Source organism: Melospiza georgiana, chromosome 4 (assembly GCF_028018845.1).
Source record: "Melospiza georgiana isolate bMelGeo1 chromosome 4, bMelGeo1.pri, whole genome shotgun sequence".
Classification (NCBI taxonomy): Eukaryota; Metazoa; Chordata; class Aves; order Passeriformes; family Passerellidae; genus Melospiza; species Melospiza georgiana.
In genome coordinates this window covers 47,766,930-47,911,108 of record NC_080433.1, presented here as the reverse complement: position 1 = coordinate 47,911,108, position 144,179 = coordinate 47,766,930, and the positions used below count along the sequence as shown (strand labels likewise).

At 41.2% G+C, this 144,179-nt stretch overlaps 1 protein-coding gene across 1 annotated transcript; it reads left to right on the top strand.

Annotated features, from left to right (window-relative positions):
• Positions 1–34,031: 34,031 nt before the first annotated feature.
• On the top strand, positions 34,032–141,521 carry HMGA2 (high mobility group AT-hook 2). Its single transcript, XM_058022789.1, has 5 exons — positions 34,032–34,329; positions 37,063–37,149; positions 45,216–45,266; positions 121,374–121,406; positions 140,811–141,521. Exons 1-5 carry the CDS (start codon positions 34,219–34,221, stop codon positions 140,856–140,858), a joined length of 330 nt encoding a protein of 109 aa, XP_057878772.1. The 5' UTR covers positions 34,032–34,218; the 3' UTR covers positions 140,859–141,521.
• The last annotated feature ends 2,658 nt before the right edge of the window (positions 141,522–144,179 follow it).

Below are 144,179 nucleotides of genomic sequence, written 5' to 3'. Positions count from 1 at the left end.
GTGCTGAGCAAGGTCCTGCTGTGCTATGTACTAGTAGCAACACCCAAGCTGGGGGTTTGGTACCAGTCCCCAAGCTACTGTGACACAGACCTCGAACCTCTGCAGCCAAAGGCACAAAGGGCAAATTTTGAATCTTCTTTTGGAAAGAATGAAGAACCCCACTGCGGGCAAAGGATCTCAAATTTGAGCACTGAGGTGAAGTAGTTGCACTCTGGGTCTTGGGATGGCTCAGTATTGATCAAAAATCTTATTCCACAAGGATGCTGCATAACTTTATTAATATTTCCCTAGCAATAAGATATTATGATAAAATATTAAGAGAAAAATCTCATTAACATATTCTGCATTCAATGTGAGGTTTGAATAGCATGTAGTTATCAATACAGGAAGCTCCATGCTTGAGAAGTATAGCAAAACTATTGAAGAGTTTAACAAAAATCATCTTATGTTTTGAAAGAAACTGCAGGAGGAAAAAAAAGTATGTTAGTGTTTAATTAAAAGACCATCACCAAGATGGAAAATGAATTTTGAATAAGCTGGCACCCTTGACTTAGGTATTTTCCAAACTGTATGCTTCTATTTTACAACTCGATTAACTTGGGGTACTTCTCTCTTCAGTGATGTAGGTATTTAATACACATTACATATGATATATATTTTATAATATACATTGTGTATTATGTCCTACTGAAAGTTAAAACAACCATTATACATCTTCACACAAACCAACTTAATAGATTTTGTGTGTGACTTGGTTACCTGTTGTGACATACACACAGATGTACCAGTGCACTCACATATCAGGGAGGCAGAGTAATGCTTACATAAATGCACACATTCAAAGTGGGACTGTTATTTACCTTGCTAATGTAATGAATAGCATGAGAATACTGGTTTTGTAACACTTAAGGGACATTATGAAATTAAACCTGCTTAATATTACATATGTTGAAACAGACAACCAAAAAACAAACCCAAAAGGGAACAGGTAGTTCTCCACCACGTAAGGACAGGACTTTTACAACCGAAAGGAACAGAAACAGTTTCTTTTTAAATGGCAGCTTCCTTCTCAAGGCAACCCCCAGCGCCCTAAGGGTTTGGGTGCAGCGCAGGGGAGAGCGGAGGGACCCCGCTTCCCGACAGAGCGGTGTCCGGCGGGGCAGCTCCAGCCGGCCCAGGGAACACCTGGAAGCAGCGACCGAAGCGTTTGCAGGACGGCAGCGTTCCCAGGAGCCGCTGCCCACCAGCACTACCTTCGGGATTTATTTACTTCCCCGACACCCCATCCCGCTTCCGCTCGCCGCACACCTCAGGCGCTGCCGCGCTCCTGCTGCCGGCCCCTCCTTCGGTCAGGCCCGCTCAGCGCCGGGTGGTCCGGCCGGGGACCGGGGCGGTGGCGACCCGCACGGCTCGGGCAGCCCCCACCGCTTCCCCTTAGGGCAGCCCCCACCGCCTCCCCCTAGGGCAGCCCCCACCGCTTCCCCTAGGGCAGCCCCCACCGCTTCCCCTAGGGCAGCCCCCACCGCTTCCCCCTAGGGCAGCCTGCGGGCGGGGGGCGCTGAGTCAGCGCTCCCGGGGTCGGCCGGGGGAGGGGGCGCGGCGGCCGCCCACGTGGGACGCTCCGCGCCCCAGACAGGGAGCGGGGGCACGGGGGGACCTCCCCACGTCACCTGGGCATGGGCCCGGTCCTCCCCCGGGGCGGGTTTGTGTGTGACACCGCGACCGCCGGCCCCGCCACCCCCTCACCCCCGTCCTGTCCCCCGAGCAGGCGGAATTCGCCGGCCGGGGGTGAAGCGAGGGGTGGAGGGAGGGTGGGTGAGCCCTTGGTGGCTGTGCAGCAGCGGGGGGCCATCGATCTTGTTTAGGAGCTGGTGCGCAGCTAACACTTCCTGCGGTAATTTGTGACCGTGGCTATTGATTGTCCGCGTCCCGTGCGCCCGCCGCCCCGACGCCGCGCAGTCTGGGGAGGAGGGGCCCGGCCGGCCGGGAGGGGGAGGAAATCCCCCGCCGCAGCCGCCTTCTTTGGGGGTCCCTGCGCCCTGTCTCCTTTTTTTTTTTTTTTTTTTTTTTTTTTTTTTTTTTTTTTTTTTTTTTTTATGAATGGACTGGATGCCCGGTGACACATTAACCGCGTTTTTTCTTCTTGGAAAAAGCCAGCCGGCGTGCCATGGGTTCAAACCGAGTTTAAGCAGCAGTTCTCTCCGCTCCTGGCGGGCCAGGGAGGGAAGAGAAGCCCGTGTCCCCGGTCCCCGTCCCCCCGCGGGCCGGGCCGGGCTGGCAGGTCCTGTGAGAGGGGGGCAGAGGGGGCGCTGAGCGCTCCCCGAGGCTGGCCGATCTCGCTGGCCGGGAGGCTCCAGTCCCGGCGGGTGGCGGGCACAGGGGTGAGCCGCCACAAGGGCCCGGGGGCCAGCTGGAGGAGCTTCGGGGCTGGGGGATCCCCCAAGGCGCCCGGGGAGGGGCATCCCCGAGGGCTGTGCCCAGGCAAGGTCTAGAACCTCCGGCCCTGGGCTGGACGGAGCCGGCTCCGCTCGCCTCGGTAAGGCATTTAACATCTTTGCTTTGCCCTTTAGAATTGTGCCGGCGCCCCCGCCCTCATCCCCCTCCCGGTTTATAGACTGTCCCAGCGGTAGCCTCCCTCTCTCTCTCACACACACACACGCGTTTACCAGACACAAAGGTACAGGTTTGCCGCGCTCTCCGGCACGGCTCTGGCCGCAGCCTCTCCCGGCGCTGTGAGCCCGCCGGGTCGGTACCCAGTGCCCGCCGGCCTGCGCCGAGCCCCCAGCGCCGCAGCAACCCGAGGAGGAGGCTCTTGCTTTGCCTCTCGCAAAACTTTGCCACTTATCCATGTTTTTTAATTTATCTACGCTATAAATGCGCCTCCCCCTCACAGAACTCCCAATACTCAACACCGACTTTTTTCCCTGTTTCCTTTCCAAGACCGAGACTGTGCTACTCGCCCTTTAGTTGCTTCGTTCTTAAACAACGTGATTCAATTTTGTAATCTGCCCCCCAGCTTTCCTAAGTGACGCGGGGCGGGGGCTGCATGTTTTATGAATGGTGGCAAGGAGGAGCATAAGGGACAGCGGTGATCTCGCTGCTGTCGAGCTGGCTGCCCCGATCGTGGGAAAGTGGCTGCACGTAAAGCAGCAGATTCTTTGTCCCTGTTGTTCTTCTGTAATCGATCTCACTTCAAGTCGAGGGGTGGAAAACTTCAAAGGCAGATCAGGCTGTTGGAGGTCGGGGCAAGAGCACAATCAGCTCGTAATGCACCCACTTTGCCTCCTCCCCCTCTTACTCCTCCTCCTGCAGGAGCCGGGGGGTTGGATGGGGTGGGGGTGAGGGGAACAGCCCTCCGATCTGTAAAGTACGTCCAATCAATAAATAAAATGCAGACTTTGTGGAAGGACTGAGAGGGAGCGAGGGAAGGAAGAGAGTTGTGAGGGTTAGTACACCCAAGTCAAACTTACAGAATCCTGACTGCACTTTTTCTACTTTTTCTGTCTATCCTGTCTATAGATGGAATAGTTTCTGGCTTTTTTTTTTTTTTTTTTTTTTTTTTTTTTTTTTTTTTGGTGCCTCTCTAGGTCAATTTTAGGACTGTACGGTTTGCTGGGTAAGTTACTGTAGAAGAACAAAAATCTCTTCGCTGCAGCTGAGGGTTGTAGCCCAGCGCAATCTCTACTGCCGCACGCAGTTTTAGCAGCGGAGGGAGGGGGGAGCCCGGCTGGTGCCAGGACAAAACAACCGCGCTGCGGACATCTGCCATTCAGAGCCAGCTGCGGCTGCGACTCCGGGCACATCTGCCAACACGTGTGAAGGACATCTAGGAAGGGATATCCGAAGTCACGGAAATACACCCTTGCACTGAGGCGCGTTACGTTAGAATGCCCATTTGACAGACTAGAGTAAAAAACTTGCCTAGAGTGGTTTATGAAATTTCCTAAAAAAAATGTTTGGAATAGGATGTCAAAAAAATTGCACACAATCAAATCTAGATCCACCCCCATACACCTCCCTATCGCCTTTAACTTTTAAGTACTGTGAGAAAGTTGAATTTAACCTTTTGAGATCAATGATTTTGTTACTTTGTACTGTTTTCTGATATGCCTTGTGTAAGCATTTAAATACACTTTGATTCAAACATATTATTTTTCTCTCCTAGCTAACTGCAAAATTGGAAATTACAGAATTTGATGGGTAACTTTTTAGTAAAGTCTGGATTCTTCCTCTAGCTCCAATTTGTGCCCATGTCCTGTAGAAAAACACCTAAGAAACTGCTAACCAGGACTCTCTTGGAGCCTATTTTGGGATTCCCTTGCCATAAAAACCCCCTTGGTAATATACAGCAGTAGCTGAAGCAAGCTATTTTAAATGCTAGGTTGTGGCAGCAACAGGAATTTCAGGTAATCCTAGAGCTGCTGTAGCTTGTGGCAGAAACTTGATTAGCCTCAGACAGAGAAGTGAAAACTGCAACTCAGTTTGGCACCTTCAGTAAGTTAGGTTTCAGTTTATATATGCTAAGGACAGGGGTTTAGTCATTCTCTGAGTTTTTGAATAATAGTTCAGGGATTTTTAATAAGTAATACTATTTTAGCATCTTCCACAGTCAGAATAACCCTTCGGATATCTTTCCACTCATAGTCAGCTTCAAGTATTGCAGTAGTAAAACAGCAACATATTATATTGCACCCACGCAGTACAGGTGAAGCTTATAGCAACACCCTGTGCTTGTATAGGGACATTATAAAGGTCATTCCCACTCAGCTGATTGCAGCCTTTCAGTTATTCACCCTTTACATTGTAACTTTTGGGTTTCTTTCCCAGAATTAAGTTTTTGGGGGCTATTTCAGAAAAAAATACCCAGCTCTGTTTAAATACAAAGAAAATTTGAAAACTGTGAAAGCACTTGCTTTACATTGTAACCATATTCTCAACAGGGTTGGCTTTTCAGTCTTGTAGGGTAGAGAGTTAAAAGTAGGAAGGAATCTCATTCAATTAGAAACAAGTATTTTTAGTGAAATAGTTGTGCTTGGTGTGATCACTGAGGCTGGATTTTTATCAAATGAATGGGTTATTTAAAAAAAAAATTCCTTACATCCAATTAACCCAGCCCATGCAGGCTAAGAGAACTATCGTTGCATTGTACATTTGCACATGGAATAGGAACCATATTATAGGAATAGGGCTACCATACATCTGACTTTTTTTCCCTTTGGATGACAGCTCTCCTTCCCCTCACCCGCCCTCTGGGTCCCATCTGGATAACCTTTTCATAATTGCACTCTGTGTTTTAAAATCTCTGCCAGAGTGGGAACTGGGACTTTTTGTTGTGTTTTCTGTCTCCCTCTTTTTTTCTTCTTTCTGCTTTGTTTTGCTACAGGGAGGACTAGGCAAGGGCTTGGCCCTGTGTGGTTTCTAATGAGAGTGGTAACAGAGGGGAGAGGCAAGCAAAGCAATAGCAGCAACATGGAGGCACTAAGTGGAACAGCCTGCTATTCCAAACCTCAGAAAGGAGTTTGGAGTTCACACTTAGGAGGAAGGATGCTCTAGGTTCAGAAAAAAAGGAGAATAATGCTAGTGCTTGAAGGGGTTTTGGGTACCAAGGAAGTTTGGAGTAGTGTTCCACTGGTCTGGGAAGTGTATGGGGAAAGATACAAGAGGTTGAGGTTTGGCAACCCTCTCAAACTTACAGTTTGACAATTTGTGAGTCAGGAAAATTTAGGATTATCTCCCTGGGTACTTCTAACAAGGACTTTGGCTTGTGGTAGAGAACACATTCAGGGCTATTGAAATCATCTCCCACCGTGCAGGCAGTAGTGGTGGGCGTATCATATAGAACTTCTACAAATACACTTGAGAAACAGGGACAATCCACCAGTACTGTGATACTACTAAACCTGCCAGACAGGTCAGTAAGGTCTGAAGGGCTGTAAATGGGAATTATGCTCTGCTTCTAGCTCTTTCTCCCTCCTTCCTGGCCTTCTTTTGCAGACTCTTGCTTACCAGTCAGTCTTTCTGGAGGAGTAGGATTTATTCCTTGGAGACTCCTATGACAAAGGCTGAAGTTCAAGTTATGCTGAAGGTGCTCAGAATGGATATTTGCACACCTTATACCTCTGTCCACATGCCCAGCATTCCTGCTCTGGCACTTTGCATAGTGTGTCATAATTTGAGTATAATTTTGCAAGATATAGTCACAATATTGCAAGATTCCAATAAGATCATGCACATATTCCAGCTAATAATGTTAAAGTTTTATCAGCATGTTTGGATACATGCTGAATCATAATTCTGGAAACACCTGTCCTTTGTCCATTTCTCAAGGTACACTTAAATCTGAGCCTGAAGTTCCATCAGCATAGGGATTTCCCCCCCTTTTTCATGTTGCTGTTGAATTTGGACATACTCTGTGCTCTGTACCACACTGCTGTTACAGAGGAATTGGTATTTCCATTTTGCAGATGTGATACCAAGGTGAAGAAAAGCTCTGAGTAAAGCTTGATAAACGTGCACATTTTGAAATGAAATCTCAGGGTCCCCCAACTCTAAAATACCTTCCTGCCTCCCTCTCCTGTTTACATTGAATGCAGATTTACCATGGGATCTGAGCTCTCCATTACCATGGTGTGATACAACATGATCTCTTCTATCACATGATAGAGAAGAAGAAGCTGCAGTACAGAGCATCATTCCTGAGTTCCCATGCACTCAGCCTTGCACCAAAGCTGTTCCATGTGTGTTTTGTGGATCTTTTCAATACAGGAATGTCTTTTTTTTCAGACATGTCCCTATTGTAGGTAATTAGGCCTATAAGGCACTTCTTACCTCAGGTTCTGTGACAGTGGTTGCAGGCAAAGCTGTTTAGTTCTCAGGGAATAAGCTAAACATATTTAGTATAGCTGGTCAAAGAAGTTCAGTGGTCCCCTTGAAAGTCACCTTAATAGACTATTTTTGTCATTTAAAAGTCTCTGGTGTAGCTGGGAAGTGAATCCAGACTTCCTCAGTTTTCCTTCAGCTTGCTAAACATTTGCTCTGCTTCACACTTAGCAATACCACCCATTCTGTTTCCCTCCTTCTTTTTTTTTTTTTATTTAATCTCTCCCTTTAGCACTTTTCTACTCCTTTTACTCTTCATATTCAGTTTTCTTTTACTTTTCAACTTCAACTTAAAATGCTCTGTTTAAAAATGTAGGGGCCAGATCCTCAGAGCCAGCCAAACCACACATGGTGCAGGCCCAGGGTCTAAGGAGGGGGAAAGTGGCTCTAAGCCATTTTTCATCTCCCTGGATTCTAGGTTGAATTGATGCCAAAGTGGCCCCTGGCATAACTGAGAGCAGGAATGCTCTAAATTACACTAGTTAGAACAGTTCCCAAGGGCCTATCCTATGCCACTTGCTCCTTTCCGCCTTGGCCACCTATGAAGGCCTCCTACACTGCCTTATTTTGTGCAGGGATTTCCTACATCAGGGAATGCCCAGCTGCCCTGTTATGGTACAAAGGTGATAGAGAATCATTCCCTAAGAATTTCCAGAATAAATAAAGCAATTCTGTTAAAGAAAATTACAGAAATAACATAGCATTAGAATTTGTCATCTTAATGACTTTGCTTGAACATCACATTTTTCCTTCAATGTGCATTTGACTGGGAAAGGACTTGTTTTGAATTAGTCTGTAAAATCTTTAAGGAGGGGGCTTTTTAGGTTGCAAAAAGAATGGTCTGGAGAACAATACTGAAAATGTTTTATACCATCAGAAAGATCAGCACCTTTTTTTTTATGTGAGAATATTGTATGTAGTTCAAGTCTTGCAATTTCCCATAATGGGAAGACTGAAGTGAGACTGGAATTATTGAAACATATCCATCAGAAGACAAATAAGAGGGGTTATAATAATAAAACCCGCCAAACAATTGTAAATATAATCTCATATTAGTCTGGGAGCCGTCTTTTTGCAAGACCAAATTTGCAATGAAATTTTCATGGCAAACTGAAAATCAGCCCGAGAAAATGTTTTCTTACCCAAGGAGGATAAGACTGTGACACTTGAGACTTCTCCACAATCTTGAAGCGAAGAATAAAGCATAATATTCCAAGTGAGATAAACACAACAACAAAACCATCACCTGTTCTAGTTAATGGTTTTCAAGATGAATAAATTGAGTAGAGAATAAAACCTGCTACTTCATCCTTCATTATGACTTACAGTTAAAGACAGATTTTTTTAGGGGTTAGAGTGCAATTTCATGAGGGCAGACTATCCCACAGCTACCTAGAAAGGATTTGTAGCAGCTAAGTGACAGAACCAGTTAACATAACTTTTTGGGCTAGGCAGGTCTCAAGTGTAGTTCTGCACTGCTGTGGATAAGCAAAAAGAGGGAGATGTAGGGAGATCCAAATCCTTCTTTGGGCTCACTGAGTGCCCTCCCATTATAAACAACTGTAAAGTTGATCACAACAAATATAGTCAGAAATCAATACTGGGACTCAGTGGAATGTCAGTTGAAAAACAGGGAGACAGTGTTAGACCTGAACAGAATATCTTCAAAATGTGTGGGAGAGTTTCAGTTTTTGAAGTGGCTGAAGGCTTGAAGTAACCTCTGAATTTTAATTACCAATGAACAATATCTTGCCTTCCTCTTCAAAGTGTTGTTCTTCATGCCCACATCTTCAACTTTTATGACTGTCAGTTTTCAAAAGGACTGTGGTGTGGTCTGAAGTTGGCAGTTTGAACACAAAGCTTTATTAATGTGCTCTTGTACAAAGCAACTAGAATTTGAGCTAAAAGGTTTGAAGTGGCTTTGGAAGGACTAATGTATATTCTGAGCTGCCTCAGCGGATTCTGACAGCCAGCAGGATTCTGTCTGTTTCTTGTGCTGTTACATGTATCTTCCACCTGTATTTTGAGCACTGAGTACCAAAGCTGGGGTTCTGGTGCCTACCCTGTGAATGTTTCACTCCCTGGTGAATCAGGAAGGCATACAGCCTCCTCACACAGAAAGAGCACTTGGAAAGTTGAGGAATAGAGGTAGTGAAATTTTCCTCAGTGTTTTCATGGGATTCCTTTTTTTAAGAAATGGATTTATGGGTGGAGATGTGAATTTTGAATTCCCTTTGCTTTCTTACCTCATCTAAGCATTGTGAAGATTTACAGGGTAGGAAATTCCTCTTGGATGTAAGAACTGTTAGTAGGAAAGATTGTCTTTCTGCCCTTTCTGTGCACTACTGCTTCAATTAAAGAGTGTTTCCTGGAAGTCCTAGGAACAGACACAGTAATAGCACATGTGAAGGAATATCTGTGCAGTGAATTACCATGCCAGACGTCTCCTTCTGAGCAAGAAGAGAAGGACTTGTCTGACTGAAGGGATCCTCTCCTATACTTCTTTATTCAGAACAAATTACTCCAATCACCTGAGAAATAAAAGATTTCCTTTTTTCTTGTCAAATACAGGAGATCTCATTCTTTGAGTTCTCGAGCTTCCAGTACTGTTTTTTGTTAACAAGTGCAGAATTGCAATTTTTTTGGCCAGGCTCCTAAAGGATGTGTTTTGGCAGACAGACCAGATGTCCTTTGAAGAAATTACAGGTAGATCCCACACATAGGACTTTTCCCTTGATTTCACTTCACGTGAGTGGTCTTGTGACCTCAGGCTTTGTTGCATTGCATTTTGCTTCACATTGTCAACTTTGAGAAATCAGCAAGATGCTTCCTTGCCTAGTGGATTGATTTTCTAGCTATCAAGCTACAGACAGCACCACACAGCCAGTGTACCAGCTTCTTGTGGGTCAGTCAGTGCTCAGTTTTAATTCAGGGAGATTTTATGGACCTGACAAGCTACTTAGAACATGCACATGCTGAAAGCTTAGCAAAATCACGCCTACTAAACTTGCCTTCTTTCACAGGGCAGTGTGTGAAGAACTGGAAACACACAGGTAGCATATTACAGTGTCAAGGTAGGCTTCTGAACTTACTGCTGCCACTGACCCATAAGAACACTAAGAGACTTGAATAGCTTCTTTTTTTTGCAGATACCTTAAATGATCATGTGATGGGACTTTCAAATACCAAAGTAATTTTGTCATGCTTTGGGGCAATCTTAAGAAAATTGATAATGTTTGATGACATCTGTGCCAAGCTATCTGCACACAGTGTGTTAAATCTGCAGTAAGAAATGGTCTTACTGGAGATCTTATCCCCCTACACACAATTTATTGACAATATTGACAATTGACAATTTATTGACTACAATATCTTTGACAAATAGACACAATTCTGATTTTGTAAGGGCAGAAACTGAGTCTGTACAATTAGAGCAAAGTCTTGAGGGCTGTCCCTAGCACAGTCCAGGAAGAACTTAGATTTAACTTTAACTACAGATTCAGAAAAATGGTGTGAGTTTAACTATCTTGAGAAAAACTGATTTAGAAGGGAAGGCATGAAGTGGTCGGAACTAGCGTTCATTAAATTGAGGCTGATGATATCTCTGAACTGGATTCTTCTTTGGATGTCTAGTTCAGCTGTAGGTATGTAGACAAGGACTATAAAGACAAGTAGGTCTTAAAACCAGTACATCACCCATGTTTATTGCATGTCTCAGAGGGAGATGGAATAGCATTGAATGAGTTGTCTTCATCTTACAAATTCAAATTCACAAAATGAAATAAAACGCTTTGCATTCTAAAATCAAAATTAGTTACATAGATTGGAGAAGGAAACATTCATTCAGCAGGAGACTCCAATATAATATTTTGATGTGTGTTTACAGCCAGAGCAAGAATGAGATATTAAAGCTTTTACTGAGCAGAATTTTCCCTGAAAGCTGTTATTGACAGTATCAGAATACTCAAAATTTTTTATAGAGTCCAGACAGGATCACATGATTTGTAAGTCTAAAAGTAATGAGATTTTTGGATTATGTCCTACTGGAAGAAATAACTTTATTCTTTTGACATTTATGACTTTGAGCAGTCCAACTGGACTGAAAGATGGCAGTGGGAATACTCGTGGGATGAGAAAGAGTTGTGATCAGAACCACACATAGCTACCACCACTTGCAAGGACTTTGCCCACGTCTCACATGGAAGTATTGCAGATAAGAACTTGAATGCAGTGATAGCTGTATGTGAAAGCTTGAGGAGTATCTTCATGCAGTCTTTGAGTTGTGCTGGTGTGGTTTGTCCTTTGCCTTTATATGCACCAAATTCAGCTACAACTTATTTTAGATATAAAAGCATTACATATTTAGTAGTCAATTTGAAAATATTAGACTTCTCAATTATTATTACATAAAAGGTTTTTGAAGAGGCTAATCACCATTATGGACTGATTTTATAAAATCAGCTAATTTTCAGCTACAAAACAGCTCCCAAACTACAACTGGCTTCAAACTCTTAAAATGGCCTAACAAATGTTCTTGAAATGTGCTGAGAGCAATTTGTACTTACTGGGAAGTCTGGTGTAAAAATCATATATGTCTGACAGGCAGTTAAACCTCTGTGGGATGGGAGAAAATCCTGTTTTAATGGAATTCCTCGGAAGTATCCTATAGCACTGTTCTATTCAGTTTTCATACAGCTTTGCTTTGCTTCCTTTTTCCTCGTTCTTCTGAACCCCTAGTGCTGAGACTGCTTCCAGACATTTATCCTCACACTCACTTAGTCTCAAGGGAAATTATGCTTGTGGTTGGTCCACATATATTTCTCATTTAATACCAATTTTCTTACCCTGCACCATCTTCATCTTCATTGCATCATCCTCAGAAAATTACTGTCTCCCATTTTCTCAATGCATTTATCAGCCTTGATATTCTTTGCTAGTCTGTGGGAACCACAATTCCTCCCATAGTGGTGTTGCTTCAGAAACACAAGCAGTCTGTATTCCACCCTCATTCAGATTCTGTCCAGATGCATCCACCCTAATCTTTTGCTTATCTAATGCAGGTCCTTTGGGCAAAGTCTGAAATGAGGCTAAGAACTCAATGACTGGAAAGGTGCCAGCATGCCTTCCATTCTGTAGTAATTTATCACAGATTTTAGAAATGAAATTTTCCAGCATATAATTATAGAGATGGACAGTATCCATTTATTAGAAGTCCCATGCTCTGGTCTATCAGTTACAGGTGTTGCTGGCTAATGCTATTAAAACATGCACCTGTTATTGCCATTTTTCATGCTATGCCTTTTCACTAGTAATTCCAGTCCCCTTCTCAGGCCCTTGTGAAATGATACTCAAACAAAGCCACAAGTGGTGCAGTTTGACTTTGCTCCACAGCCTGTGTACAGCTGAATGCTCATGTAGGTTTATTTTCTCTGTTCATTACAGCAACTCTCCTTTTAGCAGCTTTAGAGGGTTGCCTGTTCTTGCTCACTGCTAATCAAATGAGGATCGTGCTTTCAAAAGAAATGAGCAGAACATAAGAGTCAGCATATTCAGGTGTCTCCCAGTTTTCTGATGGCTTTGAGGGAAGGGCCATGAGAAACTGAAAGGCCAGAGCTGGAAAGTGGAAGATGCAGAAAGGGTAAAAAATTGTTATTTGGAAAAACTGTTGATTGTGGCTTTTCCCATGATTACCATGTGTAGGCAATGAGAAGAGTGTACTTCCCGACAATATGGTTATTTTCAAAAAAATTCACAAACTGACCAATTTAGCAATTTTCAAGTAAACATAAAGAAATCTGAAAAGAGGAGACTAACATAATACATTCTGTAAGAAGAAAGCACTATACAAAGTAACTTTTTTCTTTATAATCCTTGGCTGTGAACTGCAGGCTGTTCAGCGCCACAGCACATCTGTACATGTGTAGACACTTTGGTATAATCCATGACAAAAATCTTGCAAATGTGCTTGTTTTTTAAGGTTCTACCCTTCCACTAAGGTATGTTAAGCAGTTAAAGTGAAGCCACTGATTGTTTATAAGTTTATTGTTGGTGGCTTTTGTGGAACACATTAAGTATATAGATTTCAGAGCATGATTTTTTTTTCTTTAATTGTATGAAGGTCTCAAGTGGATGAGTGTGGCTTAAATTAATATGATCTCACTTATTGCCTTTCAAAAGTTTTTCTGGTATAGGCAGTCTCTTGTCACTGTGGCAAAGTGGGATACGCTACAGGTGTGTCAATTACCAGAGTATGAAGAGAACAGAGATTAAGATTCAATAAATTTAACACACATAGAAAAATATTGCGGTCTGCCTGCTGTAATTTTTACAAAATAGGGAGAAAGGGGAAAGATTCTGGGTCTGTAATTTTGGTAAATCCACTATTTTTAGAAGTCTTCCAGCTGTCGCATCCACTTGAGACAGCTAAAACCACAAACAAGAAAAGAAGCAAAATCAGTAAATATATTAAATGTGAATGGGTGGCTTCTTTACCTTGACAAGAATAATTTTTGCTCCTCTAAATCTTCCCAATTGCTTCATATTTTGCTAAATGTTTTTAAGATCTTCATAGGTCCTCACAAAAGTTTTTTAGGAACTGCTTCTGACTTATTTTTTGTCTTAAGAACTGAACCTTCAAGGTGCTTATCATCCTCAAATTCTGCTGAGACCAGGGATTGGTTACTCTTAGGTTCTTGAAAGACTGGGCCCTATAAGAAAACTTCTTTGATTAGTTAAACTGGTGCTCTACAAGTTGCTGAACTGTCTCTCATTTTGCTTTCTGCCAATTTCAGTACAGGATCACTCTTTACAAAGAGGTAGGACCACATTCAGAGCCTTGAAAGAAATTATCTGGTTGCCATGACTGGTAGATTTGATTTTAAAATAATATATCTAGCCAAATAGCTGGCAGACTCTCAAAAGCATTCGTCCTTTTCCAGCAATGGCTTCTGGTTCAAAAATCTCAGTTATCTGCTTTCAGTTTTATGTATATTGATGTTATTTTTTACTCAGTCAATATTTTATTCAGTCAATATTTTATTATTTTAAGAGGAAGTCTGGGTAATTAAAACTATCATGGCTTCATGATCATTAGTGGTGAAACACATCTGTTGACAAGAATTTGTCTCCTTTTTTCACTATTTCAGCTGTTTCAGAAATGCTGATGCTTTTCTTCTGTGACATCAGTGTAGTAGTCTACTACTGTAGTCTGTTAATAAGGGCTGGCTGAAAAAGTGTCAGATACTAACAATTAAATTGGGCAGGCCCAACTGAAACCACAAACTGCTGCCTGCTTTTTCTGCTTCTTGGCCCTTTTTCTGGAATATAGAAATTCTCAACTATTTCATCTTCCAAAATATTTAGTTACAGCACAGGAGCAAATGTAATATGCTGTGCTGTAATTAGTTTTTATTTCAATATCAATGCAGCACACAGCTTTGAAAAGCAATCTTTTTCATATTAACCTGGCTAGCAGTAGTCACCTTGGACTGCTGGGTTTGGAAACAGTACTCACTTTCACACTGACTGGTAACAAGCAGTCACTACCTTTTTCTCTGTAGTGGCTGCTATGTAAAAGGAGAGTATTTTCAACCATTCAGGAATGGGAATGCCTGGTTATATGGCCATGTCTACTGCACAATCTTCTGCCTAAATATTCTGGATAATTTATGATTCTTTTGAGGAAACATTTCTGGACTAAACCTTTTCTTTAAAACTATGTGAATTAAACTAGGACAATTTTGCAAAGCTCATATTGGTTAAATGATGGGCTTGTTGACATTTCTGCGGTTTTGCTGGCAGAGCTATTCCTTAAAAGCAGATTAGAATAGAAATTATTTTTTTCCTCTGTTATTGAACCTATTAGAGCTTTGGAGGCTTGATTGTTATGTTTTATATTCTATAATCAACATATTCTTGGCAGGGAATTATCCTGATTAGATTCCTGGGACACATCTGTGATCTGTCCAAAGAACAAGATGAGCTGGCTGTCAAACTGACTCAGCAACCATGCTCTTTCTGGACCCTCAGGTCTGCCTGTAAATGTCACCCCATTTCTGCTCTTATATTCCAGTTTCTGTTCGTGGGGCTGAGCATGCTATAGAGAGACTCTATGAATGTTTTGAGCTGCAGGATAGAGAGGACAACATCTGGCAGTGTGGAATGATGCTGTGGGTGGATAATGGAACTCTCAATACTTGGTTTGGGGCCTCCTTTTTGCCTTACATCATAAGCATAAGGTGGGTATTTTCACCTTGCTCAGCAGCTAGCAGAGCTACCTGGTTGTACCACAAACCAGACAGGAGGGGTAACAATTTGGCAGTGCTGACAAGAGAAAGGGTAGAGGGAATGAATTTTGGCTGTGACCATCCCTTTCACACAAAGCTGGTAAATGTTAACAAACCATTCAGTGTCAGGGAAAAGCAGAAGCATGCTGTAACATAGGTCATCTGACAGCTGGCCATATGCTCTGAGCAGTGATTTCACTTGGCAAGTATGAATAGACCTGTTTCTGGGAACTATTTGGGAATTCATTGAATTAGAATTGATTAGTAGATTTTATCCTTCTTAAACAGAATGTCCCTTCTTAGTCCTTGCATGTTAATGCTTGAGCTGGTCACTAACTGAGATGGAAGTTCCCCATTGGCTTCAGAAGAAGGGGGATAGAAAAAATATTGCAGCTGGATAAAACTCCATTTTATGCATTTAAATCTTAGAGTTTTAAGTTCAAGGCTTGTCTGTGTTTGTTTTCCACAGAACCTAGTGAGAGTGGTTTGCCAGGTGGCTCTCTCTAGGTTTTCGAAAGCACATGCATTTTCTCTCCTTTTCTTCCTCAACAGAGAGTGTCTTCTGTGGATGTAGTGGATTTAATTTTTTAAGTCTTGTTCACGTACTGATACTTCATAGATGGCTGTTCTTTAAATCTCTGATAGTAACATGATATGTATTGGGATTCTCAACAGAAGGAATATGCAGACAATATGGTCACTACTGTAACACCCCTTTATTTAAGCCACAATTGCAATTCATAAAATCATTGCAAAATAATAAAAAAATATGGTTGTAAGATAAATACCATAGATACAGTCCCTAGAAACCACATCTCACTTTAATTGAGAGCAGATGCAATATTGCAGAAGCCTAGGGAATGTTGCAGTTTATATTCTCCCTCCCTGACTCCTGCTAGGGGAGCACAATACATTTTGACTAACATACATCCTGGAAAGTTTGCATGCAAATTTTTGTCTTAAATATAGACCAAAATGAATTTAAAATGTCCTTGCACTCAGAAATGGTGATTAATAGATGCTATTTTCCTATTTCCTTTGTTTCCAATGAAACATTGCCCATACTTTGGGTTGTGCCTTTAAGATTTCCAATTGAATAGGGCATCTCAAGGGAACTCAAGGGACCACTTGCTTTGCCAAAAATTCACAAGCACAAATAGCAGTGAATTGGGAAATGTATGTCTTTTATCTGGTTCATCTTCCAGTTCAAAGATTTTGTTTGGGCTAGCCTTTCATGTTACTTCTTTATCATTACTTCTGGAAAAAAAAAACCCCATGAAGTCATACAGTGCTCCCAGAACTCATATCTCTATTGAAACAGGCATTAGAAAAAAGAAATAGTAAGAACCTGGTATTTTTCAGTCCCACTTGTTTAACTGATGAGAGACTATAATATATCCTTAGCTTGAAAATACTCCTGTGTGCATTTTTGGAGACAGAAACCAGGTACTAAGGAACAGAGGGACAAATAGCTTAATAGTCCAGGTGCACAACTTGCACTTTTAAGTCATTCTCTCACCCACACCCATATAAACCATTTTATTCTTCTGAAAGGCAAGTCAAATGCACAACCCAATATAACCATTTTAACAGCATCAAAACTGCCTTTGTGTAGCTCTCCTCTCGCTAGCTTTAAGGATTGCCTAAAGCAAATGCAGTTCTCTGGGGGAACTATCAAGGTTTAGAAACCCTCATAACAGTTGCCAACCAAACACATTCAATTCCTGCTCAGTCAGCTGATTTGAGATAGATTTTATAGTGTAACTGTTTTGAAGAAAAGTGCCGACAACAAGATAGCATCTGCAAGCAGGATACTGCACATCATACAGAATAATGTTAAGGATTGTGCTTACAGGCTAATCCTTGTTCTGTGTATTGAACTAGCAATTTGGAGTGTGGGCCACACTTACTTTATTTATTAAAAAGTCATTGCTCCTCCTTACAAGATTTTTATAAATCCTAGTAAATTATCTCTCCGGATGGTTCTGGGAGGCACATCACTGGCATTAATTTATTTTTATTTTCTGTGGAGAAAATGAGGCACAGCAGCTGTACCTCTCACCCAAGATCTTCTAGATAATCTGAAAAAGTAAAAGCAAATAAGTCCAGATCCCACTTACTTGAAGCCTCTCTGTTTTCCACGTTAATATTCTGTCTTGCTCTTTAATATTTCAGATTAGTATAGTGTGTAGGAAAAGAGTTCATAATGAGATAGTCTTCCATGGAATTTTTCCAGGGTTCCACCTAGACATGGCATTTTTATTTATATTTTTACAGAAGGAAAAGGTCTCCCTTTCCCTTCCCCAGACCTCACAAAAGTTTCTCTGATGAAGAGATGGGACAACTTGGGAGGTCTGTGTGAAGAACTACATTTTGCTGGATACACTCCTGCTGTTAGCAAATTGCTCCAATGGGAGGACTAGCCAACTAACTCAGTCAACCTACTAAAATGGATTCCCTATTTTATAGAGATAGATCCTCTCAGTTAACTCATCTGTAGGATTGTAAAAAACGAGGGACAGAGAGACAGAGCACCTACTACATAGGAGGAGTAAACAAAAGCTAATGGGAAAGGTTTTGTTAGCTACCAACAAAGACTGGTAATTACCTGTTTGCTGTTTGCTCTACCTCGGTTTTCATGCTTTCCCTGTCTCTCCTCAGATTCTGATTTTGATTCTCTAAACAGAAACCAGTTCAAAAAGTTCCACAGGGAGCAAAGAAAGAACTCCTTGCAGATTACTGCCAGTATTGTCAAAGAGAAAAAAAAGTACATGCAAACCCCACAAAGTATTCTCAGGAGACCCTCATCAGTGTTTGCATTTTACCTGAGTTCTGTGAAATATGAATCCACTGCTCTTCACTGCTACCTGTACAAGTCAGAAACTGCCCAGGCAACTGGAAAACTTGGTCCTAAGTTACAAGCTTTGACTGGATGTTTCCTTCTGTCAGCTTTGGCAGACTATGAAAGTATACTGACTTTTGGAACAGCAAGTTCATCACGGGACAACCACACTCTTTCTTTAGAAAGAGCAATGTGTAATTATAGTTGTGTGGCTTTTTTTTCCTTTATTGTAGCTTGTCAAAGCGACTGATAGTTTGAGCAAATCTAAATTCTGAGCTATAAATGCAAGAAAGCGGGGCACAGATGGGTAATTCTTTGGAAGGTCTGTCAGATGGGAGATCCAGCTAAGGCAAATGGCAAGATAGGAACTGTTTATTGTGTCTTTTTATAGGCTGTATGCAGTAGTGAATAATGCTGGGAAGACAAATATGATGCTTACTCTCTCAGTGTAACTGAAGGTTACTCAAATGTGCATGGATTTTGCAATATGACTAATGTGGTAAACAGCTAGGTAAAGGAACTGATTGTTGTAAGTTTCAGACCATGAACTTAGCAAGCACAAAGAAAGCAACCATATGGTTAATCCATATATATTCAGTGTAAAACAGTAAACAAAGACTGAGAGCTGTAGAAATACAAACCCTCATCTTGTGAAGCTGAACTTATTCTATTGGAAGTTATCAGTGGTTGATCTAAACAATTAAGCACAAGGAACATTATATGCCAGTAAACTGACATGAAGCTTCCTTCTGTTTGGGTTTGTAATCCTTCATCAGTCAGTGACCTTTTGGGGGATGGGATTGTACTCCACATCAATATGCATGTTGCTTAGTTACTTTCTGATAATTTTAAAGCCATGGTACGGCAGTTCTTGTCAATGTTTCCAGCAACATCGCTGACATCACTGAAAAACGGCAGCCTATGATGCTAGTATATGATTGTTAGCTCTGTAATGAGTACAGCTATCCAGGGCTGGAGTGGGATAGAAGAGACTAGTCAATGTTTCATCTCAACAGCAAAACAAGAAAGAAGGAAAAAAAACCCACTGGTATTTTCTGTATTCTTTCTCTAAGGGTTGTGCAATGGGAAAATGTAAATAAGAATCTAAGGTCAAGCATGACTTCATTCCAGTGGTAAGGAAGTTCCACTTGCTGTTTTCAGTACAGGTGCTGTGGTCTAGGTAAGGACTAGTTGACATTAACTTAGAAATATGAATGGTCTTGACAGACAAGATGACCACTCAGTATTTCTCTCTCTGTGCTTGTTTTAAATTATTTACTTCATTTCTAGCCCTGTTAAAGGATAGCCCCGTGCATCTGAAAAAGCAAAGTTTATGGCTTTCCCCTGGCACAGAAAGAGGTGTCCTATTTTTTTCAGTTAGATGCAGCTGAGGAGAGCTTTCCAGGGCCACACGTCTGTAAGGACAATTAGTTTGTATTTGTAGTGGCTCCATGTCCTTTTCAAAGCTAGGCTAAAATGGAACACTGGAATGAGTGAGGCTCCCCAGCAGACCAAGTTCATGGCTCTGTGGCAGGCTGCAGGATACCTATGGTACTGAAAAGTGCCTAGATCTGAAAGCAGATCAAATGTCAACCTGATCCATATGTGCAAGCTTGAACTGGTGTGTGGATACCCACATGTACCAAATAACAATCAGCAAAATTAGACAAAGTCCAAGGATAGATAATTGAACAATAGACTTGTTATCCATCTTTCCATCTGCTGTGATATGCAGACATGTTAGTGAATTGTCTTTTCAGTTCATATGTCTGTCTCTAATTGTATTAGTATAACTCCAAATGGTCTAGAAAGAGATGGAGTGCAAGGAGCCTACAGTTGTCACCACAAACTCACTTTATGTCCCATCAGAATGCACACCTAGTTTCCCCTGGAAACAAAATTAAAATAACTATGTCCTCTGAGACCAGGCACAAATATCTTCATAAGGGACTTCTACAAGAATATTCTATTTGGTATTCCATGCAAATTTGTAGAAACACTTAACTCAGAGTTCGAATTTCTCAGACTTTTACTCTGTTTTGGTTTCACAGCGCTTGTCAGATAATAGTGCTAGACATTACCATAAGAAGGACAGCACTGCTCTTCCATTGGGCATAAATCTGAGGCAAATCCATTGGTGTCAGAAGTTTTAGCCTAGATTTAGTTTAGTGTACACAAGAACAGAATCTGTATCATAAGTCTTATTTTTCTTTTGATATAATCCAGCGTATCCGGAAATAAGAAAGCCATATCAAGCCCCAAATCAAGTTTTTAAAGATATCAGCTTTCTTTTACAGTCTGGGTGGCCCTCACCATGTCTGGGAAAACATGAACCCAATGGCCCTGGTAACGCATCACCTGCTTTTTTCCAGACCGCTGTAATCAATTTGTCTTTATCCACCACATTACCAAAAGACACTATTAAAATTCATATCTGTGTGTTCTCCCCAGAGGGTAAACCATCAGAGATCCCCAGGGTTTTGGAGGTTTTGTGGAGATGCAGAAGGCTTTAATTATGCTTAAAATAAGATCAAGTTTCTTCCCTACAGTAATTTCAGATACTTCTACCAGATTCCTGTAGGGCTATTTTGCACTCTGAAAACTTGATCAATTATCAGCCTCACAAATTACATCTTTTGTTTACATTTTTCTAGAACATCAAAGAGTGTTGCTTTATAACAGTGTTCCCAGGCTTAAATAATGATGTTTCAGTTTTTTGCTTAAAGACTTATGATGATCTCTCCCGTAGACCCTGGAATGGTTTCGGCCTGAAGGATCTTACTTGCATTTAGGATTATTTTTAAGATACTTGGTATTCTCTAAGAGTTGAATCCTGAGGTTTTTCCTCAGGCAAAACTGTTAAAACAAATGGAGTTCTACCAAAGGAGTGGAAGAATAAGAATCAAGTTAAAACTTTAAATTTTGGCCCCAAGATGTTAATATCTTCTAAACTGTCAGGAGAGGAAGTATTTTTTAATCTAAGGAATTTATTCCACTGTTCTAAAACCCTTGGCAATGCAAGTGAAGGAAGGAGACTCAGTTCTTCTTGCAGATGCCTCTCTCTGCGAAAGAGATAAGACAAACATGCAAAAGAACATATCTTTGGGCTACCATTCCTCTGATTGAATTTGAGGCATCTTCTTTAAAAATAATATCTCAGGAACATGAGCAGCATTCCAGAAATAAATAAAAGTGTAAAACTCATTGGAAAGGGGAAACACGTGTTAATACTAAACATGAAATGAGACGTGTAATGAAGGATTTGCTTTCAGAGCAGAGCTGCCAGTAACTCTGCACCTGTGTCTGTCTACCTGTTTACTATGTTGTACTTGTCCATCATATCTCAGAGTATTGTTCTGTGGAAATCCACGAGAACACGATTGTTGTTTCCAAAAGGCAATTCTTAGTCTTCAAACACTGTAAAATTTCTTAGAGGAAATTAGCACATAAACGTGGTTTGGCTTGTCTTAATATTCCATTTCAATAACTTCCTACATCTCCTTTTAATTACTTTTTGAAACATCAGATTTCTTGCATCTAATAAGTGTTTGTTCAGTGCGTATTGTTCTATTGTTTTCAATGTGAAAAAAAAGTACGTTCTATTACTGGAGTTCCTACCCATGAACACTGACCACTTGAATCCCATTTTGCCTCATTCATACTGTTTCCCACACTCTCCTGCTCTGTTTACTACAGGGTTCTGTATTTCTCCACCTGCCCTCTAAAGTCTTAAGTGACAGCTAAATTGGGAGCATCCATGTGCACTGTTCTAAGAGTATCTAATTAAGCCTGAACATACGCCCTGTGAGTGTTGGTTATCCTCTGGTCTTCCTCCTCCTTTTTGCTGGGAACAGTCCCACATTTGACTTTCTCTACCAGACAAACAGAGGAGTTTTGCAGCACATTTGGAAGGTGTTCTGAATGACCAGCCAATCATCTGAAATTATTAGATAAAGGGCTATCAAATTTAACCTATTACACCTGAATTCTGCCAAACTTTCCTTCTTTTGGAATATTCTGTAGACTTCCCTTAGCTATTTGTAGGAGCCTAATTATTTTCTAGATTTTGTTCTTTCAAGTATGGTTGAAATTAGTGGATTGTTTCCTTAGAAGGACAGGCTTAATATCATTGCTAGTGGAGTGCCATCTATTTTTTAGGATGTAGTGGAGTTTCTTTTAAAAGCATACAATTCTGAGAAGGTTGTTCTTCCCACAGAACAAAATCAGTTATCAAATCATGACATCAGAATCAAATTATCTTTCCCAAATATCCCTGTATTCTGCTGTCTTCCCCACACTATCCCTGTATTGAGATTACAGAGTCCCTGCAAACTTAGCAGAGCCATGCAGCTTGCCCTAAATGTTAATGTAATGCAATACAAATAGCACTTACCTTCAAAACTAAGATGGTTTCAGTTGATTTCTCTGATGACTGCAGCAGTGGCAGAATGTTGCAAAAATAGTCTGGTGGTCACTTTAGGATCAAAACTCAGATGAATTTCAACTCCTTATTCCTTGTTTCATTAGTTTCCCTCTTGATTCTACTTTTCAAATCTATACAGCCTGATACTGCAAAACAAAATTCAAAGTGTCAATATATGCAGCCTGCTGATGAGACTCTAAAAAGAACTGGAGTATTCTGCATTCTGTCCATCAAAGTACATAATCTCCTTCTTAATTTTAGGCATGTGAGTAACTCCACTGAAAAGAACAGAATTACCTACTCAGCTGGGTCCTGGCCAAAGCACTGAGCCTACGAAGTATTGAATTCTCAGTGAAAATAAGCTGTCTTGGTTGGAGTGAGAGAGACTTTTGGAAATAGGAGAGTATTATATTTCATGCAGCTCTGTTATTCCATTATTTAGTTATGCCAATTAATGCATGAATGTTCCATCAATTTTTAATTATTTTTTTTACTTCACACAAAGTTCATGCATTTAGGAAAGTGTTCAATCTGTCAAACAGTATAATTCCAGATAATTATATTCTGTTTTAAAGGACATACACCCTTGCAATAAACCAACATTCAAACATCTGGCATCTAGATTTTTGGGATTTCTTTACAATTTACACTCCAAGAACCCTGCTCAATTCAATGGAAGCATCTGTACTGATGTTACTGCACAAATATTACCTTATATGTTGTCAGAAATCAAAATACAGTTACTACTTCTCCAATTCTAATATGGATGTAGCACCTATTCTAACCTTTGGTAAATATAAGATACTCTGTTATAAAATAATTCTATATGAAATTGTGACTTTTAGGCTTCTATTTAAAACATTGATTACTAGACTGACAGAAGTTTAAACCTTTTGCTTTGAGGATGAAGAAAAACTCTAACTTTCTGTTTTTTAAATTCAGAGTTCATATTTTTGTAGAGATATTTATCTTTACAGACTATACATTTAGACACTAAAGATTGTGTATTTAGAGTATATTTTACCAGTTCTTGTTTGGAGTGGCTTGCTTTTGGCTATTTTGTAAAATATAAAAATGTGGACCAAAATCAAGTAAATATATCCTGGAAACACCTTCCCACATTAAAACATTTATCTTTTTCCATAAATATGGAATATTGTCTTTCAGTGGGTAGGATAAACAATATTCTGCCTCAATCTATGTAAAATTTCTGGTGTCCATTTTAACCTATCAGGTAATGTAGAATTTAATTCTACAGGTGAGCTAAGAATCAATATGGCATTATTTGTTATACATATTCAGTCACACAGAAATATACCCAGGAACTGCCAGTGGACTTGTGTGTATTAAATTGCTATATAGAAAAGCTATTTTGGATAATATGAAGAGGATTATATTGTGTTAATATGTGGGAATTTTTTCCTTCCATCAGTAAGCAAAATAGTTAGGTAGAAGGATCCATGGTACTAAGTACTACTTCAAAAGTGCAAGAAAAAGTCCTTGAATAATATTGTTAATAAATTCCAAGTTGTCTCATAAGTGGGATAAATGACACAATTTTCTGCATTATGGACAAGATAATTTTCTGTGAAAGATTTCTTCAAAGCCAGCCCTGGAGCTAGTCCAGGAGGGCCGTCTGTTCAGGAAAACAAACCTGAAGAAGAGAGAATTATGAAACATATAACTGGTGCACCACCTCTTGCCCTTTCTGCCCATACACTGGAGTCAGTTCTGCATCAAAGGAAAAAAAAATCCTAAGGAAAGTAAATAACTGCTTTTGCTTTGGGAAGTTCTGGAGATTTTAATGCCATTTGCTGTTGAAAGCAGAGGAAGGAATGATGCTCCAAGGACAGACTACAAAGTTTGGCCTAATAAATGTGAATGGATATACAGGCCTTGATTGTTCTTTCACACCAATGAAACTCCACAGACTGAAATGAGGCACACTAATTACACAATATACTTCTGTAAATGATTTGTAACTCTGGAGTGAGTGAACTGCAATATAACCTAAGGCACAATGTGCATGTGCAGCCTGGCCCCTCAGGCCTGGTGTTAATAGTAACACAGCTTGTCATCATGTGTTTTTAAATTTTTAAATCTAAATAAAATATAACACTGCATGTAATAAGTACTTTAAATGGCAGATGTGTAATAAACATCTCTATTTATGACAGACTTAAGCAGCAAAACATAATGAGGTGTGGTTCTGGTACAAATTTTGCTTCAGGTTCACTTTGTACTTTTAACCACCTTCATTAATTACACAGCCAAGATCGTGCCCTGGAGAGCTTTAATTTTCTTGTGATTATATAATGGTCTCTTACTGATATCATTATACAAAAAAATAAATAAGAGATTAGGAATGTTTTCAGACAGAGCTTTTAAGTATAAAGATTTGTTAAACATATTTTTACCAAATCTGAGCAACAACTGAAAATATCTAAAGATGTTTCTTTGCCTTAGGTAACCCTGCAACTTTTCCTCTGTGTTTGCACTACCCTTTCTCATATGTATGATTTTTGAATGACTGCCATTACCCTTTTTTCTGTATACCAGAAATGTCTTCATCTTCATAATGGCCCTGGAAGATAGGGAATACTCACATCTGTGTTTTCCTGATAGGGCACAGATTTTCATTCTTGCTTGGCTAAGTGGGAGGTAGGTATCCAAACACTTCCAAGTTGTTGTGTATATGTGGTTTGCCCTAGGTCAGGCAAGAATGAACAGGAATTGTCTCCATTTCCTGAGTTCCCAACTGATGCTATAAGCCCTGGACCTTCCTTTGCACTCCATATATGCACATAGGGGAAGTGGACAAAAAGCAACGCAATTACCAAGCCCAACAGGTTTAAAACATGATGACTGTACACTGTAGGAAATAGGTTCTCATCCTCTGGAGTGCCAGCTTTTGTGGCAGGTGGGACAATTTATCAGGCCCACAGCCTGTTCCCATAGCCTCCTTCCCTGGGTACAGCTCTGGAGCATGTAAGGAACGGGCTGTGTGTCAGATGAATTGTTCTGGCAGCAGCCACAGCTCCCACCCGGCCCCAGCCTTTGCTGATGGCTGCTTGGCTGCTCTCCCATCGCACAAGGGTTGCACGTCTGGGATGTGACAGCAAAATGACCCTGGGCTGGGAGCAGCTGCCATTGCTGGAAGCACTGGGGTGCAGCCGGCCCTGTCGCGGCTCCTGAGCCATGCAGGGAGCGAAGGCAGCGAGGCACAGGCCGAAGGGCTCTCTCTGCTGCTGGGGCTGCAGCTCGCTCCCCGCAGCCCCGTTCACTGGGCACTCAGAACTGGGTGCAACCTGACTGCACCGGCGTGCAGGGAAGCCGGAGCAGCTGGACCCTGGGCTTGGAGCTCCTGTGCATGGAGCTCCTGCACCGTCCTGCTCCCGCTGCAGCCCGTGATGCAGCACACCTGGCTGGAACCACAGGCACCTGTGTGTTGTGCAAGGTTTTGGTTAGAAAGACTACATGTAGTGACCAGTATACGCTGCACCTCTAGATGGGGACGGGTGTCACACAGCTGGCAACCCCAAATCTTCAGCTGCTTCTCTGTTGCCACTCCACTGGCCAGTCTGTGTCTTTCTGTTCCATACTAGTTTCCCTCCTCCAGGCTTCATTTTGTTGACAAATTTGTTTTGTTCTAGCCATATTATAGTGGTTTTAAGGCTTCAGCGGGCAACATAAGATCTTAAGGGTCTTAGTTTTAACACACATTCACAAAATATCCATTAATTTAACTGAGAATGCTGAATTTACCACCTTTTGGAATACGTACTAAGAATTTACTGTAGTGTAAATAATTTACTCCATACTTTGTGAAAGTAAGTATAGTGGAAAATTATATTTAGCCTCTAATTTCTAAACTAAAACAGCAATATTCTTCTCTGGTGTAATATATTTTCCAGTCATGTGATGAAGAGAAGCATTTTTTTCAGCTGAGCTCACTTAAAGTTCAAAAGATAAATATATCACAATGACAAATTGCAAAATGCTATTCATACATTTAGGTAAAAATGGTTCCCTCATTTGTTTGTATTTCACATAAACTGTATTACTGTTATTTCCAAAGAAAATAGAGCACAAAATAATTCTGATTAAGAATACAAGTATTGTTAATGGACCAAAGCAGAAATTTATCTTAGCTTGTGGGGGGGAGGGGACGGGACGGACATAGAAACTAAGTACTCTGTCTTTGGGTGAGATTAATTCCAGCAGAAAATGATATCCTAATCTCGAGCCCAGGGCCCTAAAGGGTGGGACAAGAGTGGAGTTTTCTGCATCTGTTACGTTCTGTTCAGGGAGGTTGAGAACCTCTCCACATGGGAAAGAGGTCTGAATTTACAGCACTGACAGGCTGTTTTAAGACTTGTCCACAATGAGAAGATGAAAGAAATTTGAGAGCAAATTTGCTCCACTCTTGAGACTCCATAGTGGGTCTGGGAGGATGTCCAGCCTGCTGTGAGCGTGAACTGGTTTATCTGATGGGCTGTGAGGTAGGGCACACTTGCTGGGCACAAAATCAGTCCATGCCTGTCTGTTTGTCACTTAAATGCATCCTCTACATGTGGAGTAACAGGCAAGAGTCAAACACCCACTGCAGCAGGGCTACTGATTTCAATTTTGTCCTGGAAGAGGCATTTCTCAGTTACCTCCTCTTAAGTTCTAGCCACACATTGGGACACTGTGACTTTTTGGAGTGTTTTGGTTAAAGCTTATGGTTTGGCACATGATGCTTTTCCTGCTTTTTCCTCAGATCGCTTATTTATCCATATAACCTGCTGAAGACCCTACAGAGAACGTGCAGGTCTTCAGAAGGCAATGAGCTTTTGGTATAATGGGGTAGGACTTTCTCCATGCAGCTTACCATTGACTGACACAGTATGACTCAGGTCAAAGGATCTACATTTAGAATACAAGTAAAAATGAGTAAGTGTGACAACAATAAACCTGATCTGTAAAATTATATAGCAACAAAAGTGGAATGAATGATATATTGCTAGAGTATCTATAGTAGAGGAACATGTTGGGATCAGAAATACTACTTATCACACATAGAAGGTAATGAACTGAAGGTCTATAATGTCAGTGCTCAATTATTTTTATCACTTTTATGTTATCAGTTCAGAAATCCCTTACGGAATTGGTATACCCTGATTTCTCTTTCCAAGCAATTCTAAACACCCTGTCTTGCTTCCAACACATATGCATGTTCTCTCTTTCTCACACACACACACAAAGGATTCTATAACAACAGGACCATTATAGAGAATGATCTAAAACATGTGGACTGCAGCCAATATTTAGATATGGTATAGTAAATTCTGGAAGGTATAAAAAGGAAATAACTGAACTCATTGCAGAGAAAAATGAGCTAGTCTTAAGTAGTTTTAATCACTAAGTTTCATATAAAGCCATATGCAATATTGAAGGGAAAAGGAATAGGGGTAAGGGAGAAGAGAAATCCAATTCCACTGGGATTTGGGATGGGAGTTGTTTAGCATTTTTGTAAGAACCCTTCAGGAGATTAACGAAAACCATTTGAGCAAACATATAAACATGTTTATCAAGCTGTAAGACAACTGTGATCTTACAACCTTACCATGCATCCCCACAGCTCAACGTGAGCTGAAGTGTAGTCAGTATGCGGCTGCTCCTTCCTTTCACAGACAGCTGTCACACCTGCTTTGCAGGCAGTTCAGTTACTGTGCCCACTCCCTTTGTCCAAAGGGATCTCTGGGAGCGAGAAACAGCCATCACAGCAGTTATCAGGAATGAAGGAAGAGTGAGCCACTTCCTTTCCCCTTTCTCAAAATACTCAGCTGTATCCAAGTTTCTGCCAAATCAGTTTTGTTCAGCATCCCAACACTCTGAGCTAAGCTCTGGTGCTCACCACTACAGCTGGGAGGCTGTGGATTGCATCTCCTCTGGGGCTGCCCCTTTGCAATTTCCCTGGGTGGGTATGTTGAGCCTCTGCAGATATTCACAGGCACATGCAGTTGCCCAGAATTCTGCAAATAGCTGTGTTCTGTATTTGCATAAGATGTCATGCATGAATTGAAACCTGCTTGTCATTAATCAGAGCTAGAGTTTTTCACTGAGATTTTTGCTGAGCCTAGGTTTCAACATTTTCACACTTGCAAACTGCACTTAAGTAAACCTGACTGCCAGCATCTGTCTGATAAATATTGGTTCAAAAGTGTAACAAGTGCCAAACAACACTTCCATGTTTTAGTTAGTGTTGGACATGTATGTAGAAGAAGGATAGAGAGGGGCTTTTTAGAAGTATTAGTCTTACTCAGCAGAGGGCGAAACACCCATTTCACCAGCCTGTTTCATAACTGCTTCCTAAAGTACATGGAAATAAGTGGGACTGATTCTGCCAACTCTGCTTATTCAAAATAGAACTTTACTCCCTCAGAAATCAGTTTGAGTCTTCATGGTGCTGCTCTGCCCAAAAAAGGCTTTACTTGTTAAGCGGGAAAAAAGCAAAATTCCGAGTGAACAGTAATTCCAGCCATAAATTAAAGAACTGGATCTGCATAAAGAAATTAAATCCAAAAACAAATGACAAAGTTTCCACACATGAAAGCCCAAATTTGAATTACTGAGTGTATGAATCAATGAAGAGACTAACAGAAAACTGACTCTTCCAACACACATCTTCAAGTCCAGAGCTCGTAAGAGCTAATGAGCAGAGGCATTTCTATGGGGGTGATAGGAACACTAGTTTTCTGACGTGAAGTACTGAGTACTTAATACATAAATGCAAAAAGCACCTTCTGGTCTGAAAGAAATCCCATTATGAATGGCAACAGCATGGGTGCATAGCTGTTGAGGTGCAGTGGAAGTGTGTTTTGGCCCATTAGGTGGCTGTGTTGCATTTTGAAGCAGTTTCTAGGTTGGAGAATTGTTACCAAATAATCCCACGTGGACTGATTCCACTGCAGCTGCACCAGAGTTAGCAACAATGGGAACCTTAGTATAGACAGCTTTCAGTTCCAGCAGCCGTTTTCAGCACTGTATCAGTTAACCCTGCTCTGAGGAGGGTTAATTGACACAGTACTGCAAATGGCTGACTAGATGAAAACTCATATATTATGCCTCCCAACATCTCTAACAATTGTGCAGCTGCATTCATATTGGCAATGGTGGGAATTTGGAGGAGGGAAGAAATTCCCCAGTGCAGACAAAGCCTGAGAGCCTTAATATTCTTTTCCGGGTCTTTTTTGTCAGTCACAGTCATGCTTCCCTAAAACATTCTCAGAGCCATCTCCAGGTTGCTGATTATGAAGCAACAGCCACGGTTGGTCCTACCAGCTGGATGAAAAGAGTGGAAGAATGGTGATACAGCCTGGCCCATCTCATAGGTGCACTCAGGGTTCATGTGCCTGCTCTTCTCTCTCTTCCATCCCGAGAGGCAGCACATTCTACAAGAACCAGGGAAAATCACAAATTAACTTTTCCCACAAATGTAGACAGTGTTTGCAAGATGTTCTTCTCCTGCACTGCCTGGTTCTCTCGCAGCAGAGTATCAGCATTCCCAGGTCCCTGAGTACCCACTGTAGCCTTTAACTGCGTAAGTGTCTTTGGCCTCTCTGGTTGGCCACAGAAGTGGAATACCTACACTAAATACAACCCTTCAGACATGGCAGCCTGTAGCCCTGGTAGGCCAAGGCTGTTCCTCTAAGGAGTTTTCTGAGGCAGTGCAGAGCTGTAAGCTTCTTGAAATATGGAGGAAACAGTCAAAAAAATTCTTCTGAATTTTACCATCTGCTCTCCCATTCCTGGCAAGAGATCTCTTTCAAAGTTAAAAAATTGCTGCTTTCTCTGAGCTAAGGCCTTAAACTTACTAACACTGCCCCTTTTTGAGTAGTTTGCACTCCAAGAGAACTAAGGTGGAAGAAATAGGACCTGCTAGAGCAGAACATAGGGGTGTCCTGACTCTGCCCTCCTATGTATGTACACAGTGAGCAGGCATTATGAAGTTGGGGACACACTTCCTATCACACATTTGGCATCACAGACCTTCAGTAGCAACTTGTAAAAAATAAAGAAGTTCTCTCCTTGTGTAAAAGCACTACCAGACTGGTGGAGTTAGTTGTACTTATGTATGGACTATGTTAGGTTGCTATCTATAGGTGACATCTCCCTGTGACCATACAGCATGGTTTCTTCTGCATCCCTCAGCTTCTGAGAAAGGAAACAGATGAAGAAGTGAGCAAGGGAAGCTATTTATTGCTGCTATTTATAATCTCCAAGGCCTATTTAACCTGTAATTTTCTGTCTTTCTAAAAGATACTTTCTTGCAACCTTGGTTCTGATGCAAAATTTTACTGCAGCTATTAGAATGCACAATTTAAAAAATCTCCTCTGAGAAGAGAGGCCAGTGAAACCTCTACAAGCCATCACATTGATTACAGAATAACAAATGGCCTCTTTATAAGTGTTCTGGGTTAGGTAGCAAAATCTGCACATTCTTTTTCATTGTCTTCTTCCTAATTTCCTAGGAAATTCCTCTGATTTCTTTGGATATATCCTGAGTTTAAGACTCATGGAGACTAGAAATCAGGCCAGATTTTATGTCTATAAATTTCCTATACTATTATGAACGGTTCCAGAAAACAAAAAAATAAAACCACTGATAATTAATACTTCTGTTAATAGACCAAAGCTTAAATCCCAGACCAAAGTTGGTGGAAAGTAGGTCATGTCTACTCCAGTGACTTTGCAGTAGTCCCTTTGATTAATTATAAAGTTGTATTCACTGGTGTTTGCCCTGAATATTGTGCAAATACAGCTATATTGTCAGAGAATGGATTGGAACAGTGGAAAGAACCGCTACCACATCTGTTTTGGGAAGGAACCTGGAAAAAACTGAAGAGCTGTTTCCGGCTCCTCAGCTTCCATCATTCACTTGAGGAAGTCAGGCTTTCTGGGTTCTGGATGTTGTGTTGCTTACCTGGGTTAAGGTACTCTGTATGGAAATGACATAAGAACAAGTTTTTTGATGAGTCTAGTCAGCTCTGTATCCACAGAGTTGCCATAAGGCAATGTCAGTATCAAGGAACTGATTTATTGTCTAAGCATTTTTGTTTAAGGAGGGAATCAGGATAGTTTCAAATAAATGAAAGACACAAAGTTGTTTATAGATAGTTTAGATACTGGATACTGATTCTTATGATGGTCAATTTGTAGTCAGACTGTAGAAAAACCCAAACTCCGTTGTGCTGGGCACAGTGCAAGCATCAAGGATTTTCTTGTCCAGAACAGCTTTAAAACAGTGAGCTTAGGAATACTGATCTCATGTGCAAATTATTTGCTTATGGCTGTATGTAAAAACTCTTTGAACGATAGCATTTTTACTAGAACTGCTCAAGGGAAGACTAGTGGTACAATTAATAGTCCATATAGGATGATTCTGTAGAGACGGATTTACCAGTTGCATGTAACACTTTCTTCCAGAGAAATGGACACAGGAATATGCTTTAAAGAGATTAATGGATGTTATAAAAGTTATGTGTTGCTGCACTTTAAAGACTCCACAACCTCCACTTGGAATCCTGATCACATACAGCAGCTTACTCTTTTGATGTACAGAATAGATGTAGGACTCTGTGGATTTCTTCATGGTGTGATGGGAACCGAATATTTTACAAAATGCAGTGGGACTACAAGGCTTTTCTGATAGCTGTTAGATTGAACAGGTGGACTGTGTCTATCTTCCATAGCTGGTTGCTTTTGGGGATGGGAGTGAAGCAGGCTTTGGGATTCTTGTGATTGGATTAAGAACACTTTGGCAATATTTTCAGCCTTAAGAAGTGTTCTAGGATTACTCTTTCTTTAGCCCATCTGTCTGCAGTGTACTTTTTCTATTCCATAGAAAATAACTCAGCTGTCTCCTCAGCACAGTCCTTGCTGGTCAATGACTGCATGTGTTTGATTGTAGTAAGTTTCTGCCTGTTCCCTTATTATTTATCGGTAGACATCAGAATTTATAAGGTGCCAAGAAAACTGGCTGTATTTCGATAGTTTGCATAAGGAGTGTTGCAGCAGTATCTCTGCCCTCTTCAGTATTATATACGATAAAGCAACTTTTCCTTCTGAGCGCTCTCCTGCGCTTGTCCAGCCAGCCCCGAGTAGGGGAGAAAGGATGTCACCAGACAGTTACTACAGGGGTGGCTGTCAGCCAAAGGGCAAGACCTTGTGGGAGGAGTGGGGCTGGAGGAAATGCCCAAGCTGCGCATGAAGCCCAGGTGTGAACATTTTTGGGGGGGACGCACAGACAGGGGGGTCCTCCCTGGCCATCTCCGTGTGGCCACAGTGGAGGGGCGCCTAACCATGGCTCGCACGGGAGGGACCGAACACCGGCGGAGGGAGCGGGCTGTGCTGGACATCCTGCCTACGGGCTCTGCGAAGAGGCGCAGCCCGCGGCCCCGCCATGCTCGTAGGAAGAACAATGTCGGGGCCGGGCTCTGAGCAAGGTCATTCCCCGTGCCGTCACCCTCCCGGCAGGACAGCTCCGACCCGCCGTCGGGTTGGTTATGCCGCCCACATCTTACCGCGGCGGCGGCCGTCCCGCGAGGCGCGCAGCCCGCGCCGCGATGGCAGCGCCCGCAGCGCCGGCGAAGGAGCGGCGCTCCCGGCGGCCGGAGCGCGGCGGGCGCGTCCCGGGGCGGCCCCGGCCCGGCCGCCTTTGTTCGGCGGGGCGCGCACGTGCAGCGGCCGGCAGCCCCGCGCGGTGGCGGCGGGCCGGTGCGGGCGGCGGGCCCGGCCTGGCCCTTTAAAGCCGCGGCGGCGGCGCGGCCGGGCCGGTGCGGGACACGTGAGGCGGCGGCGCGCTCTGCCGCCGCTGCCCCGGCTGCCGTGCTGCTCGTGTTTTATCTGGCCGACCGCCAGCCCCCCATCGCCGCGTTTTCGCTCTGCCTCCTCCTCTCTCTCTTTTTTTTTTTTTTTTTTTTTCCCTACAGCCCCCTCCTGGTTTTTCCACCCACGGGTAAAGGTGGCTTTTCTTTTCTTTTCCTTCGTTTTTGTTGTTGGTTTTGGGTTTTTTTCCCTCCCTTAACCCTCATCCTAGTTTAGTCCGTGGGCAGGACTCGCATAATAATATTTCCAGTCCCAGGAGCTCGCATCACAGACACGAACCCAGGACCGCCCCCCCCTTTTTTTTCCCTCCCAATCTCCCAAATCGTTTTATTATTATTATTTTTAAATGATCGCTCCTTTTGCGCGCTGCTCCCGCTGCTGCCGAAATCCCCGTCTTCCCAGGGTGCATGCTTCTGGCAAGATTGTGCAGTGTTCTCAGTCCATTTTCAGTGTGTCTTATCTTAATTTGTCCTGATCCGATCTAAGCGCGATAGCCACCACTTGCTTTCAATTTGTAGGGCTTTTTCCCCTCTTCTTGGTTTGCTCCCGACTACCCTCGGACTATTTCCCTCTCTCCTCCTTGCATTTCCAGGGCTGCAATTTACTCTGCCTTTCCTCTTTTTTTTTTTTTTTTTTTTTTTTTTTTTAAACCTCTCCTCTTTTGAATTGCTTCATGTTACTAACCATTCCTAAATTGTAAGAGAGATTCATTCCCCCTCCTCTTCCACCACCACCAACACCACTACCACCATCACCTCCTCCTCCTCCTCCTCCCCTTCTCTTCTCCTTTTTGGCAGCACCAGGACGTCCGGTGTGGTGGTGGCAGCGAGCAGCAAAAGCAGCAAGAGCTCGTTTTGATTCCCCCCCTTCAAGGTGCTTTGGAGAGACTGGTTTCAGGCTGAGCAGCAGAAGTCACGATGAGTGCACAAGGTGAGGGACCCGGTCAGCCTTCCACTGCTGCCCAGGAGCAACCTGCAACCGCAGAGCCTCAGAAGAGAGGACGAGGCAGACCCAGGAAACAACCACAAGTCAGTATCGTGTAGATACGTAGAGCCGCAGATGTATAGTGTTATAGGCATGTACATGTACGTATTGTGCTGCAAGGAGTCCTGGCGACGGGGCGGGGGGGCTTTGTTGTGCGCTGCTCCCGGCGAGGCGGTGCAGACGCGTAGCGAGGGGCTCCGGCGGGCGCCCCGGCGGGGGAACCCCGGAGCCCGGAGCGACGGGGCGCTGCCTGCCCGTGGCTGAACGGCGGAGCCTCCTCGGGACTTTCACTATTGTGCAGGGAGCGAGCTGGGGCTTTTCAATGTAAATGGGGAACATGGAGCAGCGCGGCTCCGACCAACCAGCGCTCGCTGGGTCATTTCGAGCTGATTTTGAAATTGCGAAAGCGAGAAGCAGGGATCGGGGCTCTCCTGTCTCCCTCCTCTCTGAGCCCTCGCTATATCTCAATCTGTGTGCGCGCGTGTGTGTGCATGTGTCGGGTCCCACCGGGCGCTGCTGCCGCCTCCGATCTTGACCAGCCCAGCCCCTGAACTGCCCCTAGATGCTGGGGCTGGGGGAGAGGACGGTGACTAGAGAGTCGCATAGGCTTTTTTTTTCGTCTTTTTCCTCCCCCCCACCCCCGGATTCCCCCCCTTCCCCACCTCCCCCCCTCGCCCCCCTCATCGTATGGAGAGAGGTGCCCCCGTTGCCGATGGAGATGGGGGAGGTAGCCGGAGGGGGCTTGCCCTGTATTTGCAACACCTTTTGCCTTTGCTCCGGCGCTTTCCCAAGGCAGGTCGAGGCGACGGGAGCACTGCCGTGTCTGGACGCGGGGACCGTAGCCCGCTGCTCCTTTCCACCCACACCCACAGCCTCCACCTGGGCCCCGACACGAACGCGCTGGGCTCCTCTTTTTGACTCGCAAGATACGAATTCGCGCTAAGGTCGCTAGATCCGTGTGTTACTCCCACCCCCACCCCCATCCCTTCCTTTCCCGAAGTGCCATTGTCGCATCGCCCGGAGCTGCCCAGCCGCGCTCAGCCCCTGCCGCCGGCGCCGCCGAAGGAGGATTTTGCCTGCGGATGCAACCAATTAATCCCGCAGCTCGGCGGGGGCAGCGCGGAGCCGCCCGCAGCCTTTTCCCTGCCTCCCTTCGGAAGTCACGATTGAGAAGCAGGGCTGTCCGTGGAGCTCATTTTAAAGCTAGCGTCCGCGGGCTTTAAACGTGTTTACTTCCCATTCATTTGGCATCAGCCCCACTGCCACGAGAGCCTTCGAGGGGCTCGAAACGCGGAGAGCGCGGAGCGGCAGAGCCCCGAGCCGGGGGAAACCCGGCTGCTTTGCTTCCTTCCCCTCCCCCGCCCCGATATGGTCCTGTAAATTTCACAGAAAGTACTTTTTTTGGGAAGCCATAAAAGCAGAGCCCCCCGTTACCTCGCTCTGCCCCTGGTGACACTCGCTGCCATCGGTCCGGTGACTGCGGGCTCTGTACCCCTTCTGCTTCACCCCCTGATTGCCCTCGACCAGCCCCGGCAGCCAGCACCCACCGACCCTGCTGGCTTGTGCCCGGGCTTTTTCTTTTTCTTTTTCTTTTTCTTTTTCTTTTTCTTTTTCTTTTTCTTTTTCTTTTTCTTTTTCTTTTTCTTTTTTCTTTTTCTATTTTCTTTTTCTATTTTCTTTTTCTATTTTCTTTTTCTATTTTCTTTTTCTATATTATATTTTCTTTTTTTTCCCTAATTTTTTTCCTCCTGTAGCATTTAAATGTGTGGAAATGAAAGAAAAACGCGTCTCCTTCAACGTGCTCAGCCAGATGTGCAGTGCCTGCGGGGCTCGCCACTGAGCTGCAGCACTTGGGGAGTCCCCTTGCCAGCCTCCCTTTAACCTACCCGGGAATTATGAAAGCTGAAGGGCTTTAAACTGGTTTAAGTTAACAAACTGCACTTAATTAATTCTACTGCATCCTGTAATATGAACGAAATGTATAATATTCAAGACTAGAAGAGTTTTATAGTGTTTATGATTCACTGAATAAATATTTGGAATCTGAATTCTTAGTAATTCATACCCAGTTTTAAGGACTGGTTATTTACTGGCAGGCAAAGGAACTAGTTAAGAGAATAGCTAAAATAGTCAGTGTCGACTCATTTTCGAGTTGGGGTTTTGTTTCAAATTTTTCTTTGTTGAGTTTTTTTGGCTTATAAGTGTTCTATATGAAGAAACATTTAAATTTGTATGTTAATACGAATCAGTTTTCTTTAGAATAGGTGTGAATATAATGCCAACTGCAGAACAACAAAAACAAATTGCCCCCTTGAGAGAGTAGTCCCATCTTACTTAACAATATTCTGGTAGTTAACTTTTCCCCCCCAAAAAGCTTGTGCTAGAAACTACATGTGATAATTGTATCTTGCTATAATGCAATGCAATTGAAATTAAATGTGTAACTGTGTTATTTTTTAAATAACTGCTCTTATATGAGGGAAATCATAACCATCTTTAAAAAATGTGTTTCCTGCTATAACTTATGTGTTAGAATATTCACACTTTCCCAAGTTTTTCTATGTAATTGCAAGAGAAGTAAACTTATTTATTGTGCAAAATATATTTTTCCTTTACCTGGAATTGCTAAATTGTTTATGTTGTATTATTAATATTATGTTATTTAATAACACTGTTAATTCATATGTTTTAAGCAACTTCTCAGATTAATTTATCCTTTAGAACATCTGGGTTAGTTGTGGCCTCATTGCTACAATAGCATGTTTTCCTGTATTTAGGAACCAACTGGTGAACCATCTCCTAAAAGACCAAGAGGAAGACCCAAAGGAAGCAAAAACAAGAGTCCCTCTAAAGCAGCTCAGAAGGTGAGATTAATAAAGAGAAAAAATTAGTAATGCTGTTTTTTTTTTATCAACTGGTAGCAAAAAATCCAATAATTTAGGTTGTGAAGTGTGGGATTGGAACTCTTTTGATAATGGAAGCTACATAAAACATGAATTTCACATTTTTAAAATTAGAATTAACATCAAGACCCTAAGTACAGAACTTATAAGGGCATCTTTTTTAGTAGTCTACAGATCAGTGAAATAACAATTTCATGAGGAACCATGAGATGTCCTGTATCTAGTAAGGAAGTCAAGGATATTATTTTCTTCATTATGATTTTTGTAAGAGGAAGATTAATTTCTTGCCCACTTACAGTTGTTACTACTACAGACCAAATCTGTATATTAAAGCTAAGTGCTTTGTCAAACATAAGTTAATTAGGAGTAAATCCAATTATGTGTTGATGGAAATAAGTGCATATATTGAAATTTACAGCTTTAAAATGTGATGGTAAAGTAAACTTCCAGTTACAGTAAAAGCCTGTTATATCTTGTTTAGTAATCAGTTTCAAAGAGACTTTTACTGGAAGTGCTTTTAGTCTTCTGAACCACTGTTTCTGCTTGGTGATGGGATCAAACTTTATTCTGGTGGTTCTGATTGCCTTCAGCTACAGGAGAAGCTCCCTGAAGTCATTACATTTAGTGCATGGATTTTACATCACAAATACAACATGAAAATTTGTCTAAATTTTATTTTAATTGGGGAAAGCACCCTATTAAAAAGCTGTGTTATCAAGGCAAATCATGCTTACCCTTCTGTAGGAAATATTTTAGTGAAGGCAAATTGTTGTGTATGAGCTTGAAAACAAATATGGGAGATTTGTTTATGTTGTTGGTTCTACAGGAGTTAGCACTAGTTTACAGATACTAAATCACTAAAGCTTACAAAATCTGGGAGTGAGCTGTAGTGCTAATGTGTATCAGTATCTTTTAAGGAGGTGGGTGACAAAACGTGTGGAAGGTATTTGTGTCCTCATCTAATTATGGTTCATTTTTCAGTATGCCTATGGTACTGACCATATTAAGTTTGATAGTTTTCAGAGTTATAAATTATTATAGCAACTACTGATAAATATTAAATCATTAAAAGGTGACTATGGTTTCATGTCTGTTTTGTTTAAAGTGTTTTCAACATTTGTTTGAGGTACTTTTCCAACTGTCTTTAAATTCAAAATTTTAGTTGATTTTATTTTTTTTTCTTTATGGGCTGGAAAAAAAGCAGCATGTTCTGTCAAGAAATCCATGAATTAGTAAAAAATGCTTTACAAGTTTAGTATTAAAAATCTTTCAAAGCCATTCTGCAAGGTAATGTGCTTAAAATGTTGATTTTTTTTTCTTTATACATTAAAGTATAAACACAGTAAAAGCATTTCTCAGATTCATGTTAAAATAGTTTATATGTCACTCTTCAAAAGAGAGGGAGAAGTTTTTTATTAGTCTAGCAAATCCAAATGTGAGCTTTAGTATTTTAAATATTACTCCTAGGAGTGTTGGCTTTCCTAGGAAAACATTTGTAGTAAGATAAAATTTTAAATGATTTGTAGAAATGTTTTTAAAAGATGCCTCTGAAAGGAGTATTGCCATTATTTCATTTACATAAGTGATTTGGAAATGAGTATAAATAGAAAATAATTTAAAAACATTCATATATGTGTAGGTTTATCAAATCAAGAGTTTTCCAGATGATTCTGGTACAAAGTTATGCTTTCCCAGTCTAATTTACAAACTGAGTAATTTCATTGTAACATTCTGATTTTCAGAATGCATCAAGTTACTGCTCTAATTAAAGCTTTTGGGTGTTGCTAATGTAAAAAATTGACCAAAGACCACGTGTCTCTTTTTGTAATAGAAAAAAACCCTTTGAGGGGTATGTAATTACAGGTCTTACTGGTTTCTAGGTTTATAGATAAAGTATGTAAGTGTTTGATAAATCCTCTAAAACATAAAACACTTATAAAGCCTCACTAGAAGAATGAGACTGGTATCACATTTCAAATAAATATTTTAGCCCCTTTTCCAAATTGATAATTAGCCCTCTCTAAAATAGATCAGCTTTTCACCACGTATCTCAAAGTATCTTTTAATGCAATATTATTTCCAGTATTTTTTCTAACTGTAATATGGATGGGAATGTTTTGGCACTGCAAGAAAGCTTCATTTGGTGGTGAGGGTATCACCTCTAAAAGGAGTGAACTATATGTTCAGTTTTGTGGTACACATATTTACACATACATATGCATACATGCATTCATTAAGACTTGCTCCAGCCTGTCTCAACTCCCAGAAAGAGCACTGGGTATCTTAGCTTAAGCCTCTCTACATGTGAACCTGGGCACTATACACCCAGCTGGAATGGGCTGGAATTTCTAAAGAATAGTGCGTGCCCTGTATGTTTCAAAGGGAGCTCATTGAAATGCTTCAGAGTGTTCACAACATGTTAGATAAACGGCAACCAGGAGAACCCACCGAGCAGCCATGAGAAGGCACTCATGATTAATTGATTGGGTGTTCTCTTGCAAAGCATTACACATCACAATTAAAAATGTATTGCACAAACTGGCAGTGAGATAAAAATACTCCAGAACTGGGGCTTCGTTTTGTTATATGTCAAAAAGGAAATACCCTTAAATCACTTGATGGACAATTTTCCCTGGAATTGTGGTTGTGTTGTATATTTAAAATTTCTTGGTTCACAGGATTAAAAAAAAAAATTTTGGGTTTTTTTTTTTTTTTTTTTTTTTTTTTAGCTTTAAGAGCTTGTGTTTGGTCTTAGTAAACTGGCCTTGGGGCATCTGAAAACAAACTGTGCTTGTTAGGAAATTAGCAATGTGAAACTTGACAATGCATACAAAATGTTGCAAAACTAACTGAACAGCTAATAATGTGGCAATTACTCTAATTTTGGGTAATATACTTTCTTTCTTCCTTAAAGCCTTGCATATCACACATGCCTAAGTTTTTATAAACTAGACGGAGAAGTAAACTGTGTTTTATAGAAGGTCAAACCATTTCTCCATTGTTTAATTTTCACAAACAGGAGGAACACAATGTGTTACCAAATAGATAAAAAGAGGTAGAGACAAAAAACTCCTGATCACCTTGCACTTGAGTCCCCATAATTAGGTTGTTATTATGCAGTCTGCATCTTTAAACAAGTTATTCTGTCATTAATTTAAAAATATTTTAAAAAAATAACAATATGTGAATTTGGTTTGGGGTTTTTTTCTCTGTAAAGCACAACTATTTTTTTCAGGAAGATCATAGTGGGGAATCTTCCTTTTTAATTTCCTGGGTGTTTTGTGGTTGAATTTTATTTGTTTGGTGAGCTCTGTTCTGAGCCCATCACATTTCCCTTTCTAGGGCTTGGTTTTTTGTTTTTTTTTTTTTTTTTTTTTTTGGTTCCTATAGTTTGGCTTGACAAAAATACTGTGTAGGCATAAATACTTTCCTGTCTGGGAGCAGGAAACACATTTCTGACATTAGAAAAAATAGTAGTAGCTATTATATGATTGTCGTTACAGGAATTGTCAAGGGATGTCCCAGGAATATACAATGGTATAAATTCTTCTGTAAAATTTACCTTCTGCTAAAATATGTTGAGTTTTGTTGTAGTTATTGGTATAGTGAGATTCACTGAAAATGCCTACAGGGCTTGTTGCATCATCCTCTGAAAACTAAAGCTTGTGGTCCTGTGTGTTTCTACACTTGCTATTGTCTCTACCTTACATGGCCAGGTTGGTATGTAGAAAGGCATGCCCCTGGGTTAAGCAGTCCAAAGGTAAAAGAAAAAAAAAAACAACAAACCAGAAAAGTGCATGTGATGAGGACTCTGCCCTGAATTGGGTCACGAAAATCTAGTTGGCTTCTCCATGCTTCATTCATTTTCATCAACACCACTCATTACAAGCTTAAAGGGAAAACAAGATCAAATTTATCAAGTGATTGTTATTGCTCTGAAAAAATAAGAGACCTCAAAATCAAATGTTTTGACCAAGATAGGAAAAGCAGAAGACTGATTTTTGTTTAGCATTAAAAAGCATAAAACAGGACATGGAAAGTGTGATGTTTTTGTACTTAGTCAATGCCTAAAGATTTTTTAGGAGCATTTTTTGACTAAATAACTTGTGTGGTTTTTTTGAGAGGGATACATTCCTGGGCTAGGTCTTTTGGCAACAGTGATCTTCCTCCTGAGAGCTATCACTTATTTTACCTGACTTACAGCTCTGACACACTTTATCTGAGATCTCCAGCAGATCATTTTGCAAAGTAGATAGAGTTCTTCAAATCTGGATTCTGTTGCATTTGAGGTCTTCCTTGACAATGCCCAAAGAGCACTTTATAGCCGTTCAATTATTTATATTTGTCTTGTCTTGTTCATTGCTTTCAGTAGTACAGCCTTGGTTTCTGGCTGGGTACAGCACATTTTTGTAATAAGGAGGCAGAGATCATGGGCAGTCAAGTCCTAGAGTTGCTGAGAGAAGCTGTTTGGAAGCAGGGTTTGATGGCCCTGTGGTACAGGGCTTAAGTGGATTGCACAGCTTCCTGGGGACTGTTAGCTCACTTCCAGATAGCAGTGACTGAATTATGATCTTTCTCACCTGTGATAAATAAAAACCACTTCCCATGTAGATCATGCTTTTAAATGTGAGAAAGTATAGTTCTGTTCCTCAAATGTGACATTGCAAAAATGGTGTGTTCATATTATTGTTTATAAGAAATTTCCTATTTTTAATGAAATACACTTTGTGTTTGATAACATACCTGACCCTTGTTTAAGTTTTGGTGATTTCATGTTTTAGCTGTAAAAAGCAAGGTCATGCCTCATAGCATAGTAGCACCAAATGTTAAAAACCCCCATACCAAACACCATCTCTGGGTGGCCTGGAGCTCTGTCAGGATTTGCCCCTAGCTTCAGAGGCGATGCTTCAATTAAAGCCAAGAGCCAACAGACTGGAGTGTTTCTGATGGTGCAAAAATCTGTTCAAGGGGAAAGGCAATGTGCTTTCATGGAGAAGCAATGGATTACCTAGCTTATACACAGTAAAACATTTCTTCCAGGCTTCAGTTAAAAGAAAGTCTAATGCTATTGGAGAAAATACAGCACTTAGCTAAAATACAGTATTTTAGCAAAATGCAGGCTGAAAAAAGAGGGAAGGAGGTGGAATATTTTTCTGAACTTCATGTATTTATCATTACCACTGTGCTGCTACTGCTCCTTTCATTTATTCTCAATCCGTTTTGTCTTGCTCTTCTCTTGAAAAGGAGATTAAAACTTCCACTTTGGAGGTTCTTGTCATTCATTTTCTGCAGTTTAATCTGTGAAAACCTTGCTATTTACTTACAGAATCTCTCTGTACCAAAACATCACCTTTGGCATGCCTGGCTGTTTGCTCAGCTCACCTCTGGGAAAGATTTGGTTTTGATAAGAGCTATGGAAATGTTTTTCTTCTAACATGAGGTGGAAGTCATATACTGCAGGAATATAGTGCCTTTCAATCTGCACAGTCCCCAAGCACTTGACAAACCATTACCCAAACTGGCCAGCAGGAACACTGGCCACTTCTGACATGGACCTTTGGTGGTGGTAGAGCTCAGCACTGCTGAGCTGCATGGGAAGCGGCCACCCTGTGTGACAGTTTATGGCAGGAAGCAAAGATTAGTTATTCAAAGAAATCTCTCATGTTCATTATAATTTGAAGCTAAAATTTGTGTCAGGTTTGTAGGGACTTTAATTATTAGACCAAAGTAGTTTTGTACTCAAAAAGTTAATTATTTTTTTAATAGAGTTTTGGAAAAGGATCTTTCCTTCAGATGCAGTAATACACACAAGAAAATAAATAGCCTTAGTGCTCTGATAACATGTCAAGTGTTGATTTGTTAAGACCAATTATAACTGATATTTCTTTTTAAGATTTATGCCCTGTGTTTCATGCAGTAAACATAGAAGCAGGTTATCAACACTAAACCATATCTGGTTTTTTGCATCCTTCAGGTTACAAGGTATAAAGAAATTGACCGCTTAAAGGAAACAAAACTCTGAAATAGACAGCTACAGGATATAGTAAATGCACTTTAACAAGTATTCTCTTAAGAGGGTTTCACCTTACATGTAACACCGGTATAAACTATTAAAGCTCAAGTTTACTCTTTTAACAAGTCTGAGTGATAATTTTGCCCTTCAGGAGTGTGAATTTTATTTTTCACAGCTTTCTTATTGTGAGGTATTTATTTCAAAGTAATTGCATTTAACTCACAGGGCAGTTTTTTTTTGTAGAGATTCCTCCACTAGTTCCTCAGCTCAAGTTCTCTTTTAGAGAGATCGGATTTGCACAGCATTGGGTTACAGCGTATGTTACAGTGATTGACCAGCAAGTGATTTATTTAATGGCACAGTTAATTTCTAAGGGCAAATCAAATATACATACAGTTAACGGGGGGAAAACCAAAGGAACACAATTCATGTATACTGAAAGTCTTCTTTCTTGGGGACCTTGTATCTGGCAAATCTTGCCCTGACTACAGGTGGTGACAAAATCTTGAGTGGAACAGGATAATTTACCTGGTGGAGTGTATGGATGAACCTAGCCTAGCTAGAGAGAATAACCGGGAATTTTCATTTTAAACTCTGTAAATTTTTTAGTGTACTACTAAGTACTGTTTTTAGTGGTAGTATTCACAATGTCACTCAGTGGAATTAGTGGAAGAGCTTATAAAAGGACCCATATTTCCTTTAAGCTGAGCTCCAGGAGCAACTGCTGGGCTTACATAAATACAGCGGTCACTTCTAGGGCCTCTTCCACTTTGTTCCCTTAAACCTGGACAGGGAAGGTGTGTTTTGGGCCATGGAAGGTTTACTTATAGCCTAAAGGTGTGCTTTTACCTGAAAAACTTCATGTGAAAAGTAGAGAAATTGTTTCCCAATAAGAACATAGACATGTTCATGGTGATATTTTGTCCTAATTACTTTCATGCATGAACATAATGAGACTAAAAAATGAATTGTAGCTGCTGTAAACTGCTTTGATCAAACTTGAAACAGGCTGTATTTTTAATTTAGTATCTTCAAGTACTTTTTGATGGCATATGAAAGACTAGATTTGATGTTCTTGGAGGTTCCCAGGTTTCCCAATTGCCCTGTGTCCCCACCATCAGCCTGCATGTTGGGTGACTGGCCAGGGCACCTCGGCTCTGCAGAGGGCCCTGGGCAGCTGGGGCTGTGTGGGCGCACTCCTCCATGCCCCTGACACAGCCCCAGCTCTGCAGAGGGCCCTGGGCAGCTGGGGCTGTGTGGGCACACTCCTCCATGCCCCTGACACAATGTGGATCAGGGCTGGGGACACCCTTGGGTGCAGCCGGGGCTGTGTGGGCGCACTCCTCCATGCCCCTGACACAGGGTGGCTCTGCAGAGGGCCCTGAGCAGCTGGAGCTGTGTGGGCACACTCCTCCATGCCCCTGACACAGGGTGGCTCTGCAGAGGGCCCTGAGCAGCTGGAGCTGTGTGGGCACACTCGTCCATGCCCCTGACACAATGTGGATCAGGGCTGGGGACACCCTTGGGTGCAGCCGGGGCTGTGTGGGCACACTCTGCCATGGTCCTGACACAGCCCTAGCTCTGCAGAGGGCCCTGACCAGCTGGGGCTGTGTGGGCACACTCCACCATGGCCCTGCCTCACACTCCCTGGCTCTGCAGAGGGCCTTGAGCAGCCGGAGCTGTGTGGGCACACTCCTCCATGGCCCTGCCTGACACAGGGTGGCTCTGCAGAGGGCCCTGGGCAGCTGGGGCTGTGTGGGCACACTCCGCCATGGCCCTGACACAGTGTGGATCAGGGCTGGGGACACACTTGGGTGCAGGTGAGGCGCTGCCTAGGAAATGTCAGAGAAAAGGAGCATAGTCACACATTCTGCCAGAAAACACACGGCTTAGCTGGGGGGCCTGGTGCCACCCAAGAGGTATGGTTGTAGCTAATGTTACAGGAAAGGAGTTCCTAGTTACTGAGGCTGTTAAGTAATGCTGAGGTATAAAATATGTTGTGTTTCTTTTACAGAAAGCAGAAGCCACTGGTGAAAAGCGACCTAGAGGCCGGCCCAGAAAATGGGTAGGTATTTCACTTCCAGATTTATTTGCTGTGTTATGAAGCATGTTATAAATGTAAAGCACGTTATAAAGTCCGTTCCTTTAGAGAACAGTAATTTCATTTGTAAGAAAAGCATCTATCTTCTGTGTCTCTTTGTTCTGGTGGATTGACTAAAGGGTTAAGAGAGCAAAGAAGTTGATCACTGCTTCCTACCTTTAGACTCTGGTAGTTTGCTCAAGACACTTTACAATTGAATGTTTGCTTGAGTGAATATTTATGCCTATCTTATCAGCATGAAAAGAGGCTCAACTCTTCCTTCAAAAGAGAGTAACAATGAGATAACTTGTTCAGTAATTGAGTAACAAAGGTTATAAAGGGGCACTATGGGACATCAGAGGGGTGATAAGACTCAGATGTAGGGTACAGGAGATAAAGTTTAAAAACCAAAATGCTTTTGTTGTACATTTGCCTGGAAACATGCATATTTTCCTTAAATCCAGTGAGAAAGAGCACAGATGAACAGCAGGAGACTTGCACTGTAGAACTTAGTTTTTCCACTCACAGTCATTTTCATGCCTCATATAATTGTAGTGACTGGTAATATATTTCATTAAAAGTTTCCACCTTTCCTGACCCCATTTAGTCTTTAGAAGTGTCTATCAGAAGTGTGTTTTTATTCTTTGGCAATGGAAGTATTTCATTCTTAGGTACTTGAAATTTTGTATCCTCACTGATGTTTGCAGCTAATGAGCCTGGTGCACCTCTCCTCTGCATGTTTTTCACTTGTGTATGGGCTTTCCCACGGGGTGTCACTTGGAAAATGGGATTGAATATTAGATGATAAAAAGGTGTGGCTGTGTACTTCATCACAAGTTAATATTTCTGATCTCCTTTTTCCAGTTTCCTTTCCCTGCTCAACATTTTTCTTTAAACTTCCGTTTCAAATCCACCCCCACCATCTCAATTTCAAACCCTAATTTCACTCTGTATTCTCTTTCCTCTTGTCAGCCCCCCTCCATTTTGTTCAGTTCTTTTGCATAGCTGTTAAAAGAGTTGTACAATATGCTTGCAAAATCTCAAACAGCACAAGAAGGTACTGAAAACTACAGCTAAGGTTCCCCAGAGTATTAGCCACTAAACACGGGAAAGCTGGATTTAGCAGTCTCTTTAAGAACTAGTTCTATTGCATTTTCCAGTGAATGTTCCACAAGATATTTCTTTGGAGAAAACAAACCACTGCATACTAGATGAGTGGTTTATACCTGTAGTTTTTAGGTCAGGCACTTTTCAGGTACATGAGGAAGCTTACTGGCATTGAAAAAGTGACTTATGGAATGTATCTGCGCTGGTGATCTCATAAGCAGCTTGGGGAAGGCAAATGCCAGATGCAGTAAAACGTGGGTCAGTTTCTCTCTGCTTCCTCCCATTTGGCTTGAACCTTGCATATCTGGATGCTGAGTGTTCCTTGCTTGATCCTCACCTTGGGTGCAATCCCTGGGAAACAGCAAAAATACTTGGTTTATGAGAGTAATTAATTTATAATAGTCAAGCCATCCCCTCTGAGTTAGCAATGTGTGACAGGTGAATAGTTGAAGAGTTTGGGGAAAAGGGAAAAGGCATCAACTTGACACACTAGAAACGTTTTCTCTTCCAAGTACTCATTGTCAGAAACTAAACTAAAGTGAGTTTTCAGTAAAAAAGGGCTAATACAGCGCCTTTGGCAGCTTGTAGAATGTTTCCCTTCTGTGTTTGTGTTTATATGGGGAAGAAAGAATAGGCAGTATCAGTGGAGCATTCAGTATGGAATGGGCTATTTGTCAAGTCAAGAATCTGATTTTCAGAAGTGGGAATTACTGAAATGAGTTGTATGCATTACTTTATTATGAGACCAATACTTTCAAGACTCACTCTTTTAAAAAAAAATTAATACATATTTTGCAACTCAGTGTTACTTTGCTGTTGCACGTGTTGAAAGCGTAGTCTTTTTTACTTTGTTATTCTGATGATACGATTGCTTCTTGTAATTTTTAGAGATAATTCTCCAAATCTGCAGCTTGCATTGAGATAATGGCGTGTTTGATTCTCATGGTCTGAAGAGTTTGTCCCCCTTCTCTTTTTTCTCTCCAGTTTAAATTGAGTTCATGGGCTCCTTCTAGCTTGTAGTTGAACTCAGGGGAGGAGTCTGCCTGAAAGCAGATGGTACAGCATCATCCTTTTTGTTTAGACCTCCAACATGTAGTCAGAAAATGTCCCATTTTATCACACATATTTCAGTTTAATCCTTAATGATTACATATTTCCTTAATCCAATTTATTTATATGTCAGGCCTTACTGATGATGGTTTAGTATCTGTGCAAGTAAGGAGTGTGTAGGGTTTTTTTGTTGGAGAGGGCAGAATTCTACATTTTCATAAGTTTATAACCCTTTTTTTTGGGAGTCTAGTGGTTCTGTGTCATATGTTGTTCATCAAATTGTAAAATATTATTTCTGCTGTTTCCTTCAATATGCACATGCAGAGACATACAAGCTAACAGACCACTGTAGAATTCCGGTAGCTGGTCTTTCTGCTGGTTCAAATTAAGTATTTAATGTTTGTGATTCACAGTGTATTTATTTATATATTAATTTTTAGAAGAGAAGTAAATCTTTTTTGACTAGTATAAAACTGAGAGGGGGAGGGAGAGCCCAAGTGAAGAGGGCAAAAAGCCCAGTATATCACAAATGTATGAGACATCAGATGATCTTTTTAATGCAATAACGTGTACTTTACAAAGCTGTCAAGGGAAAGAAGACCCTATAGAATAGACAGTCAAGATTAAACAAAATCTTCTGAAAATAAAATATTCAACTACATAGAAAAGCTTTCTAAATGTGGAGGGCTAATTGAATGAAAGTCCTGAAGATAACAAGGTCAAACAGGTGGGAAATGAGCATAGTTGAAATCAGAAACATAGTGCTTGCTGCTGTAAAACTCACCTTCACTGGAGTTTGCTGCACCCGTGTGAACACATTGAAGGCTGTGAGTCTATTACCTATTAACCCTCTTCATGGGGGCCTCAGTACTCCTTAATTTTAGAGGTTTTATTTCACAGACATATTCTAAGCTCCTTGGATGCATCTGCATTAGTGTGTTAGGTCAAATCAGGAGTATGCTTCGGAAGTGCAGCTCCTGATTTTCCCCACTTACTGTATGCATTGTGTAGCAGTATGCAGTGTAGAGATCATTGGTAGGACTCCTTTCAAATGGAACCAGATTGGAAGATGTGCTGTAGAAGTGCAGTCTGTTAGACATTCAAGCCACAGGACTAGGCTAGAGTGAAACAAAAACCTCTTGAAAGGTGTGTGGTTTGGACCTTAGGTCCTCAGCACCATCCTGCGGTCCATATTGTAGACATAGCCTTTGATGCTTAAAAAAAAGCCTATGAAGCAACCTGGTTTTTATTTGCAGAATTATTTTATGTAGCACAGGCATAAAGTCAAATTCACATTCGCAGGAGTCAGTGAAAGGTTTGTCATTAACTTCATCAGGGGCACGTGTTTGCCATTGAAGCCTGGTGCTGCTGCTCATGGACTCAGAGACTGTTTTGCTCATGGCTTCATGTAGTCTTTTGTAAAGATCAAAGGTTTTTTATTTTATTCATTTCATTTGTGTATGCCTATAATTTGACTGAAAGGAAGGGACTGAAGGTATATGAGTAGAGCAGTGGACTAAGTAATCAATTGTTTTGCTGTTTGTTCCAAAGAGCTGCATTGGAAGGCCCTGAAAATTCCATAGTCTTCTAGTGCTCTCAGGCATCAGTTTAATGGAGGAATCTGAAATCCAGTTTGGAAGTTGATGCAGAAAAGGGTATTCATTTTTAATTTCCATTGTTTCTGTTGAGTCTTTAGGTAGAATTTTTTTTGCATTTCCAAATTGTTTGACTTGAACCATAGACTCTCTGCATAGAATGGCAGAATTGTTCCAGGGGAACAGTCCAGAGCTTTTTACTGCCTTGAGCAGGACTTTGGTGAGAAGAGATGGCTGATTCCATGCCATGTAAAAGATGGATAGATGCAATTCTAGAATTTGTGTGATTGTAACAGCAGAAGATGGTTGGTGACCTTCTGAGCAGGGACATGTGGGATGTACGGGAAGCATCTGCTTGTGTATCTCATCACTGAAACCTAAGTAAGAACTGTGACTTGTTCAGAAAACTTCCAACAATTTTGTTTGCTTCTAGACAGTATAGAGAGCATATTTCAGTTTGGTAGGAGATAAGAGATTATAAGAAATTCATTTCCTTAAGCAGATTTTTAATCTGATCCTAGTCATGATCATCTAGACAAGCTGAGAGAGAAGGGGCTGTTAAGCCTGGGGAAGGCTTCAGACAGACCATAGAGCAGCCTCCCAGTAAGCAGAGAGAGCCACAAGAAAAATGGAGATGGACTTCTTAAAAGGACCTGTAGTGACAGGGCAAGGGGAAATGGCTTTAAACTGGAAGAGAGTGGTTTAGGTTAGATAGTAAGAGGAAATTGCTTACTGTGAGGGTGGTGAGACACTGGAACAATTGTTCAGAGAAATTGTGAATGTCCCACCCCTGGGAGTGCTCAAGGCCAAGGTAGATGAGGCTTTGAGCAACCTGGTCTAGTGAAAGGTGTGTTAGCTTATGGCAGGGTGTTGGAACTACATGATCTTTCAGGTCCCTTCCAACCCAAACCGTTTGATTATTATATGATTGATGATTATAATACTTTTTTAATAAGGGAAGAGTTTCATTTTATACAGAATGCCAATTTAAGCAGTGCCAAACCACATTAAAAAAAAAAATACAAAACTGCTTTTTTATAGTAAATTTTCCTTCTGATTATTTCCAGTTCAGTTCTGACATAGCTGAGATACAAAACCTTGAACATGGAATTGGTGAGATTTTTCTATGCCAGCAGTTCCTGTGTCAGGGCAAGAATTTCTAGTGCTCATTAAGATTTTGAAAATGAGGTTCTTAATTTTGAAGAAATACATACCAAAAAAATCCCATTGCCTCAGAGGACCTATCAATGTTTTGAGGCTATTTCTTGCCCCTATTAGCTCATTTGGTCAGAGCATGATTTTAGTAACACCAAGGTTCAATGCCCATACAGACATTCACTTGAACTTGGACCTGATGATCCCTGTGGATCCCGTTCAACTCAAAATATCCTGTGAATATGTGAACACTGAGCCTTTCCACACCTAAGTCAAGTTTCTAAGTCAAGTTTCTGCCTGATAGTGACATACTCTGTGATGTGAAGTCATTTGACTAGTTTTTCTTACTTTTTATGCAGGCAGTCTTTTTTGTCTCATATGAAGTCATGGTCTAGGAGATGCTTAAATTCATGCACTCTTATTCACTGGGTGATAGAGAGAGAGAAGAATGTTCTGAGATCATAGTCCATCCTGCTCCAAAGAAGGCTTTGTTATAGCAGTGGTGAATTCTCAGCTGGAGATATTAATCTTTTGATGCTATTGAAGACAACCTAGACAATAAAATAAGACATATAATTGGCTCTTAGATAGCAAAAGGTTAGTGTGAGACTTTCCCCTCTCTGATGTGGTGCATACTAGTGTATCCCTAAGCTAGGCTAGAGATTCTGCTGTTAAGAGAACATGTGTTTGTTTAAATGAAGTACTACTGGGTCCATTTGGAGCAAGAAATGGCTGAGATAAAATTCATATTTTGTATATTGGATGATGAATGAAAAGGTTAGTATTTATGTAATTACAGAAGATAGCACAGATAAAAATTCTGTTTCTTGTTCTTGGAAGAATAATATAATTTCAGTTATTTTGATTCTTTACAACTTTTGACTGCTATATCTGTGGTGTTACTACTTCGTGTGAAGCACATAGTGAAAATTTACATAAACTGCGGTTACTTTAATTTCCAAACAACCTTAGCTTCCTTCTGGAGGTCATAGGTACTGTTTTATAACTTGGTAATATAAAATACCTTCTTTCTTGAACATGTTCTACATCTGTGTGGGCAAGAACATCACCTGAGAGTGTTCATTGTTTCAGTGGTCTAAAGAGCCTGAAGGCATTTTATAATTATGAAAAAGGACTATTGACCTATCCTTAATTCCTAAACTTAGGAAGTGGATTGAGGGCATGAATGAAAAGCCTTAAAATCATGATACCTGTACACTTACTTTCCAGTTCAGATGACCTGTAAAAGAAATAATCTCTCAACTCATGAACATTTTGAAAAAAAAAGTGATTGTTAAACTTTTCTCCTCCGTCTCACAGATGCTCTTTTTGTTTTTCCTTTTGCCAATTTTTGGTTGTTTGCTTTTCTTACTTTTCAACTCAACATTTCAGGAAAGCAATAAAATCCTTGTACCAAATGCATCAAAAAAATCACTAAAAATACATTATGTCTCCCCAGCGTTCAGAGAGACATGTGTCTTCATTTCTTTGGACATTTGTCTAAGCAAATGATGCCCTTCCTTGGAATTTCAGAGTCCTGTTCTTTGTTGGTATAAATGGATGTGGCAACATTTATTTGAAAAATACCACAACAGAAAATTTAGCCATGATATTTGTTTTCTAAAATGCATTTATATTAGCAAACTGATATTTCACTCATTCTCTAATTCACTTCCACTTCTTTTAAGGTATATTGAAAGATATCATCTCAGCTGAAAAAGAATTTTGATTTCATCTGACATTTCAGACTACTTAAGGGAAAAATCTTTTGTTCTATATGAGGTCCAAAGAGGGCATTTTATCAGGTAAAAAAATGCACCAGGTAAAATCAGAGCATTTCTAGGGAAAGGCAAACTGAAATTCTTAGCAATTCCCTTTTTATGATCTCAGATAACAGGTGTTCAAGAACGTTAAAAATCAGTTTTCCGTTTGGCTGTGTACTTTGGCTTTAGAAGCCCCACTGCCCATTTTACGTACGAGGAAACTCAGCACTGAGGTTGTTTGTGGCAAGATCAGGAGGCATTTTTGTGCCTGCAGTGTTTGAATTCTTTGGGTTTTTTACTAACTCAGTTATCAGCAACCATGCATCCAAATACCTGACAGAAAATCAGGTAAAGAAAAGTACAGGCACTCATTCTTGCTCGTGCACTTCCATTTTCACCATTGAAAATGTTATGAATGCAGAAAGAGAAGCTGGGCCTCACCTCCATTGAAAGTGTACTCCACAAGGTTAATTGCCTTGCCCAAGGAAATCTGTAGGAGAGCCAGGAATAGAACTCGGATTTCCTGGCAGCCTGCCCTGTGCCTTCAGCTCAAGGCCATCCTCCTCCAGTAAAGCTTGCTTGAGCGTGCATTGGATGAGGCAGGAAGGGAAACATTTCACTTTTCAATCCTGAATTTTAAACCAATAGATTTTTTTTACGTGTTTCTATAAATTCAGGTGTGACAATTTCAGTATCTCTGGTGTATGTCTAGCTGGTGAGTAGTGAGGGGTAGTGAGGAGTAAGAGTAAGGTATTTAAAATGTATATATATCATCCCTCCACATATTTGAAAGACATGTAGATGTGGACCTTGGGGACATGGTCTAGTGGTGGGCTTGGCAGTGCTGGCTTAATGGTTGAACTTGATGATCTTAGAATTCTTTTCCAACTGAAATGACTCTGTGATTCTGTGATTCCATATACAGGATAGAATGAAGAGATTCTGGACTCTGAAGGGTTTTGAACCAATCCCACATACAAGCCTGAAGGATATTAGATGCATAATGATGATATTTTTTCATCTTTGTACCTTGCTTGATTACTTAGAAGTCTAATACTGATTGATTAAATGACAGACATAGTCGCAAAAATGAGGTGTCTGGTTCCTTGAATATTTGAAATATGGTTACTTTCCTTTTGAGCATTAGCCAGTCATGAGTCATTCCATTTCACCTCAATCTAGAAATAGATGAGTCACCTCATCTATTTCCATTCCCTGTCCTCTTGAAAGATAGTGCTGCAGAAGGAATGAAAACTCATGTTTTAATGTGTGATCCAGAAGAGAAGATTTGGAGTCAAGACTCCTAGGTTTTCTTAAAATTTTTGACTAATTGTGCCTCTCCTTTAACACAATTTATTTAATTTAATTCTGCTTTATACTACAAGCCCCCATAGTGCAATAGCCCTACAGGAAGATATAAAATTTCTTCTCTGCAATAAAAGGTCATCTTATAAATGGCACTCAGTCCCTGTGTGAGTGAGTTTACTCCTGTCAATTAAAAGTTACCATAATAATTAAAGGCAGGTAATACTTTCAGCTTTGTCTGCATTCTGTACAGATCCAAGCAGGCAATTTGGATGCCAAAGGAATGCCATGTTGATCCTCTTTTGGAAGAGTTTGGGGGAGACTGATACTGTGATAATTAATAGAGATTATTTTCAGGTGTTTGAATGAAAGTCATTATATGCTTTTAAGTGCAAGTATTGTTATTTCCTCTTTCTTAATCCTGACTCTAAGCCTCACTTCAAATTACAGTTCAGTATTACATTTAAGGTATGAGGCTAGATTTTCAACAAGAAGATGGGCTTCCTCCATTAAATAGCTGCAAAATATCCTCACCAGGAATCGTCTTCTAATTCTGTAGCACACAACACTTAGTGAAGAAAACTATTTTCTCTTTTTCTTTTCTGTTTTGAATTTCTTTTGTGGTAGTTCCCATTTAAAATATAAATGAAGCATAGTTTACAATAGCATTTACAAGTCCCTAAGTGAGATATTCATCAGACTGCACAGGAAAACCGAAATAAAAGTAGAGGGACAAGACTCTGACATTTGAAAATTGTGCCTTCACAAGCTGAATTGCTTGAATAGTCAGATTGGGATATGTAGTTTGATGAATCAAAGATGCAATAGTGACACTGCTGCTAGAAGAGGAAGAAATCTTTTCAGGTCCAAGAGAATCCAGATATTTTCAGTCTTGGGGAAAATGGGAATCATGGAGGCCTGGGAAGATGACAGTCTGAATGAAAAAGCCATATGTTGAGATGCATGTAGTTGTGGAGTGGAGGTTTATAATGCTGTCAGCACTGTTTGTTTTGCATTTCTGTGTTGCTCTCTGATCAGAATGGTTCTGGTTGCACAGAAGATGCTAATTAGCCTTGCTGTTACTCTAGGCTGTTCATAGGATATGATTTCCTTCTTTTCAATACAGTGAGACAAGGAGGCTGCTTCTTGGTTGTTTTGATGTTGCAGTGATTTCATTTCATTTCAGGAAGGAAGTCTTGCTTCTGCTCAAGGGCAGCTACCAGCCACCCTGTGCTGATGGGAGGGGAATGTGGATTTATCTCTCAAATGCAGGCATCTCTGGGTTTCATCCTTTTTCTTTCATGGCACAACATTGCAGGGAATCCATTTCACCCAAGCTACAGCCTGTGTCACTAGCATTTTAGGTTCTATCATCTGTTCCCTTCCACGACAGGCTCCTAGAATATTTAAGAAGTCTATGTATTATCTCCAGAGATATTAAGAAAACATACAGATGTGGTCCTTAGGGACATAGTTTAGTGGTGGACTTGGCAGTACAGGATTAATGGTTGGACTCAAGGATAAAAGTCTTTCCCATCCTAAGTGTTGAAAACTGCCCTAATTAGCACTCAAAAATTGTGTAGCATTTTCTCTGCATGGCATTTCAGCTTCAAGAGAAGGGTTGGAGAACACTTCTCATCCAGGAGAACACAGGAGCTTGTGGTTGGGACAATTATATGGGAGGTGTGGATGTAAATCTTCATCACATTTGCTAATAGGTAGACCCCCTGTGAATGGTCTTGCTCACAGATGCTGTTGCCCAGGCTGCACCTGAGCACTGTGAACAGTGCTATGCTCTGTCCCGGTAATTCGTAGTTCTGAAGGCTTCCAGGGATGGAGCTAGATTTTGGATGGCTGTTGGCTGAAACTTGAAATGGAGTGGAGTTTTAGTGGGGAGGTAAGGCTAGCTGCCTTAGATTATCAGTTTTGCACATGTTCACCTAATTAAACATAGGGGGCTTGAAGGTTAGTAAGAAAATACTGGGCAACTGAAGAACTTCCAGAGATAGCTGCTGAGAATAGATGGATCCAACCCCACTCTAGTGAAATCTTCACATACATAAGATATTATTTGTGTGTTTTATAGCACAGATGCTAGAATTTAGCTGGCAACAGCTTGCTGCAGTTTATTTGCATGTGACATTAATTCCTTCTCTTGCCAGTTTAAATTGTATTCCCTGTTATCAATGTAGGTATTGTAGAGTTTCAGGGGTTTTTTTCGCAGCTCAGTTATATATTTTTATAAGTGCTATTTCCATAGCAGTTTTAGGAAACTAGTAATGAATAATGTATGTCTTTATTCTGCTTTTTCTTTTCACTTCTTTAAAATAAAATCTCTATTTTCAGTTTGTTTTATTCTACTCTGTCAGTCCTGACAGCTGTTGAACTATGGAACTGCAGGGTCAGGCTTTGGTGCTACTCAGATGATTTAAATAATAGTACTGATAAGTTAAATTTGGTTGTATATCTGTATTGGTGTCAGTGGGAATGGCATTTGGTCCGCAGAGGTTGGTTTGCTTTGATTAAAACTCACTTGCCAAGGGTGGCAGTCTCCATTTTGGAGAATCAAAGATAATGAATGAATTGGCACAATTTAGGGTTTTTACTTCGTGTCTGTTCTGAATAACTGCTGAGGGCTTGAAAACAGTCAGATTGGTAGTTTCTGTATGGAGCAGGATTCATGACTTTACCTAATATATTTCCCAAATCCATTTTGACTGTTATCAATTATCCTAATAACAATTGGAGCCTTTTACAAGATGTAATAGGAACACATATGTAAGCTTCATTCTTATGATCTTATCAAAATTGCATTGTGTTAACATATTGTTGGGGTTTCCTTAGTATTCACAGAGAACCCATTCAGGCTCTGGCTGCTTCTCCTGCTCAGTTTTCTGTTAATGATGCTAAATGCCTGAGAAATCTGCTTGGGGACCCTCCTTCCATGTTCAACTCTTTACTTGGGTTTTGAAAATATCATCTCACACAATTGATGAAGCATATACAATACTTGGATCAGAGCATTGAATATGTAGAGGAGACAAGGTGCCCTCTGTCATGGCATGCACTGTTGCATTCATTATTGTGCATTAACATTCATAAACTATTTGGAGGTGTCAGAGGTGTATGAAGTTTTGAAGATACTTCTGCAAGCTTCCCATTCAAGTCAAGAATGACTATTCAAGCAATTGTTTCATCAAGCTTTACATGTAAATCTCTTTGAGGTAGGTAGACTGACAAATGGTCTACCAGTGAGACGTGATGCCCCTGGTCTAATAGATTGAATATGTAGCAAGGAGATGTGTGATAAAATATTAGGTTTGTTGAAGTCAATGAAATCACTTGCCAGGATTTCAGCCCTTCTCCCTCCCTTCTCCTGTCTGCCACTAATGTGGTACATGACTGTGTCTGCTGCTTGGTTACAAGCTCTATAAATTGTGTGAGTTTGCATGAAACTGTTTGCATGAAATTCAGGTAATTTGAGGAAGACCATTTGTACATGTTTAACAGAAACTTTATGGTGACTTACATAACAAGCAGTATTTGACTAAATCTCTGAATAAAATAAATTTTTTATTAATGTCAGCTAAGTTTTGAGCAGTCACTGTGTGAGTAACAGGTGGACTGGACTTGTACAGAGATACATACAGAAGATTTTAATTTTTGCTTTTTAAATTACAAATGAGCAGCAATACTTCTTAAAAGGATAACTTCTTTCTTCTTAAATAATTTCTGTGAACTATTTGAAAACTGAAATATGGACAGACTTGTACTGTAACCTTAATTGAATTTTTAAAGATATATGAAGATGTGGTTTTGAAAATGCCTGAATTATCTTGCTTTTTCTGCATGCATAACTTTCTTTGAGCTGTGGTCATAGGTAGATACATACTGAGGGCATATTAGTCACTGAAACAAATTCCTTTTAAGGTGAGTCAGTGTAAAGTAGTGCCTCCACTGAAGTGAATCCAATAGCAAGACTCCAACTTACTTGGTTGAAGTCAGAATTTCTCCCTCCAAAGGCTTGTAAATGGTGATATATAAATTGGAAACCCTTTCCTAGTTATGATAACAAAAAAACACCTATTATGGTTTTGAGTAAGGGAAAGAATTTGCCCTTTGATCTGCAGCATATCTTGAAGGAGAAGGTTTTGCACATTGTACTTTGTTTAAACTAGAAAAAATCCTTTAGATAAAGACAATATCCATTGCGCAGAGAACAACAAAGAGAAATTGTGCTCTGGCACATGAGCACAGAAATGTTTCAAAACTATATTCTTAATAATAATTTTGTTCCAAGCAGAAAGGTACTTTGTCTTTCACTGCTCATTTCAGAAAGTAGATCTCAGAACCTTTGCAGGCAAACCATATGCAACTGCTTTCCAAAGGAGAGGTTGTTAATTCCATTGTGCCAAATCACAAAAATGGCTATTTACAGGAGAAGTTAGAGTCATCATTATGTTTTTGCATAATTATAAATCACTGTGCTTTTCTTTGCATGGTTAAAATTTCAAATAGTAATTAAGTAATGTCTCAGAACAAGTTTTGTGTATTGCAAAGCTCTGTACACCTTTCTTCGTGTCCCTGAAACCATTATCTTGAGTGTATAATAAATGAGAAGCAAACTCTTGTGATTTATTTAGCTTTCTCATTTTTTATGTGTTAGTTTTGCAAAAAGCTTTTAGTGACTTTAAAACCAGAAAAAAAAAGTGAAGGAATTCTGTCCTTTTTTCTCACTTCTGTGAGCATTCCAGACTCCTTGTTTGAGTATAGAAGCATGGGTGAACATATCCATTCTGTGTTTGTCTTCTCTGGGTAAAAATTTGAATCCATAGCTGCCTTTCCTCTACATTCAGGGCTACAAAAATGTCGTGGATAGAAACTTTAGAAAAGTTATCATTTTGAGTAATTCAAACTTGATCAGGCTGTTGAAAAATTGGAGAAGGCATTTATTTAATTTAAAAAATGTGTGATGGTTTATTTGGAAGATATCTAACAAAATAAGTGTCTAATCCAAGACTAACTATGAAAATATGAGAAATTGCAGGTAACCTTTAAGAAAATAAAACTTAAAGAGTAGCTGACAGGCAAAAAGAAGGAACAAAGAGCCCAAGTCTCTGTAAGACCTAGAGTAGTGGGGAATTGTCACTTTTGGATTCTTAGATTGAATTTGATCTCACCAGCTGTCTGCTCAGTTGTGTCTGATGTGCTGGACTCAGAGTTTTCAGTCCCAGATAAGTGAGTTTCTAAGTTACCCATTTCTTATTTTGCATGCCTGTCATAGCCCCTCTGACTCTTGCAGTCTAGGAAGCTGAAAGGAAAAATAATTTTTCTTCTTTCAGAAGCAAAGGTAGTGTTTAAAGCTCTTTTGTTTACAGCAGTTATGCTCTGTATATCAAGGCTCAGGGCAGCTCTCTTAGTACCTGGGTTAGATACAGTTTAGGAGGTTAACATTCCTCTTTTTGGATTCTCTTGCTCAGCCAGATACTTAGGGATCTCCCAGTAACTAGCTCATTATGGTTATCTTGCTTTATTGGGGACAGAAAAGCCAGACCCCAGGAACAAAAGCCATGTCAGGTTGAGGAGGAGGGCAGAATCATGGGAGGTTTGAAGGCTGTTCAAAATCATTTCATTCCCTTCATATCCTGTCTTAAGCTGTATGTCTGATTTTGCACTTCCAGAGAGTGCAGAGTTGGACCCACAGCTTGTGATTTAAACTGCTGCTGACATCAAGATTGAATTTGGGTGGCAACACATCAGCACCATGAATGACTTATGAATAAAACAGAAATTTTAAGGGACATTTTCATACTTGGCTTGAGTGAAAAGTAGAGAATATTATTTGTGCAGATGGAAATGTCCATGCCCACTGAGGTGCGGTGTTGTCTTTGCTAATCTCAGATATATTTGTGTTTGAGTGTGGATTTTCTCCTTTGCACAGTGGTTCTCCTTTAGCCAGTCTGTCAGTGAAGTCATAACCCCACAGCTGACCTCATAGTCTGTAATCATGGAAAGTATTGCAATCTCACAAATACAGTCTCTGGACCATGGGAAAATGAGCTGTAAGACAGGAAGTTGCTGTTTAAACTTGAACCAACAATGGCAATTATCAGAAACAGAGAAAGTAATAAGACAGTTCTGTGGGGCCAAACTGATTTTTGGAGTAGTACTGCTGAAGGCACTTGAGTTACCCGAGGGAAGAACTTACCCTCTGTGTCTGGAATGACTTGATGGCAAGCAAAGAGGAAGTGAATTTATGCTCCAGTTTAATACATTGGAAAGTTTTCCCTTGTCTGAAAGTCTTTCTTTATCTTTGAATTTCCTGGCTTTTGTGGATTTATATTAGATCTTAAATGTTATTTCAATGTATTTTTTCTGGTGTTTGATGTCTTTTGAGTTGTTTTTACAGATATGTATTTAATGAAAGAAAAAGCTGTCTTCCATTAAGGAGGTTGCAAAACTTTCATGAACGCTGAATAGCTACCAAATGCAAGGTGTCTCCTTTTTTCAGATTTGTGGTTGTTACTTGTATGGCTGAAACACCTATTTCAATAAGAAGATCCAAGTATCTCTTAAAAGAACATTTTAACACCTCTTTTCCAAGACTAAATATTACTGCAATTTTTGCTTTTTTACCAAAGGATTGCCTCACCAACTCTATATGCAGAGTGTTTGTAACCTCTTAAAATTAGTGATCTGCAGTAAAAATAGAACATCAATACATTGTGCTTGCCACACCTTGACAAATAATTATTTGTAAGAAACGTAGAAAAATGGAATAAGTTACGTGTTGTACCTATATGTAAGTTTCTCACCCTTATTCAGAAGATATCACAATTCCCTGTCAGTCAGGCCATGGGGAGTGGAGGCTTTGAGGATGCAAGTGAATGAAGGGTTTTATTAGTGCACAAGCCAAATTCCCAACAGAAACAGAACTTGGTTTTCCCTTGCTTGCACGGTCTCCTGAGTCCATGGTATTTCCCCAATTGTGCCATGGTGTAAGAGAACAAGAGTCGAGGGCCACAAGTTTTGGCAAGGGGAGTTCCCATGTAGTGAGGAAAGGAAATCCACCAGAGAAGGGGGTAAGCAGGGGACATACTCTGTAGAGAGGCTGAGGAATCTCCCTCCTTGAAGAAGGCTCAGGCCAACCTGATCTAACTTCTGATTTAAAAGTCACCCTAGTTTTGAGTAGAAGATTGGATGAGATAAGCACCAGGCACCTTTCAAAATAAAATTTAGATGCTTTTGTGCTATACCTGTCAACGTATTTGAACCTGTTGTATCTCAAATATTTTAATGACTGAAAATGCCACCAAGGTATACTTCTTTCTTCACCAGTAGTGAAAGGGCAGGTATTTGAGCTTTGACTACTTACAGGTTTTCTTTTGTGGCAGATCAATCCTGGAATTAATAGCAGAATTGCTTCAGCTTTGCTTTAGCTGCCCATCTCACACTGTGCTAAGTAAAGGGAGGAGGACTATGAACCTTAATTCTGGAAAGTCCTGGTGAGAGCCAGGTGGCATCCCACTACTGTGTATGCTCTTTGCTTTTGAGAGGAAGAGATTTCTCCCCATTATTAAATGGATTTTTACCCTTGTGCTGAGAATCCTCTGCTCTTTGTCTTAAGCAAAGGTGAAAGGCAATTTCATCTCTGTTTCTGATGTGTTACATAGAAGAGCAGAACCAGGGACAGAATTCTACCCAAGCACCCTGTGCTTGGTTTGTGAGTGGTGAGGCAGGACACATGGCAGAGAGCTGTGCTCTGCTGTCTTACGGGAGGCCTGTGAGGGGAAGAACTGGGGGCAGCCCATGGATGGACTGTGAAAATAGGAAAGCAGCATGGATCTGTGCCTGCACAGCCCATAGTGGTCATGCATAGCCACAGCCTCCCTCCTCTGCTCTGACCTTACCTGCTACAGCTGACTGAGGGATCTGCCACTCCACTGCTGCAAATGGCTACTGCCAGACTGGGACAGGCAGGTTGCAGTGGTCAGTGATCTGATGGGAAGGGTCCTTCCTCAGGCCCTATCAGGGAAAGGTTTCATCTGAAAGCTTATGTCTGTATTGCCATGTTGACTCTGCAGCTGGCCACCTTGGCTGTATCCTGTGACTTACTGCGCCCAAGTGACTTGCCAAAGAGAGCTCACCAGTCTGAGCATTAGGGTGTTTCATGGCAGAGATGTGTGGGCGCCAGTTGTTCTGATCAAAGTTGGAGCATATAGACACCACAAGGAGCTGGTTTTAATTTGGTCCAAAGTCCATCAAGGAGCTTATTTTTACTACATGGCCAAATGCATTGTTTTCCAGGGAAAAACATTATCCATCCATAGATTAGTCACAGAATAGTTGTTTTGTTCACTTTTTAGAAAGAGAGAGAAGCATAAGGTTCACAGTAGTTTGAAATTAAGGTCCTGTGTTGTGTATCTTATCAAAATGTAGCAAATGTATTCCTAGCCAGTAGATTTTCCAAATGTTGCCCCTGGACCAAAAGTCATGAAGGAAAATTCTTCTGTCCCTGGTCTGTGTCAGCACTGTGTGAACATATGTCATAGATCAGGTCTGGAGGAAAGTTTTGTTTTCCTTTTTTTTTATTTCTGTGCATACTTGCAGTAAAACTTTTTTAACAGTTCATCTGTTCAATTTGTTTATTCCCTACTTGCAGTTTTACTAATCCTTATTTTTTGTGACATCATAATGATTTCCACAGCAACCAATTGTGAGATTGCAAACAAAGGGTTATGGCTTCAGGTGCAGAATGAACAGACAAACTCTTAAGAAACATGTTTTCAGACAAATGACCCTATTAATAAAGAATAAGAGGGTTGGGTAAAAATCCCCAAACAGATGAGGTGCAGTACCGACAGAGGTGATTCAAGCTGAACCATTGTTAGGATTTCCTGCGAGACTATAGTATTCTTTAAAGACCATAAAACCACATGAATCTGCAATAAATTATTTTTTCATCTCTTTAGAAATGCATAGTCAAGGTGCTATTTAAAGCTGCTGTGTTTCTCAGAACAAAGTTACCTCTTGACCTGTGTGTTATTACAAAAATACCACAAGCCCCCGAGTGATAACTGTTATTGAAAAAGACAGAATTGATTCCCCAAGGACTTGGTTGTGAGTGTGATCCATGTATAGGTGAGTTTCTTGCAGAAGCTTCCTCAGATTATCAGCAGCAAACATTTCTATTGAACTTCATTGCATTCACAGTTGGAATGAAGGGACATGGTGGAGGAAACTCTACTAGCAGTAATTGTGTGCTTGACGATGTTTCCTACATCCAACTTCACTTTTGTATTTACAGCACTTCTTCCTGTTCTGCTGCTTGGTGGGCCTCATAAACCCCACTTAAAAGAGCAAAGAGTGCTTCTCAGTGTTGAGGACCGTCCCTGTTATGTTCCCACCAAGCAGACAGATTATTAATTCCTCCCCAATACACTGGAGCTGTTAGTTTAAACAAGACAGGAGATGCAGGAGTGAGTCCGTAACAACAAAGTAGTTTCTGGGGCTATCCTTTTGTGTTCATATTCCTGTAGTCCTTCTGTAGTTCTTCTTCTTGGCTTCTGACAGAGATGGAAACCTGTCTGTGTCCATGCTTTGGCCTTGGTTCAGGACTCTCTGCAGAATTCATGGCCTTGGCTCACTTCAGATGGGTGCCTGTCACCCTTCAACACTTCATCTCCCTGTGGGAGCAATCTTCTCCCCCCACCCTGTCTCTGGGCATTTTTATCAAAATGTACCTGAAAAGGAATAGCAGGTTTGTGGAGATTGCATTAAATGGGCAGCATATCCTGTGTGGAGCTTTCCTCTCTTCATGCTTTTTCTTCAGCTTCTTCACAAATCAAGCCTCAAGACAGGATTTGTATTTATTGGTGTGTCAATTAATACAGTTTCAGTAGGTCTTGCTTTATTTAAGTGTGTTTGTGTTCTTCGGGCATCTTTGTCCTACCCTTGTTTCCCTCATCTGATAACAACAGGAGGGATTTCTGTGTGGGCCACTTGTTCTAACTCTAAATACTTTCCAAATTTCCTTTCCCTTATAGTTTCCCACAGGCACTATTTCTTAGTTTCTCTAAAATACTTCCCCTAGGATTTGTCTCTTTTTTCCCCCTAGCATTTCCAAGTTTGGACAGGGATTCTCTGCTTCCTGGAGTTTTAATAATTACATCCTCTGTGCCCAGCCATGGCCTGTTAATGGAGTCATGCGCACTGGGTTTCTTACAGGAATTTTCTGTTTGCTGCTCCCAAGAGCACAGAAAGTCTTCTCACAACTGGTATTGGAGTAAGAACAACAAATACTTTGGGCTTTTCCTGAGCAGTAGAAGTGGCTGGGAGGGGCTGCTAAATCTTGATTTCTCCATCCTGAGGAAACAACCAGTGTAGGTTTGCTCTTCATTTCAATGAGACGAGATGAGAACAGTCATTCTGGGGAGTAGGATGTATTGTGCATAACATTAAAATCGTATTTCTTGTGTAAACCTTACAGCTTTTGTCAGGATGATACCTTTTCTCTTTTGAAAAGTAAGGCATTTTTGGCAGCTTTGTCCCCAGTACCATTTCTTCATGTGCTTGAAAATTAAGTTTGTATAAAGGTGAATGTACTGGATTGTTCCAGACATACTGACAGCTTTTCAGGGACGTGGAGTGTTTTCAGTTTGTTTGGGTGACATTCAGCTAACTTGGATAGATTTGCAGAGATTAATTTCTTTCTTCAATGAGTAGTGAGTCAAGATTAGAGGTGATCAGCCATCCCTTGAACTGTCTCTGTGGTCTGAATATAAACCATACCATGAAGAAATTAGGAGATTAGTTGTAAGGTTCTTGTTCTATTCTTCTTACCCCTGTTGCCTATCATGTTTTACCTTTTGTCTTCTGGGCCAGGCCTTCCAGCCTGATGCAGGTTGCTGTAGGCCTCTCTTTGCAGCTCTCTTTCAGTTATGCAAATCTGGTGTATGGGAATGATGCTCCTAGAATAATTTACCCTAGTAAATACCCTGCTTTCCCTGGGTCTTGTAGACAAAAGAGCAAATCCTTCTGCTTTGAGAGGAAAGGTACAAACATCAACAGTTGGTGTCTGCTGAAGATTTTGTATGCTAGAAAGAACAAAGTGGATTAAAAAAACCATATGCATTTATCAGATACCTAGAAAATCCACAGTTGTCAGTGGATAAATGCAAACACACACTCTTCACATTCCTGGTTCACAAGCACTCTGAAATCCTGATGGAATTCTTGTGAAGTCACCCACCTTTATACACACTGAGCCATATTTCAGTTGTGCTGTGGGTGGTTATTTTAGTCTCACTTTCACAGTAACTGTACCTGGAATGATTACCCCAGCAACAATGTGAAACATCTTAATGCAAACAGCAGCAATGGGGGGAAGTAGGCTGGAATCTTCCATACCCCCACCTGCGCTGCAGCCCTGGCTGCACATCGGGGCTTCCCGCAGCTGGGAGTACTTAACTCACAGCCTCCAAGTAAGTAGCTACTATTTGATTTTGAGCACCAGAATATCTCTGCTAAAATAGAAACTGAATTTCCTGAAGCTTGTGGAGCTAGGATTGGAGACAAACACATTCACTAAGAGTCTAAGCGTTAAAAAAATTGAGATGAGTCTCATGTTCTGGGTTTGATTTTTTTTTGGTTGTTTTTTAGTCTCTCCTTATCTGATTTTCTTTCTTCAATGAGTATTTTATTCCGTTAGCCTTGGGGAGGAGGATCTTCAGAGATTGATGGGAATGTGTTTTAGTTTTCATTTTTCATTCAGTTAAATATTCTTCAAATGTTACATATGTAAAACAGCCATGGCTGAGAGTGCCCTATAGTATATTTATGTAACTTGCAAAAATACTTAAGGGCCCTCAGTCTTTTTGTAACACCTGAATAATGCCTTTGTTTGAAGAAGTCGGGAGGTTATGAGTGGCTGTGGTGAGGAGTTGTGTAAGAGTCAGTCAGATCTCATTTGGTCAGAATGAAATGGCGAATGAGAAATCAGAAAGAGATACCCTTTGTGTGAATTGGATGCCATCTGAGAAAGAACAGATTAACCAGTGTGTAGCTTGAGAGATTTTTTGAAATGCCTGTATTTGAGCAACTTTTATACATACAGAAACACTCAGACATTCAAAACAAAGAAGTTCCAAGGCAAACACTTCTTAATATTGACAGTAGAAAATATTAATATAACAGAAATAGAGAATACTAAATTATGCATAAAATTAAATTTTATTTAATTGTATACAAATAGAAAATGCTAAATAATATAGAAAATAATATTGCAGTTAAAACATTCCAATTTAATGTTTTCAGTTTTTTAAGAACAAATATCTGGAAATTCAGCTTATGTTTGGAAAAAGATCCCCAATAAAAAACTTAACATGTGAAAAAAAGACATTATTTGCCAAAGCCGAATAACTATGTGAACATTTACAACAGTCAACATCAGTTGGCTTTGTCTCCTCTCTTCCTGATGTCCCTTTCCTCACAATCAGAATTTTAGTGACCTTTCTTGTAGAGACTCTGGAGAAGTGACCCCTAATACTAACTCCATTTTTTTCCATAAGTTACTTTTCATTACAGCTCTGACAGACATCAGTAGGGATAAAATGTTAACTTCCCCAATTAAATCACTTGGTTCTTTTTCTCTTTTTAATGGTGATATTTTTCTTTTTGCCATTTGAATTGTGATTTTCACTTCATCCTCAAATAGCTTATCTTTGAATCTGAAATGTGTCCAGGGATATCATTTAAAGAGAGCTGGCCAAGCTTCTGACTTTATTTCATCTGATGGATCATGTTTTTTCTGTTGGTGCCCAGCTGTGTGAGGAGCGTGCTCAGGTCTGGAGATTGAGTTTTCTGTGGGTTAAGTTCAGCCTGTGAGAAAGGCATCATTGTTTAGTACCTAGTGATAGCCAAGATACTTGATTTCATATTTATTACCAAAAAAGGAGTCCATCTTGCTCCTGAAATCTTACACAACCAAAAAGCATTGATCAATGATTATTTCTGGGTCTGTAGTCACCAAAATGTTGTTCTTCTGAATAGAAAATGATGTGAAATAAATTGTTAAATTATGAAATAAATAAAACAGAATGTTATGTACAAAGTGAATTAAATGTATTGAATGCACTAAGAGCAATATTTGATGATGTTGCACACAATCCCACTCTCCCTGCATGCCAGCTCGGGCTGCATTTAATGTGGCATGTCCTACATGTGGTATTCAGCTCCCTGTGACTTTTCCATTTAGTTCACTGATATATGCACTGGTTTTCTTGAAGTGCTTAGGAAAAGGAAGCTTTGCAGCAACTAATCTCTTTCAGGAAAATAATGGTAGTGTAGCACTTTACAAAACAAATATGAAAAGTAAATGTTTGGCAGGGTTAGTGAGAAGAGTTAAGGTTAGGTAGATAATAAAAATAGAATAATACTGTCTTTTACTTGTTTGCATACTTATAGTACTAATTGCTGCCTCACTTTTATTTTAAAAGTTGCAAGTTGATATGCTGCTTTAAAGGCATGAACTTATCTTACCAAGTGAATGAGCAATGATACACTTTCCAGAATACTTGTTAAAGAGTCATTTCCTAGTACCACAAACTGAGGAAGTAATTTGAAATGAGTAACTAGTCGATTTAATAAGTCAGCTAATGTACTCTTGAAAGGAATGGAAATAATTTAATATCAGACTAAAATATTTGATAAAGAACCTATTTTACCTTCATCTCTCGGGCTTGAATCAAGTATTTAAAATCTGTGGAAGTGTTTTCTATGACTTTAGTGTAGTAAATCAGATTTTTGCAAATATATCAAACAGTTAGATTGGTTGATCCCTTGCAGCGTGGTTCTTACAGGAGATTATGTAAATAGATCGTAATTTTGACCTTTATTAACACTGATGTCTGTGGTGGTCAGTGGATATTTGTGAATAGTTTTGAGGTACTGATGTAAAATTGTCAGTTACTAGAATGCAGTTAGCAGAGCTGAACAGTAAAAGCTGTTTGTTCAGCCAAAGTCCCAAACTTTGATTTTAATATGTTTGACAAGGTCTTTCACAAGAAAACCATTTCCCTTCAGGCAGACTTCCAAGTGGTTTTTTTTGTCTGTTTTTAAATGGCATTTGTAGGTCAGACAGAAGTACTGCCAAGCTATCTTAGCCTGTTGCAATTATAATCACCTCCTTCACAGAGCAGTAACAGAATTGTATGTCATTAAAATATTTTTTAAGTATTAAAAATGAGTATAACAACAGAAATAGATGGACTTGTAGTAGTGAGTCATAAAATTAATGCAGAAACCCCCCAATGGATGTGTAGTTGCTTTTCAGTACTTCCTTTTCCATGATTTCTTAGCAGTTCTTTCCCAGATAGGACTTTTGCACATTCCAAATAAGCAGGTCTGAAAATTGACTTTCATTGGAAAATCATTATTGATGTATTATAGCAGAAATTGGTGCAGCTATAGAGTTTAATGTTTCTTTGCTTCTTTAGTATTTTTTTTCTGCAAGAACTACAAAAAAATAGAAAAATACATTACTTTAAAGTATAATGTATATTACAGTAGCAAAGACACAATAATTTATTTGTTTCACTAGCTTTGCCGGTTTCTTCCTTTTGCTGCTATTGGTATTTTTTTAACAGCAATGGAATTAATGGTGCAAAGATTTTTGTAATTAAAGTTGGGGTTTTTTTCATCAGGGGCTTGAGAGTAAATATGCAGAACAGTATCTGGAAAGCTTTTTTGCCTTTTGCTACCTGTCAGTTGCTCCCCTAGAAGCGTGCCACAGGCGCGTCCCACAGGTTCTCAGTCGAGGAAGGCACCTAAGCACTGTCTCAGCTCTGCCTGAGGCTCTCCTGGTCCTGCAGCTGGGGCTTTCCACAGATGTGGAGCCAGATGGCTCCTACAACCATGGATCCCCCTTCTCTTTCTCAGGTTTGTGATGTCCCAGAGGGTCAATCCTGCTGGCAGTGTGACATTCTCATCACATGCTTTATGAAAGAAAATGGACCTATAAGAGTTTGTAAACATAAAGATGCCGTAGCGTATGGAGACCTAAGTAAAATAATGAACGTCTGCCATATTTCCCTGCTTCAGTTTCTCCTTAGACTTATGGGAAAAGAGAATGTAAGAAGTCTGTTGTGTCCTTTCTGGTGCTTCTGTTCTCTTCGGATCATAGTCACTTTCTTTTTGTTAGTGAATTTCTGTCTGCCTTAGCTAGTTCAGCAGTGAGACTTCCCCCCTCCCCTCGCTAGGAAAGCATGCTTCTCTTTCCTGCTAAAGCGTCCTGTTTGTGTGAGACCTGTCCCTGATTCCCTTAACTTCTTATTTCTAAGAGCTGTTCCCAAGACTTAGTTTCTTTGTTACATTTCTTCTTCAGATCTGTGTTTCTTCTCAGAAACTGGGAAAAAATCTGACAGAGAAGTGAAGTAAGAAAGAACATCTGACAGTGATTATGGACTGGTCTGAAAAGTCCATGGACAGTAGAACTAAGCATGCACAAAAAGAAAAGAGGCGAACAGGAATGTGCTTTCACAGAAAGAGGCTGAAAGGATAGACAAAGAAAGAGTTGTGCTCTTTAGTTCAAAACCAGAGGAAAGTGTGTAGAAGTAATCAGTGTAATACTTGGGGTTCCAGAGGCTGTTCCTCTGTGTCTTTGATTAGGAGACTGAGCCCCTGGGTATGAAGATGGGATGGTAAAATAGGATTGAGTGGGAAAGATTTAGTGTGGGAAGGATGAGAAGAGAAAATGCAGGGGTAGCATAGAAAAGGCATCACAGAGAGGAAAAGCAGAAGTAACAGGTGGGTAGAAAGTAAAGAGGAAACAGACACTAAGGAAAAATGGAAAGAAAGACTATAATCTGCTGTACAACATCAAAGAAAGGAAAAGTGGAGCAAAGCTAGAAGGGATAAGAAAAACCAAGAGATTACATTGCATTATACAAAAATGTATTGGAAAATCTTTGGGCTTTCCTGCAATCAGGAGACTAGATGAGGTGAGGAATCTTCCATAGTGCAAATTCTTGTTTTGTGACACTTAAGGAAGCAGAATGAGGAAGGCAAGCTCAAAGGAGGGACAGATTAAATTACAATTTGAGAGGCATTAAAAGGCAAAATTTTACAGGAAGTCTTACAGTTTATGAGTAAAACTCACACAATTATTGTGTTTGTACTTGTGCATTTGAATGGAGATTCAGTGAAGCTATCCACTGTTTAAGATTATTTGTGTGGGAAGCTGTGCTGAGCAATCCTGAAGACAATGCTCACAGCCTGACCAGGAGCTCAGTGTGGTCAACAGAGCTGTCCCACTGTATGTTGGCTTGTTTCCAGAGCCTCTGACCACTCAGCCCAAAAGGCAAATGAAGAATTTTGCCATTTCAATTTGGCAAGTGTTTCTGAAGCAAAGGAAGTAGTCATGAGCATGTTTTGCCCACTGACCCGCCCTCTGACTAAATTGTTGGTGTAGGAGGAGAACTCTATATGAGAGCAATGAGACAGAATATTTCTGCTATTAGTGTCCCTGGTTAAGGGGCAAAGGAAATAACTCAGAACTTGTTCAAGCATCGTCACCCAGCAAACCACACATGAGTATCACTCCGGGAGTGTTTAGATGGCATTCCTATCTTAGGTACTCAAGAGTGCAACATACTTCTGTCCCTTAATAATGCCAGCTAGAAAGACAGACTAAGAGTCTAGACACTATTTTCCAGTTTTAATTTGTTTCCTTCCCTTTCAATAGAGATGGGTTGATTCTTAATAATGTGTTTAACCCTAGTGGATACCAGATAAGCAACAACTGTAAGCAAGTTTAGGTCTCTGTAACTAATCAACAGTTGCTAAAATGCTGGCATTCCTTGACCATATCTGGTATGCTATGGGTTTCTACCATCATTTGATCAGTAAATTACTCTTCATGGTCTTTTCTGAAAGAAGACTGTATCTGTGTTTTCACATACAAGCCCTCCACCCACTTGTGCCATATGTCCCATTTAAAGTTCCAGGACAGGAAGTATAGTAGAGATACCCCTCACTTTCACATCTAATTGCAATTAAGTGCTTTACTTTGAGTCAGACTTTCAATTTTCCAGCTCCAGCATTTCACAGATGAGACTTTGTGTTAAAGAAATTAAAGAGAGCTTTGCCTCTGTATTCAAGTGTTGATTCTGTAATTTCCTTTCATTACTATCCAAGGCAAAACCAGGCAAAATGCCTTTTGATTTTTGTGGATTTTTATTCTCATGGAAAGATTTGTAGAGACAGTTTATTGTTTTAAAATAATCTAGAGGTCAGTGTTACTCTGACCTTCTGTTGGCAAAGGTGTTAAGTTATGAGCAGAAGCCAGATTGTAAGTGAGTGGAGGTAGAGAAGGATTTGCATAGGATTTCTTAGCTGCAGCAAGCTGCAATACCTCTGATAAGGTGTTAAATTTTATACTAATTGAGGATTCCAGCATGGAATTTTTTAAAATTCTCATTATTTTAAAACAGTATTGGTTTTCATGTTTTGGGATTTTTTACAAGTTGGAATAAATCATCAGAAAACTGCAGAGCAGCAATGCTGAGGTCTACCAGAATTGTAGTAGGTGCTACTGGCAGGGTCATTAGTCAGTTCCCATAACCAAACCTCATTTTTTTAGGAGTCCTGATGTCAGTGCAAGGCATTATGTCATGTGCAGCCCAAATATCCTGTAGAAGGAATACTGTAACAGACTGTCTATATATCTGATATATATGACTGTATTTGTCTATCTTGCACGCTCTTTGCTTTTTGTTTTTTAATCTACAGAGTATAAAGACCTGACAATGATAGGCCAGACCTTATGATGCTGTTGAAACTGCCAGGAGTTTAAAGGGAGTAACTCAGAGTAGCATTTGTCCCAGAATCTTTGTCTTCATGGACTTAGAAAAAGTGAAGACTGCACATTTATTCACAGTTTTACATGCAAGAGACACCATGCAGTGAAGAACAAATAGGCAAACAGATCTGAGCTGCATTTGCCTGGCTTTGTTTTTTTAGTCCATAGTTTTGAAAAGGCCAAGCCTAAAGTAATATTTATCATCACATAACATTTACAGCTTCATTAAACATAGCCAACAGCTAACAGTTATGAACCTAGCCTTTGCCACTTTGGATATGATACCTCTAGGTATCCTTTAGTACTGCTGAAGATGCTTTTATCTACAATTAAAAACGCATTTCTAGTATGATTTTTAAAAAAGGCCTTCCTTTTTCTTTTCCTGCAAATTCACTTCAGGAAATAATTGTGTTTGCCATTTATGGTACTTAGACCATGAAGTACCTGCTCACATCTACAAATTAGACAATTAAACATATAAAAACTAGAAAATTAACTCCTGAAATAATCCTCACAGGTATTCCTGGAAGTAGAATTCCAACCAAAGAATTTATTAGGTCATAGATTTTCAGTAACAGCAAAAAGCCCAAAGATACTAAATTAATTTTCTTGCAAAACAGTTATTGCCACAGTTTTTGCTAGGTGAATGATGATACAAATATTTGACTATTATAGAGAAGCAGTGACCTAAAATGGTGATTAATAGTATTGACAAAAACTACAGTTGTTTAGAAAATAGATATCTTAATGAAACTAATGATTTTAATTAAAGGTGATGGATAAATGGCTTCTGAAGTAGTATTTTGCAGGGAAATAAAAATTTGATCATGGCTAGAAGAATTGCAGGTTGTTCCACACTGCTTCACTTGTTGAAGGGTAGATTTAAGTACAGGCTCTGGAGACTTTTCTCTGAAATCCTCAAAAATGTGTAATTGAACCAAGAAATAGTGTCCACAGGGAGCTGAACTTGATGCCATGGACTTATTTAATGGGAGGCAGCTAACCAGTGTTTAAAGCCCAGCAGTACTCAGTCACTCTTCATTTGGTCTGTATGTGAATGCACAATTCCAGAGCAAGGAGCATTTTATTTGTCCTTTGGAGAAGGAACCTCAAATTCTCTTATGTGAAAAGGCCATTTATAAAATTCATACAGCCATAGTCATACTGGGCAAAGATGTCCTACAAATCATCCCTGTTCTTCTACTTCACTGTAATTTCTCTATTGTCGTATCTGAATTCATAAGTAGGTACAACATAGCACTGAGGTTAAAAGGAGGGGTCAGTAGGGTGAAGTGACTTTCACTCAGCAAGAAGACTGCTTACACACATCTTAAGTGTTCCAAATATGTATATACCAACCATCAAAATTACTTAAGAAGGATTTTGAAGAGGTTGCCATTTTTAAGAAGAAGTAGTAAGCTTTTCTTGGAAAGGAATTGTGTATCACAAACCTTTTGGAATTCTCTGAAATAAAACTCGTAAGTATGTGGCTCAGGATGGTTCAATCAATGTGATGTGTCTTGTTTTCCAAAATAGTTAATTTCAGCGCTATTCATGGAGTTCCTTAAAGGAATTAAGTGGTCAGGGAATGAGAGAGAAGATCCTGTCCTGGGGTGTTTTGACAGTGGAGGAGAGGTACCTTTATATTTCTAGCAAGACTCGTGATGGGATCTATGCTGCTTAAAATTATTGATATTGAAACAAATTATGCAAAGTCATGCATTGGTGATGGTAAAAAAAATAGTTAATACTTAAGTAGGTGGTGAGCAGATGAAGAAGGAGCTCCTGGTACTGAAAGGCCTGGCAGTGCAATGGCAGGCAGTGCTTTGTGTTGTGTTCAAGGGGATGAGAAGCAGCTCTGGCTTTGCAAAGGGGAGCCCTGAGGCAACTATTGCCAAACAGGAAAGAGCACTTGGAGTCATGATGAGTAGTTCTTGCAAAAATGTCAGTTTTGTGATGGCAGTGGTAGGAAGAAGGAATAAAATATTAATCATAGTTACAAAAGAGAAAGAGGACAAAATGTCTTCTATACTTCTGGCATGGATAACTCAGTGGCCCACTTAGATTTTAATGGATTTGAATACTCCATATCATAATGAATCTGAAGAAGTGCAGATGAACATTAGATTTTTCAAAGGTACAGATTTATTTCCCCACAAGGGGAGATAAGCAGACTGGGTCTTCTCAACTGAAAATAGGAAAGAAACTAAGAAGAAACAGGACCTAGACCTGTACATCTAATTAATTCTGTGTAGAACAGGAATGAAAAATAATTATTTTTCATTTTCTGAAATATAACAGCTAGAAGACTAACAGAAATTATTTAGGTAAAACAAGCAAAAAGAAGGTTTTTTTCACACAACACCTTTAAATTGTTGAGCTCATTATCATAAGTTCCTCATGTCAGATGTGTAAACTGGCTTACAAATCTGTTGGACAAAAGAAAAAAGTAAGATACAGAAGAAGGATTTTTACAGGCCTTGTACAGAAAGTGTTTTTAAACTCAGTGGACTTAATGCCATCTCCCACTTTAAAAATGCAGGAAATATCATTCCATATTTGCCACGTGTTTTTTCCTCAGCAGCCATTATTAGCTGCAGTCTGAGTTGGCAGCACTCTAGAAATAGATTTCTATTCTGACTCACTGCTCTTAAGGTCTTAAGTTTTAGTTCAGCATGCTTCTATATGATAGTTAATATTTAAATAAGAAATTTCAGCTGAAATAGTATTTCTAACATATCCTACAGTAAAGAATATGTGTTTTGATGGCTATAAAGTATCTGAGACCCCCATATTGGAATTGTATCTCCCAACTTTGATATCTTTTTACATGACACAAATCAAGAGTATAATTTCTGTCATATGCAGAGAAACTTTAGTTGTTTCTGTGTGGGTTTTGTCTGTTCTTTATCTGCTTTAGATATGCCAGTATATAGTAGTGTGCTGCTGGAGAAGTTTTCTGAGCACTGAATGGAAATGTTAGTATTTTTAATGAACATGAGTATAGGATGATCTGTCTTTAACAGCACATCTTCAATTCCATAGCAATGGATCTATAGCTCTTTTTCCATTATCCTACATATATATGCACCTACATATACGTGTCTGTGAGAGAGAACAACCCTTACTTAGCACACTGAAAATAAGTTCTGCAGGTGAAAAGCTTTTTGTATTAATACTCAAACATTTCCAAATGTTGAGTGTTAGATAAAAATAATAAACTGTACTTATTACATTGAAAGACTTGTGGACATGCTAAATTTCACGTAGTGTTTCAGTAGAAATTACACTAGGATTCACTGAGTTTCATCCCAATAGCATGAAGTGTGGTGTAATAAATACAGGCATAGCAAGAAAATACCTTTTGCACTGCTGTCTTTTTTGATTAGACTCGATGATCTTAAAGGTTTTTTCCAACCTAAATGATTCCGTGACTTTATTCTTCCTCTCACAAAAGCAAACAAACAAAAAATCAAAAACCCGTCCCAAAACCAATGTGTGGGTCCCCAGGCAGATGGGGTGGAGAGATGTCTCTGGGATATCTTTCCTGCAGGGCTTACAGGGAGGGCAGCAGCAACTTCCCTTGCAGAGGCTGAATCCTGCTGGCATCAGGGATGGCAGGAAAGGATTGCTTAGAGCATGTTCTGCAGTAGGGCACAGTTTCTGTCCCTGCCTGATAGGAAGGTTGGGCTTTTTTCCTTTTTTTCCAGTTTTTGTCAGTGGAAAGTTGCATGAATCAAAGATGTTTTCTAACATATTCTACCAGGCCCTTTATGCCATATAGCATTTGAAAACATAGTCTTTACCTACTGCAATAAAGTCTGAGCACTTCTATAAGGGCTTGTGACCTAAACTGGAATAGATACAAGGCAGTAATATCTCTTTCTATAGTAAGCAAAAAATATGTTCACTGTTTTGCTCAAAGGAGTATAGAAGGTCTTAAGCACAACAATTAACAGCATTGAAATCTATCGGTCCTGCTGCCTACAGGGTCCTTCCTCCTGCATCTACTTCTGCATCATAATCATGAAATCTTGTGAACAGTTGTTTTTGGAAACTGAGCACATGCAAAGGTAGATTTAGGTAGTATTTTACAGAGGTTCCAGATAAAGTTGGGGGACCAGTTGCACATTTTTAAAAATATGTTTATAATCAGGTGAATTCAAGAATTAAAAACATTTCCAACACTGCAATGCCTGCCTATGTCATGTTCATGTAGCTCAATGGTGGTTTAATTTCCCCATTTTTTTCCTCTTTGAAGAATAGCAGATGTTTAGTGGACATAAAAATCTATCAAGTGCCCAAATCTGCCCCAAGTTCTTTGCAGAGACAATGTGATGAAAGTGATTTCATTTTCACCACAAAATTCTACTCCAATTCCAATTTAGGTCCAGTTACTGCAGCTGTCAGAAGGGAAACCAGATCCTTCAGGCTTCTGTCTCCTTGGCTGAAGGGGACAGCTAACAGCAGGAAGACTGTGTTACCATTTGACAGATCTTTGGTTTCCCAAAACAACTGGAATGTTATGACGAGCAATTTAGACAAGCTCAGGGCAAAGGTGTGTTGCTGCAAAACTAATTTAGCTTTGCTTAAAAAGCAAAGTAACCATCAACAAAAAATAGTAGTGAGATTATGTACTCTTCATGCTTAACAGGAGTCTTGAAAACTCTGGCAACTCAGTGAAACAGTCACAGGGTGTATTTTTTTTCTAGTTAATCCCTGTAGACTTATAAAGAGATCAAGACAAAACCTGCATACCTGTCCCCAGTTTTGTCTTTTCTGCCCTGCCTTCTGCAAATTGAACTTTTGGGGAATCCAGGGGTCCCAAGGAAAGGTTGCAGTTGAGCAGATATTTTACAGAGATGGACAGAGATTTGGTGTGTGGCAATTCCAGTGCAGCTGTTTCCAAAATGTGCTGTGCTCTGTACAGTCACAGGAAAAGGTTGTGATCAGCAAGCCAGAGGAGAAAAGACACAAAAGGAATCAGTCAGCCCCAGGTTTCAAGCCACTGCTATATAGTTTATGCCATGTTTGGGCCAAAGTTATGTGACTGACACAAGGAAGTTGAGACAGCAACTTCCTTGTGCATGTGTGGAAAGGGCATACTGGATTTTTAGGATGCCTGAGTTCGCACTATCATTGGAAAAGCATCACAGCTCCATTGAGTTGTAAAGGACAAAGTCAGGGTGACTTTGCACGTGTTGCATGACCTCAGACAAACAGAAATTGTTACTAACCCAAACAGCTGGAGTGTAGAGTGAATTTCAGGTGATGAATCTAACAGAGCAGTGCTCTTTGGTCAGGAGGGAAGATGATTGTGGGTAGGATGCATTTAGGGAATCTGACAAATCAGTAGTAGCACAGAGAAAGGGAAATGTTTATTCATTCTTGTGGCGGCAGAACTATGAGTCATTTAATGAAAGTAGTACCTATTAGGGCTGAAAGAAACAAAAAAAGATGGTGTATCATATAAGGCATATTGAAACACATTATGTTGCAGAAACGAAAAGTTTTTATGGAAATTCAAAGATTAGTTGGTAGGTTCGAAGAATGTGATTTTTGTCTTGGGCTGTTCAATACCACAGCTTAGGTTCAGGAAGTCCCAGAGCCATAAATATTTGAAAACTGAGGTACCATTATGGGAGGTACCACTATGTGCTCGTCTTACTGATATGCTCTTCCCTACCTTGCCCCCACTTCAGAGGGATACTGGCCTTGATAGTGTAACAGAAAAGCCCATTCTCATCTTTTTAAGAAAGAGGTAGTGGAGAAAAAATAGTATTTGAGATCTGAACTATGATGCAGACATTTTACTAGTGACAGGATACTAGTAACCAACTAAACAAGGCGTTACTGTAACTGGGAGGATCAAGCATTCCATATTAACAGCCACTCATTTTCATTATGAGAGACCTTTGCAGCCCTGCTCCAACTGTTTGGAAGCTCTGTGAGGCCCTGAGCTCCAGGTGCTTGGTACAGTCAGTTGTCAGTGAGGGAAGTCCATCTGAGAGCAGAGTGATTTCAAACTGGCAACAAGCAGGATTCCATTATTCATCCCCCTTCCTCTCAGATGAAAGCGCTTATTTAGGTCACATGGAAAATTAGTTTCTCCCTTAATAGATGCCACAAAATGAGCACATGATAAACTGCATACTGAATTTTGTTAAATGTTACTTTGGAGTTGTAATTTTGCTAGGTGGTCAGTTGACTTTTTTTGACACCATTTCAGAAAGGGAAAGTGGCAATTATCCATACTGCATCTTTTGTTTATAATAAAAATGTGCATTTATTTGCTATGCAAATATTTATTTAAGTAAGATGCTGCAGCAGAATATGCCCATGTTAGGTGCAGGAGGTAATGTTCATGATAGCAGGTTACTTGTTACAATTCAACCCCATCCTATGACATCTGCTTTTTTGTCATTTGGAGCCTTTCTTGAACTGGGAGGTTTGTGCCAAGCTGAGAGTAGAGGATGCCAAAGAGATCTCTGCTTGTAATATGTGTTAAGACGTTGTGCAGTTGACATGAAATGGATTAACATACTGTCTGTTAGCTAAAATGTCCTCAGTGTTCTTTAAGCTAGATATAGAAAAAGAAGGGATTTAATGGAAAGCTGGAGCTAACTTCAGGGGAGTTTAGACTCTTTTTGCCTTTATGTGCTGTAGATTAAAAATGAAGTTAGGTCTGAATTACAGTTTAAAGGCAAAAAGGAATTGAGTACCATACAATTATATATTTTACTTGAAAGGGCTCTATGTTTTTGTAATTTCCATTTAGCTGTGCTAGCAGACTGTAGAGCAAATAGAGAAACTGAAGGAATATAAAATATAAATGTATAGGGATTATGTACAAACTATGTTCTTTGGTTATTCTCTTCTTTGCCCTTTAGTTGTAATTTCTCTTAAAACCTCAAAAGGTCTCCTGTATAAACCCTATAAATGTAATTTTGAAAGGTACCTTGGTGCCTTTTGTATGTAATTTCTGTACAGAAGTTCTTCTCAAAAAGAGCATATTCACTAGTCTTCATGAGAACGGGTGAAAATCATAGGACACCAGAAAGGGGAGCTGCATTTATATTTACCTTCAGGATTTAAAACTTTGCCTTTAGAAATAATTTAATGGTGATGTATTTTAACATTTTCATATATGCATTTGGCTCCAGCATCTGTGGGTTTAAGAAACTCACCAGGTACCAGGTACTCACCAAATGCAGGACCCATCATGGAATTTAGTGCACCAGTCTTTCAAGGTGGCAGCTCCCAACTGTCCCTCTATCAGCCTCCACCGCCACCCTTTCTCCTCTTCAGCACCCTGCACACTCCCAGACAGAACTGTTGCCTTCATAACCTACCTTGCTGGCCCCAGTAGCACAACCTTTCCTCTCTTCCTCCATTTTCTGCCTCTTACCAAGTCCCACCAAGGCAGCACAGAGCTCAGCCTGATCACAAAAGGAAATGAGCTTGAGCTCTGTGCCATGTCTCACCCCTGTTGTTGCTACACCTCACCCATCAGAAATGCCACATTTCTGGAATGACAATGTTGATTGGCATCATCCAGCAGCATTCTTATTCATGAGTATTTCCAGGCTTAGATCTGTACCTACAAGTACTACTCCAATCAGTGCAAGTGGCAAGGTGAATGTCAGAAGGGAACACTTCTCATTCTACTGGAATCATTTTTACATGGGAATATCTGAAGAGGACATTTTCCTGACCCATACAACATGCACAGCAGACTGCAGTAGATCCAAATAAGCCATATCAACCCAGCATATAAATTACTTGCTTGAATGCTTTGGTATGTTGTACAAAATATGAATTTGGGGCAGGGATCTTTTTTTAGGGGGTGAGGGGAACATATGTGTGCATAGTTTAAAAAAACTGCTTCTTCAGTAATGTGCAAGTCTGTCTGTTAAAGGTGGAAGACAAAGTCCTGCTTCGACCAAAGGCATTTTAAGGAGTGTGCAGTAGGCAGGAGCCACACATAGTGCCACTCTCCCCATTTGTTAGGAAAAATGTACTACTCCAGAGCTATACTATGATTTCTCAGTACAGAGATGTGAGAGTGTTTTCAGTACTCTGCAGCCCATTTGCTGATGCATTATCAGTTACTTGCACAAGTAATAAAAGTTCATCTGAAGAGCATCGTGCTTCATGAGGCAGATATATTTGTTCATCCTTACTGTGTTTCTTATTCAGTAGATGGCAAGTACAGCCAAATTAGACCTAGCAAATCCAGCCAAGTCTGGTTGCCATAGGCTAATAGCAGGATATACAGTGGTGCTTTCTTTTCTGAGGGTACATAGGCAAGACAGGGATGCACAGATGTAGTGTACCTGCTGTAGCTGGCATCCCAGTGGTATATATATGGTGGGGCAGGGGGTAGATGAGGTAGGTGATGGGGCAGGAGTAGTACTTGAATGCAGGAGAGTTTGCCAAGCCGTGCATTTCCTGCGCTGAGGTGATGTAAAATAGCAAAAATCCACCTGTGATGAAGATGCTGTCTGCATCAGTGAGGCTCCACATCCCAGTCATGTTGAGGAGCTGCAGGCAGACAGCACTCAACTATATAAACATGAAAAATTTTGTTGGTGCTGCGCCTGGAGCAGACAGGTAAGGCACAGGGTTGAGGAGGTATGGCAAATCCACACTGCCAAGCTGTAAGCCTTTATTTTGTTCTGCCTTGGGTGAGAGCAGTGGTGCAGGATGGTTGCCAGTGAGGAGCCTGGGCTCTGGCAGGTGGGTTACCCCTCTGCGGTCAGGCTGCGCTCCTTCCACACTGAGCTGACCCCATGAGCAACATGCGAGTCTCAGGTCAAGAAAAGGGTCCTCAGTGTGAGCCATTTTATACATTTTATACAACTGTTAGTTTTTTGATTGTTTTGATGTTACAACCTTAGTGACACATCAGAATGTTTTATGGAAAATAATGGATGGCTGTATCAGAAAGTTTGCTCCCTCTGGCCAGAACTATGCTCTACATACCAGCAGTTGCATCCAGGCTCTTCCAGAGATCTAGCCAGTGCATGCTGCCTGCACTGCTGAGCAGCTCCTGCACATGCTGTGTGCCTGCATGGGGCTGGGAGCTGCATCTGTGCAGTAGGAATGCACAGGCAAAACCAAACTAAGGAGCTCCTAACTCACAGCAAGGCTGGGCACACTTCGCTGGCTGTAAAGAGCCCTTGTGTGGGCTGAGCAGTTTAGACGCTTGCCATTGTGTCTGGGCTGTGAGTTTTCACAATCACGTGTGTAATCTATATGAAACAATTGTAATTTATTCAGTTTATTCAGTGTTGGGCATCATGTGAATTCTGGTGAGAAGGCATATTGTTCAAGGAAGGAGCAGAGACATCTGAATCCTTGCACACCCAGAATATGCACCTCCTAAACTGCCTTTTTATGACTGAATTTGTTGGTCATTCCTCTTTTGTTTTCCCAATCAGACTAGTTGACTAGGAGATCAGTGTTTCTTTGTAAAAATGGAAGATATATACTAAAAAGCAACCAGACACGGTAACTTCAGGTTTATTTTACAAAACTTTAGTATGATCTTAAGAGAGCCAGACAATTATTTCTGAATGTATTTTTTAAAAAAATTTACTCCCTGGCTGACAGCTGTGTGCACCAAGTTGTCTTCAGTGAGGCAATTGTAAACTCGCATATGGGGGTTTATAATGGAAACTGCAACTCTGCCTTCAGCAAGGCTGTGTAGACACACCACTGTAATTTTGATTTGATTTGATGTTCAATCAGTTATTCCTGGTGGTAAAAGCAAAGTGCATGAGGCATTTTAGCATTACATGTACTACTAATATCCAGGATACTTGGCAGGTGAATATCTGAAAGGGAGAACTAGAAATAGTCTCTAAGCTGTTTGAATCCCCTCCTTGCACCATGTTTGTGAAGTGATTTATTGGAGTTGCAGCCTATAGACCATACATCACCTTCCTGGTTGGCTTTGTTGGCACCTTGTCACATTCTTTCGGGCTTGAGGAATTCATTGTTCTTGTTTGAACTGATAAGAACAAAAAAGGATTTTCTGCCGAGACCTTGGGAAAGGCAGAGGGGGAGGAATGTTGACATGAAACAGCAGGGCTGCACTTTCCCAAGCCTTTCAGCCGGCCCAGCAGCCTGCATTCTTCCCTGGCTGAGGAGCCCGGGTGGAGGTGTGATAAACACCATTTCCTCGCTGCTACTGCCCAAAAGCATAGCCCTGGGGTAGAATTCCAAGCTGCTGCTGCCCAAAAATGTGGCCCTGGGGTAGGAACTCTTCAAAGTCAATCTCTCATAGGAGCAGGAGGTCAGATTGCCAGGGTGAATGTGCAGCATAGAGTGTTGCTTGATATCACAGAATCACAGAATGGGTCAGGTTGGAAGGAACCACAGTGGGTCATGTGCTCCAACCTCCCTGCTCATTTGTTATTATTATTACAAGGAGAGCTGGTATTATTTCAAGGACAGCCTCTGTATCACTTTATTTTATCCTCTCAACAAGATAGCTTTAGGAGGCTTCCTAAAGCTGTACCTGGAAGGTGTAATACAAGCTCAACACTCCTCTGTGCACATAGCAGGAAAAAAGCTTTGGAGCAGATGATTATCTGCTCTGGAAAAATTCTGGATTTAATTGGTACTTCTGTATCTCCCTGCTCATCAGTACAAATACAGTTCATACTGGCACATCTTTGTACGTCTCCAGCCCTTGTGGTGACATTTTGTGCTTTCAGGACAAGTAAGGTAGCAAATCTTTTTCATAATGTTGAGTAAATTTGAAAGAAATCATCAAAAGTTAAGCTGGAACTTTCATTGAGGATAGTGACTCTAGGAGAGTGATGAGATACTGTGTCTGTGACAGTGCTTGTTACAAAGCCTGTTAGAAGCAAAGCAATGCTCTCAATGACCACATGTTCTACCTTCAAGGAATGGTTCTGGAACCAAGAACTCAGTTCACCTTCCTAAGTGGAGCATTGAAGGATAAAGTGGAGGAAGAAGGATCAGGATGGTATATTTCCCAAATGGCACACACAGAATAAGGTGAATTTTGGAGGACTGACTCTTCTCCTGGAGCAGGTCCTAGTGGAGGGCTACAAAAATGATTAAGGTACTGAAGCATCTGTCTTAGGAGTGTAGGATGAGGGAGCTGGTCCTGTTCAGCTGTGAGAAGAGAAAGCTGAGAGGGGACTTCATCAGTGTGTGTAAGTGAGGGAGCCAAGATGATGGAGCCAGGCTCTTCTCAGTGGTTCTGAGCCATAGGAAAAGAGATAACAGGCAGAAACGATGCCCAGAAGTTCCAGCTGAACATGAGAAAGAACTTCTTCACTGTGCAGGTGACTGAGCCCTGGGGCATACTGCCCTTGCTGGAGATATTCAAGAACTGTCTGGAGGCAGTCCTGTGCAGTGTGCTCTGCTTGAGCAGGGAGGCTGGATCAGATGACCCACTGTGGTCCCTTCCAGCCTCACCCGCACTCTAAATTCTGTTATAGCTCAAATATTGAGGCTGAGCTAACAATGCGTTTCAGAGAATATAATTTGTGTGATGTGTTGGATGCTCTGTGGGGTTTTTTTTCACTGTTAAGAGCAGGCTTGTGTCTTAGCAGACCTAGCCGTCTGCCTCTGCACATCTTTGTGTGAACACAAAGCCTAAAGAGATGAGTTATGATTTAAACTAGCTTGTGTCACCCAAGGAGGCAGCTCTCACTAGTTAGGGCACTGTGGGGAGCACTGAGTATGAGCATCCCCACCAATGCTGCTCTCACAGGAGGGTGGGGGAGAAATGAGGCACCACAGGGAGAGAGAGCAGGTTGATGTTGACAGGACAGAAGGGAAAGAGTAAAGTAGTGAGGGATGTTGAAGTGGCAATGGCAGAAAGCCAAGATCCTATGATAGGCAAAAAAGCAGTGGCAAGGTGTCCTGGTCAGAAGCAGGTTGGGAAGCATCAATGTACAGTGCAAAGGCTGCCTGCCCAGCTTCAAGTCCTCAGTCCAGATAGTGTACTTTGTGTGCTTTAGTTTTCATCATAGGTAAAATAGGAATGGTAACTCCATAACCTTTCACTTTATGAAATATTTTGGCACCTTTAGATGAACAGCCAACCATTTGTTTTACTAGCACATGGGATAGGAAAACCTTTCTATCTGGGAAAGCCTTCTTCTAGGGGTACAGATCAGTTCCTTTGGGACTGGATATGTAAGGCCATCATCTACCTGTTGCTTAGACCACAGCAATGAAATCTGTAATTTAACATTCAGCACCTTTTATTTCCTAAGAGGGGTTTGCATTTTGACTTTATTAGCAGTAGTGGCTATACAGAGATCATACACAAGGATAAAATACACGAGGTGTAAATGGAGAAGTGCCAGTGTGTGTGAAAGTGCCTGTGTATATGTGTAGGTCTGTCTTTGTAATACATGAAGCAGCTTTATACAGGACAAAGATTGAGACAAGCTTGTTGGGTTTTTTAAGTCAGTATTGTCAGGTCTAATAAAAAAGTCTTTTTCTGCCTGCAAATCCTGCCTTGCTCATAATTTGAGCTGGTCGCGTTCACTGTGCATTTCAAACACAGTTTGTTAAGAGGTGCTCTTCTCTTGGCTGCCTGGCATCTTCTAAATGTCACTTGAACAGATATATCCATTAAAAAATGGTTGCCAGAGTATTTGACACTAATTTGAACGTGGATGGAGTTTGTGGTGCAAATGCTCCCTTGCACTGGGCTTATAGTGCAAAATGCTGCAAGGATTGCATCTCTGATCTCAAGTGAGTATTCCTCCTGAAGTGGGGGCTGCTGGCTCAGGCAGTGCCTTTGTAGGTGTTCTTAATGATTTTCTCTTCAGATGACCCCACACTGTCATCTTTTTCTCCGAGTCCAGCTCCTCTGACATTCACATTGGCAAGCTTGCCAGCTTTGAGCTTTGCCTTTTCCCCAGCTTGGAGCTGCCCTGCCTTGCAGCGCTGAGCTCACTGACAGTGTATCACTGCTCTCTGCTGGAGAAGCACTCAGCTGGGCCGGCCCTCTCTGGGTCTCCAGCTGTTTGTCAGGAACGCAGGTGTGATGGCCAAACTGATAACTTCTGAGCCTTCAAGGGCAAACTTAATGTACAGCTTATTCCTGCTCCTCCTACAGCACAGTTTAGGGCCTCTGTTATATATACAGGCTGGAGACAAGAGTTTTCAGAAAGATGAGAGAGATAAATAGGGTGATACTAGGTGAGCACAAACATCTCTCTCTTTGGGAGTGCAGTATAACAGATACTGGTGTCATTTTCACAGGTTTCTGCTCTAACCTGGAGTGTAATTCCCTGTTGTATGTGCATATAATGATCCATCTATGAAATGTTTCTTCAGGTCAGATGGAATGACCAGTTATGAAAGTGTTTTTCTACTCAAGGGGCACAGTAAGTGTGAGGTCCTAAGAGTTCATGTTGAAAGAGACTCGCTTTGGTCATCTTAATCCAGTTTTGGTAGTTGTGGAAGTTATTCTGGCTGTTGCATTGAGGCATTTTTCACAGGACAATGATTGGATCTTCCCCACAAAATGAGAATTATTTGAAATAGTGCCTCCCATTTGAGCCCACACACGAACACATCTATATCATGTACATGCACACATGATACATCTTCTAATTTCATATACTTTTGTAGCTCTGGCATCCTTCTTGCTGGAAAACCACTCAAGCATAAATTATAAAAACGCAGCTTTACAACAGCTTTAAAGTGCTTTTATATTCTGCAGCATTCCATGTGAATTATTGCTGTGCTGTCAAAGAAAACAAAAACATTTGGGAAGGACTGTTTATTTTACAGTGGTTGACCAAAAGTATGCTAGCGGTTATAAAAAAATGTAGACAGCTAACAATGGGAGGTGCCATTGCTGATTCTGTAACCCATTCACAAACCTTTGACACTGATTTTAGATCACCAGAGATAGAACTAGGGACTTCCCACAGGAAAACACACACACGTCCATGTCACTCAAGTTATGAAAAAACCACACCACTCTCCTCTCTGTCAGTCCACCCTGACTGTTCTTCCCCACCTGCCCACATAGCCAAGCAAAAAGCATGGGATTTCTGTATGTGTAGTGAGGCATTTTTTCAGCCAACTATTTCTTTGGAGTGGTTTCCACTACAACAAAGTAGTAGTAGAGATGTGTGTTTGAATTTGTGTTGTCTTTCAGAGAAACCTTTTTATTAAGGTGGTACTACTTCATGTGCTGTAGGGTACCATTTCCTATGATTAGACTCCCCATGTGTTGAGCTCCCCTACAAATTATTGCATGCAAGCTGAAGGTAAGTTGGAGTCTGTAAGATACTTTGCTTCTTGTTAGAAATAAGACATGTGCTTCCAGTCTGCTCACACTAGAAAGTGAGTAGTAGAACAGAAGGCAGCTCAAAGGGTGACCAAGGAGATTGCCATATGAGTGGCTGGCCTGTGAGGAATGACTGGGTAAGCTGAGACTCTTCAGCCTGGAAGAGATTTAAAAGAGTCTACAAAGTCATGAGAGGCATGAAGAGTTCTGGTAGGGATTGGCTCTTGACTAGTTTTTCTAAAACTGGAGTGAGTGGAATCAAATAAAATCAGCTGTAGCCTGTTCCAGAAAAAGCACAGAGTCCCTGAATTGGGGACTTTTGTCTTGCTTGGTCCCAGTGTAAATGTTGGGGTGGACAGAGAATCCTTTAAAGCAAACAGTAGTAGTCATAGTCATGGTCATAAGAATAATAATAATCATAATCTTAAGAAAAGTTTATTAAAAAAAAAAATCCTGCAAGTATTTCTTGCAAAGTGGTTAAAAATTCAACCTTGGTCTGCATTACTTTTAGCTACCAATATCCTGCAGGACACTAAAAAAGAGAATGAAAGAGAAAGAGAAAGAAAACTGTTAAAACAGTATTGTCCACCCTCTGCCCTACTCTGTACAAGTTCCATGCTGTTGCTAATGAAGATCTGGTGATGAAGAAAGGATGTGAATCCTAGTGAACCTGCCTTTCATAAATGTACAGGGATTACTGTGTCACTACTGTTGACACATTTCCTTTCCCTGTAGGTGCACACCCTTTCCCATGCATTTCTGCAGTGCATGTAAGTTGGTCTGAATAAACCTCCAGTCATGCCTCTTATATGGAATTTTTTTTGAAAATTGAGGTGGGGACTGTCTGCGAGCTCACTAGCAGCTGATCAGTCCTTTAGCCCTCTATTTATTACCCTAGTAAATCAAAAGTGCCAGAGGCTGTACAGTATTACCTTGCATGGCTACATAATTAAAACTATCTTCCCTGACCAGAGGGAAATAAGCATGCAAAAGCCTGCTGCTGTTTGCCAAAAGGAACCTTAGTCAATGGGAGAGAGAGAAATGTTTTGTGCTTGGTCTTTTTGCTGCTTATATTAGAATCATGCACTGCTATTTCTATCTGTTTTGCCAATTGGCATCAATCCACCTTTTCTATTCATGCTCAAACAGTCAGGAACACCACAGCAGGAGAGGAAGCCCCTTCTCATATGTTGCTGACTGAGCTGCCAATGGCTTGTATTTGTAGTGGATCCAGCAACAAAACAAAGCATAAAGCAACCCATCACATCAGCTGTGTGTGCTAACGAATGGGTTCATTGGATAATTTTGGAGCAGATTCCCAGACCTTCCCTTCCACTTCAGTTGAAGCAAAGGCATTACATTTATTGAATGCCCAAAGCAAAAGTGGCATGTTTCACTACACTTGAATAGCTATTTTGTTAGACAAAAAAACCCCACACAACAGAACAAACAAGCAAACAAACAAACAAAAAAATAACCATAAGGAAAACCCTGAGGTGCTTACTACTCAAATGTAGGTGGAGATGAATGAACTTAATCTGAACAGATCAAGTTGATTAGATGGTTTAATTGAGCTTTGGTACAGTAGAAAACTAGATATGTCTTCTAAGCAGGAGATGGTAAACCATCTTATGGACAGCCTGTCATGAGAGAATCTTAGTCATTGACTTGCATGTGCAAACGGCATATAGACTTACGTGTCTCATGCCAAGTTACAGCCTCAACAGAAATAGTTTTACAGGGACTGAATAATAGTTGGGAGAAATAGAGGGGGTAGGGAAGCAAGAAAAACAGCCAAGTAATTGAAAACATCCTCCAGAGATGTAGCCAAGAAGTGACATTTGGGATGCTGAATGTGAGCTGGCAAGATGAATACAATTCCTACCACAGAGACATTTTGTCAAGGTAGTCATCATTTTGGGATGGGTTGATTTGACAGGATACACTTGCTGATAGAAAAAGCCTTGTCCTAGCCTTCCCCATGGGTAATGGGATTTACTGATGCTGGAACTTAATTCTGCTGTGGGTGTCTCACTGAAAAGTAATCTTTCAGGTTTTTTTCCGCCCACTCATTCTGAACTACTGAATTATGTGATCACCGTGGGAGTCAAGGTATGCCCACAGTGCTGTACCCTGTGCTAGCCCTGTAGAACCACTGGCAGGCTTTAGTTCACAGACTCAGATCAGTCTATTATGTTTTCAAGCCACTTGCTATTAAGAATGATAGAAGGGAATATTTTTAACATAAATAGTATGATCTTGTTGTGGTTGGACACTTTTATTTCCAGAATTTATTGGTACCTACAAATACTGCTTTCTCTCATTAAGACAGAGGTAACAGTGGGGTTTTTTTCAGCTTTGTGAAGACTCTAGAATAGGATAAAGTAATGTAGATAGGGAAAGTTTATAGTCATTTATTTAAAATGAACTGACACACATTTTGAATAGTTTCCATTTCTTCTGAATTCACTGATATTTTTGTTCTTGGTCCTCTGGACCATTCATTGGGGAAGTACTTCTTACAAAAGTGAAAGATGGAATATCTTCTGCATGTACCATATTTCTGATGTGTAAATCCTTTGGGCATTATATAAAGGAGAATGCTGTTGTTTCATATAGGAAATTAGGCATCAGAAAGTGAATTGATGGCATATCCCCATGCTACATTCCCTGGCTGGAATAAACTTTGCTGTTTCTGTTACCTATAAGTGTGTTTCAGGAGTTTATGTTTTGTTTTAAAACACATGGTGTATTTTCCTGTTGTTTGCAAGAAAAACAATGCATTTTGAAAAGTTTTATCCCTTAGCTGGGAGATTATTGTGAAGGCGTTTCAGAAACCAGCAGCATATTTTGTCAGAGTTTGTCCTTTTTCTTATGTGCTGAGCCAGCGGTTTCTGCCTCGGCTCCATACTAAGGAGTACTTTGAAAATGGAAAATCTAGTCAACGGGCTGCTCATGTTACAGAAAAAGAGCAAGAGCTGACCCCAGGCGTTTCACATGTTCTTATTCAGTATCTTTTCCCTGCAAAGCCAGTTGGAGCTGTGATCATTTCTGTGTGTTTTTTCATAGAGAAAACTCAGCAAAGGAGTGGAAGCTGGGGTTGGTTTTGCCTGTTGGCTGACCTGCGGTAGCCAGCCACATGTGCACGGTTGGCTTGCTGCAGATGGAAGGCAAATGGCATCACTTAAACTGTTATCAGTGGGCCAACATGTGGTCAGTAACTTGACTGTGTGCCTGCAGTTCCTGTTTTGAACTGACCCAGAGGCAGTCTACTGGTAGTAAAAACCTACCTGAGAAACATTTGTCAGGGCAAATTTAAGATAGGGGTATGCGATGTGGGTTTTAAATTTAATTTAAAAGATTATGGTATGGGAACAGGCTTCGAAAAAATGGGATTGTTAGCATAGCTGCAATGACTGGGAAAGGTGGACATTCACTTATGGGATGTCCCCAAGCCAAGGGTATCTGGGTGTGGGAACACTGCATACACAGAACAAAACACTGGAGCTCTGAGATTCCAGAGTTTAATATCCCTTGGTGTGTTTTTCCTTCCTTGCTTTTTATGGACAATGAACAAACCTGGGAGAATAATATAAGTCTAGATTTACTGTACAGATTTTAAATCTCATATTCTTTACAGCACAAGGTAGGCTGTAAAAGTTCAATGTTTCAGCTCTGTGTAAACCAGTGCAGTGCCATCAAAGAGATTGCAACAGTTCTTGTATGTAAAAGTCAGGACAGAATATTTTGGAAAAAAAACCAAACAACCTAATTCAGCATTACTGACCTAGATACGTTTTCATTACCTTAAAGCAGGTAAAAACATCCAAAATTAGCAAATCTTTTCCTGTGGCCGAACATTCATCTTGATAATTTTCCAGTCATTTAGGAGCAAGCTGGTAATCTGTAAGGCCAGTGGAAATGCTTTCAGTTGTGCTATAAACCCTTTACAGTCCCGAATCTCCAGTTTTGCTCATATGCCTGGTGTTCCAGGCTGTCACTGTCATTCTTCATATGAAAAGGAAGTATTCTCTCTAAGATGGGCATTGACTTTTGCACTGGTAGATAATACCACCACATTATTTGCAAGGCACTGAAAGGCAGGGTTCTTTTTCCAAAAGCTCTGCATTAAGGGGTACATGGATTTTTTATTTTTTTTTTTTTTTTCCACCGGGAGTATTCACTGTATTCTTTTCTCTGTAGTTACTCAATAGCAGCTAGTAGATACATTCAGCTGATGATGACTTAGAAGTGCTGTGTGTTACCTTTTTTTCTTTGCTTAAAACCCTATTTCAGGATTTTATTGTCAACCCTGACTGCAGTTCCTGGATGCGTTCTGCCTAGAATCAATGCCAGTAGCAAAAACCCTAGAGAAGGGCACAGAACCTCTCATTCATCTCTGCAGATGAGGTAAAAACCTTTCTTAAAAGCACAAGTTTTTCAGCTGGTGGCTAGCCAGCTCAGGTGAGGCTGTGAGAGATGCTCCTGCACCTTGCTGAGGGGGCTTGCTGTTCTTGGAAGATACCCTCAACTCTCAGTGACAGGGTTGACAGCTTCTGGAAATGAAGGACAAACTCCTGTCTTTGGATCTGCAAGTTTCTGTACATGTCTGCTGCTTGTTGAAGCATCCAGAAGCTCATGCACTTTACTTGCAGCATGCCTTCCCTCCTTCACAAGTGAGGTGTATTTATTCTTGTCTCATCTGTAAGAATGAGCTTGGCACATGTAATAGCATTACAAGATAACCTCTTTTCTCTCCTCTAGCAGAGTGAAATGTGCTCACGTTCATCGGACTCATCTCAGATAATACCTTTCTTCCCACTCTCCCGTTCACTGTAGACTGGGTCCTGGTGGTACAGAAAAATAGCTCACAATAGAGTCAGGCAGCCTCACAGTGCTGCGTGGTCTAAAGCAGTGCTGTACTGGTGGTGGCAGGATGGACAGATGAAGAGTGTGTCTCTGAGTGGGTGAGAGGATGTGCTGCTTGGCCACCTCACAGTGCTATGCAGGTTGCAGTGTCCAGCCAACTTCACACATCTCCATTTCCCTCTCTCCCTTCATTTCAACCTCCTCCTTGCTCCTTTTCTCCTTCTTGATTTAGTCCACCATCTATTTATTTAGCTAGTCCTATGACTACAGGTTCTCTAACTCTGGCTGCTCTTGCTTGTGTCCTCACAGGAGAAAGAGGAAGAGAGAGAGGGAGGGAGGGAGGGAGTCCCGTCTCTCCCACTGACACTCGCCTCCAAGGTCTTGGCTAGAGGACAGCCACTGCTGGCAGCAGTCTGGGAGGAACTCACAGTGGTAGCAGAAGAAAAGAATTTGGCAGGAAGGTGAACCACATGATTGTGATTCATCCCACACTCTTGAAATGTGGCAGGAGGGGTAGGAAAGGCTTCGTGTGCCAGCACTGAGAGCAGAGATATTCACATTCAAGCATCACATTCTTTTTATAGTAAGGCATGTCTCATAGGAAAAATATTGAACTTGGCCTTCCAGGATGAAGAAAATAGGCCTGTGGTTTTACTGTTTGAGTCACTCACTTAATCAGTTACTGGTTGCATGTAGGAAGCCTTCTATTAGGCTGACTTGGAAAAATTGTTTTTCATTAATTAATAGTGACACTGAGCTGTTTTTCAATTTGCTCAAAACTGCTCTCATTTGTAGGCTCCCTTATGCAAAAACACTCCTAATATACCATGGTCCAGAATAGTAATCACCTTAATTCAGTCACTTGATATAGCTGCCTTCTAGATAAGGCTGTAGTTTTTATCAGGAGCTAAAAGTTTGCTGGAGAGGTGAACAAAGTTCTATGGGAATCATGATGACTTGTGGACCTGATTTTTCTACCTTTCCTCATATGGGATAGCCCCTTAGCCCTGGGTTGCATGTGTGTCCCATTCCCATACCACGTAGGAATGAAAGCAACAGAAGATGTCATTTAACGTGCATGGAAGTACATGGTGGTGGTTTGAAGACCATGTAATAAATCAGTTCCAGTACAGCTTAAAAATTCTGGCTTTCATTTTGTAAGCCACATTTTTGTGAAAATCCAGCATAACAAGACCATCTCCTTAGCCTTATTTTGGCCCAGCTCCTCTTTCCAGCAGGAGGTGGTTACAAATGCAGCTGTGGAAATGCAGTTCAGCTGAGGAGCACCACTCTGCACAGTCCCACACACTCATGAGCCCCACATTGGCTTAAAGGGTGCTTGCTTCCCATGCACCATAAATCTGCGTTTGCATCCAAAAATGTGGAGGCCACAGTGTATGGAAGTTCCTTTTCCTCTGTGTGTTTATGACAGATTTATATTGATGGCAGCAGTGTACAGAGCCACAAATGTCTATTATATTCAAGCTCTCCTAACTCAGTCCCTGTTTCCTGCTGAAGGTAAGACAAGGTCCTATATGAATAAAGGGTGAAATTACAGCTGAACTTTCTAATTGTATTAGTACAGGAGAACTTTTAAGAAATAAAGCAAGACCTTTTGTGTTTGGAGCTACCCCTGCCCCCCTCTCTCTACCAGTTCACTTTATGTTAAGTTCACATTTTTTCCCCCTACAAAAAGCTAGTAAATGTGTGCCTATATATCTCCCTATGTTTACGAAGGATATTTGAAAGGAAGGTCAGAAGTGCTTTGATTCTTGAAAAAAGCCAGCCAGTTTCAGCTACACAGAACTTTCAAAGTGTATACAAAAATACAAACGCTGGTAACTGTTATTTCAGGCCTCAGGCTTAGACATGATAAATTAACACTGTCCAGATTTCATTTTGGAAGCAGTGCCTACTCCTGCACAGACATTCATATCCTGATGAACTCCGGGGCAGCTCAGAGGGGCAATCACCACATCCTCTGTCTGACCCTGATGGTGACTGCTTCCTCCTGCCTCCCACGCTGGGCTGAGCAGATGAGTCTGGGTGTGAACACCAGCCACAGCTATGAAAGCCAAGCCAATGTCAAGTTCAGCTCTGCAAGAGTATTATAGGACCAGATACTTCTTTATCTCGTCCTCCTTCCCCTCTGCCCTCTCCCTGTTTCCCTGTGACAGAAGAGGAAGAAAATTCTGATGTTTATAGTAAGGGTTTCAGAGGTTGCCAGTGCATTTTAGGAGTAGTACCACTGTCTTTGAGATTTTGAAGAACCCTACTGTGAAGCTGCTCTGATAAACCATTAGTCCTCTCCATGGTCTCATACCAATTCAACATCACTGTTTTAATTGGAATAATTCCTTTTCAATTCTAAGTCTAAATTTGGAAACAGGAGGCAATGCTGAGCTGTAATCAGAAAGAGGCAGTAACATCTTGCCCGTTCCACTCTTCCACTCTCCTCTGTAAATGTTTCTGCTTTTTGTTTGTTGGACAAACATCCTTTCTATTCAACTTGTTGGCTCTGGTTGCTTTGCCAAAAGTCTGGAGGAGAAGGATGGACATGAACAAAACTTAACTCCTTAAAGAGACTATCAATGAAACTGAATCAGTCCCAGAAATCATGGGGTGCAAAAACGCCTCCAGGGTGCCTATCCACTTCTCTTTTCACCTGTACCAGCTTCTGAATCTAGGCTGGTCAGTATTTCTTGCTTCAATTCTTTTTTCACTAGAAGATTTAATGGCTTATGACTTAATAGTTGTTTGCAGTGGTAAATTGCTCTACCTTTGATTGAAAGGAGAGTTCAAAATCATCTGAACCAAATCTCCTCTTTAAACAGCCCAACTCTGTAGCAAAAATCACTGGCATGTTATTGTCTATGTTTGCCATGATTCACCCATCAGCCGCCTCATGCAGGGTGGTTTCACATTGTTTCTGCCCAAGCCTCTGTCACCTCTTATGCCAGAACTTGTGCTTCTGGCTGAGCTGGGGCATCTGACTAGTCAAGGTGTCTGCGCAGGTTTTAACACACGTTTTTGGGCTGACATGCTACTGCAAACATCTCTCTGTGCCTTTAGGTTCCTAACATGTCTTTAAATGCCCTGTGTGTATGTATCTTCCCAAAGACACAGAGGAAGTCTGTGGTAGAGAAGGAGCTTGTCCCAGGGGGAGGGACAGTGACCATGCAGAATAGTGAGCAGATCTCCATGTCCTCGCTCGTGGACTTTTTTGAAGGGAGCTGGAATCATCATCTAGTAAAAGGAACATGTGTGAGATGATGTCACCCTGGCTTCTGAGGAAGAGCCCAGGGCTTCATACTGTTCTGTGGCAGTGTGACAAGTCAGGCTTCTAGTGACAGTCATTTACCCTACTAGCCTGGATTTTAATGGATTATGGCTGAAGTTGTTACAGCCCAGTTGGTTCAAAACAAACAATCAAATAAACAGACAAACAGATCTCTAGTTTTAGGAGGCTACTTTAAAATGTCAGCCATCTGCTAGGCAGAGGCTCAATAAATCAAGGTTGCAGGAGGAGGTTAGTGCGCACACGTGTGTGCCTGTGTTCTGCAGGCTTTGCATACTTCTCCAATGACCAGTTTTCTAAGTTGATACTTATTTTGCAGAAGATGCTCGTAGGATTTACGCAGCTGGTGGCAATTAGAGGACTACGCTGGGGAGATTATCTCTCAATCTGCTTCTTTTTTCTCTATAGCCAGCTGTCTAACCTTGGAAGGTGCTGAATAGCTGCACTTCTCATTGCATTTAATTTTCACTGTAGGTGTTGTATACCTTTGCTAGAGGAATGATATATCTTCAGATCTGTTGTTTCACTCAGTGTCTTCATTAAGGCTGTGTCTGGGGTGGGGTGGGTGGAACAACCCTTCCAGGCTGTCTGCTTTTAAGCCAGTTTTGTCCTCAAAGCCCCATTCTCAGAGCAGCTCACCCATGACAGCAGTGTAGTGTCCTACTCTGAGGAATCCCATTGAAGAAAACAGGCCAGCATGAATGAGGGTGAGAGACTCCAGCACTCCTTTCCTATAGATAAGGAGATACTGTTCCAAGTTTGCAGTCACTTACAGAGGCAGTGTTCCCACTGGTGCTGAGGTAAGCTAGAGCCCCTAATCAGCTCCCTTGGGGGAATATTCAGGAGAGGGCAGAATCTAGGTTAGCAAAAAGCTTTGGTTGCTTTCATTCAGTAAAAAACAAATAAGAAGAGCTCTTCTAACATGGCTGCTTTTTTTTTTTTTACACATGACTACAGAATGTGGTGGTGCTGTGCCCAGCCTGGCTTGGTTTGTACACCCAGGTCTTTATCCCTTTGCTGCCACTGTGCTGCCATATGGATATGAACCCCCTTGGACCAGTGAAAGACCATTTAAAACAAAGAGGAAAATGAGCAGCATTTGCAGAGCAATAGAGGAAACACCTTTGCAAACAATTTGCTCTCATTTTGAAAACGTTAGAGTATCAGCCTCCAAAGTTGCAAATAATACTTTTGTTAGATTTCAGATGCACACACACACAAACAAATGCAGCATATGCCCACTTACAGAGCACACTTCCATCTGCATGAATATTCCTCCCTCCTCCATCATCACAGCAAATTCTTTAATGCAGGACATAAGAGCAATTAACAATGTTTATGAGGAAGCATATTGTGTTTAAATGCACATTGTGGGGAAAAAATGGCCTTAAGATTGTTCAGAGCATAGGAAGTAAGGAGGGAGGAAATTGTGTTTGTTGAATGTGTTTGTGTGAGGATTACATGCAGTTTATGCAATACAAGATTTCAGAAGCAGATAAGGTCTTTTAAATCAGCCATAAAATTTGTATCTGATTTTTCACACCAAAGAAATAACAAAAAATGGTTTTGTTTTCTCTGGAGGAAAACAGGCTGAAGGAGGCCTAGGGCCAAATTCTGATCTCACTTTCACTGGTGTTCAGTAAAATTGTTGGAAATATGCTGGATTTACACTGATGTAAGCGAGATTAGAACCTTGCCAGTGGCAGACAGAATGTTGTCTCTGTACATCTAGTATGGTTTGGGGCTATTTTAATACAAAAACTTTGTTGCTGTAATGTAGTTGAAGAGGTCATGGTGAGCAAATACAGACAAATGTTATATAACAATTTGCAGCTTTAATATAATTTTGCTGCTATTTGGCGGAGTTCTTTGGATCATGGTATGGTATAATTTTGCTGGTTTAAATGTGTTTCTTATGAACAAGTTATTAACTTAAGAGAAGTAAAAGGCATCCACCGGGTGAGTCTGAAATGAATCAACACCCACATGTCATATCCCTTTCATTTGCAAAGTGGATGCTTGTCTTGTCTGATCTTGTGGATTTAATTTCTGCCAGGATGTGTTTATACTCTTAAAATGAATCTATCCAAGCAAATCTTTCATTCCACAGCGCAGTCTTAGCTGCCCCTGCATAGCTTATAGGTGATTCATATTTGTTTGGCACAGACATGGGACATCCCACAAGACAAGATGAATCAGAGAGGAGGCCTCAATCTACCTTCTCCACTGACTGTAGGCCCATTCTGCTGTTTGGGTGCATTTATTATATTTTACAGGCTAAATCTGAGGTCAGATGCTGTACTGCTGTAAGCCTGGCAGAGATCCTTTTATTGCAGCGGATCTGTAGCAATTTGCACTGGCTGGGAATTTGGACCCTAAAAGCTTGTGTCAACAAAAGCTTCAACTGGGGAAAAAGCGGTAGAAAAAACTAACTAAGTGAAGCTGTTGCTGCCCAGAGACTTTTCTATTATGTAACCCTAAAGTAGTAGTGTTTCGAGTGTAGCCCATTTGGTCATCCTAAACAGAATTAGTACAGTTGGGAAAAGGGGGGAGGTGTGAATGTTTCAAGGAGGTCTTTGAACGTTTCTTCAAATGCTCATTGCATCTAAGATCCCATTTTTTGTGTGCCTTTATTTGCTCCAGAATACCGCTGGACTGCCAACAAAGGAGGGCTTGTCCTCCCAGGAATTTTCTGCATTCCTCTCTGGAGTAGGCATTTTTCTCAGCTACAAAGGCCCTTTGGCAAATTCCCTCTAATCATTGGATTTACCCTGGGCTCTGATAGGTGCCATTCATGAACTTGGTCTGCTGTTTGATGGGGCTGAAGCATTAATGGGATCTTTTCATGGTAAACAAAACAGAGTAACATTACTGGAGGAATCACAAAGCTGCTCTTGTAGGGCAATGTGGTTCTTTCTCCCTCTGTTCTCTCTCTGTTCCACTCTGTTCTCCATTTTCCTTTCATTTTTTTTCTTATCATTTCCTTGCTTTTATGAACATGCATTCTTTATTTGTCTGTGGGACCATTTTTAGTGGCAGATCTTCCCAGATCTCTTTACCTCAGGAGACAGTGGGCTAGCTCGCTGCCTGTGCTTGGCCCCAGGCGGTACAATAAACCCGTGCAAACAGCCAGCTTTAGTAACTTGGTGTTTTCTCCGAGGGTCTTATACACTATCAGAGCAGAGACATCCATAGATCCTAAATCCCATCTTCACTCCTGTGGGTTTCATTCCCATCAATGGGTTTCACTTCCATCAATGAATGAGCGGTGTTCAAATGAGGGGAGGGGAAACAAGTTGTAGACGGACTCACTTTTGTATTGAAATAAAAGCCAAAGTTGCCTTTGCTTTGGAAATCCATTTGTAATGGTGATTTTGTAGTCTTTTAGACAAAATACGTGCAGGTTGTCACTTCTAAAATGTGCTGTACTGTCCTAGAAATGGATATGTTGTAAAAAGCAACATACACAGAGGTGATACAACAGCTTAAAAAAAAAAGGTCAGCAACCAAAACTAAAGCCAAACTGCATCTTTGTTTTGAAGCTGTTTCTGTTCTTTGTGGGCTGATGGGACACAATGAAATCTAAACAATACACTGCTCTTTCTACCACCATTCCTTTCACTGAAATATCTCACATGCCTTCTGATAAAGTATCACACTTGGGTTAGGGTGAGCTCCTCTTGAGAAAATAAAAATTGCAAGAATTTTCTTTAAAAAACCCTTTCATTTTAAATTTCTGAGTTTGAAAAATGCTACATTTCCAATTGTCAGTTTTAAACCAAGTAATTTTCACTTTCACCACTTAAGTTGTTAAATCATCTGTATTTAAAGCTGATAATGAATCCAGTGAACATAAACAGCTGGTTTTGTTTCAGAATTTACTCAAGTTGCCCAATCTGTTTTCAGAAAAAATATTTTTTGCTGGAATCTTCTTCCCTAAAAGAGGGAGGAATTAAACTGAAGGGAAATGACCGCATTTTCTTTCATGCGCTGCACGGAACTTCTCACACTTAAATCCTGCTGAACAGTGCTGTGTTTGCGAAGTGTTGGCAGGGGAAAGTTGGATCTACTGTGAGTGTATGAGAGAGCTTCTTAAACTAAGGTCAACGGGCTACATGTGAAGGCATTGCAGTCAATTACTCCTCTTTTTGGCACCCTGGAGACCCTCCTGTGTTTTTCAGATAAGAGCCTTAACCACCTGAGGGAATTGCTTAGGTAGAAGGAAACATATTTGCTGATTTGGCCTAGTTTTAGCTCGTGTGAGGAAATTTCTCTAAATCTTCCTTTGCTCCTCCCTCAGTCCATCTGGTTATCTATGTATCCATCTCCTTGCAAAACTATCAGGGAAAGCAGGGCTTTTCTCATGTACTTGGGAGACAAGAAAGGCTGCTGAGCTGACAGGCACTGGAATGGAAAGCTCTGGTAGATGCAGCTGACAGCTCTGAAGGTGGAATGAAGGTGAATGAGAGTACAAGGTTGCCTCTTTGGCAGATTAAGGGAAAAACAGGCTGAGAATGGCTGTGATGCTTTGTAAGCTAACCAGGCTGGGTAGCCTGGATACCTGGTGGGACACCTGCCCTGGTCATGCCACAGCTAGGACCTGTTTTGTGTGTTTCACTATCTTCCAAGTGCTGTTTCCAAGGGCACCACACCTGTTGGTGTGTGCTTGTGGGAGTTTGGCAGCTACAGAGAGTTGGGGACTCAAGGCATTGGTTTGACAAAAATTCAGTCTCCTCAAGTGTAAGGAGACAGAAGATATGAATGGCCCCAGAGCCCCTCAGCTCTTCCATATCAACTTCCAAACCTGAAGTGCAGGATGTTTTATTAACAGTTGCTGTAACTATGAACACTTACTTGGCGCCAGTCACTGTGGTGTCCAAGGACCCTCGTGCATTTTAGTGAATTAATTAAACATATTACAGCATTTAATGCCCACGGTGGGAGATTCAGCTGCGGGCCATGGGAACTCAGAGTTGCATGGTTTGAGTGGGACGCGTGATTAAAGGATGCATAGTCATAATTCCAGTTGTGCACTGACAACTTTATTTTGTATTTGTTCTCTTTTTAAATTCACCTTCCAAAACACTCATTGCCAAAAATACCATAGGGATAATGAAATAATGTGAAAGTAATGTTATGTTCAAAATTGCATGTTTCATACCTCCTGAGAATAACTTGAATGGTATAGCAATTAGAGCTACCTTTAAATAATGGAGTCTTTTTTTCTTGAAGTCTATTGGTAAAAATTAGCTTTGCTGTCCTCAAAGAACTAGTGCTATAAAATGCCAATCATGGTTTAATTGTGATTTGGTATGTTAATTCCATGTGACAGTCTAAAGGTCTTTGAAGTCTCCTTCTTGATTGTGTCTAATAATCTGGGGGTTTTATAGTGTTGAACTTTAAGAAATAGGCCTGCAGATAAACTGATGCAGGAGAATGTAGTTTGAGGTCACAATTAACAGTGATTGAAGGTGAAGTCCTTCTAGTGTTCACTTGAAGACTAGAGTCATGAAGGGGTCACTCCAGAGGTCAGTTTTAAACAACAAGCTCACATTTTTTGCAGATCTGTTTTCTATGTATTTGAACCAAGAAAGGGTAAGAATAAGTCTTTGAAAACTGGGGTGACTCAAGTAAAATGTTTCCTTCTTATCAAATATAGGAAATTCTGACATGAGGAGGGGGAAGGCTGTGCCTGCTTGGGCCAGTTGGCCTCTTTGAGCTCACTGAAAAAAGGTGATGGACCTTTATTTCTGCTGGATGGAGTGAACTAGCAGATAAAGGTCTGCTGAAGGTCTTCTCCATAGAAAAACTCTTGAGTGATCTGATTCCTCCAGGTGAAAAAAGACTTGAAGGAGAGTATGTAGGAGGTGAGATTTACACTGAGGAAACCCTGGCGTGATAGAAAGAGCACAATGACAATTGTCTCCTTAGATCTCAGTGATGCAAAAGGGTTGAGGTCTTCTTCAAGGGAGGAATAAATGACAGCATACATAAGTGCTTCATTCCAAGTTAAGAAAACAAAAGACATGCAACACTTATTTCCCCCAAAAAAGGTGTCCCTTGCTGCTCATTTCTTCCTTCCTGCCCATGGCTGCTGCACAGCTGGGCCGTGAGCTACCCTGTCCCACCATTGCCATGAGTTCACAGCACCACCTCTCCCTTTCCTCTTGGTTGCAGAGGTGTAGTTCGTGAGCTGAAATACCAACTGAAAGTAAAGAGATGTTCTCCTGAAGGCGTTCTCTCTATGCTACACATGGAGCCATGATTACAACTATAGCAAAATTTGAGATGCACTGGTGTGGGTTTCAGCTTGGTTAGGAGTTTACTGGAGCTGGTTTGGAATTTCTGGAGTTTTTTGTTTGGTTTTTTTTCCAGAAATACTAAATTGTTGAATCAAAAATTCCTAAGATGAAAGGTCAATTTCAAGAAATTTCCCATCTCAGTTAAAACCAATGGAATGAGAAATTCCAGCTGATTAATTGAATTGCTTGTTTTTTTTCATGAACCCTTTATGTTTTACTTTTAAAGGACTTCTACTAAACTTTTCTTCCTTGGTCTTTGAAATAGCAGTTGCTGCATCAAGCAACTTCCACTTCTCTGATCTTTATAGCCTGACAATTGTCAAATTGCAAGGCAAATTCACTTCGGCTTTGTGTCAGCTGCACGTCCTCTATCTGGGTTATTCTGGAGGAACCAGAGCTGGACCTGGAAAGCTCTTTGATATCTTTCTAGTCTCTTAACTTCAGGAGCTGTCTTTTCAGCTCCAGCTGCTTGGCAGGCAAGGAGTGTGGTGGCCAGGAAAGAGCCATGATATTGTTAATATCATGGTGACTGTTACAGATGTACCTTATGCAAAAATCATGCTACTTGTCAAGTCCATTTCAGTGTTAAGAAGGAAGCAGTCTGAAAAGCTCTCATAAAGCAAGGGAAAATGTTCTTCTTGTGCTAACTTCTGTATAAGATCTTCCAGAAAGATAGTATAGCTTCTTGTACAGAGTTGTAATAACCTCATAAAACTGACAAGAGGTTCATTCTTCACCTTCTGCCAGAAGACCAAAATTTGGCTCCTCATCCTTTGTGTTTTCAGTTCCCATGTTCACATGAGGTATACACAAAGAATTAAGGCAATTGATCATGAGAACAGCTTGCTTAGGGGATGTGGTGAATTCTTCAAGACTTGCAGTCTTTAAATCACAGTTGGATGTTTTTCTAAAAGATATGCAATATTTCAACCTGAAATTATGATGTTGATGCAAGAATTGTTGGGAAAAGCTCTGTGACTTGTGCTGTGGAAAAGGTCAGAGTAGGTAGTAGCAATGGTGCTTTCTGGTCTTACTGGTGTCTCTTGGGTGGGTTTGAGGATTTATTAATCACTATGACGTGTGTGCTGCCTCAGTTCAGTGTTTTATACAGTTTGGTGTTACTATTATTACCAAAAAACCAGTAAAAATAAAGAACTCCTTGACACCAATGTAGTATTAAGAATCAGGCATTCTTTATTTGGCCAGAGGCGTCTGGCAGCACCATGAAGACTGTTCACATTGCTGTGGCAGCAAAAATTTACCTGAAAGCAAAGCCTCTTCCTTTCCAGAGCTGCATACTGGCCAGAGCTGATTGCCTGGGTACAGAGAAGGTGGGGTTGGTGGAGGCAAGAGGCCAAGTAATCCTAGCTGGCCATTGCGGGTGGAGGAGCCCACGTAGTGAAGCTGTAGGAAGATGAGGAAGATGTCCCCATTGAGCTCCAGCTGTGCTGGTGGAGGAGTCACTGCCCGGGCTGCTCCTCACAGCCTCCCAGCCAGAGGTTACTGGCCTTGCCCAGCTGCAGCCAGGTGCTGTCTGTGGGTGCTTCCTAATCTGCTCCAAGCAAAATCAGCCGGATTAGTTCAGTCAGTGTAAATGGTTGATTGGAGCAGGCCTGGCCGCTTTTGTCCAAAGCTCTGGGAGTGGCAGCTCTCACATTCTCGGCTGGAAGCAGCGCTGTCCTGCAGGAAAAGAATGCATGTCCTCAGATTCAAAGTTGGCTCTCACTTTCCCTCTCCACTGCTCACTTCCTACCTTGGACACTGTCTCATCAGGAACAGATGATTAAGTTTCTCTTATTCCATATCTAATAATCCTGTAGCATGAGGTCTGTTGTTGCCATATTTGCTCACACTCGGCCCCTCCCCGAATTCCACTGTAATTGTCTTGACTGCACTGCTACTCTATCAAGCCCAGGTTATAGGCACATCGTTTTGAGAAAGACTTGTTTTATTTACTCATCTAGGAAACAGAAGTTCACATCCTGTGAGTTGTACTAGCCTTGTTTTTCCTGCTCATTTCTGTTACTACTCTGCCACTACTGCAAAAATCTGTTTAAATTTGTGAGCTCCTGGCAAGCAATAGTTGCATTATCAGCTCTATCAAGTTATCAGTGAACCTATAAAGCAGTGTCTTTTCATGAACCCCTATGCCTTGCAGCCTCAGTGTTTGCAGTGAGCACAGATGAAAGAGATTGCTGGGGCTGGCATCAGTACAGACTTGTGCTGAGACCAGCCTCATTTAGTGCAAGTTTATTACCTGTGGAATTTAAAAAGGATGTTCAGTGTAGCATGTCCGACAGGCAGGAAGCAAAAACTCTGGTTAATATCCAAGTATTTTGTTTTACAGGAACTGCTAATTTTTGTTTACTCTTTTCAGCAGCTACTGAGCCAAAGGCAGCTGAAGTCATAACTTCAGTAAAGAGGCTGAGGTCTTGTGTAGCCAGCAGGGATATTCTAGGTTTAAAGGAGTGTAATCTTGTCAAATGAAGAGGCAGTCTGGTCTAGCGTTGGTAATTTCTGTTGATTTGAAGAAGATGCATTGGTTTATAAATTCTGCCATTGTGTGGGAGGAATTTGAGGATAGCAGTCTTCGAGAACTGACAGCAGGCAGTCCACACTGGATTAATTTTATTCTGAGCATAATGTTAGTTGGCATGTGATGAGATCAGAGTTTCTATTAGATGTTAGCTGAATTTATTACCCCTGCTGGTATCCTTTTGGTAGAAGTCCTGTCAATGTTTCTGTTATAAACTTTGTTTATTAGTAATAACTCAGCCATAAAAGTTCTCTCTAGATTGAAATGTAGGGAGCAAGTTCTCAGCTAAGATCCAAGAACATTTCTCTTTTCCCTAAATTTTGAAGCAAGTTGTTTTGGCTACGGTTTTGTTAGAATAAGATAAAAGGATTTGGGGCATATTTTACATTTCTTTCACTAAAACACAAGCAAACATTCTACAGGCAATCTTATTCTTTACTGTTTTTTATATATAACAAAACTAAGGAAACAGACAGTAAAAAGATTTTGTGTACAATTTAACTAGCTCTCCACATGTGAAAATATGACATAATTCCCCATCTCCTCAGCAAAGGGATTCTGTTTTACAGTTGGCAATGACACTATTGTTACTGGCCTGGTTTCATCTGGGATGCAGTTAATTTTCTTCCTAGTAGCTGGTACAGTGCTGTCTTTTTCAATTTAGTATGAGAATGATGTTGATAACACACTAGTGTTCTAGTAGTTTCTGAATGCCTGCCTTGAGTCAAGGACTTTCCAGCTTCCCATGCTCTGCCAGAGAAGAGGTGCACAAGGAGCCAGAGGGAGCATGGCCAGGACAGCTGACCTGAACTGCTCAAAGGGGTATTCCACACCACAGAGTGTCTTGTTCAGTATATAGGGTGGGGGAAATTTGGACAAGCAGGGCTGATCACTGCTGGGGGACTGGCTGGGCACTGCTCAGTGGGTGCTGAGAAATTGCACTCTGCATCACTTGTCTGTTTGATGGAGGTCTATTTCTCTTTGTTGTCCCCCTTTTCATTGCAATTATTATTTTAAAATTATTGTTATTGATGATATTGTTATTGTTAATATTCTCTTGCTATCTCAACCCAGGGGGTTTACCTTCTTTCTGATTCTCCTCCCCATTCCACTGGGATTAGGATGTGTGAGGGAATGGCAGTGTGGCACTTAATTTCTGAAGGGTTAAACCACAAGTTGCACTCTGCATGTAACATGTAGGCATCTCCTTATTAAAAAAAAAAATAAAATGCATGTACAATATATTTTTATATCATGAGTTCACAAATCTAATGTCCTGTATATAGTAGTCCACACCAGAAAAGGATGCAAGCATTCTCCTTATAGTCATTAACACGGGAAGGCTGCAAGGGAAGATTCAGTCCAGTTTATGGCCTGTAGTGCTTGTCAGATGTCTTGAAAAACAAGGATGAAGATGTCGAATTACACTAATCTACTTTTATGTTTATCTCCATTCTCCTTTAGTTTCTATAGCTACTTTGGATAATTTAATGTAAATAAATGACCCACAGGTAGGATGATGCCCCCACAGACCACTCTAGCTGTAGAGCATTTGGGGGGTGCAGTGGTGACATGGTCTAAACCCTGGAACACAGCAATATTTGTGAACAGACAAATCTGATGGTTTAATTTGAGGTAACCTCCTCTTTGCTTAGGTGATGAGAGAATAAAAGCAGGACTGTCAGGCGTCCAAGTGTCCATCCATGGACCTTGTTGAAAGCCAAAATGTGTAGGGATTGAGAAAGATACAGGTTTCAGGAATGGAAACACAGAGAGGTGAGTTGTTACAGCAGAGTATGAAACTTTGTTAGCTTCTGACAAGGAATATTTCTGTTGAAATATTGCCATCAGAAAATAGGGTTTCAGGTGAAAATTAAATTTTGAGCTGAAACTACTTGGTCACTTCAGAAGATACTTTCTTCATGGAAAAACCCAAAATGTAATACTATATAGTCCATGATGGGTTAACATATCAATAATCAGCTTTTCTATGAAAAGGTGACATTACCTCTCCTTCAGTGAAAAGAAGTGTCTGTGGGAAGTGTGTGTGCAGCAAGGAGAGGAGACAGAGGTGCATGTGCATTTTCCAGCTGGATTGAACTGCCCAAGACCTGAACCAAATCCAAATTTTTCAGTGGTGTACTGAGACACAGAGCACTAACCTGTTCACAAGTTAGAGATGAAGGGCAGGAAGGAGGCACTCACAGAGATACCACACTCCTGTGAACCTTGCAGGCCAGCTGTGGAACTGGTGTAAATTGGTCTGGCTCCAGTGACCTGGAGCTATGCTAAGTATGCATTAGGGGTTGGGGTGCCTTCAAGCATGTCTTGCTTTGTTTGCATTCATTCAGAAATTGTGCCAGTATCCAAAACATGACATGAGCATATGTGTTAGGACTTAAAAATATAAATCTGGCTGATTTTAGATGTGCTGGGGTTTTTTTCCTTTGTGTTAGTTATTTATGACACTGGAAAGTAGAAATTAGCATGGATCCCAAGGAAGTGTTTGATCTAAATAAGGAAAATTCCTTTAAAGGGGAATTGTTTCAGGGGCTGATTGTTATTTATTTTATTAAGCGCATAAGGGTTGTTTGGATTTGTGTTCTGCCTATAATTCCTGCGTTTGGAGCAGAGCTGGTGGGAAAATGGTACCAGCAATTTATGAAAAGTGATACTGTGTCAACAGATAGGCAATGGGTTAGGACATGTGACAGTAATCTTCCATGGCATTCAGAGCATTCAGACCATATGCTTTAAAACATCAGCAAAATACATGTCAGAACCACTTCCTCTCCATGCCCTGCTCCCCAGGACCACAGTGGGGGGACACCAAGGAGTGGAACTGGGGCGCTGCTTTGCAGTCCTCAGCACTGGGTGCTCTCTAGAAAGGAAATGGGCTGCAGGAGGGTGGAGGGGAACTGCAGGGCCTTGTCCCAAATGAATGAATCAATGAAATTCAGACATGTGAGTAGGTGAGTGGACAGGGCAGCAGCCATGTGACATTAGCAGGACCTGGTGGGCTGCTGTGAGATTTGCTCATGAATATTTAGTGCCTACTTTTTGTAGGGTTTTCTGCAGTGAACTCATGGAAAAAAAAATGGCAGAAGCATTGCCTATTGTTTCTACTCCTGCTTTTCTGCACTATCCTGGTTTTCATCTATAGGTTGTAAGGGGCTTTTAGAAACACTGCATGTCTTAGTGTATATAGTTTGCAGAGAGAATAAATGCTAAAGAATTTTAGAGAAATCTTTTCGTCTTTGGAGGCTAGCATTATATTATTTTTCAACTCAGTAAAGTTCCTTGTCAAGACATCTCATCTCTACCTGCTGCTTTTGCTCAGTGAATGCAGGGGTTGCCAGCACAAACTCAAGTAAAAAAGTTCAAGAGAATAATTTGGTATCCCCAACAACATACAGCCTGGAGGATCATGGGAAACCTCCTTTGTACCTCTTAGGCTCAGTCTGGAAAATGGAAAGTTCAGACAGGAGGAAGCACCTCAAACCACAAATAAACTGTTCTATCCATTTGAAGGTAATTGGCCAAAACCTGGTATTTTTACTGAGGCAGAACTCTCACTGAAGTCGTTAACCAGTTTGTCTGAGGAAGGGCAGAAGGTCTTGCTCTGGTGTTATATATTAGGACGAGCATTTCTGAACCTCCCACTGGTAGTTCTCATCTGCCCAAAAACCAGACTTCTTGGGAAGGGAGCAGCAGTGGAGTCCTGTGTGGAGGCTATAAAATGGTCTACATTCTGTATTAATATTGATTTTGCAATCATAAAAGGAACATAAATGTTTTAAAATTAAACATTTTTCTGTTTAAATATCAAACATTGGGATTTCTCGTCTCCTGATTTTTAAATAAGCCCTGCAAACTAGTCAGCTAGTTTGCAGTCATTTCTTGCCATGTCTTCTAGGCAGCTTTTTAGTAGCACAAAAGCTTCCAGGCAGGAGAGGGTACCAAATAACTAATTGTATTCACAAGGTTTGTTTTCAAATGTGCGTCACTGTTCATTCCTGTTGAGAGGTGCTCCTCACCTTTTGAACTTTCTGACTGGCAGCCCAGGTCATCCAAAGTGTCACACAGATTGATATTTCTGAGTTCAGCCCAGCACAGAGAGAAGATACCCACTCAGGCCTCCTTGAAAGTTCAGTGACAGCTTCCTTAATTGAGTAAGAGGTGACTCCATGTTTTATAAGCATCTCTCAACACAGTCATAAGTTTTATCAGTACGAAGTTTTGAGAGACAGCCCTTGTACAAACAACCTCTGAGTCAGTGCCAGCTCACAGCTCACTTCTGCCAGCAAGACCTCACCACTGACACTGGCTGCTGAATCCAAACACATGGGAAGGACTCCCTGGGAGGGGGGACTTCTCAGCTGGTTTGTGATAGTCCCCATATCTGGAAAAGGAAATGGTGACTTTATGCCTCTTTATATTTTCCTCTTCTTGGACAAGAGGAGCAAACCAATCTCATGCAAGTTTGGAAAACTTTGGAGCTGCTTGTGCCAGTGCCTCATTGACAGCTTTGACCTGCTGGTGTAGCAGCAGCTTTCAGTCTTGCCCCTGCACTGTGGCAGAGGAGCCTGGATTACCCCTGGCACTGGGTAACACCAAGCTCCCCAGCAGCAGGATGGCTTGGCCATGGCAGTGCCGCTCCCCAGCATGAGTGAGGCTGGTCAGTTGATGCCGGGAAGCTGGTGGTGACTGCACTCCTGCCTACTTTGCGCCTCATCTGTGTCTTTTTGTGCAACCAGCCATAAAGAAAGTTTCCTTTCGACCAGACAGTAATAATTGCTGCCCTCCCTCAGCAGTCTCCAGTGCTGCTGCTGGAAATAGAGATATGCCATGAAACACTCATCATACAAAAAATTGCTTCGAGGCATTCCTCCTAGAAATGAATTCTCTGGGATATATTTGGTCAGCTGAGAAGAAGCAAACTGTGCAAGAAAGTTCCCACAGTCACGCTTCCTCCTGAACCATGGAGCAGGATTTGGACAGACCTTCAAAAATAAAGCCATTTTTAGGGATATTTCTGCGGTTGCCTCTTTCTCACTGTTAGGTGTGTTTCTGCATGGCGGGGCAATCAGCTTGGGAGAAGTGATGGGCAGTTGTGGATAAGCCTCTGCCACCCACATGTCAAGCAGCGCATGCTTCCTGACACGTGCATGAAGGGATGTAACGTGCAGCCTCACCGCTCACTACCCCAGCTGTGGCTCCTCAAAGCAGTTGCTGCTGTTCTGTACCGGGCATGGCTCTTCCCCACCAGTATGAGCCTGGGAGGAGAAAACAAAACAGCCAAACATAAGTTTGATGTGGTGGGAGGAAGGTTACTAAAGCTGAATGTACTCCATATTGTGTCGAAGTGGATCAGAAATGTGTTGGATTGCAGCTTCCCTCTAACCGGTTTCCTCCTTCATGCCCAGCCTCATGGCTATGCTGAGAATGCTAAGGGAATGGAATTGCTGGGGTTTGAATTCGTGGTCATCTCAAAATGCCTGTCTGGAAGAAAAGGTGCAGAAAGGCTGAAGTTTTCTTGGGGGTACTTGCTACACCTGTTGTAAATGTGGCAAGGCTTGCAAGTATCTAACTGGGGGCCTTTCTTTCCCCTGCTGATGGTCCCAAAATACTGCATTCTCACACACAGTGAATAAAAGGGTAGATGGAAGACATCAAACTCCCTGCAGAAACCATCAAGGTTGCTCAAGCATCCTGTGTTCCTTCAGAGGAATAAATCCTCTGCCTGCATCTACCATCTTCAGCGCTGTTTGTGGAGGAGGGAAAGATGCAGTCAGGCAGCAGCCCCACTACAAAGGAGGGCTGGCAAAGCAGGGGTAGACTGATGGAACAGCTGAATTGCTCTCATACTCCAGAGGAGGTGACAGGGAGGGCTGGCTGTGAGGCACACATCTTTCAGCAGTGAGTTGTTTGTCTTCTCACTCTTGATTGTTAATGACCATGAAAAGCTAGTGGGAGGCCAGCCAGGATGCCCATTCTCTCTCTTGCTTTTAGGGATCCAAAGACTTTGGGATAATTAAATAAATGTTAGGTTGTCAGTCCGAAATAATAACACTTTACAAAGTGAAAATGCAAATTTCCTGCAATATCCCTGAATAGCAGGTGTTATTTCCTGAGGTTTTGTGTCTGACCTACAGGGGAATTGATATTATGAGCTGACTGAGGAAAATGATTATGGTATCAAGCTCCAGACATTAAAATAAAACAATGAGAGTATAGTAAACTAAATAAAGGAACAAGCAAAAGAAGGCTTGGATTTTGTGTATTCATTGCTGGTTTTTTTCTAATGCTGTAGGCATTGAGTTTGGTTAAGATGCAGAAATCCTCTTTTTACAGAAGAGGCAGTAGCAGAACAGAAATAGTAGAAAATGTTTAAATTCAATTGCTTTTAAGGGCATAAGCAAATAATATGTAATCATTCATAGCATTAGTATTATTAAAGAAGTAAAAACTAGCTGGGTGTTAAATTAACTAGTACTTCTCTATGTCTAGCAAGCGAGACATTTGCTCAAGCTGTTAACATGAGATCAGGAACAAACATGCCTGTGTTTCTACTAACTAGATTTTTCTTTGGAAATAGGACAATCTGTTACTGTCAGTCAAAACTCACAGTTTGGTTTCTGATTTCCTATAAAGGAGACAATCTATTAGGTTTGCTGGTCTGCACTTCATGCAGTGTCATTTGTATCTCATTTGAGTGAAATCCATTTAAAACGATCTTATGTACATAATGTTTCCTCAAGTGTGTTCAAAACCAGCACCTACCTAAAGCAAAGACTGATAACTGATTTAAAATTTATTCTGAACATGCATTGCAGCATATTCCTACATTATATACAATTTTATAGCTGAAAGATATATATATTGACTCACATTGTAGACCGCCTAGATTTATTTTCTTCTACTGCCACAGCCCTACGCTCTCTGCATGGAGCTACTCATGATACCAGCCCAATGCATTTGAGCTCGGTCCACTTCTCTAAGATTGTTCAAATAAATTTGAGAATTCTAGTTTTGTGCGTCTGCTCTTGGTGGATTTTGTATCAACTTCTTCAGCTTTTCTTGCTCAGAACTTACTGTTTGATTTCTCTGGAACACTCCTGTGTGGATGTTCCTGCAGAATGGAAGCAGTGTGCTGTTTTCTCTGTACACCAGGGATGCGAATGGGGATGTATGTGTCCTCTGGGCTGTCAGATTATATAGGCTAACTGAGAAGCAAAGTAAATACCCCCAGGGATCCCTAGCTGCTGTGCTGGGATGCTCTTTTATTTCTGATTCACTTAGAAAGAATGATTTTGCACGGTACTCAAGAAGGCATGGTACTCGGCACTCGTAGGTATTACTGGCCAGTGCTACAAGTCATGGTGCAAAATTTTAAGTGGACTAACTGTTTTCTAGGGGATGGTAGGTTAATCTAAAGCTCCCTAGTCTGGATCTTCCCTACCAAAATTCTCAAAAGTGCAAAATTATCCTGCATTATTTTTTCTGAAGGCCCTTTTCACTGTGCCTTACCTTCAAGGATGTGTAGATTCTGCTCTTCATCAGACATGTGATCTGATGTCTGTCAGTTGGTCCAAGCACAGACATCATCATGTCATGGGATGAGCATGGATGTGAAAGGTTTGTCATAATGTATTAAGTCATAGTCAGAGCTGCGCCTCCAACTATGGTTAGAGGTACCTCTGTGAGGGACCATTCAACCAATCCCAGCCCAAGAGTTGGGCCCATCACACTTAGGAGTAAGGAGAGGAAGGACACTGATGCTTCTAAGAGGCCTGTGGAACTTACTTATTGGGTAGGTTGTTCCTGAGAGACAGAATATTTATTAATAATATCCCAATGTGGAGATCTCATGACAGTTCTGGCTTTTTTGTCAGTCTGGAAGATGTCTGAAACTGTGATGATACATCTGGAAGACTCGTGAAATCGTCTGGTTTTGGCTTGCAAACCAGTTTACAGTCAGCAAAGCATTGTCTTTTCAACAGAGAATTTTTTTTTTTTTAAATAACCTCCCCAGTAATTGCTAAGTAAAATAGAGCTAGACTATATCACTTTCATGAGCTATTTATTTGCTTATCTGTGAAAGAAAAAACTGCAATAGAGGACAATTCCACAGTTCAGAATGAGGAAAATAACCACAGATTGCAAAGGGCACATGTCAGCAAGGGCAGGCAGAAATTAGAGTGAAAAAATGTGGCTGAAAAGGCCACACATTTATGATGTAAATGCATCTAAATTAGCCCCAAAGACAGTCGTTCCTGAGAGGTGATGAAAGGCAAAGTGGCATGGGCAACTACTTATCCCCTCACTGTCTCCCACCCTTTTTAAGTGCTTGTATAATAAACAGTGAATATCCTGACTGTCCTGTTGCCAGTGCCTCCAGCCAAAAAGCTGAAGCAGACCCTCTCCTGCACAGACTGCTGTGCTGAGAGATGGCTGGAGTTCTTCAGGAAGAGCACATCCTCCCGTGGATCCTTCTGTCATCGGCCTTGCAGCTGGGGTAGACTCCTCTCCAGGGCAGTACAGTCCCAGGGCCTTTGCATTTCTGTTGACCTGTTTTGTGATCTGAGAAGACAAAGCACTACCATAAAGCCTACAAAAATGCATCTGATCCTAAAATCTGAAAAACCCACTGGTACCTAAGAAGATTCTTTCTAACCAGACTTCCCAATTGCTCTCTTAGAAACACCACAAAACCCTCAAAATATGTCAGTAATGCACATGCTTTCATAGCATGGAAGAAGCCAAAAGTATGACAATAATACAGCCATCTAGCGAGCTTGGTGGACAAAAAGAAATATGAACAATCTGTTTCTGTTTTTCCTCTCAGTTCCTTGCACATAATGGCAGTGCAGAGAATTTGTTCCCATTTGTGTGTAAGCAGAGAAGGTGGTATGTGTTTGGTCCCACTCTTTCTTGCCATCTCTCCTAGCCACTTTTCATTCCTTCTTCCCATCCCTTTGCATCTTTCCTGCTGACCGCCAGCAGAAGGGCCTTGCTCCACACCATTGCCCTTACCTGTCAAAATCCAGAGTATCAGAGTATCCTTGGCCACATCGCTGCCAATGCTAGAATAATCTTGCAGCTGCTGGTAAGTGATCTGGTGCTGGTATAATACCTGATCTCACCAAGGTGGATTATGTTCAGCTGCAAAACAAACCCCCATCTACCCAGCACACCTAATTCCCAGAAAGGGTGTGCCTCTCTGTGCCAACTACAGCAGCATTTGGAGGCCAGCTCTCCTCCTCCTTCTTTCATCCAACAATCTGCTTTCACCTCTGCTGCCAGGACCACCTAGCCACAGATACTACCAACAATTTTTGGCATGTCCCAAACCACAGAGGTTCAAAGCACAATAAAATGTAACTAACTGGAAGATGTTCAGTAGACTCTGGAATTTAGCAGAAGAGCAGAATTTAACCAAGGAGAGAATTTAGCTATATTTTTTGTAGCATGAAAAATTAGGTTTTGTCACTTCAGCAACAGAGGCAACAAATTACGGGAGGGTTTTCAGGAACGGAGAATCAATATTCATCAGTCCTATTCTCTGCAACGACCTGCATTTGCTAAAATGTTCACAAGCCCTCCCTAGCAGCCCTAACATGTAAAAGCAGGCTGCTCTCCAAGTGGCAGCTGATGGAGCTCTGTGAGCAAGGAAACCACGTTAAGCTTTACAAGGGAGTGGGGCTGTAGTAGGGTGCTCCAGGCGCTGCATTCTTGATGTGGTGTCAGCTTTCAGTACTATTATGAAAAAATCTGCAGGGGATTTGCATGCATACCTTACACACATACCTTTGATGTTCACATTGTTAGATCCCAAGCAACAAATAGGATCTTTAGGTCACATGTCACTTCCAAAAGGCTGTTAAATAACTATGGCTAGACAGTCAGGTCTAGCCATAGTTAGTCCTGCAAAATTACAGTCAAATTCTTCTTTCCTAGATTGGGTTAAATTCAGAGTCTGTTCAGGGTTGTAAATCCAAAATTACACCAGGATTATAAAGAGCAGGATCTCTGTCTTCCTCCCTCTCTTCCCCTTTTTCACTCTCTTTCAGATTGAGGGAAGCGTATGTACTCGAACACTATTCATATTTCTGCTGCTGTTGAGAGGCTGACAGTAGGATATTGACAATAGGATAGATGTTGAGTTTGCAATCATTTATTAAATGGGTTCTGACTAGATTTTTAAAAAGCTGTTTGCTACTGTCTTTAAAATACATTATAGTGTTGCATAGATTTCATAATGATGCATGTGATGAAATTGCTCTTAATGAGTAAAGTCACACTAGAAATGTAATGGAATGGTGGGGTTTTTTTCTGCTTTGCATGATGGACCTAGGAATCATTCTTTTGGACATAATGAATGTAATTTCCATTTAAAAATAAGAATATTAATTGAGTTCAGTATTTAACATACCACACACCAGAATGATCCCAAAATATATCAAGCCAGGAAGTGGATTAATTGCAGCAACTCGCCACCAAGCCCCTGGTATATTTCAAGTACGTGGAAAATGTATTTCTATTTTGGACACTGACTTCTTTATGAAATTATGCCAGAATGTTAGCAATCTGCTTGGACTCTGACAGACACTCGTAGCTGCATCAGTGTCCTGGAGGCAGTAATAATTACCAAATCTATTTGATAGACAGACAGCTATCAGACATCTGTATATCCCAGACATACAAAAACATCCCCAGCCAGCCATGTGGCTACCAATGAATCTGCTCAGACAAAGAAGTTCAAGAGAAATGCCTCAGGCTAGATCCTCAGCTGCAGAAAATCAGCCAGGCACAGGCGATTTGCCTTCCTTGCCCTGCATGCTTTTCTTTGGAGGAAAACCCTGCCCAAGCCGTCAGAGGGCAATGGGAGGTCAGGGAGGCAATGGGTTGAATGGGAAGGGGAAGCTCCTGCAGGAGCCAAGGGCTGTGCCTGGGGCTGACCACGTAAGTTCTTAACAAGATGCTTTATATCCCCGAAGGACTAGAAATGGCTGTGCAAAATGGCTGCCCAAAGTCCCTTGTACCCTTACCCTAGTTTGTGCAGATGAGGAGGCAGATAGCTCTTCCTACGAGTGCCCAGTGCCGGGTCTGTGCTCAGTGAGCTGAACCGTGCCTGAACACAGGCAGTCTCCAGCACTGCCCTGCAGTTGTCCGTGCTGTGCAGCTGGGAGCTTGCTTTCCTTCCCCATCTTGTCCTCTGCCACGTGAGAGATGTTGTTAAGGCAGCACCACAACCCAGGACTCTTCCTTCTAGGCAGTCTGGAGGAAAGGTGGCATAGAGATACAAGCCAGTCAGAGGTCCTGGACTGGGTTGCTTTCTCCTGTTGGTGAAATCTGAATGTTTTCTGGGCTGATCACAGTCTGTTGCACCTGCCTTCCCACAGTGCCCACTCTGATGCTGTCCTGCTCTGGCTGAGATGCGGTCACTAAAGCAAGAAGCACAAATCTCTGGAGGCTGCAGTTCTTGTAGTATGCAGCTAAACTGCAGAGACATGCCACAGACTGCCACTGGGAAATACCCAAGGGAGGTCACAGACTGCTTGGCTCAAATCTCACAGCCTTCAAGGTATCTTGAACGGCTGCCTTTCCAGAGTGGTGAAGGTGCCCAAGAGCCAGGGGAAGTGCATAGGTCCAGGCTGTGGCATGGCCATTGCATCATTGCCGTGGTGGAGGTGCATAGCCAGGGACAGAGTTACCACCTGATACTGCTGGGACACTGCTGTAGTCGCAGGTCTGCCCAGTGGAGCAATTTACCTTTTGTTTTCAATCACTTCTGTTCTTTGTCCATTCCTGTTTCTAGGCTTGGACCTGTTGTTAGCAGAAGCTTTCATAGGCCTGGGAATTTTTGATTGATTGTTTGTATCTATGCCTACATTGTGGAAAATGGGCTGCAGGTATTTCAGGTTTGTAAATGACACAAGGACACTGTTACTGAATGAGTTCATGTCTTTGTGACCTTAAAATTGAGAAGAGTGAACATCAGTGGCCATTGAGGGAAACATTACCTGACAACAGTTACATTTTGAGCAAAACCACTGAAGTTCACAGTTCACTTTCCAAACAGCAGTGGATTTTGCAGCAGGTTGGCTTGTTTGGGACTTCCCTATGCTATTTATTCCGTAACTTCACTGGAGATCAATGCAAAGGTCAAGAGTATTCGGGAGCTCCTGGCAGTCAGGTCCAGAGTTGAGTCCACTGCTGATGGTCCTGCAGCTCTGATCAGGTCCATGCCGTGGTTCCAGTGGGAATGACCTCTGCAGCAGAAAGTGCCCTGGGGTGTTGGTCTGTATGGCAGGAGGTGCCTGGGCAAGAAGAGAGAGAAGACTTTAAAACCAAAGTTGGAACCGGATTGTAATGTGAAACAGTGCTTTCCACCTCTAGGTCATCAATTCAAATCTAGCCTGTTTGGCAGTGACCAAAAATCATTTCCACATGGGCCAAGAAAAACGCATGGTGAACACAGGAGTTCCTGTATCCAAACAGACAAGATAGTCTGGAGATGAACAGTTGCACAATAGTTATTTGTCTGGACAGGTCTGCAAGGTATAAAGCTAAGCTGTTTCCTATCAGTTTATCCCTGAATGATGAGGGCTTGGTTTCTTTGCAAATAACTTATAATTTATTTCTGTCTACTAAAATGTAAGATTTTTTCTTTGAGCTGTAGCTAAGAATGACTGAAACCTCCCCTCTGGCTTTCTCAATAGTCTGTCTGTGTAGGGAATTATAAATAGACACATATGACGTTTGCCAGACAAAAGAGACAGCTCATGTTTCCTTAGGTGTATCTCAAGGAAAACCTCAATGCTGAACTGTGTGCTAGAATTATTCTGAGACAGAAAATACTTCTTAATATTTTAGCAGCAAAATGCATAGGGTGCCAAACTAAACTTAAGCAAAATGCATCAGGAAAGCTTATCAAGTGTGTGACAGATGATAATGAAGTAACAGGGAAACCCCACAGAGCAGCAGTGACTCTGAAGAAGAGCAGTCAGCAACAACTTCTGCTGATGAGTTGTATTGATTTTAGATAAGAACACAGATTTAAACTTTGCTTATTGTATTGAAACACAGATACAAGGTCCATTAAATGGATATTTCATAAGCGGCACTGCCTTAAATATTTTATGGAAATGTAACTAATACTGGCTATCATTATAAAGCTTAGTAACATCTATGAAGAACATTGAACTAACTGCCACTGTGCTTTGAATTTTCATTATATCCTTGACAAAATCACTGGAATATTGTTGTGCTTGAACTAACAGTTCAGCTAGCAGATGAATAAAAATTATGGGTTTTCCCTTCCTGTTCTAACCATTAAATTTGTTCTTGTTAAGATCTGTAACGGTGGGAGTAAGGTTGGGTCAAAGCAACTGAGAAATAATGGATTATATGAGCATAAAAGAAAAAAGAATTGGATTTTTAAATACATTTCTTTCACTCTTTTATTTCTCCCAGAACATAAAACCATTCCAAATGAAGCGGTTTACAGATATTTTGTAGTGAAGGTAGCTTTCTGTAAACAAAATATATGAAATCCTAACCTGGAAGTCAGTTTCTTGACTTCCATTGGATGTATACATACGTAACTGGATATATGTACCACTGCCTGAATTTTAAGACTACCAAAAGAGTCATTTGAAGCAGCGTGCTTTGAATTTGCCAAATTAAATATCATTTTTTATGCCAGTAAAATAGCTACTAAAAGTCACTCTGTGTACTTGGAAAACTTTGAAAACTTGGGGGAAAGCTCTCTGCTTTCCCCAACAAGTGGAATAAAAATACTCTTTATCATCGACTAACTGGTGCAGTTTCTGACATGTTGCAGACCTTTCCAGCATCAGTCAGGGAAGGTCAGTTTAAAAGCTAATAAATATTTTTGCAATTATTTGACTTTGTATTAAAAACTCAGAGGAGTGCCAAGTAGGATAGAAAATAAAGAATAGTTTCACAGATTTTGCCAGAATTCTCCACAGATTACTATTAGCCTCATTTATGAGACTGCACAGAGAACTGTGAAATCTCCTTTGAACTCTGAGGGCCAGATGGTTTTGCTGTTAGATTCTAATGACCCACAGCAGTGTGCATACACAGACACTACAGTTGCCAGTTGACTGCAAGCATGTGAGCGGGGCAGGAGAATTCATGACCTGTACCTCCAAAACACAAGTCCCCTCACTGCTGATGGGATAAAAAAGCAGTTCTGCTACTGCCTCAAAAGGGAGATTATTCCTAAAGCAAGCCCTGAGCATACCTGGACCTGAGGAGCGAATGGCAGGCACATCGTCCCATGCAATTTCAGGAAGATTTCTACTGATGATCAGGAAGCTGCAAGTGGCTTTTGCTGGGAGGTGAGAGTTTCCTGGCAGGCTGTGTGGGCCACTGGTCCCAGCACTGTATCATTCTGTGCTGGAAGAGAGAAAGGCTGTGCTTAAACCAATTAAAGCTGTAGGGCAGAATGGTAGTTACTCTGCTGTCATATGGAACTGCTTGTAAGACATGATTTATTTTGGATTATATTGGTTTCAACTGGTATAATATGAACTTCCTGATTTTTCAAGGGTATGTAGACAAAAAGACCAAATATGGTTTTACTCATCTTTTAATTTAGAACTACAAGTGTTTGGATGACCTATGAAATTATTTTAATGATCTCTGCACAACAGAGAGCTGTCAGCACTATAAATGTCATCCCAACTGGGTATTAGTTTCCATCATGGCCATTTAGTCTCCCCAGCAGAGCTACCTCCATGCAAATCTCTTATCTCTGTCAAGCTGTTGGAAAAACACAAAGAGTCACTGTTGCCAAGAAGCATCAAGCAGACATCTTCATAACACTCAGTTTGAAGAGGAAGACACGAACAGAAAATCTAAGAATGCTGTGTGTGTGCAGCTTGCCCTTGGAGCTTCAGGCGTAGCAGCCAGGGGGTGATTTGCATTCAAACCAATGTTTTTATTTCTGATCATTAAAAATGTGTTCCAGCATTGCTCATACTAGGTGATAAAGATTTACCCTTAACTTTCCATTTTCCTTCCTTAGCTTTGTGGTGCTAGGAAAAGTCACAGGGTAAGAGGTACTCCTGTGAATGATAAGTGTGACAAATTGAATTTGATACAACTTTAGACTGCTGGTACAAGATGAATATGAACTCATCACATGAGACTGCTCTTTTGTTCTCATGTAGAAAGCGAAGAAATTGTTTGACCAGTATGAGCTGTAAGGATATATGTATGATATTGACATAAAGCAAATCAACAGAATTTGAAAATAAGAAAACAAAATGAGGAATGTGTGACTGAGGAGGAGTGGAAGAAGTGTAGAAGATAAACAGTTGGACTTTTAACATTCAAAACTTACACCAAAGAGAAAACCATCAAAATTTTGTGTATTCTCCTTTTCAGGCATTTTGTGGGGTTTTTCCTTTTCAAAGTTAGGAATATTATCCTCAAGTTTTAAATTATTATCTTCTGCCTTAGCTCACATACTCAATATTTTAAGCATGGCAAAAGAAATACTGCTGCATTTTGGATTTGTTCTTGTTTGATAGACGTTTAAATGACCTTGTCATAGGATTTTTCCAGCATTGTAGCTTGTTCTTTCTGTCTCATACATATTTTATAAAGATATCTAGTGTTGACTTGTACTTGCATATGATGTAAAAAACCCTGAAGTTTGCTTTTGAGTGTATGGAACATCAGCTGGTGCACATGCAGTGTACAATAGCTGTTTTTCAAACTTAGGATAAAAATGAAATGTGAAAGCACTGTGTTGTACTAATCTCCTCTTAAGATGGCTAACATAAGTGAGAGAGCCTCTGACACAGTAGAAGTTCTACCATCTTACTCTGCAGGCTCCTAGCAGGGGCAATACATAACAATTCAGAGCTCTCCTTTCTTGCTTACAACTTTATTTTTGCCTCTTGTCCATGGCTATCTTATAGTTCCAGTCTTTTCCATAACCAAGGCAGTTTGTCTTTCTTTCCAGATAATTGAACATGCAGATGCAACACTTGTGAATCAGAGGTGTCACTTTCAAAGCCCTGAAAAGATCTTTTAATGCAGTAAACACAAGGTTTAGCAAGTTGAAGCATTAGTATGTCAGAATGGTTCCAAAGGCATCGCATCCACAACAGTTAAAGAAACTAAAGGGGTGCTTGGGAAATTTCTTGTTATTCCTGAGCACCTCAGGTCTTCTGGTCAGGGTGCCCTGAGTCAGCAGGCACCAGTCCTCACAGGACTGGACCTTACAGGATTTATATGTCCAGCCACATTCCCACTCAGCCAGGCTGAAGCATGAAAAGCAATGCCTTTGAGAATTGGCACTTGCAGTGATTCAGCTGCCACCAGCCGGAGCCCTCAAAGTGACATGAGTGGGCACGGCTCCCAGCGTGTCAGTGTGTGTGCCACTCACACTGGCTGAGGGACTGAGCCCTGCTCCTGGGCTTGCATAGCTAAACCTCTTCCATTTAAGGCAGCAAGCATAACATATGCTGAGCTCCAGATCCCGAGTGCAGGGAAACCTAGCCGGCAGTGAGCAAGCCCTGCCAAGGAACTCTCGACATGAAGCACTAGGATAGCAAAGGTCTTGAATGACTAAAATTCTTGAAAGCCTTGGTCAGTATCACAGACAGTTTCCAACTGGGCAAAGTACAATATTTTCCCTCTGCTTTTTATGAATGGCTGGATAGGGTTGTGCTGGAGTCAGAGTTCCCTGTGGAAGCCATTCATAAAAATAGCAAAACAAAACAAACACATGCAAAAAAAACTTCAAAGGTCCAGTCCAAAGCCACTGGGTGCCAGAGGCTGGGAAAACATGCTGGCAGCTCAAGCCCCAGCTATCACTGAAAGTATTCAAGGGGCTTTTTGGTGGTCTGAAAAGTATGAACTGCTGTGTAGAAGGGCAGCTGGTAGAATTACTGTGACACATACTAGGCAGAAAGCCAGAGCTGGCCTTGTTTCAGACATTGTCTTTCCTCTCATTGAAGTGTCAGGACCTAATTCATGGAAAATATGGTGAATTGGCAGCTCTTTCAGAAGATTTCATTGAGTTACAGTGAGTGAGAGTCACATGAACATAGAGTGCACAGCCAAAAATATATGGGGCTTTCTGAGCTGGAGAAAACAGTCAGCCTCTAAAAATGTCTGTGGATTTCATGTGGTTTGGGAGCAGACACATGTACAGGTGTAATCAACAGGCAAAAGAAAAGAAAAGAAAGTGAAGAAAAAAATTGACAGATTACAAAAGAGCTCAGTGAGTTCTATAATTATGAGAGATTCCTTTAAAACCAATTATTCCTTTGTTCAAGGGCAGCAAATGTCCACTAATGAGTTCAGGGCCTGCAGTCCACCTGGAGAAGGCATCAATAAAATGTGTGCCTTGATAATAGTTTCTCCATTGCAAGGGAATTTAATGGAAAAGGAAAGGGTCGACCCTGAAGTTTAAAGACAGACCTAGTCGTCAGATATTTTTTTTACTCTCATATTTATTTGAGAGCAGAACTTGGAGACTGTTATATACAAAAATATAACAGCAGTAGGATTCTACTGAGTTAGAAAAAGACTGAAAATAAACAAAGCATCTTTTGTTAAAATGGGACACTTGTAGTGGGCAGCCGAATTTAATCAGTTACATTTAATTTACATTTTCATTGATCCTTCCCACTGAAATATTGCTCTAAAAGGCCAGTTACACTAAACTGCTTATTCAGAAAAATTCCAGTTATTTCCTACTACACTGTCGTGAAAATTAGGTTTTTGGCCGTGCAGAGGGATGGCATGTTGGCTTCTGCCCAAGAAAGGCACTAAAATCATGGCTGGGATTAGGAAAAAGCAGGAAGGAAGGGCAGGAAGAAAATCATTGGGTGCAATTCATAGACTTTAAAAACAGAATGTCTGGGGGAGGGAGGCAGGCAGGCAGCAACTTTGTCCCATTGAAGTAAGAAAAGCCTTTCTGTTGTTTCTGTATCAGGATTTCATCCTTTATCTGTGGTCTTATTGTTCCATGCTGCTTCCAGCACCCACAAGGGTCATCCCATCATCTGGGCAATGCTGGTGTATTTTAAGCATGTCTATATTTGTTCATTAGTTGGTGCTCCTCTTCTCCTGGGTGGGGATGGAGCACACTAGCACCTTGGTGGGTCTCCTGACTCATGTGAGGACTGTGTTTCCCAGTCCTGCGTGGGGCCAGCCAGGAGAGAGACTTGCTGAGGATCCATGGCGGTGCCACCAGATCCTGCATTGGCAGGTGGACACACCCACCCTGGCCAATGAATTACAGGGCATCCCTGTAATTACATGAATAGGTTTGCAAGGGTCAGCACAGCATCAGCTTCATGCAGCTGAAAATCTCAAACCAGAACTCAAAAGGGCTGGAACCACTGTCTATGCCAGTCTCCTTGGTTTTGGCAAGGGTGGCTTTGGTCAAGTGGGAAGCCGTGGCTCAGGAATGGGATTATGTGTCCTTCACCTCTCTGCCTGAGCTTTGACCCTGCTTGTGATGAACAGGGAGGGCTCCCCCTCAGCAGGACACTCCACTCACAGATGAGAATGTTGTAAGAGAGCAGCAGTGGAGACAACAAAATCTATTCCGAAAATCGGGTCACTCTCATGGTCTGCTAAGTTAAGGCAGCAGTACCATAGAAGAGCCGAAAGATGTAACAAGCTAAATTGGATTTCACTTTGGTTTTAATTGTACAAGCTTAACATACTCCTCTTTATCCACACTAACGTGAACAACTTCAGAGCAAAGTTGTAGATAGGTATAGGAGAGGCTGGGTGTGAGAGCTGGTATGTTCATCTCTCCATTTCTGACTGTGGGCTTTTCATGTGTTTCATTTCTATTGCTGAAAATATTTTTCCTAGTACTCATGAAATCACAGTTAAGCGTTTTCTCTTAATTTTGTTTCTCACTGTACCTTTGTTTTACTTTTCAGCCTCAACAAGTGGTTCAAAAGAAGCCTGCTCAGGTAAGAAAAACTAATTTAAATTATTTAGACTACTTTAAGTTAAATAATATTTCAACTGGCCTCTTTTACGGTAAAGAAAGGAGGGAGATGCATCAATCATATGAACTGGGGGACAGCTGCTGGCTTGCTGGGCACAACCACCAGAACAAGTCATGTGGTGGCCCTGGAAAGAGAGGAGGAAGCAGGGAACAGTGCCTGCTCAGAATTGTTCTCCTGCATTGATCACCTTGCAGTGATAATGCAGACACACATGCACACTTCTGTGGTGTGAGTCCAGCATGCAATAAATATCTCTCTGTGGGATAGATGGGAACTGCATTACAGCAAGAAGGAACATATGCATGAAACCCATCTCTCTGCTTTTCTTAATGTTGCATATAGGCAAAGCCTTATAAAATAAGGGCCTTTGTGAAATCATGGCTCAGGCCTGCTACTTAGGCTAAGTAGAAGGGAACTATGGGAGAGTGACTCAGCTGGAATAGGGGTAGAGAGATGTGAGAGATGTGAGAGACATGAGAGACATTCAGGGTGATGGCCACGTGTCCACATCGTGGTGTATAGTGGTTAGTGGCCTTGGGCTTTTTGTGCCTTAAAACTGTGCAAACTGGTAACCCGTTAACTGCTTAAAAAGACCTTGGTTTTGCAATAAAGCAGCTTTCCTTTGCACTGCCTGGGGACTCTGCATTGCTCTGCATCATCACACTAAAGGATTCTGTAAATCCACAAAATATAATAGGCTGAACTTGGTAACCAGATTGGATCCACATTCATAAAGACTAGCACATTGGAACTTTTTGGGTTGGGTAGTATAATTCTTTTTTAACACTTTGAAAAAATGCAAGCCGCAAGGTGTCATGAAACCAGTCAAACACTGCAGTTAAAATCAACATCATTTTCTTCTTCCAGCCTGCCCTGTGTTAAAAACCCCAAGAACCTAAAACTAACACGTTATTATATGTGCACCAACAGAGAAAAACCTCTGGGCATGGGAGCAAGTCCATTACTCTTGGCAGAGTCCGTGGGCTGTGCTGCTGTACCTCCATGAACACGAATGATAACTTAGTCAAGAGCATAAATTGTCCATTGCTCTTCTGGAAAGAGGTCTGCTTTTAGAAAGGAATAATACTTCAATTTTTCCACCTTATGGTTCTAATACATTATTGTACAGTGTACATCATCATACTTACAGTGTACATCGTCAGTGTACATTGTCATGTGTACAGTGTACATCATCATAATATCAACTGCAATCTGAATTAGGAACTGTTGCATACCAAACAGAAAACATCCAGATACGAGTTATGGTAGTAAACCTGCTGGTGGGCATAAAGCCAGCTCTCTCCTCTGTGGCACCTGAGTGACAGGGAGGCTAAGCCCTGCTGCAGAGAGGAGGCAAATCCAGGAGGCAGAGACTCCTGGGCAGCTGCTAATGTTGCCTTTCCCTCTGGCACACATCAGAGCTCAGTCCCACCGAGGTCAGCAGGAAGAAGGGGTCTGCAGCTGATGGCTGTAGCCTAGCCTAGCAGAAGCCATTCCTGCCAAGGGCCTTGTGATGCTGCCAGGTTTCCAAGCTGCCCAGGCACTGACTCCTGCAAGTGCTTTGTTTGTGCAATAACCATGTGCAAGCCTGGATGCAAGAAAGGAAGAAAGATCTGGGATTGAAGCTGGGCTGGGATGTAGGAGGACAAAGAGGAGACCTGGACTCTGTTGTTTTGTAGCAGAACAAAGTAATGACAGATTTAATTGATGGCCAAATGATGTAGGCATTTGAACTGAAGCACTAGCATTCCCCATATGGATTTTCCTGACCGTTTGCTGAAGCAGTGATTCCGGTAGGGATGCTGAAGCGTGTGTCAACCAGCTGGATGCCACTGCTGCTACAGTGGTGCCTCAGCACATCTCTGTAGGCAGAGACAGAGAAAAGAAAGCCTTTTGACATTCCCATTAGTAATGGAAGTGTTTGTGTAGAAGGTGAGGAGCCACAGAAGAATACATGAAAGGAGAGAGAAGTCTGTTTAGATCTCTCCAGTTACCACAACTGAGTAGTGAAAGAACACCTTAAATTATTTATATGCCATGCCTTTCCACAGACAACATTTCTGTTTTTAATCTTTAGACGAAGGGATATTCAGTGAAATCACTGAACTTATCTTCAGCCCTTCCTGGTTTTAACAGGCCACGCTCTCACGCTTGCAGTACCACGCCATTGCAGTTCTGCTGTTATGGGTGCATGGCAAGAACAAAAATTTATCACTGTGAGCAAATGCTCAGGACAGTGTCTTCCCGAGGCTGAAAGGAGAGGGAAAACAGTGTAATTCGTGGGATGATCAATAACTTCATGCTGCTGGGTTTCACTCAGGTCTGGTTGCCTTTCTCTAATTTCTCTTCATAGTACCTAATTTCCCTTTAAAGTAGGGAGGTTCAGACTCTGAATTAATAACAAGAACATGAACTCATGCAGGCTTTCTAATCTGAACTGTCTAAGGAAATAGCGATAAATTATATAAACATGGGGACTACATGGAAGTTCATGGAGGATAATGTAAATCTTATACTACATTCAGAGGAATCTCTTCCTTTTCCATCTGTTTCCTTCAAAATATCCTCCCAGATGGCTTTACCATGTGGCAGTCTGGATTAAGTTACAGATGTGTACTTTCTTCATTGGTGGGGACTGTGAGAGGTTACCGTCAAGAACTGCTGGTTGATGGTGAGCCTTCCTTGGTAAAAGTGGCAGAAATTCCTGCTCACACTTGGTCCCTGAGTGGTCTCCTGTGCTTTGAATTTCATGTGTATTCTGAAAGATTTCTTATGAGTGTTAGTTTACATCACTCTTAGTCTTGTTCTTGTTGCTAGCAAGTATGTCTCTTGGGTTTGTGTCACTTTTACAAGTACAGAAGCAGTAAGACCAGATAAAATTCTCATTTTGCAAAAAACAGCTCTGTTCCTATTACCATTTTTCAGATTTTTAGCATCATGCAGGGCACTGCCATGGTCTAAATCTCTTCATGGGTGCCAGCTGTCCAGTTTAGGGCCATACAGATGTTTATGTAAATTTCTACAGTATCTTTAAACTTTGCCAGAGCTCTGAGGATTTATCATCACACAGAGAGTAAATAGCAGCAGTAAAACCCACTGGAAATCTACACACCCATGTCATTAATATGAAGCTTTGAATACAGTGGTCTGTTCACATCTTTGTGATGAGCACTGATGCATACTCTCACACTTCCTTGGGGAAATTAAGAAAAGAGCCAGCATAACTGTGTGACATTGGTAAATTTAGCACTTTCACATAGATATTTGCCTGAACCTCAAAACAAGACTCTTTGAAATCTGCTCTGTCTCTAAAGAATGTACAGCTGGATCTTACAGTCATGACATAGTAATATTTTTACTGAGGTGTGCAAATACACAGTCCAAACAGAAATTTCTTCATTTCCTCATTTTAAGCAATTTGTAGCAGCTGTTGACTCAGCCATATGGGGGAGTTACACTCCAAAGTAATAGGAAGGAAATAGATGTTCTTAGGAGAACACAATGAAAATGATCAAAATTTTCTGGAAACAGGACATGTTTCTTTTTTATCATAGAACAGCCCTTTGAAAATTTTATTATCTCTCTTAAAATCTCAAATCCTTGGAAATTCTTTATATCTGAGTCTGAAAGACAGCATACCACTCAGAAAGACGGTGTGTAGATCAGAATAAAAGTGAATCAGTCAGAAGAGTACATGTAGAATATACATAGAACAGTATACACAAGAAATTGTACAGAAAACGTACACCAAAAGAACAAGTAAAGCATACTTCCCTACCTAATGCTAAATGTAGTAGATGTTTTTAAAACAATGTCCAAAATAATCAAATCCAACAAGAATAAACACTAAAAAGTGTAGTCTTATTTCGTACAGGAAAGAAGATCTGGATTTCCTGTATTTTTTCCTGCTACTCATTTCTCAGCGTCAGTATCAATAAAGTTATGCATGTGAATAATTTTATAGATATAGATATAGATATAGATATAGATATAGATATAGATATAGATATAGATATAGATATAGATATAGATATAGATATAGATATAGATATAGATATAGATATAGATATAGATATATACACACACCTCAGATTGCATCTATTGCTTATGTCTACTCAGTGTAGGACACAGTAAATGCTAGAAGCATCACACAGGCTCTGCAGCCCAGGAGCTACACCTGTGGGTGCAGACACAGAGTTGCAGACTGTGAGCCTGGGGCCCCTGGTGGGTGTGTGGCGGGGCCAACGTGCTGGCAGACCCCGGCCAGTAGGGCCAGGGAGCACATGCCTCATCACCTCTCTGTGCCATGCAATAAAGCTGCACTTACACCAGCTTCAGGCCTTCTGTGTATCTGCTAGCCACCATATGTGAACTCGTCCTTTTCCCTTCTGGGAAATGGCAGACAGAAACGTGGTAGGAATACTCCAGAAATCCACTTTCACAGGTTGAAAAGAAGCTTCCAATGTCACAGACGGGATGGCACCAAGCAGGTGCACATACACATCTGAGAGAGTGAGTGCCATTGTCCAAGGCCAACCTGTGTCCTGTGAACCTAGGAATGCTGCAGTCTGAGCCTTGACTGTAGAAATACTGAATAATCTCTGCCCTGGAAGCTGACCTAGTGCCCTGGAGTCTCATTGCTCTTTCCACTGCATTCAGCAAGCTGTCTTGTGTCTCATGGACTTTTTTTGTGTTTATTGATAAGGCAAGTCAGAAAGTTCCCAGGGGAACTCCCAAAAAGTCGTATCCTGGAGAGGTAAAACTTTCTTTTCCAATAATGCATGTAATTTTGTACTTTAGGAGACAGGATAAATGTGCGTGTGTTACATAGGCCGCTCTGGAACATCCTCTAATGTACTGTAGGCTCTTGGTACCATGTGAACACATCCTGGGCAAACATGTATTGTGGCTTATAGGAAATAAGGAGAGTCTCTAGCTTTCTTCATGGATGCAGTAGATGGAATTTCATGGAGGGTACTGGGCTTAACATCCTTACTTTCTTTCTCTTTTCAAGGCAAAATGGTGGAAACTGGTGTGGTTTCCAAATGAAAACATATTCAGTCTTCCTTTTTTTTTTAATAAGGGGTTTCTTGTGACAGGGAGACACTGAATAATTTGTCTGATGACTTAAAAAAACCCAACAAAACAGCTGTTTTTTGAAATAAAATAAGAAAAAGAATCTGGCAGAAAATATAGAAGTTGCAATTACTGCCTCAATGAACAGATGAAGTACTAACCTGAGCTAAAGAATGATGGCTAGAAAGAGAGGTCAGGTGTATCTGAAATAAAATATTTTCTTACTTACATGACATAACTTCTGAATAGAGTCTGAATAATGTAATTCAATGATGCTATGCCTGAATACCTGAATCAGTGTAAGACTGAGCTAGCTAAGGTTTTAAATATTTATGATTGTCATTTACTACATAGCTATGATAGAGGAACATTTTTGAGATGGCTACTTCCATAAATTTGTCTGTAAATAAATTAAGCAATTTGTTGGATTAAATCAATGGATTACAAAACTCTTCAAGAACAGGAGTATATTTAGGCATTCAGTCACTTTTAAAGACTCAAAAATTTGAAATACCTCAGCAGCAGTCCCATTTCCTATCCTAGCAAGCTCTCCAGGCTGCCAGGAGAGAAGTGTTCCTAGTGCTGCTCCCTAAACCTGAGACATGGTGCAGTTTAGGATTTGAAGGTCAAAGAGCCTGAGTGATCAAGCAGGAGAAGCATGATTTGATTTGGTTGAGTCCACAGATCTGTTAAATTCAGATATGTAATTCTGACAGTAGATGCTGACTGTGTTTTACATCCCCTCGCTTAATGCACCTGCGGTCCACAAGGCAGGCTAAGGTGCCTGTCACTGTGCCCCATGCAGTGCCTAAGGAACAGAGGTGCTCAGTCAGCACTGTGCCAGGACAGCACAGCTCCCTTTGAAACCACTATTTCTGAGAGCTGTGCTGTGTAAATTCCATTTGGGGCAAGTGTCACAGTGCCTTGATTCCCCTTCCACTAAAACTGAGGTGCTTATGCTCCCTTCTTGCATAAGGGAGTGATCAATGTGCATGCATTTATAATCTGATGTGACAGAAAAGGAATCAGATTTAGCAAGATATTTTTTTTCTTCCTGACTTGTGAGGGACTATCTCAGGGACTCAGTCTTGCCTGCTGCAATGTGCCACTTGAAGATGTCATGTCCTTGTCAGCCAGTTTATGAGTCAATTGAAGAGCAGGAGTGCTGTGACTTAGTTCAACATAACAGGAAGCTTCATCTCTGAACAAGAACAATAATGGATTCCTGAAAGCTCAAACACACAACATTTATTTCCCTGAGGCAAACTCTAGGGCAGGAGGCAGCTTTCTGAATGAAGCACTGGTCACGCATTTGCCCATTCAACACAGATACACTTTCAGGTCCCTGCTTTTTTTTTCCAGTATGCTGGGCAAGACCTGATCCTAAAAGCAGGGATGTAAAACTTCAGGGACTACAGCTGTTGAGCCACTCCTTGCATAGCATAGGGAGTGGGTGTTGCAGTTGGTAGTAGAAGGCCAGAGTATGCAGGGATGAGCTAAAAGATTTCCCTTAAGCCAGCAACACTCCTCTTCAGCCTCTCCCTACCTATTCCCTCCCCACTCCTTGCTTGTGGAAGAAGCCTGAGGTGGTCAGGCAATATCTGTGGGCAGAGTGGCTGTGTGTTTGACCCCACAGCTGTGGCCACAAAAGGGGTTTAGGGAGCAACTCCTTCCAGTTCTGAACTTGGCTCTGATTTGACACAAACTGATGTCTCACTAATAGTAGCCAGAAGAGAAGGGCTTGTGGTGTGTACTTGGGAAACACTGTTGAGGAGCATAGCTGAGCAGTGTTTAAAAAAGTGTCAGTCAGGAGTAAATTAAAGTGCTACTTTTGCATACACATTCTACATATTGTGGCTGAGATTTTCAAGAGTAGCAAGTCAGTGCTGCTAACACTTGGGTATCTTACTTCATACAAGACATGCGAGACATACAGCATTCTCAGCAGCACATGGCTACTCCCAGAAAATAAGGATTATTTTAAGATATTTCCTGTCTGATACTCAGAAAGCTGAAACTACCAGCAGGATCACTCTGTGGACTTACAGTAATAAAAATAATCAAAATGCTAATTAGCAAAGATGTGGAGCAGAATGCTGCACAGGAGGAAAGTGCTCTTTGATGAGAGCTTGGTTCCTGAGCTTCTCATCAAGGGCTCTGCATTTTCAATGGTCTGCATTGTTGTTGCTCCTCCACATCCAGGTGAAGCCACTGAAAGATTCTCTATTCCCTGACTTAAATATTACTACAGATACTTCAGGGTTGTATCCTTGCTCATTTGCTGCACTGAAAAACATGGGAAACAGACCTATGTAACCATTGCTCTATCTTTGCTGTTCCAATTCAGCATATAAATTCTGCTGCAAATTTTATTTTAAAGATTAAGTATGGTGTGATGCATATGTAATAAGGTAAGCGCAAATAGAATCAAAGTTAAGGTCAATGAAAATACAGTTTTTGTCTGTTAAATAATATGCTCAGATAGATAGTTACAGTCTTCACCCATCAGCACTAATAAAGTTTGGCTAGGAAAAAGAGTAGTATACTCAGTCCTTATTACCATATTTAAACATGTTATGGAAAGAAGCAATAAGAAGACAGTATTTTTTTTTTCTGGATAAATACCAGGGTAACCTAGTATTTTGTGAATTTAGTTCCTTGAAATCAATGCTGCCATGCTACCCCTGGGTGACATCTGACCTCCCTGGGCAGTCCCTCAGCTTGTGACACCTGTGCCAGACATTAAGGCTAGGATGGACAGGCTGAGCCTATGAACTTGCCTCCTCCCTTGCAGTTCAGAGAGGACAGCTCAGGTGAAGGATTCATAATCAGTGTGAAACAATTGTGATAGACACTTTAAAACCATTTTTCCTGGTGGAGCTTCTATTTTATAAAATTTCTATTGATGCTCTCACTGTACTGTTCCTTAGTGCTGAGATGGAGTGAAGCAGCGCAGACGACAAACAGGCTAGGTGCAGTCTGGGGGCACATTCAGAGCTCATGGTCATTGATTGCTCCTTGGATATTGTAGGCATGTGACTGCTGTGACAGTGGACAGTAAGAAGTATAGGAGTATCACAACATCATGTTAGACCATGCAGTGAGAATTATGGTCCTAGGCACTTCATGTTGAACGCTACAGAAGTATGTAGGTGGTTTTCAGACATCAGCACTTTGCCAAACAGTGCATGAAGGATCTAAATCTTTGCACAGTCTAATGTTTGTGAGCATCTTGAGCTCATCCTTACAGGACCTAAACAAATAAATTTTCCTTTCTCAAACTGAGGAAGGAAAAAGCCCTTAAAAACCCCTGCCTGACTGTTGGGCATTGTAGCAGTCAGCAGTCACATTACCATAGCAAACTGTCTCTCTTTTCATTGGGATCCCAATACAAGAAATTTTAAATTTTTATGAAGTCTGCTCCAGCAGATGGTGAGCATCAGTGTGATGAAGTTCTGCTGTTGATCCCACTGTAAAGCATTTCTGGAAATTCCAGAATGTTTTCAGAAAACATTGGCTGAAATCTCTCTTTAGAAATGACTAATGATTATATTAGAGAGGGATATAATATTGCCAGTGTAGTTTTTGCTTTTCTTCTGCTCCATCAATGTAGTCACATTATTCAGGGCTGATCTCTGATCTCAGGTTTGAAGAGTTACTTGCCACACAACAACCATGGGAAAACAGAAGGAGAGAAATAAATGAATCACCCACATTCTGCTTGAATTCAGATCTCAGATTTCCCACATCCTGGTATTTAATTTCTCACAGAGTTACCAATGGTTGATCTCACGGCAGGATTAGGGGGAAGAAAAATGAGAGCTCCATTGAAACCAGACTTGAGTCTGGAAAGAAAGAACATGTGAGCTCTAGGACCCCGGAGATATCAGATTCAGGGTAGTGAATGGCTTCCACCCCCTCCCCTTCCCTGATTCTCAGGCTTATTTTGAAGCAAATTCTGGAAACTGGATTCAGAACAGCAAAGACACAGTTACAGTAAGTTGGGGGGCTCACACATCGCTTCAAGTCTCCTGAGAACTGTGTTACATAGTGAGGCATTAACTGTAATTTATGTTGGTATTTTTTTATGTTTAGGCAAGAGAATAGATTAACATTGAAGTATAAATGGCAGTAAATCTGTCTCAGTTGTAAAATAAACATGTTTTGAACATACATTTCCATCAGGATATCGTCTCTGATTTGATTATAGAATGTATATGTGTTCAATTGGAAAAGAAATTCCCACAAAAGATTCTATAATCAAAAGGAAATCATCAGTATCTACTAAATTTGAGACCCTCAGTCACTTTGAATCAGGTTATCTTGCTTTGAGAAATAAAGAGCTGTGGATTGCTCTTTAAAAATAAAGTCCTGTGGATTGCTGCATAGACTGGTCTAGCAAAGTTGTGTCGTTGCTCTGTGCTGAGGAGGCCAAACTTTCTCACACTTTCCACCAGATTCAGAGTGTGAGATATTCAAGAAGTTGAAAAAACCTTTAAAAGCATCACTCTAAGTCCTTTAGGAGTTGAACATATTAAGATGACAAGAAGAGTTTGTCATTAAACTATAACTACCCTTTTTGGATTACCTGGTATTTGTAGATTTATTGGCAAGGTGGCTTAAATTAGGGATATATTTTTAGCCTGCAGCATTACATAATAAAATAGCAGCTGAATTCTTGCAGTAAAAAAGGGAAGGGATGGGGGAAGTTTATTAAAACCAACATGAACGTCTCTGATTTTGCTTTTTCGTCTGCACGAAGAGGTGCTCCATGGTTACACAATCAGTAAAGTTTGCAAGAGAAGCATTTCCATTGCCCCATTGTGCTCAGGAGCTGTCGCCTGCCTTTCACTGCAGACCTGCTGTTTAGTCTGAAACTGAAAATTAAACCCAGAACCTCAGCTCTCTAAGTTAAATACTCTGCATTGCTGGAAGCACGCAGCCTTGCCAGTGTCTGTGTGGCAAAATCCATGATCAGAATTTTCAGACATTTTTGAAGCATTTTGCAACTCTGTTAAGCTTTAATGTTTTTGTTTTGATTTGGCTAGGGGTTTTTGTTTTTTGGTTTTGTTTTTTGTTTTGGTGCATTGTAGTTGTTGTTAAAAATCATGTTCTAAATTATAGTAGAAAGTCTCATATGAACTGTGCTGAACCAGCTCAGGGAACCTGGCTCGCTATCTTTAAGAAATATGTTTCTCATTTTGGAGGGCTATTCTGAGAATGGCCAGGGTAAGGTAGAGCCCTGTATGCTAAACTCACTCGTTCAGAAACAAAAAAGCAAGGGATGAGAAAAGCCAGGGGAGACGTGGAGAGCGAGGATGGCGGCGGCCGAGCCCACGCGCCCTGCGCGGCCGAGGCTGCACGGGCAGCGTGGCAAGGGCCGCTCAGCCCCGGGGCTGGCGCTCGTTAAAGTGTCACCAGTGCACTTCCACTGTGAAAGGCGCTTTTATCTCCCCTTCCCACAGCCCCTTTCCAGAGGGTACGTGGGGCTGGGCCCGGCGGCTGCTGCTTGGCCTCCCCGCATGGCTGGACCCTAATGAGGTGTGTGCGGCTCTTGGCTGCAAGTTTTCAATCTCTTTCTTATTACTTCAAAGCTGCTGCTCCGAGGTTCAGACAAGTTTGATCACTTGGCAAAATCTCTCAGCTGGGATTGAAAAGGGAAGAGGCTTTATGTTATTATTTATCACTGTAGATAGATAGCTCTCCCCAAACTACTCTTGCCAGTGGCTTCGTGGTCAGAGCCGCAATGTTTTTTTAAGTGATAAAGGATTGAAGGTGAACAACTTTTGGCAGTTGCTTCCTGTCTGTAACAAGTGGTCGTTTTTAGGGGGAGAAAAAAAAGAGATAGAAATATAACAGGCCTTACTTTATTTTCTTCTTCATGGTTTATATTTGGTGGGGGGGGCAGAGAGGAGCAAAAGGTAAATTATGTGGGTTTGACCTCCATTTCAAAGCCTCTCAAAGTAGTGTTGCCCTACCCCATTCTGGGAGACCGTTGCTGTAATCCTTCCTCTGCCTCTCAGCATAAAATATGCAGAGAAACTGGTGCTGTTTCAAGTATTTCAAGGGCTCAAGGGGAAGGCAGATTTGCTCAGGTTTACCTCTGTGGGCTCCAGTAGCCTTTTGGGCTTTTCCATCTCCAGTGCCACAAGAAAGTAGAGCTAACACAGTCACCCACAGCATTTCAGTGAACTAGCAAGTCTAAGAATTTTTAAGGTTGGCATCCATCTTCTTTCATCTAATTATGGACACAAATATTAGTGATTAGAGATTATTATTAGAGCCTCTGCTTGCCTTATGCTCCAGTCTGGATTTTGGCTGTGAATGCAGAGCAGTTTACCATTCCTCCAGTTTACAGCATCCACAAGAGGTTTGTAAGAGCAGCTTCTCAAAGTTGGGGTCAGTCCAGCTCAGTTGTATATGTTTCTAACAGCATCGCTGCCTTCTTTTTCTTAATATTTTATTTCCTTCCCACCAGAAATGTTTATATATTGTAGGGTTGAAGCTCTCCAAGACAAAATACATCTCTGTCAGTGTTGCATAGCACCTGCAATTGCTTCAAGCACCATTTTCACTTTAGGTTTGTGCTTTGCAGACTTTAAATGGTGTTTCCTGTAAAATTCTTCTGACTAGTACTGAGATTTTGCTGAAGATTTTCAGTCTCCTTTTAATCACATGGGGAACAGATTTTTTCAAAGTGTTTTGACCTGCTTAGGTCAAAAAGGCACTTGCTGTAGTCAGATGCCAAAACGCGTTTAAGAAATCTGGCTTGACGTAACTTAGACAGCTGAGTCTCAATTTCAAAAGGCTTCAGCCACACAGGCTTTGGCACTGAGTGACTTGCTGCCTTGCAGGAACCTCATTGCTGAGTTAATTTCAGGGCTGCTTTATAATCCATAGCAAAGTTGGCCACCTAAAGCTGAGGTCCATTCAAGATCATCTGTAAGAGAAATTGAGAGGCAGAACCTAAGGCAGGTACATTTAGGTTTTAACTAAATGTCAGTCAGACTAATTCCTGTTTCTGGAAGTTCTCAGTGTGAGCCCTCCTGGATTTAAAACTCCTGTGTCAGATAAGCCCTTTCTCTCAAAGTAACCAGAGAGATTCCTTATCACTCACTCCATTATATCAAACAGTTGTCCTAGTGGGAGATAAGCTAGGAGATGGAGAAATGTTTTTTATTTCCCCCTTAATCTAACAGGAAGAATAGACTTGAATCTATATTTTAAGTAAGCTGTTCTAACTTAAAGAGGAATGTCCTTTCCTGTCCTGTCCTATGGGAATCCTCCTAAGCAATGTCTTGGTCCCCTCCAGTTATCTAAACTTGTTGCTTAAGGACCAAAACTTGGCCAAGCCTGGCAAGATACTTCCTCCAGCAGAGGAAGGGGATCTGTAGTAGTGGTTTCTGTGTGTGTTAGGATGGTTAACTCTCTCTGACCTCTACCAGCTGAGTCCCAGCACAGCCCCAGCAACTTCACTCAGCTGCCTCAGCTAGTTCACTTCCTCCAACAGCTGGGGATGTGTATTATCCAGAAATCCCTATGAGCAGCCTTTTTGCTAGTCAAGCACTGCTATTCCAGCCTTAAAAGGAGAGGACGCACTTAATTTGCTTACTAACTATGCTGCTAAAAAACCACAGGCTGGTGACCTGCAGGAGAGAGTCAGGTTTTGGCTTTATTTTCTCTACTCCCTTTTTGTCTTTCACAGAATAATTGATTTTTTATATAAAAGTGGACTGATTTTAACAGAAGAAAGATTCTTCTTCTATACAGAAAAGTTTATGGGAGAGCCATCTTCCTAGAAGTTAGAAAACCCAAAACCCATCTTGAATACCTACTTCAAATCAGAGAGCATGGGGATTTCAAAACAAGTCCATGTGTGAATTTCCAATACAGTGCTATTGCGTACATGTATGCAATTTTATTAAAATTAAAAAGTCTTATTTTTGCTATCTATTATACATTGCCTTCCCGAGTGTGAAAACTTTGAGGAAATCACTAAGTCAAATCAATCTTTAGGACACCTTATAGCCCTTAGACTGCTCACAAGAGTATTGGGTAGCTCTGCACATGCCCACCAGCAAGCACTTGGGCATTAGGAAAGTTAAGCAGCAGCTCAGCAAGGCTGCTTGCTGGCATCTAAATATTGCTATGCCATCATGCTATGGCCAAATCTGTGCTCTTTTGAAGGGCAACATCTTTACATAACAAAGTGGGCTATTAGAGGCTAGGTCTATAGGAACCTACACATTTAAAGCAAGAATGTTGGTTTCCAGTCCCTGCATCTCAACCTCAAGCTGCATCTCTCTATTTGTCTCTTTCTTTATATTTAATGTCATTAAAGTACTGAAAGTTGTACTTCCTTGGAGGGGAACCTGCCTGCTTACAGCTCCCAGGGCTGTCCTATGACTTAGTCAATGATTGCAGAAACAGTGGTAGGAGAAGGCAGGGTGTCTCAGAACTGTTCTGTAGCCAGAGTTTTTGACTGTCCTGTTAGGCACCAAGCTAAAGAATTTTTTCTCCTTCTAGCATGCTAGCAGCTGCAGTGCACAGCAATTGCTTGCTTGTGGTCTGGTTGACTTATATGTGTTTAGAGACAGAGTTTCTCTACTGAAATAATTCCTTAAAATAATTTTTTAATCCAGCAGTTGGAAGGGTTGTATGGCCTTTTCTGTATATGGTCATGGTGATCTGTTCTGCACTCATAAAGCCTTTCACTGTGATGTGTGAAGTATACCTGCAACACTTTGAGTTCTGAATCCAGCTTCTGCAGTTAAACTTTGCCTTACTGCTGAGTGACACCTGTCACTGAGCTCGCTAGTGTGCTTTGCAGAGAGTGCAGAGCTCGAAGCAGCAGATCCCACCCTAAGCTTCACACAGAGCAAACCTGCACTGAGTGTCTGTTAGTGCTGTAAGAATTTCTAAAGCAGTTTGTTGCTTTGGCTGTGGAGCAGTAGGGATGGGACTGTCTCAGCTGGGCACAGTCGGGGCCCTGGCCTCTGCTCTAGAAGCCATCTATTCCTATCCCTGTATTTCAGGGTCTCCTCTGAAAATATTAGCTTGCATGCCAGGGGATTTCAGACATGTTAACAGCAGACAATGGTCCACAGTTTGCAAGTTGCTCTTGTCAGCAGTTCTTTTTGACATATCTATTCAAGCATACCCTCTTGGGCTTAGAAAGCAGCCAGCAAAATCTGTGCCAATAGCTAATACTTCATTATAAAATAAAAGCTGTAGCAAATTCAGAGGCTCCATATGCAGCATTACTGTGATCCTGCAGTTCATTTCAAAATGGGTTTTAGTTTTTTTAATCTGCAGGTCAGAAATTCATGAGCAGAAGGTGAAAAAAGTGAATTGCCAGTGAGTTTCATGGGGCCAAGACTTTGAAGTTTTGTCTAGGGTATTAGAACAGAACAAACATTTTTACAAAAATGCCACAGTTACCTTGCTACAGGTGGGGAAATGCTCCTCCCAACAATTATTTCATCATCAGGTTTTGCTTCTATCAGTTTGTGGGTGTCCACCAAAAAAAAAATCACAGAGGACATACATTGACCAAACTAAGTATGACTGTTCTTCAGGCCACTAGGATGCTACTGGCTGCTTGTAATTTCAGGAAAAAATAGCCTGCACCAGCCAAATCTGGATCACCAAATAGAGGTCTTGGGCAGCAGGTAGAGTTACATTTCACCTACACAGGATGTCATGGGAAAGAAGTCTATTGGGATCAGGGCGTGACTTTGATCTGAAAAGACGTTGACATTTCAATACAATCGTTTGTGGCACATCTCCATTCTGGATGGTCCCACCTCTGAGGTTTAGCAATGAATAACAGAATTATGGAATCATTTGTGTTGGAAGGGAGCTCTGGAGATCATCCAGTCCAAACCCCCTTCCAAGGCAGGGTAACCTAGAGCAGGTGACACAGGAACATGTCCAGGCTGGGTTTGAAAGTCTCCAGAGAGGGAGACCCCATGACCTCCCTGGGCAGCCTGTTCCAGTGCTCTGCTGCCCTCAGTGTGATGAAGTTTTTTCTCATGTTGAGGTGGAACTTACTGTGGTTTAGTTTATGGCCATTCCTCTGAGTCCTGTTGCTGGGCACCATTGAAAAGAGTCTGGTACCAGTTTGTTTTTCCACAGCGCTGAGAGTTCCAAAGGAGAGATTCAACTTCATAGTTCTGGAAAGGGTTCATGGGTCCACACATCTTGACACAGTTGCTCTGTGCCGGTTTCCCAGGAGTTCACAGGGATGCACACAGAGAAGGAGGGCATGACACAGGAGACCAGCACCTTTCTAGCTTATCTTATCAGATGAGATGTCCAGGCGTCAAAAACAGCACCAGGTGCTGTCTTCAGGCAACCATATCCCACTAAGGTTTGTCATATTTCAGAATTCTGTGTTAGCGAGCCCAAATAAACATACTGGCTGCAGACAGCACTTCTAACTGAAACCTGCTGTCCTGCCTCCTGTTCCTTTTTTGTTACCTTCACCAGTTAAATCAGGGCTAACAACAGTGATCCCAGTCCACTGCAGAGTAGCCCTTCTGAAGGCAGATACCTGCTGTGAGTCATTGCAAAGTTTGTCCTTTCTCTCCTGTGGGAGGCCAGCCTCAGTGAGAGATGAAATGTGGCAGTGTCCACATCTGCCAGTACCTTGCCAATGATGCCCCTCAGGAAAAGGCTCCCTTATGAGCTTTGGAGAAAGCCATCTTGCAGCTCTGTTTTGGGAGAGACACCAGCTCCCTATCACTCCCTGTCTGATGGGGCAGTTACAGCAACTAAGGGTGGATATGGCTGAGTGTGCTGCCTTTGTCATAAAACATCATGCTATGTCCAGGACAAACATATCCATTTGTGGGACCCATGAATGACCAAGTGTGCCAAGAGAAACTGCCTCTTGCAGCTGGTCCCTGTGCCAATCAGCCCCTGCAGATACATGTATGGGGATGTACACATGGATGCATGGGAAGTCGCCTAGGATATTGTCGTAGCAGCAGGAGTAAAGCCTGAGCTATGGATATGAATACTCACCCTGTTCTTCAACTATTTGTCCTATGATCCCTGAGCTCTTCATGGCTGTGGCTTCCCTGTTGGCCAGATCCAGCCTGGTTTGAAGCTTTGACAGATTTCTCTTTGCAGTCTGCTGGCCCAACCTCTCACTAGTTTGCTGCAGCAGAAAACAAATAACCTGGGAAGCAGCCGTTCAAGGCAAAACTGTGTCGATGCACTTTTATGGTCAATTTACTCCTGTCACCATTCTGCCTCCACAACTAAAGTGAATGCACCTAAGTGAGAACACCCTCAATCAAAGCTGCTGTGCAACCCAAAACTTTTGCTTGGAGGGTGCTTACTACTGGTAAGCATCCTTCCCCTGAGGTGTCCAGTGCCCTGACGGTGCCAGCACTTCAGTGAATCTCTGGCTGAAGTGACTCAGCACAGAGCCGGTTTTCAACTTCCAAAGGTTACACAGTTTCCAAAACGCCTGCTCCACCCTCCATCTTTTGGAAAGTGTGTGTGCAGGGGTGGTGGGTGCTGTAGAGGCGGAAGTTGGGTTGGAGATCCCAGCTGCACAACCTTCTGATATTTGCAACCAGTTTATCACAAGTGCAAAAAGTCCCTCTCTGTTCCTGCAATATACATCTATACTCAGTCCTTCAGAACCTCTACTCACTCTTCCTTTAGGTGCCTCCCTTCATATATGTCTGATTTGTAGTATCCCTTTGTTTGAATTGTAAGCCTTCAGATCAGCAGTCATGCCTCCATCAGTGTCTTGACAAGAAGCTTACATGATAGGTTGGCTTAAAACACTCATCTGCAACAGAGGCATCGTAGGCTTTTGCAAGGAATGAACAATCTGATTCCTTTGAAAAGCTTTTCTTCATAAAAAAAGTATTTCCCAACAGTGATGTGATTTTGAAGTTTGTCAGTATCAAATATTTTTTTAATAATTAGCTTATTGTTTACATATGGGGGGGGGGGGTGTTAGCTTTATTTTTAGTTTTTCATCCTTCCCAATACTACAGGTACATATATTTGCACATACATGTGCAGGTGAGAGAAGCTTCCTTCATTAAATGAACACATATAAGTGTATGAAGGAAGAGATTCTCATTTATTTTCTTGGTCACTGCAGCAAGGGTTACTAGGGAAAAAAATACTGTGAGATTCATAGTAAAAATCACTAGAGTGGACAACTTTTTAACTAAAAAGAGCTCTCTTGTGGCCACCCTGGCTGAGCTTTGAAGTATGTCCTTTCACATACTTTGCCTCTCCCCCATCCTTCTTACTTTGTGATCGGAAGTCTACCTTCATGGAAAAATGATTTCATCAGGTTTCAGTAGTCTCCTGACAAGCCAAGCATAAAACAAAGAGAGCTGCCGCTCCGCACCCACACGTGTGCTGCCGTCTTCCAGGAAATGATAATCAGAGGCTGACCACAGCATCATCAAATACCAAAACACGTCTATCTGTATTATGTTAAGAGTACAGAACCCACAGTAGTAATTTTTTAACTGAAATACTTGGCTTGGAGGCAAAACTGGGGTTTGCTGCAATCCTTCTGAGTTCTGAATTACCAAGGCTCAAACCGACATATTTTGCTGTGTTTCTCCACATGCAGCCCACATTAGCCCTCCGGTAGGTGCCTGAAAATACCATTTTTCTTCTTGACTGAAATGTTGTAACAGTCCTGCTCTGCACAGAAGATAAGCAGGAAAAATGCATTATGCATTAATGGGATTTGATGGAGTGTGAGCTCAGTTTCTCCAGTGCCACCAGAGACAGAGTAAAATTTGCTTGATCATTTCATGAGTTGAGAATCATTTTTGTTCCAGTGCTGTGAATATAACCCAGCTACAAGTGGACAGTAGTTGTTGTGAGGAAAAAATTGTTCATCTGTACGATAGATCAGTGTCATCAGGAATATAAGAATTGAAAATTCAAGGTCAGAGGGCAGCTGACACTTGATTTTGCTCTCTTTGCTCTATCCACGGCTTTGATCATGCTACATCTTTCTTTGTGCCTGGTACTCAAGAGAGTACCCCAGGGTCATGGCCTGTTTCCTTGTCAAGAGGTATAAACCTACTGGCCTAAATATCTGAGGCCCAAGCTTTAGCAGGGGTGGGGGCATGAAGGAAGAGGGGGGGAGCATTTCCTTCATGCTTTTCACTTTTCCCACATAACCCAAAGCAGACTAAACAAAACCAGTGTGAAATCTCATGGCTTGATGCTGCTATGGTTATATTTTTTAAGCTGTCATCCGTTCATTTATAGTTATGTTTATTCCCTGGATTTTCAGCTTTCTTTTGGCCTTTTCTTGCAGGGAGGTGCAGGGGGAGGTCGAAACCTTTTGAAAGGGGATTGCAGTAAGCAGTGGCCTATGATTAAAGCACTGTGTTTTTCCTTGATGCCGCTCCTCTGCATCAGTGTCACACATGGTAGCATTTAGGAGCCCTTCACAGCTGAGGTGTTTCAAACACTAATGAATGGAAGTTTGGTCGTATAAGGCAGGCAAGCTTTAAGGCAAGCTTTGCTGAATGGTGTACTGTAGTGGCCTGGGAAAGGAAGGGAGTTATAAATTGTGTCAGTTAGCCACCCAGACAAAATGAAGCCATGTGGAAAATCAAATCTATTAAAGTATGAAGACTGTTATAAGCTGTTTTAAGCTGGTCATTCTTCAAAGGTCTCAGTTGGCTGAGGGGGTGAATTCTTCTTCTTCCTAGATCTTTTTCACGTGCTGTCTTAGGGGATGATGTTCAGTGTTTGATAAAAAACAGCTTTTCATTGACAGCCCCTTTTATTAGAAATGTTAGTTGCCCCCAGTTCACCACCCATGACCTGAAAGGTACTGAACATTTGTTTAAAAAAGCAGAATAAGAACATCACATTTGGGCAGGCTTGCTGAAGGCAAACATGAAGCAGCACTAGGGCCAATGAGGAGGAGAAGGCTTCCCAGAGCAGCTGCTTAGGATTGGATATGTGCTCAAAATGCTTTCCATTTTCTTGCTGCCCATGTCTGCTGGCCATAAGAGGCCTCTGACAAAGCGTGGCACAGAATGCTTTTTCTTGACATCTCCTGGAGTAGAAGACAAACCTGGCAAGGCAAGGTGGGGGGATCAGAGAGCAGGGTACCTTCCCTTCCTCCCCAGGGTGGCTTCTTGAGACATCACAGGAACTGTAAAGGGCATTTTATTAGCTCAAGAGGTAATTGTCAGCTGTGTGAGGGACAGCAGAACTGGCAGCCTAAGATGCCTGGTCACCACGGTATTTATCCTTCATATTTGTGTTTTCTAGGAAGAGACTGAAGAAACGTCCTCACAAGAATCTGCAGAAGAAGACTAGGACATCACACCATGCAATTTCTACCTCATCAGCAGTTGGGTCTTTTGAAGGGAGAAGACACTGCCTTGACCACTTACTTTCTATTGCCATGGTCTTTCCACTTTTGCCTGGGGGGAAAAAAAATCACATAACCTTAAAAAGGATTTGACTAATCATCTTCTTTGTAATCCCTTCACAGTCCCAGGTCTAGTGAAAAACTGCTGTAACACAAAGGGGACACAGATTAACGATGCAACTTTTAATTACTGTTTTCTTTTTTCCTAACCTACTAATAGTTTGTTTGAGCTGCTAAGTAAGGGTGACTGGGTCAAGAAGAGCTCCAAATCAGGTTTATGTCATTCACTGCACTGCGCGTAAACAAGAAACTTTTAACATAGTCATTGTAATGGGCATTGAAATAGGAAAGGCTGGGTGTGTAACACTCATGCCTTGCAACACTTCCAGCAACCCACTCCCTACTTAGTGAACTCCCTGTTTTAGAACACCAAAGATAGGGGATAGATACTATTCTTTTTCTTTTGTAACCTTCTTGTAGACTTTTACTTGATTTTTTTTTTTAAGACTTACTATTATTTTGGGAAAAAAAAATGAAAACTAATTTTTCATTTCATTCAGCTGGTAATCAGAAGAAAGAAATCAACATGAAAAAGGTACTTTCATTTTGCAAAAGGGAAGAAAGACAAAGATACGTTGTATAGTTTTAGATACAAACATATCAGCACAAGCAGTAGTAAACCAAATGAACAGACCTTATCATCTGGATAATAGGGAGCCAAGGAGTTGGCTTTCTTAGAGCCAGGTGTTTTCCATGGAAATAAGAATGACTGACACCACTCTTAAGCCATTAATGAATAAGTCTTTATTGATAAAAGTCTTTAAAAACATACAGAAAGGTACCTGGAAATTAATCATAAATTTATCTGAAGAAAAATAATCCAGATTTTTGCTTAGTTTCTACTAATTCCACTTGCCCTGTACCAGTATTTTGAAAGAATTGAATCTTTCCTCATTACTCATCAGTCACAATGTAAGAATGAACACCATGTACCTCAGCTAAGCTCGTGCATTACATTAAGCAATGTATTTTGACATAGGATGGTTCACTGAGCACCTCTGTGCCAGCGACATTTCTCCATCTTTTCATTCAAAGCAGCACTTTTAGCACCAGATGCAATATTACCCCACTATTCAATACTACCTCTGATTTTTACAAATAACTCAACAGACTGATAAATACATGCTGCTATACACATTCAATGCAGGAAATTTTTACTGGGTAGATAATCATGAGTATCTGCATTTTCCCCTTATTTCTATTTCAACCTTTTTTGCAGTTAAGGAAGCAATGTCTTTTTTGTGTTTCAGCATGACTATGTGTTTTTCTTTCACTTGGTTTGTTTGATTTTTCTCCCTTTTTTTGTGTGGGTTTTTGGTTTTGGTTTTGTTTCATTTTATTTTATGTACTTACTCTATTCTCTGCTAGACTTCTGTGTAATGTACTGTTAACTTGAATATATTTTTGTATTGAATTGCTGATAGGTTTGTGAGGATAATTTTCTTCAAGGACACTACATGACAGAAAAAAATTTAGCTGTAAAGTTTAAATATTACTGTCCAAGTTTGTACCTCAAATGAATTGTTTAAAGAAATGGACTAATTGATTGACAAAGACCTACCTCCAGACTTTAAATGGAATGAACTTGTTACTTTCAGCATCAGTTTTGAGACGTTTGAAACAGTTAGGACTGCAACTAATCCCTAATTCAAAATTATTTTTGTAAAATAACTTGTGGAAAATGAACACATTTTAAATTACTTTCGTATTAAAAATATTAAAAAATGAACAAAAAAAACCTTCAAAGAAACTTGAAGCTTTGTAGGTGAGAAGCAACAAGCTCAGCTTTTGCATAATGCAATCACAAATATGTGTTTTTAAAAAAAAATTAGTAGATTGTAAGAAAATACTTGACAAGTATTTTCGTGTATTTTACACAAATGTGATTTTGTAATATGTTTCAGCCAGATTTATTTTAAATGCTTCTTATGTAGAGGTTTTTTATTCTCTCCTCTCTCATTTTTGTTGTTCTTTCTCTCTCTCTCCCCCACCTCCAATTTCATTTTCTCTATTTCTGTTTTATTTCCCTTCTTCCTCTCTTTCCTAGTCAGTACTTTGTACCATTGTATTAATAACTGGGCCAGGGGTAGTTTCTCAGGAAGGCGTCTGTTGGTACGGCTTTAGCGAGGAGCCAAGGGCAGTTGAGGATAACGGGCTTCCCCCAGGAGGCAGTGTCAAGGAACGTGGGCCTCCACGAAGCACCGCGCGGGGTTCAGCGGCTGGGAAAGAGCTGGTTGGAATATTGTAACTAGACATGATAACATCGAGTGAAAGAGAAATAATCCTAGCTATAAGTAGCTCTAACAGGCCAAATCCAGTGTCACTTGAAGGCAGTAATAGGAATTTTGCTGACTTCAAAGGGCATCAAATCATGCCTTAGCAAGTCCCTTTTGGGGTCTGAGGGGTTTTGTTGCATTTGTTAAGCCACGGTATTCAGTGGATGACACAGAAATAATTGCTCTCTGTGTGTCACTCTTCAACCTCTAAGAGACTTACCACTCTGATGAACTGAATCTTACATTTTCTATATATTGTAGTACAATCAAAACACATTACTACCTCTTAGGGCCTACTATACCTCATTTTTTCAGACGGAAAAATTGCATGTGGCCATTGAGTCAGTGAGAACATCATAAAATTTTTTTATATATATAGTTTATTTTTGTGGGAGATAAATTTTATACGACTGTTCTTTGCTGTCATTGGTCACTGCTAACTATGACTGGACATGTAACTCTTCTACCATTTCTGCAAGAGAGGTGTGTTTGCAGGAAAAAAAATTGCTTCGAGATGTTGAACTACAATTTGCTTTTCCTTTTGAGTGTCTTCTAACTTTTTGCTTTGTTCTTCATGTAGAGTTGCTGTCTATGATTGTACTTCAAATCGCTTGCTTGTTGAAAATGTTCCTTTAATGGTTTATCACAGTCTGTTCAGCACAATAAACATAATAGCCGCTGTGATCCCCATGTTGCTTGATTCCTAGACTTTGTCACAGTTCCATAAAATGGGTAATAAAGTTTGGTCACGATGACCAAATTTGTAAAATCTTTGCATGCAAATAGTCTTTTTTTTTTTTGTCCCAGGACCACAGGCGTGTGCCTGAGAAGTTAATTTGCTGTTAGGGGCCCCAGGGGCCCTGTTTCACTTAACAGAAATACACATCTTAAGGAGGCTCCCCAAAAGGTGACACACCCATTCCTGGCCCA

Excerpts from the sequence above, each read along its gene's own strand:
- HMGA2 (XM_058022789.1), top strand. The coding sequence starts at position 34,219 with ATGAGTGCACAAGGTGAGGGACCCGGTCAGCCTTCCACTGCTGCCCAG. Across the intron at positions 37,150-45,215 it reads CCTCTAAAGCAGCTCAGAAG|AAAGCAGAAGCCACTGGTGA; the intron begins GTGAGATTAATA and ends TTTCTTTTACAG. Across the intron at positions 121,407-140,810 it reads TTCAAAAGAAGCCTGCTCAG|GAAGAGACTGAAGAAACGTC; the intron begins GTAAGAAAAACT and ends TGTGTTTTCTAG.